Consider the following 144,179-nt stretch of genomic DNA (forward strand, 5'->3'; position numbering starts at 1 on the left):
AAATATGTCATTCAATTCCTTGTTAATTTGTATCGTTTTTAGTAAAAGCTGTATTGAGCATTTTAATGCCAGATTCATTATCGATTTTAATAAAGTCTAATACATAAAGAATAAGATTTTTTTCCATTAATATATGAAGTAAAATACAAATTTGATACACAATATTTAAATGAAAAGTACACAAATCTCATCAACCTCACATGCCAATCTTAACGTTGGTTTTGGTGACCAACCAATCTATTCAAACTTAGAAAACATGTCTAAATCAAAGATTTAAGTTTTTATGTAATGCAGTGCGCAGATGTTTGACACAATAAATACAGTGTAATATTTGATAATATGCCGGTTACTATTTAACTAGATTATCAATTACTAGTATTTATCATAACTTCTTTTTTTTTTTTTTTGATCATTATCTAATAAGTTATAATTGTATAATTTTCTTTCAAAATAACCGTGCATAAAAGTTAAGACTTTTAAATCAAATGTTAGGGCCAACTACCACCAAAGTCTCTTTTATTTGGAATCGACACACAAAACAAATATTTCATTCTACATCATCATGAACGACCAAGTCTATTTTCAAAATAAAGTGCCGTGAAAGAACAGTTGAACCATTTTACTTTTCTTAGTTGTGACATTTCAACCAAGTCATCTTAAATTTTGAACTACACATTTGTCCCCTAGACCCTTTTGTTCATTTGTTCCACTACCAAATACATAAAACATTTTCATCTTTCTTTACGCATGTCGAGGAAACACTACAAAAAACCTACAAAATTCGTTGGGTCATATTGTTGAATGGTGGGGATTAAATCACATAACCCATATAATGGGTATAAAGAAAACCAAATAGCCCATATTTCAATCTTAGTTCCATATTTCAATCTTAGGTTGGGTGGTTCAGCTTTTTTAGTGTGATTGATTCACTCAAACAATTGTATATGATCATTTTAAGATGCTTTACCACGTATAACGTCAGTTGGGATGCACTCAAATTTGACATTTAAACTTTAATTTTTACGTTGAATAAGTTCTTAAGAGGCTTAATGCATATGCGCCGCTTAAACTTGCCCATTTTTTTATTTTGACATCTCAACTAAGTGTTACTTTTAATTGAACTCCTGAATTCGTCCTCAAGTCCTCACATGTCTTCAATATTACTCCCACCTTTATTTCCAATTTAATTTTTGCTTCTAACAAAAATCAAATTTAAGGAGTTTGATATACACAATTGAATACGAGTTCAGAATTCAATAGAAACAACACTTAATTGAGGTATCACAAAAAACAAAAAACAAAAAAAAAAAAACCGGTTCAAGGACCGCATATGCGTTAAGCCTATATTATAATTATAAACTTATACACACAAGTATGTTGTGATATGGTACATCTTATAAACCAAACAATAACAATTAGGCTCAATGGTAATAATGGTGAGGACTAACGAAATATTAATGTGATTTTTTACCCTCAAAACTTTCAAAATTTTCACACGGGTGTGTCCAAAAAGGCATATTAGATAAGAGGAAATAGAAAATCCTAACCTCTCAATAATTTGAATAGAAAAAAATCTATTGTCTTTTTCAGATCTCTTGTATTTTTTTCATCTAGCGATAAAAGGCACAATAGGCAGTAACTAAACATTCGATCCATTACAATTGAGACGAATCGGTAAGCACTCCATCTTTGATCAAAAACCTCGAGCCCAAACCGCGTGCATAAAATCTCACCTTGTTAGGAAACGCTTATCTGAATTTAGACAGCATCTATGCGGGTACTGGACCAGTGGGAAACAAAAGAAAATCCATAACAATAAGATAATTACTAGGAGAACATACTTAAATATAAATATAACTTGTTTCTCATATTTCACTTTTTTATTATGCAGCAATTTCTGCTGGATTACACAATATATAGTATTAGTCTCCACATAAAAACTGTTTTTCCAGATCATATGTTCTGCATATATATGTTGCATATATACAGTAGATACTTTTTTTCTGGTCTGCAAACTCCAGTATATAGTACTAGAAGCAAACTCCTCTATATTATCCTTCTCTCTCACTCCTTCTCTAATCAACGTTTTTCTCCTTCATAATCCATTCTCTGCTATAATACAAGAACTATAAACATCCATTTAGTTCTTGTTCTCTTCAAAAATGTCCAGAAGAGAAAGGGCCTGCAAAATCACAAATCACATTGCTCATGTTAAACAAAAGTTTCTTTTATTTATGTATACTAATCAACTGATCTTTAGAATTTGATTTTGTTAAGGAGACAGTAATCACCTCTGGAACATTTAACTCAAGGCGGAACTTAGGGCCATCGTAGTGGTGAAGAATTGGCCTGAATGAATCCTCCTCAAGTGGTTCACAAACTTTCCTCGTAACAACACGAACCTGTAAAACAAAAGGATAGAAGTCAAGATTACCAGAAACAAATCCAGTAAGCATTCTGTTAAAAAGTGTAACCATCTCGTCGAACAGTTTAACTAGAAAGAGCACACTTTTATTTACCATATCAGAAATGTGTTCTAACTTAGATAGACTATAATTCATCATCAAGTGGAACCAAGTACACACATTATAACTTCGGTTTACACATAATAATGAAATGAATATCCACTACAGCAATAACAACTATGTCTCAATCCTAAGCAAGTTGGACCGGTTATATGAACACTAATCATGTCACTCCACTTAAACTCACTCTTAAACCATTTAATATACAAAATTAAATTTAGTAGTACTAGAAATTGACTATATTTTTATCTCTGACCGCACTGAAAAATTCTAAAAAAACATAACCTATAGTGAACATACTAACATGACTAGAACATGTACACAACTAATTGGTATCAAGTAAATAGATTTTTCAGTTCAAATCCAAAAAGAAATTATTACTCCCAACTATTTGTTATCACCTATACAAATCTCTGAGTTCAAATCCAAAAGAAATTATATGTGGAAACTAACAACATCCACTAACTACTACTTACCTGAGCAGGAAAGCGAGATTCACCAGGGTTCTTCTTGTCCTCCCAGGCCGACGGATCAATGTTTGACCCACCAAAGCTTGCAGCCTGTTGAGGTTTATGTATTAGTTCATCGAAACAAAAAGGAGAACAATGAGATAGTACTACAAAATAGATTTATTTCCCATCAACCATGTAATGCAAATAATGTAGAGATACAAACCTCAAAAACTCCGTGAAGCTGATGGGTCGAGTAGTTGTACAGAAAAAGAGGCAACCCAGGTGTTATCTGTCGAACTGAGTCCCTATAACGTGGCGGCAAGCCTGAAATATAATAGCAAGAGTAGATATCAGAAAAAAGCACCAATCATGATGGAGCTAACAGTGTAAATTTCACTGATCAGAGAATAACTCTAAACTGGTTGGAGTCCATTATAGAATCATATGTATTAAACCGAAGCAAAATCTAAATAGATCTAATAGGGTAAATTTCACAGGTCAAGGAATAAACTAGCCTCAATTCTAAACTGGCAGGAGTCAATTACAGAACCATCTGGTATTATACAGAAGCACATATCTTAATGAAGCTAAAAGTGTGAATTTCTCTGATTGATTAATGACACCTTAAACCCAAATTTCGGATTGTTTATATAGATCTTTTGCATTACTTCTGCTCTATTCAGATCCAATTCATCCATTTTACAGTGTCTAATAATAATCAATATTTAAATAACCATTCCTCGCTGTAAAGATTCAAACTTGGACACCATCAACCAATTTCTAGAACATAAAGGAGAATAAATCTAGACTAAGATTGCTTAGGGTCTCAATTATTCACAAAATCTTTTAGCAATTGCCTATTATCATTCCTATTAACTCACACAACACCCCATTCCAAAAACTTAAATCCACCCATTGGTCAATTTTTAACTACAAACAACATCAAACACAGAAAAATACCAATCAAGAACACCCAAGCAAAAAAATAAGAATAATCAATACTAGAAAAACCATTACTAGCTGTAAAGATCCAAACTTGAACGGTATCAACCAATTTCTAGAACATAATAGAGAATAAATCTAGAATCAAATTGCCAAATCTCTCAACTTTCAACAAAATTTCTTAACAATTTGTTAAAAAAAAATTTAAAAAAATAAGGCAATAGATCCATCCAAAATAACTTAATTCCAGCAATTGGTAGAAAAAAATTACTACAAACAACAACATCAAACACAGAAAAGTACCAACCAAGCAAAAAATTTAAAAAATAAAAACTTACCAAAGATCTCCCTTTTGAGATTTTCAGCCATAGTATCATTGTTACAAACAAAAATATATCCACCAACTGTTTCATTTCTTGGCAAAGATTCAGCTGGTGGCAAAGTCTTAAACCTTTTATCAACACTATTTTGTTTCTCATTATTAACATCCTTGTTGTTACTCTCTTTAACACTCTTATTATTCTTCTTTACACTTTTACCCCCATACACAACAAACTCATTATCTCCAACTTTCTTGTTTGTACCAACTGCAATATTGTTAGTACCCTTATTATAACCAAAGTCCAACACTTGATTTGAATACACCCCTTTGTTAAACCCACCATTTAAGCCAACCCCAACTACTCCTTTTCCAGCAACTCCACCGCACGCGCCTCCACGCGCCGCCGTGTCAGGGATTTTCCAACCATCATTGCTAAAAAGATTGTAATTTGACTTGTTGGAACTGTTAGTGGAGTTGTTGTTGAGGTCACCACCTACTCTTATATCAAAATTTCTTCTTTCTTCAGGCCTTTTGGAACCATAATTGTTGCTCCAAATTGAATCGTTGTTGAAAGAGAGATTTGCTAAGTTGTTGTTTTGTAAACGAAGTTGATCACTGAACTGATAGAAAGATGATTGATTGTGGTTTTCCATAGTGTTTTTTGAGCTCTTTCTTGAATAAAGATTGAAGCTTTGTGTTTTTTTTGAGATTTTCTTGAATACCCAAATGAGGAATTGGTATAAAGATTGAAACTCTGGGGGTGAAAGAGTGGACTTTTTTTACAAGTAGAATGGTGTTTTGAGAAGAGAAAAAAGAGAAGGTGGGTGACCTTATATGGAATTTAGGTGTAGTGGAGTTGAGGAAATTTCCTAGAAAGAGAGTGGTGGGGTGGTTGGGGTGGGGTGGTGTGGTGTGGGGGTGGGTTGATGGCGTGTCAGATTGTCAAAGGAGAGTGTGGAAAAGTAAACATGTACCAAAAATAAAAGGAAAAGTAGACAGTGGGGAAAAAGAAAAAAAGAAAAGGCAAAGAAGTATCCAAAGAGGAGTGAAGTCGGTAAATTGTTAGTCATGGATTGTAATATATTTTAATCCTTCATATTGTTACTTTTATCTATATTTATTTATATTGATATTTATATTTATATAAATGTAGGCAAAGAAGTATCCAAAGAGGAGTGAGGTCGGTAAATTGTTAGTCAAGGATTGTAATATATTTTAATCCTTCATATTGTTACTTTTATCTATATTTATTTATATTTATATTTATATAAATGCAGGCAAAGAAGTATCCAAAGAGGAGTGAAGTCGGTAAATTGTTAGTCAAGGATTGTAATATATTTTAATCCTTCATATTGTTACTTTTATCTATATTTATCTATATTTATATTTATATAAATGATAACTTATACTCCTAGTTTATTCTGTCAAGCTTTCGAAAATCTGATTATTTAAAAGATTATTTTTTTGTCAGAAATTCTATTATAAAAAAGTTATTTTAGATAATGACATTTTATTTTTGATTAATTAATTTGAAAAACACAATAACATATCAGTATAATTTCACAAATGAGTCTGGAGAGAATAAAATATACGCAGAACTTATCTCCACTTTTATGAGGTAGAAAGGCTGCGGGACATTAATTAAACACATCTCATAATATTAGAGCATCAACTTGTACTTGATTGAACCTTTAAAAAACGTACTACTTGAAAGAATTTATTGTTTCTAGCTTCTAAAAAATAATTTCTACTACTATTATAAATGCATAATTTTTTTTCTTAAAAAACATAATCGAATACTTTAACCATCTAAAATAAATTAAAAGAAGTACTTTTGTTTCAAAACTTGATTTCAAATAGGCTATTCAATTTATTGTAATTAGTACTAGTAGTGCTTAAAGATAATTAAGTATATTTGAAGATCGTTTGGGTGGGCGAATGAGAGAGTGGTGACGTCAAAACAAAAAGACAAAAAAAAATACCACGCGGTTTATGAAACGACAAGAAGTTGGTGTTTCATTTTTGAGTTTCCTTTTTTTATAGAAGAAAAAGATAAAGACTAATGTGAGACATAATAAAGAGATAAAGATAAAATAATAATTAGAATTATAACGGACTCTAAACTTTTGTTCTTTGTACAAAAATATCAAAGAAAGCATTGTGAAAAAGTAACCTAAAGAAACCATTCTGAAATCTGCTAATTTTTCTCCTTTATTAACAACCAACTCACTTCCATTACTTTACGTGACATTATTCTTTCTTCTTTTTTTTTTTTTAACAAAAAGAAAAGTAGAAAAGTACTTCTGGTCCCTCAAATCTTGGTAAACATATATTGGGTTTTGTAATATATGTCTCAATATATTTAACTTTTTATTAGTTATTTTTTTTATATTTTGATGTAAAAAAATGTGTTATAGTTGAACTATTTTTAGGAGTATCTTATCACCAAATATAGAGTAATTTTAAGAGTTTAACGTAATATATAATTAATTAAAAAATGTTACTATTAATAATTCTGAAATTTAGCAAATTTTCATAAGCAAAGAGATAAGAAATGTTAATTAAGTAATTGAAAATTGTGGTTAATCATATATCATAACATTGAAATTTGAATTTGACGTTAATTGGGTGACTAAAAATGGTATTACCCAAAAAAAAGAAAAAAAAAGAAAAAAACATTATCCTTTGTGGTCTATTTTAGTCCTATTTTGTTATATCTTCCAAAGATATCCTCAATCATCTCCAATTATGATTTTTTTTTTCCCCTTCCTTGAAACTTTACCGCAAAAGTTATCCTCTTTCTTTTACTTTTTTTTTTTTTAAAAAAAATTGTACTCTCTTGATCAAGCGGATTAAAAATATTCACTTTATTTTAATTATGGCATGAAAATATTCATTTCATACACAGATTTATAAAGCAAAAGTGACAAGAAATATTGTTATCTTAAGTTTAAGGGATAAGGACATTTAAAGTACTAACTTCGGTTACACTGTTTTTTTTTTTTTTTTCTTCCTCTGATATAACTGTAGTAATAATTATCTTAGTTTAAGGGATAAGGATAATTTCTAGAAGGTCATACAAATCTTGTAATCAAGTTAGCTTCCAATTCAATGAAACCAAAAGGGGAAAAAATGGTGCTCACACGAGGAATTCAAGGGATTCCTTTTTATTATTTTTCTTTTTGGTGCTTGGTTGCTAAGTTAAGACTTTGATATACTCTTGTGAGTTGTGACATGGAATTTACACGTGTTTTAATATGCTGTCACATGGAACAGTAAGGATGATGTGCTGGATCCAATCATGGTGGGCCTTTTGTAGGTGCCTTTGTTTCAAAAACAAGTGACAAGTTTTTCTGATTTTTTTTTTTCATGTTAGTTTTTTCCCAAAAATCTTTTCAACCATCCAAATGTCACTGTAAAAAGGAGGATCTTTTGCAAAAATGAGAAAGACAAGTCTCGAAAAATAGTTTTGGAAAAAATATCAAATTTTTGCACGGATTGCGGTGCAGACGGACTAGTCTTCAATTTTTGCCCGATATATGTGGTCTTTTATTTTTGTTCCTATTGCTCGTTTAATAAAAATATTCGTGGTATAAATTTTGAAAAATTTTATCTTCGGGAACTGAAATTTTGCATCAATCGGCATAGGTCTATTAGAAATTAAATTATGCGCATAAGTTGTGTAGTATTTTTCAAATTTTGTTGTGAGTGTTGAAAGGTTTAACTTTCCCGACATAATTTGTATGCATGTGATGAAACATATACCGAAGCTAAACGTATATGTTGAGCGAAATCTCAACTTATGCCTTTTTTTTACGCTAATTATGTCACCGAAATTTAATCTATGTCTCGCTAAAAGTGCTGAAGGACAAAAATATTAAAGTCCATAAATTTGACGAGCAAATTAAAGACCACCCCCAAAATAGGACATTTGTGCGAATAACTAAGAAGAAAGATGCCAGGTCTTTTGGGCTATGGAACACTGCCCACCTATTTGGACTGGACCTCGTTTGATCTCTGGACTAGTTCGTCGCTTACCAAGGATCATGTGCATGGTTTTTTTTTATTATTATTAATTAATGTGAGAATAATAATGCAAAGATTAAATAAATAATAATGTGTTTAATGAAATGATTTCAAAATGGGTATATAGAATATAGTACAATTTATGTGTTTTCTTGTATAATAGGTATATTTGATATAATTTTATTTCAATTTTAACCTTAGCCTTCTTAAATATTTCCTTTTATATTTGAGATGTGCTTTTGTGAAGGGAAGCCATAATTTCTTATGTAGATTATTAATCACTTCTTATTTAAGTGATCACCCTAAATTGAGCTATATTGGAGACCACCTTAATATCTACAGGCTTACCATTCAACGTACACGTATGTATATATGTCATGTAATTTTTATTTTTGTATCCGTTTACTTTGTACTTTCTAATACGATCTTGAAGTAGTTATTATTGCCTTTAATTTCAATAAAGTCCTGATAAATTGGGACCATTTGGTGCATTAATTAGTTGTTCAAAATTAATTGATAGGACTGGGGAGTGAAGATAACACAGCTACCCTATTGAAGCTACACAGAAAGTTATTTCGTTGATATAATTTGAACCTTCTAATATTACCTCGAAGTGGTTATTGTTGCCTTTAATTTCAATAATGTCATGATAAATTGTAACAATTTGGTGCAAGAATTAGTTGTTCATAATTAATTGATAGCACTGGGGAGTAAAGATAACACAGCTACCCTACTGAAGCTAAACAGAAAATTATTTCAAAGTGTGCTTCATTTTGATATAATATGAGGTATTTCATTGATTAAGTCGTCGTAGCTCATGTTTGGTTCAAAATACTTTGCTGAAAAGATTGCCAAAGTTGACCAAAAAAGTTGGAAACACCTTCTCTTTTTATTTTATTTTTATTTTTTTGAAGTTTTGAAGAAGTCATAAATGTTTTTTTTTTCTTCTTTTACTAATTTGGTAATGTAATTACAGCTAAACTGTCAGTGTACAGAAGTTAAATTTGGTTAACAAATGTCATGTCTTAACTAAGTTTTTGTTATTGAAGGATATCTTCATAATGTTTCTTGTGTCATCACTTGTTCTTTTTAAATTTCTTTTTAGTATCTATCTTTTGATTATATATGTTTAAATTAATGGTCCACTTATGTCAATTTTTTCGAACAAAAGTTCTGCCAAATCAATAATTATCAAACTTGGTGGTAGTAAAGTAAGTTGATGTGACGGCTCCGTCGAAGGATGGGTCAAGCAAGATTGACAGACTTTTAGGCCAGCAAACTTCTAAAGATAAGGTGCAAATAATATCTTAGACGAACCTCATAATAAAAGAGAAGAATGCAGAACTTTATAAAGAATAATACAAGTTCACATTGTACACATATTTTTTAGACTCACTATAACGTATTTCGGAAGACAAATTCGTGTGGGCCGAACAATGCGTGCCATGAGTGAGAATCGTGAAAGTGAGCTTGTGTTTAGAAATCAAATCCAAGTAAGGGGATCACAAATATGGAGAAAATGAAGACCAGTTATTTTATTTTATTTTTGAGAGAAAAAAGGGAAAGAAGTAGTCTCAAATTAATCTCATTAAATAACTCATAAATAAAACATAAAGCACCAAAACCTTAGGGGGACTGTCTATTGTCTTTATTATATTACCAAGTCAAATCTATCATATATTCAATCTAATTGAAGAGAAACTTAACACGTTATGCCTTCTTTGGTTTTTATCCATCTTCCCTTTCCGTTAATTTTCTATTCTTTAGTTCCACAAATGCAAAACCTAATGGTAGAGACTTTGAGTTTAGTCAATATATAGTCGCCGCTCACCCAGAGGCGGATCTAGGATTTGAAGGTGGCGGGTGCCACAATTTTCTTCAATGTACATCTTGTTAGGAACTGTATTTGGGTCGGGTCCATCTCTTTTTAGTTTATTCGGGTCAACTTAATAGGCTTTTTTTTATTTGCAAATATGAAAATTACATCTCAAAAATCAAGAAACGAACATAATTAGCATCTTAAACAAGGAATCACACTCATTAACACCCATTAACAACAGAAGTAAAATCAACATTTTCACCAAGGGACTTGTATCTCTTATGTATATTAAAAAATGAATTTGCACAAGTAAAATGACATCTTCAATAAGGGAATTACATCAATCAAAATAAGAAAAATAATAGAAAAACTCTTCAATAGGTAAATACACCCCATAAGTAAATGTAGAATTAGATAAACTACAAGTTCTCAAAAATAAATCATAAATTTCATGTTTTTTCTAAGCAGTGCTTATGAAATTTCCATCACAATTTAAGTCGTAAAGTGATTTAAATTGAAATTATAAGTACTCCAATTCATTTCTCATTTTATCTATTGCTTATTAAGAGTGTCCCAAGTCAAATATAGACAAGTAAACATGGACGGAGGGAGTAATAAACAAAAGAAATTAAAAAAAATTGAATTTTGATCTCAATCCAAAATTTTCATTGAGACCCAAGTTTTTCGATTTAAATACTCACAAATTTGAGATTAAGAGAAATGTTTAATTTAAGGAATTTTGTGTGTGTTCTCGCTAAAGATCACAGATAAAATAACAGAAAAGAGGAAAGACAATATAAATAATAAAGAGATAAATAGAAAATTGGGAGGGCCGAAAAGGGAATTACTGGTACAAAAGAAGTAAAAAGCCCAAAGAAAAACGGGAGTCGGAAAATGTTCAAGTTAGATTCAAACTTGTATCTACCAGCCGTGGTACCTTTGTCTAATTTACGATTGGGGGTGGCAGGATCAAATAATTAACCTAATTTAAGCAAATCACAACATAAGTATATAAAAAATTTATTAATGGAGGGGGTGCCATGCCACCCCCACCCTAAAGGGTGGATCCGCCCCTGCCCTCACCTTCATCTAATTTTTATTAATGGTATTTAAGTACTCAACTTGTGGAAGGGATCTTGGAGCAACAATAAAGTTGTCTCCGTGTGGCTTATAGGCCAGAGGTTCGAGCCGTGAAAGCAGTCACTAATACTTGCATTAGAGTAGACTGTCAACATCACACCTTTTGGAGTGCGGCCCTTCCTAGGACCCTGCTAACACGAAATGTTTTATGCACCGGGTTGCTCTTAAATCAACTTGTATGCACACCTCAATTATTTTATTTAATATTTACCACATTTCACCAACACAAGTACAAAACATATAGTAACTCTGTATACAGATAATATATTCACTTTGTAACTTTCTTCTGCTAACTTACGAACCATCATCACGTAAAGGAAATGATCAAAATGGTCCTTAATATATTGAGATTGCTTTGTTTTAGTCCTTGATATGCCTTGATAAATATTATCCTTAATAAATGTGTGTAAAAAAGTGATAGGGTTTGAGACTCTAAATCTAACAGAATTTCAAAAAGAAAATTATTAGGAGCACACGTTGACTTACGCGGAAAAAAAAAATCAGCTCAAATAACGTGATTTGTTGACCTAATATAATACATGAAAGTATTTACTCTCAAACAACAAGTTAATAGTAATCCGTGGGCCCGGAGCCTAAAGGGTATAAAAATACACGGTTTTTACCAAAAGGGAACGTTAAAAATTTATTATACCAAAACGGGTATATCGTGGGCTGATCCACGATATACCCCAAAATTTTTTATTTTTATTTTTTAAATTATCAGAAAACGGAAAAGAAAAAAAAAATATTTACAAGTATAACGTGGACGGATCCACGTTATACAATATAAATTGTATAACGTGGATCAGTCCACGTTATACAATTAAAACTTGTATAACGTGGATCAGTCCACGTTATACAATTAAAACTTGTATAACGTGGACTGATCCACGTTATACAATTTATATTGTATAACGTGGATCCGTCCACGTTATACTTGTAAATATTTTTTTTTTCGTTTACCAAATAACGTTGTCTAGATTTAAATCATATTCGGTTATGTTATCAATAAAAAAAATTTATTGATTTTTTAAATTTTTAAAGCATGATTAACTCAAATAAATATTTTAACACATGCAAATAATTAAATGTGTTATATATGCGAACAGAAATAAAAAATTAAATATAAGTTAAATAAACGTCACACATTAACTAAATGGTAAATGTTAAATTACATACTAACTATTAAACTGCACAAGACATGTTATATATTCTTGAAAGAGTACATAAAGAAACAACAATTGTGCAAGTTAAGAAAAAACATAAAAACCAACAAGCAACAACAACTACTGATTTCTATCGGGACAGCGATTCTTGTTATGACCTGTTTGCTTGCACGTACTACATTTTCTAGCCATGCGAGCAGGAGCTATATCCATTTCATTCCTCCTTCTAGTTGTACTCCGCGCTCCTGAAGTTCGCTCGTATTCAGTGTTTGCAATTAAACTGAAGGGAGAAGGTGGCCAATATGCCTCATCACCCAACGGTGAAAAATTTTCACTGTACGTTTGCTTATAAAACATGCAACTGTAGTACTTGCTAACATAGGTCTTTGGTTGAATTCCGCGAATATCACAAAATTTAATTGCATGTGAACATGGCATATGGTAGTTTCTCCACTTTCCACACGAACATTTTTTCCCTTCGGCAGAGACTTTATGTATATTTCCGCCCTTACCTTCGTGTGCAAATGTTAGAATCTCAAAGACCCCTTCAGTTGCATTGTATTGCTGCATGTCAGTATGCTTTAGGGACCTCTCCCAGTATTCATCAAACTTCTTTTCAACAGCGCGCGGCCAAAATTTTTTATCCGCAATCAACAAATCAGCAAGGGTGCTTCTCTCAACAAACCGATCAACAAGATTTTTAAACGTATAACGGACCATGGCAGTAACTGGCAATCCACGAGCTTTCTTCAATAAACCGTTATAAGATTCGGAGACATTCGTTGTCATAGCCCCCCACCTATGACCGTTGTCCTTATGCAATGTCCATTTTTCCTCCGGAAGAGCTTTTAACCACAAATACGCTAGAGATGACATTGTTTTGATTTGTTTCATCCTCATTTTATACTTCTTCTTCTGGTGCTCTGTAGCCGCCAACCACATTAGCTTCTCAAGGTCAGTATTGAGGAACTTTTTATTGAAGTTGCTTTTCAAATGCCGAACGCAAAACCTATGGTGTGTGGATGGTGGTTGTAACCAATCATGTGTTTGGACACATTGCAAGATTCCTTGATGACGGTCAGAAATAAGTCCAATTCCTTGTCTCTCACGAACAATATGTCTCCACAACAACACAAGGAACCACGTCCAGGACTCAGAGCTCTCACGTGCAACAATAGCATATGCAAGTGGAAAAATGTTATTGTTTGCATCAATTCCAACAGCAATTAGCAGTTTCATCTCATACTTACCGTACAGATGAGTACCGTCTATTGAGATGACAGGCCTGCAACTTTTGAATCCATCGATGCTTGGTTTATAAGCCCAGAACAGAAACTTGAAGATGTGTTCACCTTGCATTGTAGTTGATTGGTGCTCCCACTCAACAACGGTCCCCGGATTGAAATATTTTAAGGCAGCCATGTATCGGGGCAATGTGTTGAAAGAGGTTTCAAAATCACCAAATACCATTTCAATAGCTTTCTTACGCCCCTTTTGTGCTTTTCTATAACTAGGAGTAAAAAAAATGCAATCCTTTTATTTTTTGCTGAACAGACTTAATACTGATGTATGGATCGACCATAATATATGGTATCAACGTAGTAGCAATTAGGTGACTGTTCAAATTGGAATGATCCTTTCTGTAATCATCCGTCAAACAACTGTGGTGGAGATCCGCTTTGCCTGCCTTCCACATACCACTTGAAATTTCTCTAAAACGGATCATCCACTCACACCCCAACATATGACGCTTGCAAATAACCCTCCAAAATTTACCTTTGGATTGATCACAAATGAACTCTTTCTTTTCTTTGAGACAATATAGTCTCACTGCGCCTTTCATTTCCTGCTTGTTCTGAAATAACATACCTAATTGCATAGTACAAGAAAAATTATCAACCCCTTAAAAATGGTCCAATAAATAAAAAGAATATTCATTGTCACCATACTAACCTGATCTGATAAATTCAGGTTTATTACAATCCCAAAGTGCAGATCGAATTGGACCGTCATCTCTCATGAAGGCAAAATCATCCGGGCCTTCTTCTGGGTTGTCCAAATATGGAATCGCATTAGAATGGTAGCTAACGTTACCATCACTCGGAGTAGTAATGTCTTCATCAGAATGACCATCACCATCAGATGAGTGATCATCGTCTGTTTCTGTTTGATCTAATGGAATATCACTATCTGACTTATCGGAGTGATCATTAGCTACGTCGTTATTGCTCACAATTTGTGTGAGCTGAGTCAACACGGGGTTTTCTTCAAAATCGTTACACCTACATAAATAAATAAAATTAAAATTTAAAAAGATTATATTAACCCCAAGGACAAATTAAAAAATAAAAAATAATCAAAATAACATGCCGATTACAAAATGAAAAATAAAAATAAAGTTATATTATAAAAATAGTGCATGAGAACAAAATAACATGTTGTATTCTTTTTATTTTCCATGAATGAACAATGAAAAACGTTAGTTAGAATTTGCAGTATAATAATTTACATAGTTATCCTGAAAGTTATATTATAAAATAGTACATGAGAACTAAATAATATGTTGTATTCTTGTGATGGTTAAACGCACAAAGACATTTAATAGAACGTAAATGAGAAAGTTTTCATAAAACATCATTATATTTACCTTTCTGTAAATGACTCTACTTGAGTAGGGTGATATCGAACTATACTCCCGCCATCTAATTCAGTTGTATCTGGAGCACTACTCGGTCCAGGAATATCACAGCTCTGCATAGTCCAACCAAAGTTATGTGACTGGCTACCAACTCCTACCATTGTTTCTTGTTGAAGTGTACCTCTTTGAAGCCCAATATTCATAGCGGGAAGATACGTAGTACCCCGAATATCAAACTCATCGTCAGTGGGTGCTCCAACATTAGTAGAGCGTTCAACAGTTGCATACATGTCAAGTGTGGCTATACTGATATGATTGCTAAATATGTCAGGACTTCGAAGAAATAACGATAAGGAGTCATCGTCCGAAATAAGAGTTTCCTCGTAAATGGGAAATCCCCTAGCTGTAATTGATGTTGGATATCGTCCAGTGATAACCACCGAAAGATTTGGATCAGATATGGCCATTTTGCTTATGAAAACATGTTGTAGACGATCGTATTTGAGGGAAATTGGAAAGCGCTGTACGGCTTCCGGACGACGGTTATATCTAACTGAACCTTCTTCATACACAACTTCCCCACCCCAATATAAATTAACTCTTACATAATTTTCCGCCATATGTTTTTCAAGAGAATACAGAAGTAGAAATTAATGGAGAGTGCAAAAGAGAAGTTGAGAGTTCTTAAAAAATGAAGTCTACAATAGAGAAGTGTAGAATTTAGTGAGGAAAAACTAATGATTCACGGATTTTATATAAAACTAATGATTCACGGATTTTACTATTCGATTTTACGCAAAACACGCTTGATTTGACGATTACATGGCAGATTAGATGATTTTATATTTTGTAAAACGTTAATGATTCACGGATTTTACTATTTAATTTTACGTGATTTGACGTAAAAATAATTTGTCGAATCAATTACCAATCAATAATATGTTCATATTTTGTAAAACGTTAATGATTCACGGATTTTACTATTTAATTTTACGCAAAACACGCTTCATTTGACGATTGCATGGACGACTGCATGTATTGTGCGATTTTATAGGAAAAAATATCGTTGCAAATCGTTGGCTGGCCAACGTTTTGCAATTCATAAATTGTAAAACGTTGGCCAGCCAACGTTTTACAATACATATTCTTGCAAAACGTTGGTTAGCCAACGATTTGCAATTGGCCAACAAAATTACAGCCAACGTTTTCAATTCATATTTGGCCAACAAAATTACTCCAACGTTTTCCAGCCAACGTTTTGCAATAATATGAATTGCAAAACGTTGCCAACGATTTGCAATTCATATTTGGCCAACAAAATTACACTCCAACTTTTTTCAATTCCATTTTGTTGCAAACTTTACACACATTAAATATGCAGAAACGAGGTGAACCAGAATTGAATAAAAATAGACAGAAATTGGCAAATAAAAATAGTAATTTTTCCCAACTTGAAGTTACCCACTATATAATAAAAATTTAATTTTTACAGTGTCCCTTTTTCCCCCCCGTGCCACACCGAGTTTGACGACGTTCTCGTTTTGATCTACGTTGGTGATCGTCCTCTTGTATCACACCTGTATCCTGTAAATGCCATAAAAAACATTGATTGTCTACGTAAAATCGGACAGCATCTCCCCTGTAACAAGGAGTTCCTCCAATACCATATACCAACACAAACAACCAAAGCAACCAAGACAAAACACCACATAACAACCACAAGTCTCAAAAAAATTTGAATTAAAAGCTAACCTGTGGCTCTAAAGTCTGTACATCCGGCACAGGAATGTGTGAGGATCCAACATCAAATTCCATGGGAGACTATGCAAAATAAATAATATTTTTTACGATTAAAGTAGCCATTACTTTAAACAAGATACAAGCTATTTGAGTGGTTAGAATACTCACATCGGTAAAACTCAGTCTCCTCCCAATTGAAGAGCTCTGTCCAGTGAATGCAGGTAAAGGCCCCTCAGTCATCCCATAAGAGCTGCTTGTCTGACCACTAAACTGTTGGGCCATAACTGCCAGGCTAATAGGCCCAGACGATGCGAATGCCTGAAAAGGCCCCTCACTTCTGATTACTGCTGGTGATTGAACCTCGGGAGCTAACGTCGATGAGCTGGACATAAAATCTATTATTGGGTGATATGCATCATCATCTGTATGCATCGTTGAGCTGGGCATATCTTGATCAAAACGAACCTCTTCCTCATCAACCAACTGGTGATCCACGGGAGTTCGACCCCGTCTGTTACCTGATTGGCGTCCTCTACCACGCGCCGCAGGTCTTGGTACATTAGGACGTTGATGACGAGGCACTTGCATAGTAGGCGGCTCAACATACTCTGCCGGTGGTGTATAATATGGAGCGAAACTCAACATCGTCCCCAGAGAGGCAGCAGCCATGGACTCTGTATTAATGTGGCTAAACATCTCTGCTATTTCCTTCACTTCATTAGACTTGGTTGGATCTTGGATAGTCTGCTGAGCCAACCTGTATGATTCTTGATGTCCTAAAGCCTAAAAAAAAATCGATATTTGATAGTGGTCTAAGACACATATAAAGACATCAAACATCTAATGGAATGTAATGTACGTACCAGTGCCTCATGCCTGCCTGCCATGTGTTGGTATCCTCTATCCACTTTATGCGCAGGATTTCCTATGAAAGTGCGCGAGTGACGTCGATACCAACAAAAATACTCTGATAGTGACTGTGGATCTTGAGTTTCATACTCGGCCTGAATTAAACTATCTCGACGATTTCCCCACAAAAAGTCTGTTTCTGTAAAATATTCTTGATCCTCCACTTTTATAGCATACCGCTTGTCACGTTTGTAATGAAAAGGATCAATCTCTGCACATGGACCCGGAATATGTTGCTTCCTACCAAACTGTCTGAGAACGCGGTCTACCATGTGCCACTCTCGATAGATCCCACAAATAAGGGGAACTTTCGCCATCCAAATATCTCGGCCACGCAGACACCACTCAGGGAGTCTGTTGATGATGGCCTCTGAATAAGGCTGCCACACAAACTACGATAGAAAGAACATAAATTACACATAAGCATAACTATTCTATCAAAACGCCATTAACAACCATAATTATGATAAAATACCTGGCCATCTATTAGGTTGTCCAATACATCCCTACATATGGGTAAAACATCGCGTGCCTCATTTTCGTGGGATTTACGATGAGTCCACCTTCGTGCAAGAGCCGTGTGTGGCGGAAGAGCCCTGCATGGTGGCTGCATCGGTATAATGCGCTCCCAAGCCCAAACCTATATTAAAAAATAAAAATAAATACATAAAAACCTTATAACTATCAAATAGGACAACCAAATAAAATTATATAATTTTAAAGGTCACGTACCTGCAATAAGGAAATGAATCCACACACATCCTTCGCTTTCCTCAACGAAGCACGGCATAAACAAGTATACAAATATGACAATGCAGCCGCTCCCCAAGCTTGTTCATTCATTGCTCTAAGGTCACGCATGTCAAGCAAATAATCTAAATTCAGTAAGTCACCGGACTTATCCGGAAATATCGTGCCGCCACAAAGCCATAGCAAGTACAACCTAACCCGCTGTTGCACATCAATTTCTGGGGTCTGATCTGTAATATCATCTAAGCCTCTAATATATTCAATTAATTTATGTACTTCTAACCTACTAACACCATTAAAACAATCCAGACCGGGTGCCCAACCAGTAAGCTCATGGATCAATTGTTGCCACCCACCAATATCGATATATCTAGCATTAAGATTATTCAAGGGATAACCATCAACAACCAAGCCAAACATGACCTCGATATCTTGTAATGTGATGGTCGCCTCACCTGTACGCAGATGAAAGGTGTGCGTCTCAGGACGCCATCTCTCTATAAGTGCAGTGATGACTGCCCAATCATATGATACACATCCTACCTCTATTACTCCCCTAAATCCACACAGGCCAAAGTAGTCAAGGATGCGAGGATGAAAAGGATGACGCCTCACATGCTTCCAAAATTCAGTATCCGCGCGGCGAGGAAACAGGCATCCAGTCGGTCCTCTCAAGGAACCATCCCACACAGCCTCTGAACGATGCTTCTCCTGGAGTGTTAACACATCGTACACTTCTGGCCCCGGATGTACGCATACCCGTGGAAACTCCATACCTTATACAAAAAAAAAATAGGAAATCCAGATCAAGTTATTTGGAGTAACTCACTATTAAAAAAATATATTGTATAACAATCCATAACAAAATATATTGTATAAAAATCCATAACAAAATATATTGAAGAAATTACAGGTTCTGGGGTCATAAATTACTATGGTAATGCATAAATACATCAAACAAAGCAACATTCACAAAAAGAGAGGAAAAAATTCGATTCTTTGACACATTTCACAATTCTTTTTTCCTGTACCGAAAATGTCATCATCGGTCTATTATTGGCAATATCCAGTTCCACAATGTTTCAACTTGTAAAATGTGGATTGATCCACGTTATACACTATATTTTGTATAACGTGGATCAGTCCACGTTTTACAAACATCCACAACACTAACAAAAATAACAGCAACATAACAATTCCTAACAAAATATATTATTTAGTTATTCAGATCTTTTATATAAGAATTCACAAAAATAACAGTAACATAACAACAAATTTCTTCAAAAGTGCTACTAAACAAATAGGACCTTTTATATAATAATGCTTCTAACAATCATATTTTAAGTTCAAATTAAAATAACACAAAATAACAGAAACGTATTAAATAACACAAATAAAAAATAACAATTAAGATATATAAGAAAAACAGATCTATATCTATTATAAATATACAATATTATATGAGTTAGAAAAAATACCTCAATTTAAATAGCAATAATAGATGAATACGCTGGAGATGCTACTTCAAAAATTAGATTGTTTTGCAGGGTTTAAAAAAAATAGAGGAGAAGGAAAAGTAGAAGAAAATAGAGCTTCTGTAATTAATGGAGGAGAATTGAAGATTTTAGCAAGGGAATGAAGAAGACAACGAAGGGAATGAAGAAGCGGCGGAAGATTTTAGGGGGATGGGAACGAAGGTAAATAAATTAGGGCAAAAGGATCAGTCCAAATATACAAAATAAATTGTATAACGTGGACTGATCCACGTTATACAAAATAAATTGTATAACGTGGATCAGTCCACGTTATACAATTAAAACTTGTATAACGTGGACTGATCCACGTTATACAATTTATTTTGTATAACGTGGATCAGTCCACGTTATACTTGTAATTTTTTTTTTTTTTTCGTTTTCGTTTTCTGATAATTTAAAAAAAAAAAAAATTTGGGGTATATCGTGGATCAGCCCACGATATACCCGTTTTGGTATAATAAATTTTTAACGTTCCCTTTTGGTAAAAACCGTGTATTTTTATACCCTTTAGGCTCCGGACTCAGTAATCCGTGCTCATTGTATAATTCAAACTAAAAAACCTTTGCCCTTTTGACAGTTAAATATTAAAGTGAAAATACATATCATTTAATTATGATTAAGTTATAAATGTGTCTATAAATGACACATATCATCCATTCACTAATTTTGTCTAATTACTGAATGCCAATATTCTTTACCTTGTTCAATATTTGTATTGTGTACATGAGATAATCGCATGAAATGAGTCAATATACATACTGAACTCATGAAATATAGGTGCCGAAAGAAGTAGTTTACTATTTACGAGGGCCTCCAAAGAAGATACAATAATTAAGGGTTCTTTACAAGATCCAATCAATTTAATTTGTGGTACAAGTAAGAAAAGTTTACATGCTTAAAATACATTAAAAAAAGAGAGTATAAATTACAGATTTTATAGTTTATATTTGAGAATTTTGTAATGAAGAATAGGAACTCCTCAAATAGTTAGGGGTCATTTGGTTTGAAGTATAAGAAAATCTCATGTCAGTATAAACTTCTATACTACTTAGTACTTATTACTTACACAACATGTGGTTTCTTGCTTAAAATTCTGCCTAAGTAGTAATATAATAATGGTATAACTAATAGAGCATTTGATTTTCGATATTAAACTCTGCATGAGTTAGGTAGCTGGAGTACTCTCGGAAACACCCAAGGCTGTATTACTAATGGCAGAAATTATGATAATTTATACGCGAATTTATGTGTTGTGTTACTTGATTCAGTGTGAGATAAAAAGATGTGTATTTCATATGATATATTAGCAAACATGTGTACTCTAGTATTTGAAGACAAAATTGTTCTTAAATTAGACAATTTCAACATAATAATATACTCATGTATTATCACAGGCTATAGCATATTTTAGGAGAGATAGAGGTAGGCCGAAGAAGAACCGGAGAGGTGATTAGTCAGGACATGACACATCTCCAGCTTAATAAGGACATGACCCTAGATAAGAAGATATGGAGGTCGAGAATTAGGGTAGTAGTCAGCCGACTGTTGTAGTAGTTTTATGTGGGAGACTCGGGGGGCTAGTCTCCTCTCTTCTCATCTTCTCCTTATTTATTTGTATTAGTTAGTATGTCTGTAGTGTCTTATTTTTCACTTTTTAATTTTTATTACTATCTGTTGTTTCATTTGCTTCGTTTATCAAACTATTGTTGTCGTTATTTTCCTTTCAACCCTGAATTCTTTTAAGCCGAAGGTCTATCAGAAACAACCTCTCTACACCACAAATGTAGAACTAAGGTCTGCGTGCATCCTACCTCCTTAAACCGAACTTGTGAAATTACATAAGGTATGTTGGTTTTGTTGATTATGCACTTCATAGTAATTAAAAAGATCACCTCGACGCTCGCAGCATCACGTGTTTACTTAGAGTTCGGATAAAGGGCGCACCCTACAGGAGTATGATGCAGGCAAACTATCCTGACACAAGCATTGGTGGCGATTCCATAGCTCGAACGAGAAATTTACAGTTATTCCAAGACTCGCCTGCGCACTGCATAATAATTTCTGTATTATTAGTCACTCCATAAATAATAGTGCTTGTTTTAGTTTTTATGTGAAAAAAAACAGTGCACCACATGACCAAACACCTTTTAATGTTTCACTTCTTGTTTGGTCTTATGAATTGAAATCTGCAACTGCCACAAGATCATTTATTCAAGATCATTTATTATTTTTTCTCTTTTATGCTTTGCATTCATCGCCACCTTTTATTTTCTTGCATAGCAAGATATATTTGGGCAGACACTCCAATTCCCCATTTGTAAGAGAACTCTGAGACCTAACTTTGTTAAAGAGAGAAAGTGAATAACTTTTTTCAAAAGGGGGAAAAAGATTGAAGATGAGTAGCATTACTTGTAGCTGTCATTCTAATTTGATATTGAAGAATAGAGAATCAAGAATCAATGGAGGATCCCATTTACAATACAATGGGCTTAAAGCAATTGAAACTGTGCAAATGCCAGCTAGCTCTGCTGCTTATAAGACAAAAGGTATCATATATGATCTTCTTGATATTTTTGTTGTACTTTGATGAAGAATTTGTAGTAGTAAATTTTCCAAATTCGGTTGCTCGGACTCTTCGAAAATGCCGACGGGTGCATGTCGAGTCTTCCGAAAATAGTGCCTTTTTGGAGGATCCGGCACGGGCGCCGCAACATTTTTGGAAGTCCGAGCAACATCATAGACCATAGCTATTAATAGGCCATAAGAAACTGTGGGAATTTGATGTCTTTGGTGTTACATTCTTTAATAGTACTCTCCTTGAATTTTAGACTTTTTCTGAAAATCTGGACTTTTTGACATAAGATACACTAGTGAATAGTATGACAATTGGACTAACATTGTAAAGGAAATGTGGAGAGTTGATCTCATTGATGATCGTTCTTGTAATACTCTGCTGGTAATAGAGTATTTCTTAAAATCTGTTACTGATCTTTCATTTATCTTTCAGCTTTTTAGTTTTGCTGATGATATATTTCCCTTGTATTTGTATCTGCAGTCTAAACTTCCTTTTCGATAAGTGGTTGAAGGAACAATCTTTTGTAAATGCCTAGAATATAAGTACAGAGAAAATGAAAATGCAACTTGTTAATTTTATTCGAAGATATAATGAATGGTAGCATAGGCGGAGCCAGGATTCGAAGCTTGTGGGTTCGGGATTCTAATTCGTTTAAGTTACTGGGTTCTAAATTAACAATTATACATATTCAATGAATTTTTCAAAATAAATACAGGGTGTAGACCAAAGTTACTGGTTCGACCGAACCCCCGAGTAATATGCTCGCTCCGCCCTCAATGGTAGAATGCACAACTTGTGAATTATGATATCAATGTTTCATTAGTTCAATGACTCTTCAAATTTTGTGGATGTTAGATTTTTCTTATTATCATAGTTTTTGTGCTTCTTAGCCTTCCATTTATCATGAGAAAATTCGTAGCGAACTTTGGTTTGTTTTCGGGTTCTGTGATTTTACGTTGAGGATTCTAATCTACTGAAATTTTCAAAATAGCTGTAAAATGTGGAAGAATCAAGGCTATGGCCTCTCCAATTGTTTCAGCTCCCAAGAGAGAGATAGACCCGAAGAAAAGGGTTGTCATAACCGGAATGGGCCTTGTTTCAGTCTTTGGAAGTGATATCCACAATTTTTACAACAAACTTCTTGACGGACAGAGTGGAATCAGTTTAATAGATAGATTTGATGCCTCAACTTACATGGTTAGGTTCAGGGGACAGATTCGTGATTTCTCTTCCAAAGGCTATATAGACGGGAAGAATGATCGTCGTCTAGATGACTGCTGGAGATACGGTCTTGTTGCTGGAAAGAGAGCTCTCGAGGATGCAAACCTTGGTCAACGAGTTCTTGAAACTGTGAGCCTTTTAATTGCTAGTACTCCATATGTTTCAATTTGTTTGTCTTACTTTCCTTTTTAGTCTGTCTCAAAACGAATGCCTCTTTCATAATTTGACAAATTTCTAATTATGGACTTACCTATAGAACAAATAGATTTTATTTATATAGATTCTTGAATTTACATGTTGCAGATGGACAAAACAAGGATCGGTGTCTTGGTTGGGACTGGTGTGGGCGCTATAACAGTTTTCAGCGACGGGGTGGAAACCTTGTTGCAAAGAGGATACAAGAAAATGAGTCCATTTTTTGTTCCTTACATAATCACCAGCATGGGATCTGCACTGTTGGCTATAGACACAGGACTAATGGGACCTACTTACTCTATCTCAACAGCTTGTGCAACCGCCAATTACTGCTTCTATGCGGCTGCAAATCATATTAGAAGAGGCGAAGCAGATATTATGGTAGCTGGTGGAACGGAAGCTACTTTAACGGCTACTTTAGTTGGTGGTTTCATAGCTTGTCGGGCCTTGTCTCAAAGAAACGATGAACACGAAAAGGCTTCGAGGCCATGGGACACGGATCGTGATGGTTTTGTCATTGGCGAAGGCTCTGGTGTCTTGGTATACAGATTTTCTTTTAATTTTTTTTTTTTTTTGTTAACCGTGGTATCCGGGCCAGCTTGTGTGCACCTCGACTAATTCCACGGGATACCCGCTATCTCCTACCAGGTAGCTCTGTCAGCCAAGGCTAGGACAAATGGGAAGAAGATTCAACTAATTTTTCTTTTGCTCCGCCTCTTATCTTGTCACGTTTGTTAAAAATCATCTGTTAGTTTACTATAGTGACTTAATCGAGTTATTTCCACACGAACAGGTCATGGAAAGTTTGGAGCATGCATTGAAAAGAGGTGCTCCTATCATAGCAGAATACTTGGGAGGTGCAGTCACTTGTGATGCTCATCACATGACCGATCCTCGGGCAGATGGACTTGGAGTTTCGTCTTGCATTGCTAAGAGTTTGGTAGATGCGGGAGTTTCCCCAAAAGAGGTAATACTATTGGCCGATTTTCTGATAAAAAATGGTCGTATCTTTCAGTTAGTCAAATGTACTATTTAGATTCTGATATACCTAGTGTTGTATTGACTCTGGATAGGTGAACTATATAAATGCTCATGCAACATCAACCCGTGCTGGAGATTTGGCTGAGGTCAATGCCATCAAGAAGGTCTTCAAGGATACTTCAGAATTGAAAATGAACGGGACAAAGGTGAAAACAACCGTTATTTTGCTTACGATGAGTAACTAAATCACTATAAAACAAATGCTAGTCTTATCTACCAATAGACTCAAAATTCATTTTAAACTAGAACGAAAATGCTGCCGCTGCCCCTCTCAAGGAAAAGAAAAAATCCATTCTTTTTATGTAGGACAATCAGCTACCTGTTGAATGATCAATATTACAAGACCTATCTACTATCACTAGTTGGTTTATACGTCAATTTTGTTGTTATTTGAAGCCCGTTTGTTTAGAATATTTGAATGGAAATGGCTACGTAACAACTTAATCAAGTTACATTTGTTGTTGTTACTTGTTAGTCAATGATCGGTCATGCACTAGGGGCTGCTGGTGGAATTGAAGCCATTGCAACCATCAAGGCAATCACAACCGGCTGGCTTCATCCAACCATCAATCAATATGTATTACTCACTAACTCCCCCTTTTTAACGCGTTCTGGTTATCCGATATCCTGATAGCTCTTTAACCATTTATGTGTAGAACTTAGAGCCTCAGGTTACAATAGACACCGTTCCAAATGTGAAAAAACAACACGAAGTCAATGTCGGTATGTCCTTTTATCCTAAATCCTAATGCACAATTCTCACTTAACAATTGGCTAGTGATTACAGTAGCCTCATGTAATCCTTTTCATTTTTCCTTTCATCTTCTTTTGTAGGTATCTCCAACTCATTCGGATTCGGGGGGCATAATTCAACGGTTGTTTTTGCACCCTACAAGCCTTGAGTAAAAGTTCAAGACAAGCATTTTTCGGCTTATTTTGGGAGAACTCATAATTTTCTTGAAGATTACCGCATCTATAATATGCCACTTTCTGAAATTTTATTGAAAATGTAAGCTATGAAATATAGTTCAAATCTTAGAGAGATTGTGGTTTCCCCTAAAGCAAATGTCAGATTGATGAATAAGGAATTATTTCAGCTTCTAAAAGATTGTATCCTTATCAATAAACTTCTCAATTATTATCATCGATGATTTAGTTATGCAACAAGCTTTCCAAGATTTGTTAGAAACTCTACCAAGCAAAATGTGATATGTGGCACATGAACTCGCTTCGATCCTCTAGTGTCATTTTTTAAGCATCCAGCTTGATAATATAATACTAAGTTTGCCAAAGAAGCAGTAGCCTCCATGATCTAATGGTGATCACTCAAGTCAACTACTCATAAGCAATGTGAAATAATATATTATGTAGCATTTCCATGCTAATAAGTCCACACTTTCCTGAAATGAAGACTGAAGGAAAAAGGCTAGAAACCACAGACTTCGGACGTTGTCTCTGTTTAATGTTTATTTTTTAGCACATTTGGCGCATTTTCTTTAAAAAATAACTTCCCCAAATTGCTACTTCTTCTTGGCTATCATTAGTCATTAGTACTTCTTTAGCTAGTCACTGTAGAAGAATCCTTCTCTCATTACTCCTTCAAATTTGTTGGTATTTTTTAATTTTGTTGATTCTTATATCCTTTAAAATAGAGGAAGACTTGTTTAATCCTGGAGAAACATTTTACACTGCTGAAACAGTTTTTTAGGACAGTGCCTAGTACGATTCAAGCCAATTGTTGTATTTACTCAAAAATATTATCATAGTAATATTTTAATTACTCACCAGCTATTATTTTGCCAAGTGAGTAATATTTATTATTGTAATTTTATCGTTGTTTCCTAACACTTCTGGCTCTGATATGACTTTCTGTTTCATATATATTCACTAAATGATAAGTTAAATTAAAGAGAAGTGGCCTAAGCAAAGGCAACTTTTTTGATAAGTCAAAAAACAAGATTCTATTTTCTGAGAAGATGAGTAGCATTACTGGTAGCTTTTATTCTAATTTGATTGTGAGGAAGAGAGAATCAAGAATCAATGGAAGATCACATTTACAATACAATGGGCTTAGAGCTATTGAAACTGTGCAAATCCCAACTAGCTCTGCTGCTTATAAGCCACAAGGTATTATGATCTTTTTGATATTTTTTGCAGTACCTTGATGAAGAATTTGTAGGACAAAATTTCCCAAAATTGTGCCATAAGCTATGTCGCTCGGACTCTTCAAAATGTTGATGAGTGCGTGTTGAATCTTCGAAAAGTAGTGGATGCTTGGAGGATCCGGCACACGTGCACAACATTTTTGTAGAGTCCGAGCAACACAGGCCATAAGGTGTAAATAGTAGTATGATAGTTGATCTTACATTGTAAAGAAAATATGGAAATTTGATGTCTTTCATGTTACATTCTTTAATAGTACTCTGCTTGACTTTTAGACTCTTTCTGAAGATCTGGACTTTTTAACATAAGACTAAAATTGCAATTTTGCAGTACTTTTACGACAAATTACTATACAAAGATGGATTTAGTATTTAAAGTCAATGGGTTCGAAATGGTTGTGATGTTGCTGTATACAATACATTTTAATTTTATAGATTTTTATTCAGTTGAGCTCACAAAATCCACCTGTGTTTGTAGGACTAGATATCTTGATTTGTGGCATAAGGTATAAACAGTGAAGCATGATAATTGGCCTAACACTGTGCAGAAAATGTGGGAATTTGATAACTTTAATGTTTATTTGATCTTTTAGTGATTATTGTTTCTGAATACTCTGTGGTAGGAATTGTCTTCATATGACCTATAGGTTACGGGTTCGAGCCGTGGAATCCCATGCTTTGCATTAGGGTAGACTTTCTACATCAAACCCCTTGGATGCGGCCCTTCCCTTAACCCTGCGTGAATGCCAGATGTTTCGTGCACTTTCTTTAGTTTTATCATTTTTCTTTTAGCTTTTTGGATTTGATGATGATATCTTTTCTTTATAGTTGTATTTCCAGTCTAAATTTTCTTTCAGATAAGTGGTTGAACCAAGATTTCTTTAGGTGCTTAGCATTCAAGAAAAGAGAAAATGGAAATGCAACTTGTGAATTTTGTGATAACATATAATGAATGTAGAATGCACAATGAGTTGGAATCTGCAGCAATTGCAAGTTCATGATTAATGTATCTTCTTTTCTATTCTATATGTTTGTTTTACTAATCACAATCTTATGTTATCAATGTCTCATCAGTTCAATGACTCTTCATTTTTTGTATTGATGTTGAATTATTTTTACTATCATAGTTGTTGTTCTTCTTATTTTTCCATTTTGTCTGGAAGGATTCTAATCTACTGCAAATTTTGTAATCGCTGTAAAATGTGGAAGAATCAGAGCCATGGCATCTCCAGCTGTTTCAGCTCCCAAGAGAGAGACGGACCCGAAGAAAAGGGTTGTCATAACCGGAATGGGCCTTTTTCAGTCTTAGGAAGTGATATCGACAATTTTTACCATAAACTTCTTGAGGGACAGAGTGGAATCAGTTTACTAGACAGATTTGATGCCTCAAATTACACGGTTAGGTTCGGAGGACAGATACGTGATTTCTCTTCCAAAGGCTATATAGACGGAAGAATGATCGTCGTCTAGATGACTGCTGGAGATACTGTCTTGTTGCTGGCAAGAGTGCCCTCGACGATGCTAACCTCAGCCAACACGTTCTTGAATCTGTGAGACTATTAATCACCAGTACTCCCTTTGTCCTAATTTTTGTGATGCTCTCTCTTTTTTAGTCAATACAAAAAAAAAAATGACATCTTTCTATAGTTAGAATAGCAATTTAACTTTAAAATGCTCACACCCTTAATGAGATGATTCATAGCCACACAAATATTTATGGCTTATTTTGTACCACAAGTTTCAAAAGTCTCCTTTCTTTCTTAAATATTGTGCCCAGTCAAACACCTTCACATAAATTGGGACGGAGGGAGTATAATTATTGAGTTGTAAATGATTAAAAGTGTAACTATGTGAGGAAAGATTCTTGAATTTGTTTGTGTTGCAGATGGACTTAACGAGGATTGGTGTCTTGGTTGGGACGGCTATGGGCGGTTTAAAAGTTTTCAGCGACGGGGTGGAAGCCTTGGTGCAAAGAGGATACAAAAAAATTAGTCCATTTTTCGTTCCTTACACAATCAGCAACATGGGATCAGCACTGTTGGCTACCGACACTGGACTAATGGGACCTAATTACTCTATTTCAACAGCTTGTGCAACTGCGAATTACTGCTTCTACGTGGCTGCAAATCACATTAGAAGGGGCGAAGTAGATATTATGGTAGCTGGTGGAACGGAAGCTCCTATTACGGCTACTGGTGTTGGTGGCTTCATTGCTTGTAGGGCCTTGTCTCAAAGAAACGATGAACATGAAAAGGCTTCGAGGCCGTGGGACACGGATCGTGATGGATTTGTCATTGGCGAAGGCTCTGGAATCCTGGTATACAAATTCAACTACTTTTTCTTGTCACGTTTGTTCAAAATCATCGATTGCCATTTCCACACGAACAGGTGAAGGAGAGCTTGGAGCATGCGTTGAAAAGAGGCGCTCCTATCATAGCAGAATATTTGGGAGGTGCAGTCACTTGTGATGCGTATCACATGACCGATCCTCGCGCAGATGGACTTGGAGTTTCATCTTGCATTGTTAAGAGTTTGGTAGATGCGGGAGTTTCCCCCGAAGAGGTAACACTTCTCATTTCTATGGAATCGATCTTTTATGTTATGTTATATTATATGTTCTCTATAACAACATTTTGCTATAACGATAACAACAACATACCCAGTGTAATTCCAAAGGTGAAGTCTAGGAACAACATTTCGCTATAGCAACAAAAAAATATCAGGACAAACAATGTTGTTACAGAGAGGATTAACTGTATTTAGATTCTGACATACAGATTATTGTAATGACTCTGAATAGGTGAACTATATAAATGCTCATGGAACATCAACCCCTGCTGGAGATTTGGCTGAGGTCAATGCCATCAAGAAGGTCTTCAAGGATACGTCGGAAATCAAAACGAACGGGACAAAGGTGAAAACAACCATTATTTTGCTTATCAATGACTAACTAAATATAGAAATGTTAGTCTTATCTACCAAGACACTCGAAATTCATTTCAAACTAGAACAAAAACGTTGTCACTGCTGCTCACGCCTCTTAAGGGAAAGAAACAATCCTATCTTTTTAAGTAGGATAATTGAATTACTTAACAATTGAACCAAGTTACACTTGTTGTTGTTACTTGTTAGTCGATGATCGGTCATTTACTCGGGGCTGCTGGCGGAATTGAAGCCATTGCAACCATCAAGGCAATCACAACCGGATGGCTTCATCCAACCATCAATCAATATGTACTACTCACTAACTCTGTTTTAACACATTCTGGTTATTCGATATCCTGACTATTTTTTTAACCATTTCGAGACTTATTTCTCTTTTTCATGTTTAGGACTTAGAACCACAGGTTACAATTGACACCGTTCCAAATGTGAAGAAACAACATGAAGTGAACGTCGGTATGTTTGTTTATCCTCAATCCTAATGCACAATTCTCGCTTAACTACAGTTGGCTAATACTAAAGTACCCTGAAAATAGATAGAGAAAGAAGAAATGAAAGGCATACCACTTACAAATGCCACCAGGTGTGTGTCAGATCTTCCAAAAGTAGTGCATTTTTGGAAGATCCGACACAAGTGTAGCAACATTTATTGAGAGTTTGAGCAATATACAGTAGCCTCTTGTAATCCTTTTCATTTTTCCTTTCATCTTCTTTTGCAGGTATCTCCAACTCGTTCGGATTCGGGGGCATAATTCAACGGTTGTTTTTGCACCCTACAAGCCTTGAATAAAAGTTTAAGACAAGCAGTTTTCGGTTTATTTTGGGAGAACTCATAATTTTCTTGAAGATTACAGGGATCTATAATATGCCACTTTCTCAAATTTTATTCAAAATGTAAGCTATGAAATATAGTTCAAATCTTAGAGTGATTGTTTTTTTCCCACAACAAATGTCAGATTGATGAATAAGGCATTGTTTCAACTTCTGAAAAGTTATGTCCTTATCAATAAACTTCTCAATTATAATCATTGATGAATTAGTTATGCAACAAGCCTTCCGAGATTTGTTAGAAACTCAGCCAAGAAAATGTGTAATACGTGGCACATGAACTCGCCTCGATCCCCTTGTGTCACTTCTAAGCATTCTGCTCGAAATGAAAGTATCAGAATATTCAACTTAATATCTTTGGATGCTCTTATATGTCAACGTGGCATATTTATATATTATTACAATATCCATATTAATTTGTTTGTGGTGCTTAAACTCGCCTCGATCCTCTTGTGTCTTTTTCTAAGTATCCAACTCGAAATGAAAGAATATGAGCATTCAACTTAAAATCTTGGATGCTCTTATATGTCCATGTGGCATGTATATACATTATATATATTATGACAATCTCCATATTTGCTTTTGGTTTCCATGATTTCAAGCTTTGTGGACAAATTAGTGGACAAATTAAACATAAGAATGCAATAACATTTCCATTTTCTTTTTTATGTGAATAATATTCATATTTTGCGCGGATTGCCCTTCTTTTGGGGTGGTCTTTAAATTTTGCCCCTCATATTTGTGGTCTTTAAATTTTGCCCCCCATATTGCTGGTCTTTAATTTTTGCCCTTCGTGTTGCAACCCTGATCTTCGCACATAAATCATGAGGTTCTGGGTTCGAACTCCCGCTCAAGCATAAATTTTAAAAAAAAATCGCAAGGCAAGGTTTGGGTCGCGTGTATGTCGGACCCGGCACACACATGTTAAGGAATAACCAAAGTTATGTCGGACCCGGCAGGCTTGGCATAAGTATGCCGAGTCCAACATAACTTTGGTTATTTCTTAACAAGTGTATATCGGGTCCAGCATACTTATGGGCAGACTTTTAGTTAAGCCTTAACTAAAATTCTTTTCCTAGTTATGCCTTATAGGGCAGACTTTTAGTTAAGGCATAACTTTTCCTTAAGACATAGACTTTGCCTTATAAGACAAACTTTTAGTTATGTCTTAAGGAAAAGTTCCGCCTTATGGGGCATACTTTTAGTTATGTCTTATGGGGCAGACTTTTAGTTAAGGCACAACTAAAAGTATGCCCCTACGGCGGAACTTTTCCTTAAAGCATAAACTTTGCCTTATAAGGTGAAACTTACAGTTATGCCAGGTCCGGCATAACTTTAGTTATTCCTTAAGGAAAAGTTCCGCCTTATGGGGCGTACTTTTAGTTATGTCTTATGGGGCACACTTTTAGTTAAGGCATAACTAAAAGTTTACCTGAAAAAGTAAAATAAAAAATAAAATATATATATATATATATATATATATATATGCCTCAAGGTAAAGTCTGCCCCCATCGGCGGCAGACTTTTGGTTAAACATAACTAAATTCTGCTGGTGGGGGCATAGCGAAATTTAAACTTTACCTTGCGAATATTTTTTAAATTTTTGACTGAGTGGGGGTTCAAACCTGGAATTCATGGGTTTTAGCCGAAGGGCAAAATTTAAAGATTACAAATATGAGGGGCAAAATTTAAAGACCACCCCAAAAGAAGGGAAATTTTGCGAATTGCCTAATAATATTCCAACTAGAATGATCATTCATTATGGGCAGTGGGCTTATAGCTATCCGTAAATGTCAAGACTTTTGGGCTGTGGACCAGTGCCCTTAAATTTGGGCCGAGTCACATTTGATCTGTGGACTAGTAATTCAACACCAAGTGCCTATAAAAGTGCATGAATAGTCATTTTTAAGACTTCTATTTAAAGAGTAGTCGAGGTTTTCATCTTTTTAAAAAATATAGCATTATCAGTAGGTTGAAGTTTGAACTGTTAAAATGAGAATTGAGTTTGAAGTTTGAACTGTTAAAATGAGAATTGAGTTTGAAGTTTGAACTGTTAAAATGAGAATTGAGTTTGAAGTTTGAACTGTTAAAATGAGAATTGAGTTTTTCAGTTCAAACTTCAGAAGGTATAAAAAAGGAAAATAAGAAATGGCAGTAGGATCAGTTTAAAGTTTGTCAAACTGGCAAAATTCTAAATAATTTTTAAAAATTAATAATTTTAAGCCATTCTCCAATAAGTCATCACTCTTTTATACCGGGTGGAAGAAAATGGTAAGATAATACATTCTAGTAGATTAGTCAATAATTTATCAATACATTTTCTTGTATCAATATATCCACATAATATGAAATCCAAGACATTAAGCAGGACTTGATAACAACAACTAATACTCCCTCCGTCTCAAATTATTTGTCACTTTTTTGTTTTGCACGGCCCTTAAGAAATATTAATTAAACAGAGAATTTAACTAATTTTATCCTTATTTATGTCTAAGTTATAATCTCTCTCCATTTAATATATACTTCATTTATGTGTCATCTTCATTAATGACCAAATTACACTAAGGGTAAAATACAAATAAAAAATAAAAAATTGTGTCTTGAACTTCTAGGACGATAAATAATTGAGACAACTATTTTTAGTAACTACGATAAATATTCTGAGACGGAGGGAGTAATAATCATGGTTAAACATATTGAGAGAAAACACATAAGGAAGAAGTAGTCTCAAATTAAGCTCATTTAATAAGTCATGAATAGAACATGGCATATCTTATATTGTATTACCGAGTCTAATAGTCAATGCCTTGGAAACTAATATATCAATTCAATCTAATTGAAGAGAAACTTAAACGTTTGCCATCTTTAAAAAAATAAAAAAATAAAAAAATCCCCTCTCTTCCTTAATTTTCCCTTAATTTTTCTACAACTAAGTCAAGTGAGCTCTTTCTAATCCTAGGCCAGCTGTGATCTCTTTCCCTATTGATTAGCTTGCTTGAATATATGCATCTTCAGAGTCAATACCTTTTTGTAGAGAAAAAATTTGAGCTGGTAGGCAAAGATAAAGCAAGTCAATGTGGAAAAAAGTTATCAACGACCAATTTTCATAATTTTTTTTACTAGAGTTTAAGTTTTGTGCATAATCAGTGTATAAAATTCTTTACATCATCAGGTAAATTAAAGAATAATTACGGTAACTTCTATTATTAAAATTTAGGAATGACAGATTTGAAGACCAATAGAGTGCTAATTGTGCTCCAGTCAAATTTGTTATTTCCTTTTCTGACCTAATTCAAATTTATTTCCTTTTTAAACGTTAAATTAAGTTCGAAATTTTCATGATTTTATCTCAAATAAGATAGTCATTTTCAACCAATCCACATTCAAATAAGATAGTCATTTTCAACCAATCCACATCTTAAATAAAGTAATTCCTCAGCGACCCAACCATTGTTGACCCAGCAGAATTTCTTTTGCTTAATTAAGGATTAGCAATTGCATAAGTTAATTTGTTCTGAATTTTTGTCAACTTATTACTATCCCAAAACGCTACATACTGAAATTTATGTAGTACTCTACACATGATAAAATATGTCTCCTAGCAAAGAAAGGGGCAAGGAAACAAGATTTTGATAGTTCCTCCGGTATTTACAACGGTATTTACAAATGAAAGGGCGTGGGCGACATTTCTAGGAACTACTTATGAACGATCAGTGCCGTTTCATAAATTCATAATAGTAATGATCAGTTGACAATAGTTCAAAACAACCAAGGGGTGCCAATGACTCAGTTAGCTTGTAACTGTTACTCTAGTATATAAGTACTAGTATCCCAAAAAAAAAAATAGTACATCAAACACCACCTTTAATGTTTCATTTCTTGTTTGGTCTTACGAATTGAAGTTTGCAACTGTCACAAAAGTCATCATTACTTTTATCCCTATATGTTTTGCATTCATCGTCATATTTTGTTTTCTTATATACAAAGAGATATTTGGGCGGATACTCCAAATTTTATTTGCAAGAAAACTCTAAGAGAATAACTTGTTATTTACTCCTTTTCTTGGATCTCTATGTATGTCAGTTGTACTGGCTATGAGTTGGCTTTCTATTTTCCTATATATTCACCAAATGATGAGTTAAAGACAGAAATCAGCCTAAGCAAAGGCAAACTTTTTAATAAGGAAAAGAAAAACTAGATTTTCTTGTGTTTGAGAAGATGAGTAGCATTACTGCTAGCTGTTATTCTAATTTGATATTGAAGAAAAGAGAATCAAGAATCAATGGGGTGTCTAATTTACAATACAATGGGCTTAGAGCTATTGAAACTATTCAAATGCCAACAAGCTCTGCTGCTTATAAGCCAAAAGGTATTATGATCTTCTTGCAATTTGCATTACATCGATGACAAAGTAGTAGACAGAGACGAATTTAGGATTTAGAGCCAATGGGTCCAAAATGAGTGTGATGTTACTATATATGATACTTTCTGATTTTTTTTATTTTGCATGTGTATACATAGTCCAGCCGAAAAGCCACAAGGCAATAAGTTCACTTAAGCCCACAATGTCCACCCCTGTTTGTAGGACTAGATATTTGATTTGTGCCATAGGGTATAAATATTGGAGTATGATAATTGCCAAAAACTGTGGAGAAAATGTGGGAATTTGGTGTCTTTGATGTTTCTTTGAGTATTCTGCTGAATCTTTTAATTAGTGATTATTGTTTCTGAATACTCAAATGGAAGTTATCTTCGTGTCAGTCATGGGTTCGAGCAGTAGAATTAGGCCACTGATGCTTGCATCAGGGTAGGCTGCATGTATCACACCCCTTGGGTTGCGGCTCTTCCCCAGACCTTGTGTGGACGCCTGATGCTTCGTGCACTGGGTTGCCCCTTTTTGTTTTGTTTCTGAATATCTGTCTAGTTTTACCATTATTCTTTTTGCTTTCGGTTTTGCTGATGATATCATTCCCTTGCATTTGTATTTCCAATCTAAACCTTCTTTCAGATAAGTGGTTGAAGAAGTTTTTCTTTTAGATGCTCAGCATTCAAGAAAAGAGAACATGGAAACGCAAGTTGTAAATATTAATGTTAGGATATATAAAGAATGGTCAAATGCACATTGAGTTGGATTTGCAAATACTGCAAGTTCGTGATTAATGTACCTTCATTTCTTTTCTGGATATTTGCTTACTAATCACAATCTTATATTATCAATGTTTCATCAGTTCAATCTCTTCAAATTTCGTGTTGATGTTGGATTTTTTTTATTTTCATAGTTATTGTGCTTCTAAGTTTTCTACTTTATCTTGAGAAACGATACTGTGTCAAACTTGGTTTTTTCTTGATTTTCTGTGATTTTGTCGGGAAGGATTCTAATCTACTAATTTTTTTTTTAAATAGATGTAAAACGTCGAAGAATCAAAGCGATGGCCTCTCCAGCTGTTTCAGCTCCCAAGAGAGAAACGGACCCGAAGAAAAGGATTGTCATTACCGGAATGGGCCTGGTTTCAGTCTTTGGAAGTGATATCGACAATTTCTACAACAAACTTCTCGAGGGACAGAGTGGTATCAGTTTAATAGACAGATTTGATGCCTCAAATTACACGGTTAGGTTCGGAGGACAGATTCGCGATTTCTCTTCCAAAGGCTATATAGACGGGAAGAATGATCGTCGTTTAGATGACTGCTGGAGATACTGTCTTGTTGCTGGAAAGAGAGCTCTCAACGATGCCAACCTTGACCAACAAGTTCTTGAAACTGTGAGTTTATTACTCCCTTTGTTTTAATTTATGTGACACTCTTTCCTTTTTAGTCAGTCCCAAAAGGAACGACACTTTTCTATATTTAGTGACAGTTTAAATTTAAACTTGTTATTTTACCCTTAATGAGATGATTTATAGTCACATACTATTTTGGACCACAAGTTTCAAAAGTCTTCCTTTCATTCTTAAACCCGTGCCTAGTCAAATAACGTCACATAAATTGAGACGGAGGGAGTAATTGCTAGTACAATTTTTGAGTTGTAAATGATTAAAAGCATAAATATGTGAGGAAAGATTTTTGAATGAATTTGTTTGTGTTGCAGATGGACAAAACGAGGATCGGTGTCTTGGTGGGGTCGGGCATGGGCGGTTTAAAAGTTTTCAGCGACGGGGTGGAAGCCTTGGTGCAAAGAGGATACAAGAAAATTAGTCCATTTTTCATTCCTTACTCAATCACCAACATGGGATCAGCACTGTTGGCTATAGACACCGGACTAATGGGACCAAATTACTCTATTTCAACGGCTTGTGCAACTGCCAATTACTGTTTTTACGCGGCTGCAAATCACATTAGAAGGGGCGAAGCGGATATTATGGTAGCAGGTGGAACGGAAGCTGCTGTTACAGCTACTGGTGTTGGTGGATTCATTGCTTGTCGGGCCTTGTCTCAAAGAAATGACGAACCAGAACAGGCCTCAAGGCCATGGGACAAAAATCGTGATGGATTTGTTATTGGTGAAGGCTCTGGTATCCTGGTATACATTTTCTCTTATCTTGTCACATTTGTTCAAAAGCATCGGTTGGTATTGCTATAGTGAGTTGATCGAGTTATTTCCGTGTGAACAGGTCATGGAAAGTTTGGAGCACGCCTTAAAAAGAGGCGCTCCTATCATAGCAGAATACCTGGGAGGTGCAGTCACTTGTGATGCTCATCACATGACCGATCCTCGCGCAGATGGTCTTGGAGTTTCGTCTTGCATCGTTAAGAGTTTGGTAGATGCGGGAGTTTCACCTGAAGAGGTAACACGTTTTGTTGATTTTCTAATAAAAAATATTGTAAAGTCAGACCTATTTATGACAATTATCCTCTATAACAGTATTTTACTATAACAGGTTAACAACCATGTTTTCTGGGAACCGATCTTTCATGTTATGTTATGTTATTTTATATACTAGTTTCTCGATGTATGCCGAGCTATATATGTTAACAAATAGTGTTAGTATATGCATACATAAGAGAAAATGCATACATAAGAGACTATTGAAATATCAATTAAACCAAATTTTCAAAAAATATATATTCAAGGTTAAAGCAATTGAGTTTTATATTATTTTAGGAGAAAAAGGTGCAATATATTTTAACCTAGGTATATAAACTCCCAAGTGAAAGAAAATGCTACATTTCAACTTCCATGACAAAATCTGTAGACTTGTATATCTCTCATCCACAAAGTTAACTCGTAAGTGCAATCTGCAAATATGGGAAATATTTTTCCACTTTAAAAGTTACTTAGTTTCACGTGCACAAATTAAAGAAACAAAGAACAAGCTTGAACTAACACGATTAAGCTCTATATACGGTCACATAACTACTATTTTATTCAATTTCACTTGATAATTCATATAATTGTCTTCAACAGTTTTACAGATGAATATTACTCGATCCGTCAAAGTAGTTCGCTGATAGGTTACAACATCTATAGCATGTAAATTAAATTTCTACAATTAAAAAGCAGATAGTACAAAAAGATACACTTAAAGAAACTTCATAAAATTAAAAAATTAGAAGACAGATTACATCAAAATTAAAGGTGAAAGAAAAAGAAGATATATTTGTTCATAGATATTGTTTCAATGGCCAACAATAATGGCTAAAAGTTCATCATATCACTTGAATGGATCAAATTGCAAATGGACGAAGCCAGCATGTCATTATAAGACTTTTACCCTATGTATGGTCTTTTTCTCCACCTGTACTCAATTTACTCATTTTCTCCTTCTTCTTTCGCCATTTTTTCCCTTTAATTAGTAGCTGCCTTCCTTCTTTGTTGTCCCCTCATTTGTAGCTTTTGTTTTTCATTTCCGATGGTTAGTATCCATCTTTATAGGATGATAGTTAAATAGCAGTAGGAAGCAACTGTTCAGTTCATATTTTAATTCTTAATCTGATTCTTAAATAACAGTTGAGAATGACTATTCAAATTCATTGACAGGAGGTTCAATTTATTTATTGGTTGTAGAGGATAATATAAAGATTCATGAATTTACTTTAGCTGTAACTAATACAAAGAATACCAAATGCATCAGACATTATATGTGATATATTCAAGAGACTTTATGGCGGCTGAGTCATTGTACAATACTAAAAAAATAAATGTATATTCACACTTTTGTACAAAATTATTGTAGGAGTAATGATTGATTGAAGGGTAAAAAAGTCATTCAATATTTTATGGGCATTTCGGTAATCCAACTTTCAACTTGGGGGCTTTTCACTTTTAGAATAATATGATGATATGGTTCTCTATAACAACATTTTGCTATAGCAACAACAAAGTATCAGGATAAATAATGTTGTTATAAAGAGGTTTGACTGTATATTTTAGTTAGTCAAATGTACTATTTAGATTCTGATATACAGATTGTTAATATTGATTCTGAATAGGTGAACTATATAAATGCCCATGCAACATCAACTCTTGCCGGAGATTTAGCTGAGGTCAATGCCATCAAGAAGGTCTTCAAGGATACCTCAGAAATCAAAATAAACGGGACAAAGGTGAAAACAACCGTTATTTTGTTTACAAAGACTAACTAAATAACTACGTATCATACAAATGCTAGTCTTATCTACCAATAGACTCAAAATTCATTTTAAACTAGAACGAAGTTGCTGCCACTGGCGTCTCTTAAAGAAAAGAAACAATCCGATTCTAATATTTGAATGGCAACAGCTACTTAACAACTGAATCAAGTTACATTTGTTGTTGTTAATTTTTAGTCGATGATCGGTCATGGACTCGGAGCTGCTGGCGGAATTGAAGCCATTGCAACCATCAAGGCAATCACAACCGGATGGCTTCATCCAACCATCAATCAATATGTACTACTCACTAACTCCTCTTGTTTAAGACTTTCTGGTTACCCGATATCCTGATAGTCATTTTCAACCGTTCCAAGACTTACTTCTCTCTTTTTATGTGTAGAACTTAGAACCACAAGTTACAATAGACACTGTTCCAAATGTGAAGAAACAACATGAAGTGAACATCGGTATGTCTGTTTATCCTAAATCTAGTGCACAATTCTCACTTAATAGTTGGCTAATAGTAATGAAGTTACCTCAAAATAGAGAAATTATACATGTTGCTCAGACTCTTCAAAAATGCAACCAAGTGCGTGTCGGATCCTCCAAAAGTAGCGCATTTTTCGAGGATCCTACACGAATGCGGCAGCATTTATGGAGAGTCCGAGACATAGCGTTACAGTAGCCTTGTGTAATCCTTTTTATTTTCCTTTCATATTCTTTTGCAGGTATCTCCAACTCGTTTGGATTCGGAGGACATAATTCAGTGGTTGTTTTTGCACCCTACACGCCTTGAACAAAGTTTTAACACAAACAATTGGCTCATTTGAGAGAACTCATAAATTTCTTGAAGATACAACACTTATAATGTTGCCCCTTTTATCAAATTTTATTCAAAATGTAAGTTATCAATAAACTTCTCAACTATAATCATTGATGACTTTGTTATGCAACAAGCTTTCCAAGATTTGTTAGAAACTCAGCCAATTAAAATGTGAGACATTTGGCACATGATTCTTCAAGCTCGAAATGAAAGAATCTAAGTATCCAACTGTATACATTATATATTATAATAATATCCATATTAATTTGCTTGCACTTGAACTCGTCTCGATCCTCTAGTGTCGTTTTCTAAGCATCCAACTTGAAATGAAAGAATCTGAGCATTCAACTTAAAATCTTCGAGGCTCTTATATGTTGACGTGATATATATACATTATAAAAATCTCCATATTTGCTTTTGGTTTCCATGATTTCAAGCTTTGTGGACAAACATAAGCATGCAGTAACCTTTCCATTTGCTTTTTGATCTCAATATTCCAACTAGAATGATCATTCAATGTGGGTTATGGTCTTATCTCCTATTTTGACTGGACTGATCCAGAGAATGAGGAAGGGAATGAGAATTGTGGGCTTTAGAAAATGACAAGCACATATAGCAGATAGCTGTTCTTGTGCTTTACTTGCAAATATGGCCAAATCCGAAAGAGAACAATATCATGTCATTCTACAATGAGAACTAAGACAAATACTGATATCCAAGTTGCAAAGAAACTCTACTATCATTATACGATAATATTAACTGCCAGTTAATAGGGAGATCGATTTTGGTCCATTACAAATATTTTTTAAAATTTATATGACTTTTTCTTTTTTATAGGAGATAGGTAAAAAAAATAATACTGGAGTTGACACTTGTAATATATGAAATCTTATAGAATCATTTTCTTTCATTCAAATAGTAGAGGTCATAGGAGGTAATTTTCTCGATGGTTAATAGTCATGAAACATCTATTTAAGCAAAGATTAACTTCACGAATGATTAAAAAATTAAAGAGAAAAAAATACACGCTATAATTTGCATTAAACATTTCAATTGTTTGTTTTGATGGGAGATGATACAACCTTATTTTGTGCTAAAAGTTAAAAAGGATTTAGTTTATATACATTATTATTATTGTATTTTAACATGTTGTGTGTTTGTATTTTAACATGGAGAAAATACATCGAAATTCTCCTAAGCTTGACACTTTTTTTTAAAAAAATACACCTAAATTTTACGAGAGTCCTATTACCCCCTAAACAACTCCGAACTTATATTATATGCCATTTTTAACCCAATCCCAATTTGAAGCAAAAAAAATAGCTTTCACTCACCAATTACTGAATGCCACGTGTCAATTTTTTTTTTTTTTTTTAAAATGACTGTCAATACCCAACAAAAATCTACCAAACAAAGCTTAACTCCATTTTCGAAATTAGCAATCACCACTTTTCTTAAAAACTTCACAATCGAAATTATTGTTTTCTCCCACTTTTCACCGGTAAGAACCTTTTTGCAACGAAGGAAATTCATTGCTTTCACTGTAACTAATCAAAATGATTTAATTTTTCTTATCATCTGAAAATGAACCCCAAAACAAACCTTTACAAAAACACGATTAGCTATATCATGAATGTGAACTTTCATTTCTCACAGGAACTTAAGAAACACCCAAAATGTAAAACAAGAAAAAGGGTAGAGTAGGTAAGAGAAAATAGACGTTGGCAGCCATGAAACCACCACCAGCCCAATAATGAAGAAGAAGGAAAAAAGTATAATAAACGGAGAAAAAATAGAATAATACATATAACTAAAAAAAAAAAAAATGGGTTCCTCACTCTCGAGGAGAGTGATATACACACACCACACCAGGTGGTTAAAAAGGGCATATTAATGTAAGTTCAGAGTTGTTTAGGGGTAATAAGATCCCCGCAACATCGTCCAGTTTTTTTTTTTTTTTTTTTACAACTATTGTTTTAACACTAAAAAGTGTTAAGGAAAACAAAATATTAGGTTGCAAGCAAAATGCCCTTACAAGACTGACAAAACTATTAGTACTCCACCAGTCTTGTTTCCAATTCGGCCTGGTGAAGTAACCCATTATCATGTCATTTTATGCAAACAAGCTATTACTTATTCATATTCTAAAAAAAGATTTTTTATTTTTATTTATTACTTTTAGCATATTAAAATAAGAGAAAATAATTTTTATTTTTTTATTTTCTCATAATATTAATTACTCATGTCACATTATTTTTTAAATCTATTAAAAATATGCATCAATTAATATAAATATCACGAGCTAGTAGTTTTTATGAGAAGGACAAAGTAAAAGTCCAATTACCTTGACATAGGGCCAATATGGTCAATTCATCATCTAATTGACACCTGTTTACGTGCCACTTCATCACGTGAACAGTCTTTGAGAACTACAGTGTTACGTCGGACTTCACGCGCTCTTTGGCATCCCACTTTCTGGAGGACTTCACGCGCTAGGCGCACCCCGGCGTACTGGAAAAGCAAATTTCCCAAATAAACCATAATAAGCAAGAAAAAAAAATACTTTATTTCTTAGATTCCAATTAACCATCTAATATTAGTAAAATGTTAATTATTCATCTCTGTTCAATATTTTGAATTTCAGGTAGGAACAATGATGTGACTGGTCTTGTGGAATTCCATCAGGTCCTATGGTGAGTTCAATTGCAATTCCCAGTATATTATATATTTGTTAATTGTGATGACGAAATTTAGTTAAGTTATTATGATTTAGGTATTCATTGGATGTTGCTGTAATTGGAGAATTTTGTTGTTTTGATTCTTAGGACCCGTTTGGCCATAAAAGATATTCACTTTTTTCCGGAATAATTTTTCACTCAGTATTTGGCCATAAAAATTCCAAATTCAACCTCAAGTTGTATTTCAAACAGCCTATAACCTGTTTTTCAACTTACTTTTCAAGTTATATTTAAGTACATTCAAACATGTACATTATTTCAAATATTGTTACAAAAAGTATAACGATCTTCAACTCCAACTCCACAAAATTCCAAATAACAACAACATACACAGTGTAAATTCCAAATATTTGGAATCTATGGCCAAATGCCTAGTTATAATCTACTTTCTCAAATAGTTAAATTTGTGTGTTTCAGTTGCATATTATGCATTTGCAATGGAGGCAAGTGAAGCCAAAATTGAGGATAGTGTTGTTCCGGTAACAAACACCAAGGAGATTGCTGATCCTATTGTTTACCAGCTTGTCCGGGTATGACCACCTCTACTCCTAATTCATAAGTTAAATGAGTGTAAAGTTTGTAGGCATAATTACTAGGGCATATGCTCGTTTTTATTTTCTCTACTTTATGGAAAGATTTGAGTTGCTAGTGATTAGCGAATGCTTGCACCCAAGGGTGTGGCCTAGTGGATCCCAGTAGAGACAAAACACTAGGTGATTTCTTCCAGAGTTACCCGGTATCTGTTGCTGGTAGGAGGTGGCAAGTTTCCCGTGGAATTAGTCGAGGTGCGCGCAAGCTGGTCCGGACACCACGGTTATCCCAAAAAAAAAAAAAAATTAGCGAATGCTTGGAGGCTATTTTGCTTTCTCAATATGGAACAAATATATATGCTTACTTGCAGTTTTGAGGGTTCTTCTTGGTCAATACCTGATCGTTTTTCTTTATTCCAGCTTGAATCTCCTTTTCGACAAATAATCAAAGAAAGTTCATGATTTGTACTTGGTGCTGGTAAAGCTGCTAAAGGCTTAATCCGCACGTAAAGAGAGGTGAATGAGAGTTTTATCAGACTTCTCAAAATGGAAAAGGCGTGGTGGTGGTGAGATAGTTACTTAAGAAAATTTTAGGCGATTACCAAGAGCGTTGATGTTAGCTCTCTTGTTTTTTGATCATGTTCATCGAATATCTCTAGGTAAAGACTAATTGGAAAGAAGTATCCCTTGAGCTCAACTCTATATATTAATTAGCATCACGATTGCCCTTTTGACTGTCTCCCCCTATTTTGAGGTGACGAAGAACTATTTTCTTTATAAGGGTCATCATATTATTTATTCATTCTTGCTGGAAAGAGAATACAAGTTTTGGATTCTGCAGAAGGTAGTTATAGAAAGGTGTTTGCTTTCTACAATGCCTTATGTGCTACCTTTTGTTTTGCGGTTGACATTTCTTTTCCTCATAAATGATTTTTTTTGAATTGGTCCTATTTTACAATTCCCGTGACTTTTAAGTGTAATGCACACTTGGGTCAATAATAGTTGGAATTCTGTTTTTCGTCCAAATTTCCTTCAAGAACTTAATTCCCAAGTTGTAAAGGTAAATCACACATTCAACTTGTAACAGGAGAACCAAGCTTGTTAGGTTTTAGTGAGTAAATGATGGTCATTACCAACTGTGTAGGTGAATGGCGAGGGAGATTAGTCCCGGCAACTCAGGATGAAATTATGGCGGTGGACGACTTGCTTGTAGATGATAAGTGTGAACCCAAGCTTGTCCCAGATACTGGACAGACTTCAGAATCCTGCAGAACTGAAGGATATCTTCTGGAGAGAAATCCTTTTCAAGTTCCAGAAGGTTTAGAACTAGATTTTAAGTAATTCATTTGTCTTCAAATTATTTGAGATAAAGGTGGTTCTTTTCGACCTTTTCCTAATGAGAATTATTTTCAGGTAAATTAGAGTCTGCAAACCCCAAAGTTGGTGCAGAAAAGTCAAATGTGTTAGTTGACCCAGTGCCCGACTTGGGACAGATTGAAGCTCCTGAAAAGGTATGTAAGTAGCACTCTTCAGCTTTACTTCCTACATCTCCTTGATCTAGGGCCTTTTTCTTACTTTCTCTGTTTCATTATATGTGTGGTGGCATTTGACTTGGCACGGAGTAGAAAGAAATGATGGCTTTTTGATCTTTTTTTTTTTTTTTGATGACATGGGAACCCACAGCCGCTACCCTTCGGGTGCGCACAGGGTAAACCCAGCTCCTGTGTAATAGCTCGCAAACCACACAGGAGAGATAACCCGCACTAGGCAAGCCCCGTGTGACGAGCTCGACTCAGAAGGCAAATCCCCTGCTGTCGTAGGCAGGGGGTTTCGAACCTGAGACCTCCATTATGAAAGCCCCATACTCAACCAACTGAGCCACCCTTGCGGGTATGGCTTTTTGATCTTGTAGTCTTAAACATTCCATCACATTTATGTGGTTATAAAAGTATGTCATTAAGGGTAAAATGAGAAGTTAAAAGTTAAATTGTTTCCAAGTACAGAAATCTGACATTCTTTTGGGAACAAATTGAAATGGAAAGACTGCCATATAAAACGGAACAGAGTGAGTAATCTTTTAGGATGAGATTGTTGTATTATCTTACATAGCTAGATAAAGGAAGGTTGTAGTATGCTGACTATCATATTAAAGATAGTTAAAGCAGTTTAGAAAAAAGGAGGATCGCTGTAAAGGAACAATATGTTTCTACTCACCTAGGCGTGCTTTACATCTGCTAAAATGAGCCCGAATAGAGCGATATTGATTCAGAGGATTCATATCGTTGGCATAAACTAGTTTCGCGCAACTTATTTTTCTTGTTACTGTGTCGACAAAATTTTCCGTGTGGTGAACTGTATTTTTTGTTGGTGAATCATTCACCTGTTAGAGTTAATTGTTGTATCTTGTTTGGCGTTTCTCTTTCGCGCGCTATTATAGAGTCTGAAGAAGTATATTATGGTTTTTATATACTTCGGTTTGCTTCTAGTAATGTTAGTAGTGATTGTATTGCTACTCATTAGTCATCTTCGACTGATTTAGACTGGAATAATCTTCCAGGTGGCTGTTCATGGATTGGCTCGTTGCTCAGAACTCAGCAATATTGACCTATCTGTGAGGACCGAGGTATCCTCCAATTCCCAAGACGCACCAAATGAGGATACACCATCAACTTCTGCTGCCGGTTCTAGTTGGTAGCCAGACTTTTCAAAGTTGGAGGGGAAAATATGTTTAGACAACCTAACAGTTAAAGAACTTCAGGAAACTTTTAAAGCAACTTTTGGAAGGGAAACTTCTGTCAAGGACAAACAGTGGCTTAAGAGGAGGATTACCATGGGGCTGACTAATTCATGTGATTTTTCATGCACTACTTTCATAATAAGAGATAATGTAGTGGTGACGAAAGGTGAAGAACAAATATGTCATCATGTAAAGAGCAGAATTTCTGCACATTCTGAAGATGGAGTGGCAAATTCAGACTCTAGAGAGTCGTTAGGTGACCATGATAACAGAATAAATGATGATGCTGATTTTTCTGGGGCAGATGTTTCCAGTTCCGCCTTTGAAAGTTGTAATGTTACTAAAGATCTGTACACAGAGCAGAGAACAGCCAAAAGAGCTCGCAAACCAACAAAAAGATATATTGAAGAACTTTCAGAAATAGAATCTAGGGAATCCAGTGAAAAGTTAGCATCACCGGATAAAATCTCCAGATACCGATTTCCATGTCCAGAAACTCATATGAGGCCCACCAAAAATGTTAGGTCGAATGTGAGACCTCTGGTCACCAGGCAAGATTCTTTAGGAGGTTCTGGGGTTCAAATTCCATTTGTTTCTCGGATTCGAAGGAGCCGTCCGCGTGCGAACTTCATGCCTCTTTTGGTAAATATAAATATGTTAAATATTGACATGTAAATGCTTAGATGGCTTATTCCTAGCATGTATTTGTATATAAGGACTTATAGTTGTTTCTATGCGTATAAAACATACAAACCCCCGCAAATACCATGTAGACATCACTTTGTACTCTCTATCCATGTGAATGAAACTTTTGGGTTACCTGGATCGCATGCAATTTAGCTATACTCTTCTTCCTTGCGTAGATTATTTTAGTTTCAGTTTGAAGTGCATTTGTCATACTAACTCTATATCAGAGTGTGTGTGTGTGTTTCTCAATGAATTTGTAATGCCTATATCAAGCTGAATCATTTATCTTTCGAAGTAAATTACATGGTTTTTAGACTGAATTTCAGCTCCAATGTCATGTACTACTATGGCTGATGGAAAGATTAGTTTTTGTACCTCTGGTTATTGATGTACTTCAAGTTAAATATTGCAGGAATTTCAGCCCAGTGGTATGGACATGGCAACCAGACAAGTAAGGAGTGGTTTGGACGTATCTGGGCCACAAGAAGATGATAAGAGAAATAATGACCTGATCAAGACCAGTTCATCTCCTGGGTGGACTCAACAGCCTGTAAATAGAACTTCCCATTTCTGCTGTTTGCCTCTGAATTCTGTGTGTGCTTGATGTTTCCAAATCACTTGCAATATTACTTTAGTTAAATGTTGCTCTCTATAACCCAAAATGATTGTCCCTTTTTGCTTTCCGGGTGGCGGAAAAATTGATCTATGACTCAAGACTTTTAATGTTTTTGTGTCATTTTTAAATTGAAAGAATCACAACTTAGTATCTGTCTTTAAAATACTTTTTTAGATATCTAAATTTTATTCCCAAAGTACAAATTTAACCATTTTTGACTTTATTTTGAAAACTGGTCAACTTTATCTTCAAAAAAGAAAACAAGTCTATCTCTTTGGGAGATGGACTAATTTAAAGGTTCTCTGTAAGTCCGTATTCCCTTTATAATTTTGAACGATTGTGTTTTTATTTTCCTTCTCTATCATTAAATTCCAGTTTTGGCTGTTTCATGAGTTTACACTTTATATCATTAGTTGTACTTGTACTACCTTTCACAAGGTAGGGGTAAGGTCTGCGTACACACCACCCTCCCCAGACCCCACTTGCGGGGTTACATTGGATATTTGTTGTTGTTGTATTTCTTCCTTTTGTTTGTAACTAAAAAATATAACTAATCCTGTTGAGAATGCCTCATGATGTTGTTGCACAGGAATGTCTTCTTTATTGTATTAACTTTTGGATCACAACCACTACCCCAACCATGAGGTCTTAGGTTCAAGTCCGTCCCAGCGGAAGCTAAAAAACACTAGGTGATTACTTCCCTTGTGGCCAAAATTACCTGGTACTGTGCTATTAGGAGGTAGCTGGAATAATTGAGGTGCGTGTAAGCTGGTCCTGACACCGTCACAAAAAAAATAAAAATAAAAGAAACAACTCCTTATAATGAAGAAAGAGAGTCCAGCCAATTTGATTTTTTTCCATCTCACAGTATTATGTTTTTAACTCCCTTCTTTAATAGAATTTTAATAACAATGTAATTCTTTTCCTGGTTGAATTTGCAATAGACATCAATTTGTTGGATTTTCTGGCTTTGAAGTTACTTGGTGCAGCGATTTCTGCATTTCAAGGACATAAAAAATTCAAACCAGGCATGAACCAGGTTCAGTTTTTTTTTAGCCACTTTGAGATTGGAGTCTCTTTTGTTAAATAGAATTAGTGATTGGTCTAACGGAATTTTCTTTCCTTGCAATGGAAACTATTGGAACCGGAGAGGTCTGACCAAAACATATTTGTATTACTGGATAGATATAGAATCACTTGCTACCCACTTTAGTTTGGGTCATATTGGTTCTCTTTTTCTTATGCTTTTGAAAGATTTGTATTGATGCAAACATGGCTCAACCATTGGACAGTCAGAACCATTTCCTTCTTTATTCATTTTTCAATATCCATGGGACCCAACCTCCGGCTCAAATGTACTTCTTTTGTTGTCAATATAGTCTCATCCTCGCGTTGCGTCAAAATTTTATTTGATATATTTTTGTTGGTGGCTCTCAATTTTCTTTTTCTCCCTCTCCAATTCTCAAATTGTGGAACTCCTTTTGTCTTCTTAGCTTATTGCTGCTTGTGGAAAAGACGAGCATTACACTGGGATGAAAATTGTTGAGCTAGAGAATGACATAGAGCTGAATGACTGCTCTGAGGACAATTCAGATGATAATGTGGCAACTATACCCACCCAAAAAGCAGGAATGAGGAGAAAACATCATCGGCCTTGGACTATCAATGAGGTTGTTAAGCTAGTGGAAGGTGTAGCAAGGTATGGTGCTGGTAGATGGTCTGAGATAAAACAGCTTGCTTTTGCATCTTGCCCTTATCGAACTTCGGTGGACCTAAAGGTTGGTATTGGCTTGTACAGTTGAATCTAGTAATTGATTTCATTGGAAATAAATTAGTTCAGGCTGTTTCCGTACATGTGAGGTAATTCTGCAAATCACCGATGTACTTAAAGGACAAGTGGAGAAATCTGCTGAAAGCTAGTTTTGTGCAGTTTCCTGCAGAAAAAGGGGTGAGCATTATTAGAATTATTATTATGCAAGCTGTTTCATTGTTCTTGATGATTTTAGCAAGACTAATTTCAACTCTAAGATGGCTTCAGACATTCACTCTGTTTCAGTAGAAAGTGGTGATATACCTAGTTGATATAGTAGTACCCAACTTATCAAAAGGAATTAGTAATAGATTTTTACTCTATTAGGCGGCTGCAGTTTCAAACCACATGTTTTTGTCTCATACTTGCTTAATTTTCCTTTTACTAATTTTGAGAAGGCACAGAAAGGGAGGGAGAGGTGGGAGCTGGTGCGCTTTGTTTCTGTATTTGTTAACAGTCGGAGCATCACCCCTCCACACCCACTCAGTTTGTGGAAGCTCTGGGATTTATCATAGTATTTTTCTTAATGCCATATTAGTGATGGTGCAGATTCTGAATTCCCGGAAACAGGCTTCAGTTCCGATCCCTGCTCCAATTCTCTCGCGTGTGAGAGAGCTTGCTGATATGCAAGGTCAGATCCCACCAATTCTCAATACGGGCAAGTCAAGTGGACATAGTAGTAGTGGTAGAAGTGTACATGAAGCTAGGTCTGGATTCCTGTAATTTCAATATCATAAGAGGTTTGTTTTTTGGAATAAGCCTGATGCTGCTGGGCAAACAGTTCACTAACCTTTATATTTCATATGAGAATGCTACTTTTTGTGCGATTTAACCTTCTGTACACACCTCGGTAGCGCTTTTAATTTAAGGTCTTGAAGTTGAGAGCAATTTTATTTGCCTTCCCCCATATCGGTAAACAGCCAGTAATACTGCTGTTCTTGCTTAAATGATTTTAGTTGGTCATATCCCAGCCAGCATTTTTTTTTATTCGACTTGGTAAACTATTCATATCCCAGCTAGCATGCCCCTCCCCATATCCCATGCCCATAAGTTGTTGATGGTGCAACCCCTATTTTAAAGCAGCGATTTGATCTACCATGTGCATGAGTTGAGCATAAATGAAGCAGTGAAATTCATATATAGCTGACCGCGACTTGTTTGAGACTGACATGTGGTAGTTGTTGATTTGATCTATCATGTCAAAAGGATATGCTTTTCCTATTTGTTTTAAGGGAAAATGGTCAAAAATACCCCTCTACTTTGAAAAAAGGCTAAAAATATCCCCTGAACTTATTTTGGGCTAAAAATATCCCTCTCATCCTTAAAATTTTCAAATATACCCTGTGTTGACGGAAATTATCCCCCAAAATAACTCAAAATTATTTTTTAAACCCGCTTCATCATTTAAATCCCACCTAACTAAATAATAACTCATAAGATCCCCTTATTCCCCCAATTCCCTCAAACTTCAAACCAACGTATTGGGATAATAAGGGGATCTTATGAGTTATTATTTAGTTGGGTCGGGTTTAAATGATGAAACGAGTTTAAAAAATGATTTAGGGTTATTTTAGGGGATAATTTTCGTCAAGACGGGTATATTTGAAAACTTTAAGGATGAGAGGAGTATTTTTGATTCACAATAAGTTCAGAGAATATTTTTAGCCCTTTTTTTTTAAAGTAGAGGAGTATTTTTGACCCTTTTCCCGTGTTTTAATTAGCAAATGGTAGAGCGCTCGCTTTGCATGCGAGAGGCACGGGGTTCAATCCCCCGCATCTCCTCCTTTGATGAAATCGTTTTCCTTCTGCGTATTTTTTTAATCAGGAATTAGTACTTTTAGTAACCATTTATTTTCCTGCTAAAGTCAATGGATTTTAATGGGAGGAATGCATGTTGCGGTAATCTCTTCTAATTTTAGAGACTTAAATATCGTTAATATAGATTTACATTAATTTTTAAATGTCAGTTTGATTAGCAGAACATTAAGTGCCAATATTTCATTGGAGTTGAAATAAATGAAGGTTTGAAGTTAAATAATATTTGCAAATTAAAGAATGGTCATGTGCTTGCTTAGAAATTTTACTTTAAAAATAGTTAAAATTTTGTGAGTTTCATGCATTAAACTTATGATATTTCCATCCCGTCTTACTTTTTCTTACTATAAATTTTTTACTCTTTATAGTTCAACTTTTTTGTCGATACTCTCTCTAATTTCGACAATTAACATAATATCATAATCAAATAACAGAATCTCATATTGCATTGTGTTGATTAACTCGTTCATAATTAAAGGGTAAATAAATAAATAGGGACTCCCTCCTCCCTCCTCTTATTTAGGAATTAAGTCTAGTTATAATTGATTCTCTAGTAATTATTATGAAAAGAATAGTCATGCAAAAACTCAGTTACTACTACTACCAACCAAACAGCCCCTTCCCTCATTATGGCTCTATTTTTATTAATAAAGAAATAAGAAAAGAAAACCCAAATATGTGTAGAGCTAATTAGTAAACCAAAAAGAAAAAGTATCGATTGAATTCAATAATGGCTGAAATAGCATCTTCTTCCTCCCCCAAATCTATAATAGAATTACCCGTAACAGCATCAACAACTAATCCCGTAATCACCACCATGACTTCTCCTCCTCCTAATAACAACAACAACAATACAATTGACATTCCTCAAATTCCGTTAGCCCAATCTCAGTCTCACCAACAACAGCAACAGAATAATTCTAGTACTAGTAACAACAACTTAATGTCTATGCAGAGATCACCTTCAATGTCCAGGTTGACTCAGTTTCAAATGCAACAACAACAACAACAACAATTAGGTTTGATGAGACAACAATCAGGGGGAGGGCTTTATGGTCAAATGAATTTTGGAGGTACTTCGCTCCAGCAACAACAACAACAACAGCAGAATCAACAATTAACTGGACAGAATCAACAACAACAGCAAATAGGTGGTGGCCAGATGAGTAGTGGAAATTTAAATAGGGCAGCTTTATTGGGACAGACTGGCCATTTGCCCATGTTATCTGGACAAGCTGCTCAGTACAATTTGCATTCTCAATTTTTGAATTCGGTATTATTTTATTGTTCTTACTGCTATTATTTATACATATTTTAATTCCTTGATGCCCCAGGCTCCGCTTGTGGGAATATACTATACTGGTTATGTTGTTGTTTTTTATTGGGTGTGATGATGACATGAGTTGAGCTTAAATGGAGAAACATGGTCAATGAAGACGACCCCAATTTGTTTGGGGCGTACACGTGCTAGTTGGTATCACTTCAAGACTTATAGGATTAACACAAATAGAATCAAATTTTAGTATTGTGTTTTACTAATTCTATTCCCGAGCTATTAAATGCATGAACTTTGTTTGACAATGTACCGTTTGAGAATTTAGCGGTGTTTTAAAAAAAAAAAAAAACGCAACTGTCATTTGTCATTGTTATATTTCTTGATGAGGTTAAGTTTAAATGGTTGTGCTTTACGTGTTGATGAAAGGAGTTCTATTGTGGTTGCAGCCACGGCAGAAGGCAGGTCTAATGCAGGGGAATCAGTTCCATACAGGGAATTCCCATGGCCAGTCCTTACAAGCAATGGGAATGATAGGATCTCTCAACATGAGCCCTCAGTTAAGGGCAAACGGGGCCCTGGCATATGCACAACAACAAAGGATGAATCAAAATCAGTTGAGGCAGCAGTTGTCCCAGCAAAATCCTCTCACGTCTACTCAGGTGCCAATCTTGAAACATGCTACTAGTAATATATGCTTGTTGTTAAAAACTAACCGTCTCATTTATTCTGCTGAATTTTCCACTTGACACCGTGGTAAAAGGGAGATGACTGACTCTTTCAGGAAATCTAGACGCAATTTTTCTCACATCTGAGCTCAAGTTGTATAAACAAAAGAAAGCTGTTGATGCATCTGAGGGTGCCCAATAAAATCTTACCTCATTCAAGATTAAAAAATTAACCTCTGCAGAGAACCATAAATTACTCTTTTTTTACTGGATAAAATGATCTTAGCCGATGGATATTGTTAGGGGTGTCAAATGGCCGGGTTGGGCTGAAATTGGGCAAGTCAAAATGGGCTGAGGTAATTAATGAGCTGGGCTAAGATCGGCCCAAAAATTATTTGGGCTAAAAATGGGTTGGGTCATGACCTGCCCAACTTGACCTAGTTTTTTTGAAGGGTCTATTTTCTAGGAAAACATTTTCCGGGGAAAATATCTTCGCGGAAAATATTTTTTGTGATTTTTTTGTGGAAAATATTTCCGTGGGAAACATTTTTTGTGTAATATTTTTGAAAAAATCTTTTTCATGGAAAAAATTTCCACAAATATCAAATACACCCCAAACTTATTCGATACATGATACAAGAAAAGTGAATACATAGAAAAAAATAAAGCAAATCTCAAGCAATAAACTCAAATTAAAGTAAATCTTAAAAATGGGCTAGTATTGGGTTAAGTTGGAGATCACTTTAAAATGGGCTATGTTGGATTGGGCTAAAATCAGCCCAATATGAAATTATCTTGAGCCCAACCTATAAAATTTTGCGCGGATTGGGTGGGCCATCAACTTTTGGGGCATCTTTGACACCCCTAGATATTGTTATTGAAGTCACCGTAGGTGCACATGAACTCCTCCTACTCGTCTGGTTAATTTTTGCACTTCGCTACAAAGATAACGGAAATGTCCTCAGGAACAACAATATCCTTGTTTAATTACAAGTTAATTGAATCAATGAAGATGAAATCTGGTTATAAAGTGCTTCAGAATTGTGGATGTCGTCATTTCGCTAGATATTTGAAGCTGACGGTCATTTAAGACTGTCATATTTATACGAATATATCTACTTCTTTAATTTTGCTTTCCCTTTTCAATAAATCACATGTAATCCTCAATGTATAATCCAATAGTCTCTTGTCGGCTTCCTTGTGTTTCAGTATTCGTTTTTATTGCTCACGTTGACGTTACAATTTGCTGTAGAAAATGTCGGCTCAGAGCCTTTCAAGGACGTCATTTATTAACTCTCAGTTACCTGGGTTGACTCAGAATGGACAATCTGCAATAATGCAGAACAATTCATCACAGCAGCAGTGGTTGAAGCAAATGCCTGCAATTTCTACTCCTAATTCCCCCTCCTATCGTCTTCAACAGCAGAGACCGCAACAAATGCTTATGCAGCAGCAATTAGCTTCACCCCAACAGTTGCACCAAAATTCAATGGGTTTGAACCCACAACAACTATCCCAAATTGCACAACAGCAGCAACAGATTGGGCACCCTCAGATGCAGCAACAGCAACAGCAACAACAGCAGCAGCAGCAACAACAACAGCCACAACAGCTTTTGCATCAGCAGCAGTCTTCTCCAAGGATGGCTGCCCCAGCTGGCCAAAAATCTCTTAGTTTAACTGGATCACAACCAGATGTTACTGGATCCGGAACAACTACTCCAGGGGGAAGTTCAAGTCAGGGGACTGAAGCAAGCAATCAGCTTCTTGGAAAGAGAAAGATACAGGATTTGGTTTCACAGGTCCTTTATCCGCTTTACTTTCTTAATCTCTAAAATCCCGTTATCAGTGTTGGTTACTCCAAAAAGAAATATGGATATCTTCTTAAGTTTTGAAGTTCCCAAAATCAACTTCAAAATTTTTGTGATACTGATGATGGTAACATTCCTCCCATCCTTCCCAACTTCAAAAGTTCCAATCACAACACATAGAATTTCTTTGAACTAATTTTCTGAGGATAATGAACCCGACTGAATTAGAATATTTTTCTGACCATAGTGAGTTCAACTAAGCTAATAGTATGGTCAACACTGTTACTATTGCAAAGTTTTCCTCCAGCTGATTTTGCACACTGACGTCGAGCAATTACTGTTGTAATGTTTCAGGTGGATTCACAGGGAAAGCTTGATCCTGAAGTTGAAGATCTTCTTCTAGAGATTGCTGATGACTTCATTGATTCGGTTAGGCTTGAAAATGCTTTGTTCATTGTTTATGTCTTTCTCTTCTGTGGGGAGGGCGGTTGCAGATTTTTTGTTTAGGGGTTTGCTATGTGTGTCACATTTGGCTATCACTGATTTTGACTACCTTTCGGGTGAAATCATTAGTGTGCTAGCTTGTTTGGCCGTATAATTTTTGAACACTATGTACTTGAAGGAGATATCTATATTTTCTTTTTTTTTTGCTTGAGCTTGACAGGTTTGCCATCCTGATGATTCTGGTTTCCCTCCTCAATCCTCTCTCTGCATTTTTTCTTTTCTTCATCTTGTTTGTTGTGGAATCTCTTGTTCATTACTTTTTGCATATCCCATTCCAATTGAACTGCTAAACGCTGTCAAAGGCATGGCAAGGAATCTTTTTGACCCTCTGATATAAGATCATCATGTCAATCGCCCCTTGGATTTGTGAATCATGGACATTGAAGTTCTCCTGCCTTGGTGGTTGTCTAAGAATATATCTACCACTGGAAAGTGGTTGGCATTTTTATTTGAGTGGTAATTAATGATGTCAAAAGCTTATTTTCCTAATACCCTACTCGTCGTTTATATTCTTAATGAAATAGTGATATGCTACAACTTGTGAGTCATGTTTTCATTTGGTCAAAGGTTGGAAAATTTTCTCAACCATATCTAATCTATCGCCTTGGACACGGTAGCTTTCCAGCAGACCTTATAGCCACAAATATGATGTTTTTACTTTTTGCATATCCCATTCCAATTGAACTGCTAAACGCTGTCAAAGGCATGGCAAGGAATCTTTTTGACCCTCTGATATAAGATCATCATGTCAATCGCCCCTTGGATTTGTGAATCATGGACATTGAAGTTCTCCTGCCTTGGTGGTTGTCTAAGAATATATCTACCACTGGAAAGTGGTTGGCATTTTTATTTGAGTGGTAATTAATGATGTCAAAAGCTTATTTTCCTAATACCCTACTCGTCGTTTATATTCTTAATGAAATAGTGATATGCTACAACTTGTGAGTCATGTTTTCATTTGGTCAAAGGTTGGAAAATTTTCTCAACCATATCTAATCTATCGCCTTGGACACGGTAGCTTTCCAGCAGACCTTATAGCCACAAATATGATGTTTTTACTTTTTGCATATCCCATTCCAATTGAACTGCTAAACGCTGTCAAAGGCATGGCAAGGAATCTTTTTGACCCTCTGATATAAGATCATCATGTCAATCGCCCCTTGGATTTGTGAATCATGGACATTGAAGTTCTCCTGCCTTGGTGGTTGTCTAAGAATATATCTACCACTGGAAAGTGGTTGGCATTTTTATTTGAGTGGTAATTAATGATGTCAAAAGCTTATTTTCCTAATACCCTACTCGTCGTTTATATTCTTAATGAAATAGTGATATGCTACAACTTGTGAGTCATGTTTTCATTTGGTCAAAGGTTGGAAAATTTTCTCAACCATATCTAATCTATCGCCTTGGACACGGTAGCTTTCCAGCAGACCTTATAGCCACAAATATGATGTTTCGGTCGGCAATAAACTGCTGCCATCCTCATTCTCAAGAAAAATTCTGCTGCCATCTTCAATTTAACTAGAGTTACACACTTCTATGACTCTGGCTGTGGCCCTCTTTCTTTTTCCGGCTAATACTCATGTTTTTGTCTTTGTAACCTATATTTTTTGCAACTAGGTCAGGTAATTGTTGCAATATTTATATTGATCTTTTTCTGAACTAAAATTTATTAATACCGCCCTTAATAGGTCACTAGCTTCCTCGAAAATTCTTGTGCAAATAATTGTTCATGAAAAGTGACATACATGAATGTGTTTACATTGATTATTTATCATTTCTTGTGCAGATAATTGTTCATGAAAAGTGACATACATGTTTACATTGATTATTTGTCATTCTTTTTACGTACTTATGTTTGGATGTCTCATTGTAGGTTACTACATTTGCTTGCAATTTGGCGAAACATCGGAAATCTTCAACTTTGGAGTCCAAGGACGTACTGTTACATCTAGGTTTGTGCCTATAACTGCAAAGAAAGGACCTGTTCTTTAGTTTGTTTCCATTATTTAGAAAGAGTGCTATGATGACTTGGTACATATATTACTTGAAAAGATTATATTATTAGGTATAAAGGCTGTATTGTTCTGCTATATATGTTTGTTTTAGTATATCTTTTTATTTTCTTTCTGTTAATTAGTGTGTTCTTTACAGTCTTATGTAGCGAGATACTCCTCATTTAGGGAAAAACCCATCCTTTCTCTGTGGAATGTTTAGTTTTACAAAATTTAGACCACATTCTGATTGATGTAACGTGGGCCAAAGGTTATTATATCTGTAGACAAATAAAATACCTTTGGTTTAAGGCTCTCCCAGTAGCTGCTGTCCTCTCCGTGTTTCTTAGTTTCCGGTGATACTAGGAAAGCTCATAGATCATGTTCACAAATCGAGCTACATGCTGAACATTTTTCTCTAGCATTTTCACTTTGATACCAACTTTTATCGTATCATCTCCTTCATTTTTTTTATGCATTTTAGGCTTTTCATCTGCTAATGGACGCATGCTATACTTAAAATGCAACACTTTCTTATTTATGAGTGGCTAGCAAAATTTCAATGACAGCATACAGTTTTAATACCAAGCTCTCTCTGTCCCTTCGGAGACATAGGGTGAAATTGGAATGATACCAAACTCTCTCTTAACAGTAGCTGCAGTCTATGCTATACCTGAGTAAGCTCCTGAATGTGAGTTCCAGGAACTTAAACATCTAACTTGACCCTAATGGTAGAACAATATGACCATGCATCTGAAAGATAGAAGACATTCTAGTTGTTGTATATATAGAGAGATCAAGTGGTTTAAAACTTTCCACCCATTTCATGTTTTAACTACAGCAGGTAACATTTATTGTCAGGGTACTATCTCAAATATTTTGCATACGTAAACATCAATTTCAGTAAGGACCAACTGCTTTTCCTAATGCCCTATATCGCTCATAGAGGGCTACTTTATGATGTCTTTAATATGCTTGCAGTGGGCGCATGTTCATGTGCAAACGCCTGCAGACATTTAGGATATGTTGTACAATTGGTATTTTAGTGAGATGTTTATATCATCTAAAGATGTTTATATCATATATTAAGAATTAAACGAAACTGAGGTATTTTTCTAATCTAAATGTGATTTTCTACAGAGAAAAACTGGCATTTGACTATTCCAGGCTTTTCGAGTGAGGAGAGGAAACACTATCCAGAAAATGTATGTATCTCTGCCTCTCTTTCTTAGCCTTTTCATGGTGGTATAGTCCCTTCGTGTATCTGCACTAATGTAGAATAATGACAATGACATGAATTATGACTACTAAAAGTAATCTGTGACAAAATATCTTTACCTCATCCCTGCTCATTGGTTTAGTTGCTGATTGTAGTCCACCAATTGCTGGTAATCTGCTTATTCATCAATGGTTTTAGTTATTTTAAACTGGGTGAAAACTCAGGCTGTTTCTATGACATAGTGCTTCTTAACTCTGTGCAGTCAGCAAGTGATCTCCATAAAAAGCGTTTGGATGTGGTGAGTGCAATTCTATATATAATACAACCTGCCTCGATCGTGGTGGATATTTTTTAAATCATTGTTACTTTGACTCAGATACGTACCCTGGTTGAGGCCTCACAAACAGAAACAACAAGTACAAATAGTAGTGCTAAGGAGACCGTCAGACCAGGAGTGGGTGACTCAAATCACATGATCAGACCCCCAAGTTCAGACAAATTGGTTTCACAATCTAATGCTTCTCAAATGCTGCATGAGATGACAAGGTTTTGATGTCCGTGGAGTTCTTGGTGTATCTCCCGTGTTAACTGTACAGATCTTGATGGTAAGTATCAGTGCTTTTAAGATGAATTCTACTCTGACTTGCTTGTTTACTGAAGAACCCAGCCTTTAGTGGCTCTGAATTTTCATGTCCCATCACCAAGTTTGTATAAGTGATCCTTCTCTTGACCAATATCAGTTGCACATTGGATGAATGTGCTGTATGTAGTCTGGAGGCCTAAATATGACTTTGCTGCTACTAAATGATAATAATGTTATTGCTTTTTGGTTTTCATTGCAAATCAGTTGTTTAGTTCTTGGGTTTATCAGATCAAAAATTGGTTTTAGTTGTGACATGCCTCTGGTGATAAATGGGTACAATTGAAGTTCTCTGCTCATCTGTTGGTGTAAAGAAAATTTAGTATCATTGCACGCGTGTTAGAATCTAGGTCCTGAAACTCTACGCCACCAGGTTTCATCCGAAAACTCTTGATTGCTTGCTTTGTGCTTTTTTGTGGAAGTCCAGAGTGCTACCTTCAATCTCTGGCATAATACTGAACATAGCACATACTGCTACTGAGATGCTGTTATACCCCTCCATGACAATTACTAGCTGGCATATCCTTTTCTGGATAACTCAGCATCACCAACATATAAAGGCTTTATCTCAAGCCAATTAAGCATGCATTGCTGGTAGAAATAATGTTTATTTGGGCTTTTTGAAGTAAGTTTGCCACCACAGCTATGCTTTCCAATTTTAGAGGCATCTGGATACTTATTGCATACATCCAGCTGACCACTCTATTTAGCTCTTACGTCAGAAGTTATTTGTCATGGTCTTCTTTTAGTTGTGCAAGTTCAGTAATGGGAGTCAAGTAGAGGACGAGGACGTGCAGCTAGTACTCAGGTCATCCCGAAGAAAGAAAGTTTCAAGTACCTGGGGTCGATCATCCAAGGGACTGGCGAGATTGATGACGATGTCACATATCGTATTGGAGCGGGATGGATGAAATGGAAGCTCGCATCGGGGGTGTTGTGTGATAAGAAGGTGCCACCTATTCTAAAGGGAAAGTTCTACAAAGCGGTGATTAGACCGGCTATGTTGTATGGGACGGAATGCTGGCCAGTTAAGAAAGCGCATGCCCAGAAGATGAAGGTAGCTGAGATGCGGATGCTGAGATGAATGTGCGGGCATACCAGGAGAGATAGGATTCGGAATGAAGTGATTCGGGATAAGGTGGGTGTGGCCCCTATGGTGGATAAGATGCGGGAAGGGAGGTTGAGGTGGTTCGGCCACGTGTAGCGGAGATGCGCTGATGCGCCAGTGAGGAGGTGTGAGAGGATGGCAGTGGTTGGCCTGAAGAGAGGGAGGGGTAGGCCAAAGAAGGCCTGGGGAGAGGTGATTCGGCAGGACATGGCGTTACTCCAGCTTACCGAGGACATGACAAGTGATAGGAGGGGGTGGAGGTCGAGTATCAGGGTAGAGGGTTAGTGGGGGCCGCGAGGTTTCCTTTCTCGTATTAGGAGTATTTTTACCCTGCTTCTATGTGTTGGTCTTGTCTATCTTTGTTATTTTATCATGACTTCGTTGCTCTTACTATTTCTCATTTTCATATGGTTTTGATTTGCTTATCCGTATCTGACTCTTTTCCCTTGTTTTGTTTTGAGCCGAGGGTCTTTCGGAAGCAGCCTCCCTACCTTCCAAGGTGGGGGTAAGGTCTGCGTACACTTTACCCTCCCCAGACCTCACGTTGTGGGATCCAACTGGGTATGATGTTGTTGTTGTTGTTGGTCTTCTTTTAGTTGTCATGCACTTTGCTTACCATTTTACATCTACGGAGCTAATCATATTCTCCATTTTGCAGATCAAGAATGAGGGGAGGCATAGGTTATATAGGTGTAGCTTAATGGAAGTTTTTATGAGACTTTTAAGGCATGTGAAGAAAAATTGTAGAATGAACCACCAATAGTTGATTGGTCTTGAAGGCCTGTAATTATGCAGTTCAGTTAACAGTAGCTAATTCAAGTCTGTGAGGTTTCTCCACCATGCTCCTCTGGATGACATGTTTACTAATCCTGTATATTAGTGTGTTTACCACCTCTTCTCTGTAATATACCAAAGAATGAGGTTAAATCTTTGTTTTCCCTTTTTATCATAGTTTAAACACTGTATCAAACAGGTTTATGATGTTACAAATCACAAACGTTTTTTTTTCAATGGTACCTTTCAGATTTCACAGCGATAGCGAGACATGAAAAATATTGTAGTAAATCCTTTGGACATATTCATTACAAGAGCTTCATCTAAGTACCCATTTGGCCATGAGATTTTAGGATTTTCACCTAAAATTCTGTTTTCGCTTTTTTTCACTTTCAGTACATTTAAATAATTAAATATTTCTTTACAAAAATTATAGTTAAACACAACTCCATCTTCAAACTCCAACTTTATAATTCCAAATAAAGTGAAAAAATGTTGGTTTTCATGGCCAAACGCCTATTGAAATGCTCTTGGCAATTCAGGAAAGCACTTGTATATATGGAGACCTCGAAAAGGTATCAAGTTATATTTTGACTTTAAATTTACAATTTTATTTGGGTACAAGCGGAATTGGAATATTCAATTTTTTAGCTGGCTGAAAGCATGGCTAAGTAATCATGAAATAATTCATACAAGCTTCTGTAATACTGTTTAGTGTTGATCATCATCTCAAAAACTATGAGAATTTTAACGTTTCATAAGCTGCCTCTATCAACATATATAATTAGCAGAACATTGATCGGAAAAATTAGTCATCAGATTCATTTGTATATTGACAAGTTAGGAAAAAATTTCCTGTAATTCACTCTGGAAATGGTTTATTTATATATACCTGTATACACAACTAACTTTAGTTAGGTTATATTCCTCTACAAACCACCTAGATAATTAAGAAAAATGAGAAGCTCAAAAATCCATCGTGTACCCGCGTTAGTCAGGCATAGAACAAATCTCACTTAAGAGTTGCTTCACTCTCCAAGCAAAAAGCCAGATGTTAAAAGTGCAACAATATGAAAGGTATAAGTACATTTAGGAAAACCAACAAACTAGTGCTGATGAACATAAAACCAGTGACCTGTCTAGCATCTTTCTCACAGAGTCATGTGGATATTAGGTAAGCTGTGTCGATAGAAACGTAAATAAATTGCTTTGATAAGATCATCTTAAGAAAAAAATTATTGAAATACCTCCTAAGCCTCTGAAACAAGCTTCACTTAGGTACAGGGTTCGTGTCAAGAAGCATAGAGTTAGAGATTGTAAAAATAAAAAATAAAATAAAAACACTATGCCTTAGCGATGTACATTACTGCCCATGGACGAGGCCTCGCATATGTGCGATATGCGTCAAAAATATGCTATTAGTTGAATGGCTATCTGAGAAATTAACCCCATGAAATCGTGTCAAGAAATGTAGAATAAAAGAAAGCTATTTTTGTGCCGTTATGCTGACATTCGGCAAGTGTAGGAAAGTGAAACCCTGCTCTAAAATCTAAAGAGAATGGCACTAAGAAGCGATGGAGACTAGACAAGAATGATTTGACAGTAACCACTTCCCTCAGCAATCTAAAGTGATCCCCACGTACTAATGAATAACGACAACACTGAGATTAATCATCTGACATGCACAAAACCACTGGCCCCAGAGAAATTTACTGAAAAAGAAGAAATTTTGGTTAGCTTTCTTTGGTAACTGTTTTCATAAACTAAATTTTAGGCATGAGCAATTAATACCCTCTGTTTGGATGGTTGTTTCCCGTGGTTCATTAATGTACAGTATGGTATGGTACAGTATGGTGTTGTATTGTATTGTACTGTATCAATGAACACAATGTTTGGATAGACTGTATCGTTTGTTGTGGTTTAATAACATTTGTATTGTTTGGTTTGACTGTATGGTACTGTATAATAACTTGTAAGTTTACTAAAATACCCTTAATTCTTAATTAAAAATTAGTTTATATATATTAATAAAACTCAGGTAAATAATAAAATAGGAACTTTAAAAAATAAGTAGATAGTGAGTGGGGGTGGTGGAAGGGTAGGTGGGATGAGGGTGGGGATAGTGGTGGTGACGGGTAGTGGGGTGAGGATGGGGATAGTGGGTGGTAGGGCGGGGTGACATGAGTGGTTGTGGGATAAGGGTGGGGGTGCGTGGTAGAGTGGGGGTGGGGTGGGGTGGATGGTGGTGGGTGGAGTATAAAGGGAAAATGAAATATGTAACCACAGAAAAACCATCAAATTCGTGGTTACAAAAATTGAAACTTTTCATGGTTATAAAACCATGGGATGAACCATGGATTTACAACACCATATCACATAATTTTAAGAACAATGGAAACAAATATAGTTTCATACAAAACCATACATTAATGAACCATGAGAAACCACCATCCAAACAGGGGGTAAGAGAAAATCCTCACTGTCTTCGTCAAATTTTAAAAAATAAATTCTACAAAAGTACGTTCATATACTCCCTTGTTTCAATTTATGTGAACATCTTTTCTTATTAGTTAGTGTAAAAACATGATTCTTTCTATATTAAAAATTAATTAACCTTTATGCAATGATTTATAGTCACACAAAATATATGTCACTCATTTAACACCACAAGTTTAGTGTTCTCTTCTTTCTTAAATTCTGTATCCGGTCAAATGGGTTCACATAAATTAAAACGGAGGGAGTATATTTCATGAACCATACATGATATTAAAAGATTAACATGTAAATAAATAAATATTACTCCTACTAGAAATATATATAAACATCGTGTGCAAAACACTTGATAATGCATTTACTAACTTAGTATAAACGCCAAATTATAGGTCAGAGTTAGATGAATGAACCTTCCATCCAAGTTATTTCGTTATTCAGCGCCAGTTTGGTTAAACAAACAGGAGAATGACATATATATATATATAAGAATATGGTATATTTACAAAATATGACGATACTTCTCAGTTTACAAAATATAACAATAGATTTCTTATAAAACATATACGAAAATTTTCGCTCAAGGCTTGGAAAATTTGCTCAAATATTTGTGTATGAAATATGTATATCTCGGTCAAGGTTTAAAAATTTCGCTCAAAATTTTGTGTATGAAAAATCTATGAAAAATGTATATATCGCTTGGGCTTAGAATTTCGCTCACAATGAAAATTGCATAAAATTAGTGTGAAATGTGTATATCTCACTCAAGGCTTAGAATTTCATACAAACTCAACATACAATTATCATACAACTTTGATACAATTTTGAATCTCACTTCGAAATTTGAAAAGAAACCAAATTTCATCAGATCCACTAATTTTCCTACTTTTTTTTTCTTCGATTTGAACCCGCATGGTGCGATAATATCAACCATATAGTGCTACATAACTAACACTACTTGAAATCTTAACCAAACAGCGATGTTAGGGATCTCTCATGGTTGACTTTGACTTCAATTTCTCTCTTTCTGCACCACTTCTCCATCCACATAACCACCGTGAAACAGGTCCCAAAAACACCCATGGAACCTATATCCATTTCGCTTGAATCAGTAAGTCCACATAGGTACGCCTATCTCAGTAAATGAAATGGATATCAACACAATAGATTTGAAGCAGAGCTTGAATAGAACAGGGAGAAAGGGTGGGCAGCTGGGAAAATGGGAAGGGAATGGTGGGCGGCCGGGAAAATAGGAAGGGAAAGGTGGGCTTTTAATTTTTTCAAATCTGGTATGATTTGTAATTAAGTTGTTATGTTTTATAAATAAGAAAAAATATCCTTATATTTTGTAATATAATGTTTTAAGTGGTATTATTAGGTCATTTTCCCTAAAGAAAATGATTTTCTTTCGTCGAGGGAAGTATGTGATGGGCGGCCCATTTCCAGCTCTCGAGTTCTAAAGCCCAAATGTTTGAATGAGCAATGAGAGTGAAAATAGCTCCCATTAGGCATTTTTTGGAAAATGGTTTTAAGCAAGGTGTGTTATGAAAGTATCAAATTCCATGATGATATCTTGGAATTTCACCTATCAAATTTAAAGCTCCATGATAGTAGTTCTTTACCCATTACATGGGCTGAAAAGTGGCTATTTGCGAATTATACCAATTTCCAATGGAGATCATAGTGTCTGGTGTTAATTGTGGCTCAGACTGTCAATTTATAAGAATGCCAAGTTTACCAGTCCAAAGAAGAAAACAAATATCAAACCCGCATCAGCATGTAGCATTTAAATTATACTTGTTCAGTGATGAACAAACTTGCAGTTACTGAATTGGACTGCAGATAGAATGAAGCTAAGATATCCGCTTACTTATTCTCAGAACCTACACTTGTAGGAACTGAGACCAAAATTCACACTATTAGCAGCAGTGAATATTATCTGGAGGAAGAAAGCATGTGCCCAGATATTATACAAACTGCAGGGTGTGACGTGATAAAATACAAAGTACAACACTGAAATCTTCTACTCTCTTCTGATAAATAGGTTTCACTACATAAACCTCTAGCTATTCTCATTGTATAGCTCGTTCTTCAATAATAATCCACGGCACCCAACAATTGGCACATACAGCCTTCCAGATCGGCATATAGAACTAACAGCTCCACTACCTGGGTCATCATGTCTTCAGTGGAGCCTTCTTTACACGGTCAGATATACGATCAGGAGCATTAGTATGCGACTTGAACCGGCCTCTACCTCCACCATCTTCCTTCTCCTGCATAACATAAGATGTTTTTGAGTATCATAGGCATCAACTTTCCTACTTTATGACATTGGCACCAAGATACACCTATATAAGCAGCTCAACGCTAGCTGTCCTAATTTCCCTATCCTGGGAGCTTTGGTTGATAAGACCACTGATACTTTTATAACAACAACATGCCCAGTGTAGTCCCACAAGTGGCGTCTGGGAAAGCAAGATGTAGGCAGACCTTACCCCTACCTTTGTGGGGTAGAGAGGTTGTTTCCGATAGACCCTCGGCTCAAAAGAAGTAATCAAAGCAGTGTTGAAAGGAAAATAACGACAACAAAAAGCAAGATAAGCAAAGCCAATGAAACAAGACCACTGATTTTATTTTATTTTATTTTATTTTTTTGAGAAGGAAGACCAGTGATGCTTTTGTGACACAAAATCTTATGTAATTAGGTTAGGAAGAAGCTAAATGCATGTTATGCTAAGCTGACAGAATGCTTTGAGGCCAAAACTGAATTTACAAGGAACAAAATTACTGTATTAGATAACATGTTGCCTCAAGAAATGCCAAATCATCAAATGATCCTGAAGCTTAAAGATCTGTGAATATGATGGCCGGAAGAAAAAACTCGATATGCCAGAGCTGATAACACTGTTGATGGAGAGCAAATGTGAAAAGCACAAGTAGATATCATTTACCTTTTTCTTAACAATCTGAACCACGTCTTCATCCTCAAGCATTTGCGCAAGCCCGCAATGCTGGGGGTAGTGCCTTGCACTAGTGCCCCAGACCAACACATACTTCACATCCTTTACAAGACTCCGATGTATGTGATTACAGAAATCTTCTACTGTACAGCCACCTCTATCCTAAAAATCACAAACAACAAAAAAAATGCATCAAAATTTTGAGAAAAGAAATGAGCATGAGCAGGAGATTATTTTTTCAATCTTCATCAAAAATTTGAGAAAAGAAATGAGCAGGAGCAGGAGATTATTTTTTCAATCTTCATCAAAAATTTGAGAAAAGAAATGAGCATGAGCAGGAGATTATTTTTTCTTTCTTTTGGGTTCATCCACATAACATACAGCAGAAAGGACCACAGGATCTGTGAAGTCAGGTTGCTGTCCTTGAGGCTTTGTATAAACTCTGACAAGACCCATCTCTTCCCACATTTTTGCAAGTAGTCGGTCCAGATTCAGCTGTATCAGGAAAATAAGCGCAATATTAATTATAGATAAGGTAGAGATTCTGAAGAGCATGTCAGTAAGTAGAGATCACTTTCCCATATTCCAAAATCAGAAGTGGTGTTCCCTTATTCCAAAGTCATGTCCAAATTCGGCTAAGGAAAACAAAACAAAGTAAATCTTTTTTTCTGTTCCATCATCAAAATTAAGAACCAACTCGAAAGTATCTTGGGACCCAGGGAAAATAAGTGTGTTCTTATTATTTGCTAAGGATAAACTACAGGTAAGAGAGATGTCTCCTTGTCAAACCAAGACTTGGAAAGACTTCATATACAATATATCGTGAGCTGCAATTAACTTCCCAATAGGACACGCATATTTGATCTTGGTCCAACTAAATATGTTTGCAAATGTCAAAAACCAATGAATTATAATAATGGTAGTAGCACCTTGCCACAAAATTAGATAGAGCAATGAGTTTTCTGGGTCACTAAAATGTGTTATAGCTCATAGCATAGAGTAGTCAAATGAATCTCACAAATTTTGAAATACCTTCATGTTGCAGCTGATGACAACGGAGTTCGGCTGTCGGGCTAACCTGTCCACATCATCAATACCAACAACATCTATCTTGTTGTAGACATATACGCACTTCATGTATTTACGATTGCCCTCAATAACATCAATTAGGTCATCTACTGTAGCATCTTCACGAAATAACAGCTAAAAAGGTGAACAAAGACTATAAGGTAGGGAAATTCTAACTGAAGTTTTGTCAATGATAATATCACCACGTTATTCTACAATACCTCAGCATTGTGAATCTTGTATTCATGCAGAATTTGATAGCATAGCTTCTCATCCACATGTGTCAGTTTCGTAGTGCTGTTGAAAGAAATTCCGCCGGTCTTTTTCTTCTTGAAGTATATCTGCAACCATTGGACAATTTAAGCTAAGCCCTGAGATTCAATCTTGTCGATTGGAAGATACATAACCAATGAGGCAATGACCGCATGGGTTTTCAAGTAACACTTTAAAGACCACGAAATGGTCTTTTCTAGACAGAAATATTGTGAGAAAAGGACATTTTCTAGCCAACTACTGAAGGACAGGAAGGAGTGTAGATCTATAAAAGCATACTCTGCCATAAGTCGTCCAATAAAAATGGGGCAGGCTAGTTGTGTGAATAATCAATTAATTATTGAGAAAATCTTCCAGAAACATCTGAAACTCTTTCAAAACAAAAAACAGATAGAGAAAAGGAGACAAAGGAATATATATGTTATCAGAAACTAAGACACAGGGTTGCTCAGATGGTAAGCACCCTCCACCTCCAACCCGAAGTTCGAGTCACCAAGGGAGCAAAAAGGAGGGAGCTCCTGGGGGAGGGGGAAAAAAAAAAGACACAGAGCCACAATATGAATAACACAGCATAATGGATCACCTGAGGAGGTCGCTTGTTTAATCGCAGGCCCACAGCTTCCAGCTCCTTTGTCAATATTTGTCGATGGCCTTCACTCTGATGTTGTATATTTAATTAAGAGTCGAGAGAATCAAGGAAAAAAAAAATCACCTAATAGAAGGTCTGAACAGAGAGATAAACTTAATTCTAAACTTGGTTTAACTGTCACATATTATGAGACGTTGATATTTCGAGATTGACACCGGAAATGAGAATAGAACCTAAATGTACTCTTCTTTTATCATGTTCCATGCCTTGTGGTTTTGGTACGATGCGTGCCTTCTTTTTCTGTTTCTTCTCTGTACAAGTGAGATCAGAGACAGAAACGTGCTAAGTTTTTTTTTTTTTTTTTTGGGTCATGTACTATTATTTTTGTTTGTGATTTTTGTTATGTATTAGGATGTGTGTTTATTTTTTTAATAGATGAGAACAAATATAAAGAGGGGTCATCCCCCGATGTTCACCAGCTGAGAGACGGACTTGCTTCATTTCTTTTAATTATTTGGTTCTTTTCAATGACACTTTCACCTATCAACAGACAATTCTTGCCGTGCCAACTCAACCCAAGCTCGACTCTGCTACAAGGATTGAGGTGGGCTCAGCGCAGCTAAATTTAGTACAGTCGGAGCTTGGGCAGAGCTGAGGTGCAATTGTAGCCATGGGAATATGACCACAAAGAGGATAACACAAACCCCAATAGACCCAATTATCAGACGAATTATCATCACTTACTTTCGAAGCATCGAGAACCATTAATACAATGTCGGCTGACTTGGAAACAGCAATGACCTGTTAAAAATGACTATTGTTCAGAGGTTGTCATCACAATCAAGAGCTCCAGCAACTATGCAACATACATTATTTGTCAAATTGCCAAAGCAGTCATCAATATACCTGTCTACCACGCCCCTTGCCTTCTGATGCACCTTCAATGATTCCCGGAAGATCAAGCAATTGAATTTTAGTATCATTGTAATGGATAATACCAGGGATGCAAGTAAGTGTTGTGAACTCATATGATGCAGCTTCAGAATGAGTTCCTGTCAACATTGTAAGGAGTGTAGACTTTCCCACACTATCAAAAAGAAAACCAAAGAAGGTTAATAGCCTATTTGGCCAAGCTTTTGAAATGTCAAAAGTGCTTATTTTTCAAAAAAAAAAAAATGAAAGAACACTTATTTTAGATGATGATAATGAAGATGTTTGACCAAGCTTTTAGTGAAGAGATAAGTGCTCTTTTTTATTAGCTTTTAAGCAGGAGTTGAAAAAAGAAGCTTCTCCCAAAAATAAGTGCTTGCTTTTTTTAGGACAAAAATTCATATTTATCAAACTTTTCAGTAGTAACATTCTAGTTTTTAGAAGTATCCATCAAATTTTCATGTTGCTAAATTATCTAAGTTATACTAACATTAAGCGAGAGAAATGGTTAAAGTGAGAATATTTGAAAACATAATACCTGTGTTGTTGAAAGTAGGATTCGATTCTAAGAAAATAGATGGCTGTTTTGTTTTATCTTTTCCAGCCAATTATAGTATTCAATGCACATTTTGCTCTATTTTGTTTGAAATCATTATTATAAGAGTACTAGTAATATTGTTTAGTCAGCCACTAATGTTTGCATTAGGGTAGGCTGTCTACATCACAGCCCTTGGGGTGCGTTCCTTCCGCGGACCCTGCTAACGCGGGATGCTTTGCGCATGGGGCTGCCCTTTTTTAGTAATATTTTTTACTATGAACCTTTTTGTAACTTTTAAGTACTTTTTGGTTTAAATTTGCTTCTCTACTTATTCAGTAGGCATATTCCATTAAGAAGTTAAACTCAAGCGTTCTTAAACTAAATTAAAAATTAGAAATCATAATAGGCAAGCTTATTTATCTATTTAGATCATAGTATTTATCTTTTAAATGATGCCCATATCTTATTAAACGTAAGACTAATTTATTACCAATAAGTGTTTAATCGATCTTTCTGAGCTAATTTGCTAATTGATAAATAGGGTACAACTTATATGCATATTCTTTTTCGTAATTTAACACTTAATATTGGCCAAACACAAACTACTAGCAAAAACACGTCTCAAATGATTTAACCAAATACAAACTTCTACTCTCTTAAAGCACTTATTAAGAAAGCACTTTTGATAAGAAGTACTTCTCCAAATAAGTTGATTTTGGCAGCTTGGCCAAACAGGCTCTAAGACATCATGGAGCAGGTAGCTAAGGCAAGTGCAAACTAAAATTGCGTGCCTCATTACCAAATAGAATCAGTTAATATGTCCTAGCCTCCTAGGTTAAAACTACGCCTAGTTATCCTCGCCTAAAAATATCCACAAAGGGAGCATTTGCATCATAGTTAAATGATGAGGATCGACCTTCTGCTCTCATTACCAAACTGGCCGCACTTAAAATGTCGCTAAAAGACACCAAGATGCCAATTAAGTTACTATTTATATGTTCTCCCATGCCAAATCTCATGTCAAAGAGCATCAGCATCTTAAGTTACTAAAGTTAGATATATCAACACAAAGGATGGAGATCGAAAACTATAAAAGTGATCAAAAGCAATTAATCATTTAAGTACATAATCTATCCAGAACTATAAGCATATCAAATGCTTTGGAAATTGTCCTGCCTGATGAGAATAAAACTTTTATGACTGGTCAAAAAACACGAAAAGGGGAAATGACAAACCTTGGAAATCCTATTAGTGCAACACGTCCATGGCCAAACTTCGTAACTTCAAAACCTTCTCCAGCACCGCTAGAACCCTGTTTCACCCGCATAATCAGTAAGTTATTACTCAGTCTATTAGAAGAAAAAAAAACACCACGAGAAAAGGTGGTCACCAGTGAAATTTTTTTAATTACAGCACAACTAATTTTTGTGGATATGGCAATATAGCAGTAGCACACAATTATATCATGGAAGCTCCATGAAACTAAGATAACAGGAAATTGACCCCTCCAAATTAACAGTTGAAATATCAAAATGACATACTTTGGGGGGCTCCAACAATTGTGTCCTTAACTTTGCTATCTTAGCCTTCAGCTGACCCAAATGATATTCTGCATCGCACAGTTGAAATTGATTATTAAGCTTCTGAAGAAACTTTTTGGGGAAAGGTTCAATAAACAGAGAGGTGTTCACAAAAGATCCTCAATCACAGAGGAAATAAGAGCATAAGAATGAATCTCCAAGGGACTCCAAGGAATGTACCAAATAATTTTCTTTTGAGTATAATGTAATGTCGGTGTAAAAAACATTTACACCATCAGGTCACTTAGAAGGCAACTGCAGGAGATTGTCAATAATCAATTTATAACCTTAAAAAACTAGAAAGCAGTGTGGATAATTTTTTGGATTTTTGTTAGCTCCCTAACTCTAGCACGGTAGGGTCTTAGGGGATATCATTTTGGATCTTTTGACTGGTTTACAGGTTTTTGCTCAGCTTAGCTTCATGTTAATTCTTGTCTGAAGCAGCTTTATGTTTAGTTGTAACCTCTGCATCTTCTTGATGCCATTCTAATACATTTTAATTACTTCACCAAAAAAAAAAAAAAAAAAAAGAAGCAGTCCTCTTTTTTGAGAACGGTAACAGTTTCATATGTCTATAGGAAACAGCCTCCCTATCACCACAAGGTAGGGGTAAGGTCTGCGTACACTCTACCCTCCCCTGACCCCACTTGGTGGGATTATACTGGGTATGTTGTTGTTGTTTTTGGTAACAGTTTCCCTATATCAAAGCACAAAGGATGTGCAGAAAACCATATATCCAAGAGAGAGAGAAGAAGAAAAAAAAAAAAAAACTTCTCCTATAAGGATTCTAAAAGTTCCTCTTTACACCAAAAATAAAATAACAAAAGGGCATTCATCTTGATCTTCTGGATTGGACTACCTATACCCTCAAAACATCTCAGTTTTCTTTCACTCCGGATAGTCCACCAAATGCATGTTGGTATCATCTCCCATCTGCTTTACTGCCTGGGTAAACTACCACCGCTTCAACAACTCCAAAGAACTTTTTGGCATTGCCCATGAGAGACCCCTCATACACAAAAAAATGTCCCAGATTTGTGAGGTAACCACACAATGTCAAAATAGGTGACAGTTTGTCTCAGCCTTCCTGCCACATAGATGCCATCTAGAAGAAAGCAATCTCCAATTATAGATAAATATATACTAATAGTGTAAGAGGATCTTTTTTTTCCCTAGTATATAAGCTATGCTCTTCTTTTTAATGTATAAGACAAAAAAGGGAAAAAATAGTTGAACCACAAACAAATATAATCCTGTGCTAAATGACAAAGGGTACTCTTATTTTGACAACATTCCTGCTTTGACATCTCGTTTCTGAATTTCGAATATCCTCACTGACGGTGATGCCTAATGGGGGCTTAGGAACAGTAATACCAGTTATTGTCTGATTTATAGCTTAAATTCAAAGTGTAACTAGCATTCAGAGTCAGTAGTATAAGGCACAAATCATCAGTAGGCATAAAGGCTTTAGTGATGTGACTATGGAAGTTACCAGTTGCTTTATTTTTCTGGGTACGAGCCATCTCAGCTTCAATTTCTTTGATTCTCTCTACGATCCCCATGGTTCTTTAGTTTATCTGCACAAAACATATAGAAGAGAAAATATCAGGTTCAGTCCAACAAACAGTCCCATGACAACAGAGATGCTCAAGAAAGTACACGCAACCAAACAACTATTCTTTCAAAAAAAAGAAAAAAAAATTCTGTTAACAGACCGATAAGCAAACGAGGAAGGCGTAGCCACAGAGACCAAGTTAGACATCAAATGTTTGATAATGACCTGGATGTCGTCCGTTTCACATGTATAAGGTAATTAGAAAATGGAACTAATGCAGAGGAAAATGTTATCAGAAATGGTTCCCTGTGCTATAATGAGCTAAATCTAGAGCTAAAATCATAATCCGGAAAAGTTTAAAAAATCCCAAGGACACGGGTTGGGATTTAAATGAGACTCGTGATGTTTTAAATTCCATCTCCTATTTCAAACCACCAAATAAAAAATGATAGAAACAAAGAAGTGAGCATAAAAGTGGATAAACATATCATACAAATGGATAAACGAAATCATACAATAGGCAACAGTAATATCAAATTGTGACGCTACTCTAGACTCAGGAGCGGAGCCATGTAGTAGTTACAAGTTTGGCAGAACTTAATAACTTTGGCTCAAACTCTGTATTTGTGTTAAAAAAATACATTCAATATGTACAAATAATTTATTCAAAGAGAATTGTGGTCCATAACCCATAGACTAAAAATCTTGGCTCCGCCTTTGACTCTAGTAGATATACGTTGGAAAAATAGGGTAGTAAAAGCAGAAATTAACCAATATGCAACAACCCAATGAGGTGTGCAATTAATATTCCTGATACTCAAATCATTAAAGTTACTAGAGATGTTGACTATCAAATAATCTAGAGTTAGTGGTCAAAAACACACCTAAACTATCACTTTTTCGTGAGTTTCATACCTCAATATCGATTCTTCCTTCTACCTACCTAAACTATCACTCCCTTTGTATTAAATTACACCTTGATGCAGAGTTGGCCAACTATCCATTGTTCCCTATACCTACCTCATCTACCTAAATTCCATCTTCTCATTCGCACCACCAAATAGAAAATGTTCGAAACCTAGGGGTGAACATAAAGTGGGTAAACATATCATACAAATGCATAAAAGAAATCAAAAAATAGGCAACAGTTGACTAAGGGCGGATAGTGTGGTAGGTACGGGTTCAGCAAAACCTAGTAATGTTGGTTCAAACTCTGTATTTGTGTTCAAAAAATACATTTAATATATATAAATAATTTATTCAAACCCCAGTAAACAAAGAGAATTGTACTCCAGAATCCATAGACTAAAAATCCTGGCTCCTCCTCTGACTCTAGTAGATATACATTGGAAAAACGGGGGCAACTAAAAACAAAAATTAGCCAATATGCAACAAACAAAATGAGGTGTGCCATTAAGTGCCCCTTTGGCCATGGATAGTTTTCACTTTTTCCCGGAATATTATTCCAAAAAAGCTGTTTTTACAAAATCACTCACAGAAATTCAAAAACAACTCCAATTTGTATTCTATGTCCAAACACAAGTCTCAATTTCCAAATACTTGAAAACAATTAGTACTACATTTTTCACAATTTTTATGTCCAAACACACACTAATACTCAGTAAATCTATGAAGTTACTGACTATCAAATAATCTAACATGGTAACATTAGCGATATATACCGATTGGATTTGATATATTTTGTTTTCAATAGATTTACTTAGCTATAACAGCTCAATTCGACTTTATACGTTACTCAATGCGAAATATTTGAAAAAGAAAAACAAACGAAATGGAATTGAAAGAGATTTATGAACTTAAACAGCACTTGAAAGTTATTTCTAACCTCGGAACGACAACAGTGGAGGAGGAGGGTTCAGAATGAATAATACCCCAAACTTAGAGCCCTCATTTTCAATTTTAACTTTATACGCATGAGTTTTGACAAAATGGTCCTTAATGTATTAGTGTTGGTTCCACTTGGCCCTTAGTGTATTTTAAAAGTTACTAGAGGGTGTATGTCCGTGCGCAACACTTTGAATTATAATGTATTTATATATATGTAATTGCGTACAATTGTAAAAATTTATGTATTGAATAGTGTTATTATAAATGTTGCGTCTGTACGCAGCGCCAGCGATATTATAAGTAACAATAAATCCTGAAAAAGAGAATATCTAGGGGTTTACTAATGCATCAGTGATGCATAATTCGATACACGATATCCTAAAAGATGAAAGTGAATAAATATGAAGGTAAGCATCTAATGAGAAATGATAGTTAGATAAACATAATATTACAAGCCAAACTCACCAACCAAGGTTCTTCAGATAAACTTTTTTAGCGGATTTAAGATATCTTTCAAAGAAATGAGAAGTTCAAGCAAATCTTTGATCAATTTATGTTCTTCCCAAAACCAATGTAAAAACCGTTCACTTTGACAATATTTAGGGATGATTTAAAATATCCAACAGTAAGAAGATTATTGTAAGTAATGAAGTAAGATAGTATAAGACAACTAAAATAAGTTTGCACTGTTTATGCATATATACATTTGTCTATTACATTGATGATTGCACTGTCATATATACATCATTTATACTACATATTTACAGAAAAAGTATTTTCTTAGTAGTAATCCTGCATGTTGTAGTTGTGCAACGCCATGGTTGACAAAATACCTGTAGAAATTTGTTGTTAAAATTAATGCACGTTTTCAAGTGATGGATATAGAGAGTGTAGTAGTAGTGCAATTCAGCTAGTTGTGTCATGTACCTTTTTAAAGCAGGGGGGTCACATATGGTTGTAATGTAGCTTTTCAAAAAGGCAGTCTTGCGGCAAAAAGATAGTGGCTTGACAGTGCATTGGCAAAAAGATGTGCTCCAAAAACTTGTTGGCAAAACCTGATAACAAAATGATGCTAGCTTTGGTTAGGAATGTAGATGTTGAAAGTATACAAATTACCCATGTACCCAGAGTAACCTAAAACTTCAAAAACTGAAACATCATTTCTCTCAAAAAAACTACCAATTACAGTTAACTCGCTAAAGATCCTATGAGAAATTTAATACGCCAGCTACACCTTCAAATATAGAAAAGGGTAAAGAAAAAACATAGAAAAGAGAAGTGCTAGAATCCATAGAGATTTAGCTAGAAACCGTCAAAGTTAACAATGGCAGCAAACATTTCTATGAATATGAAGATTCAACTTTTAGAAAATGTTATAAGTGAAAAAAACTCACTGGTGTGATTCTTAAAGTATATAAATTCACATGCAGCCAATTTACTGGAAGAATTTAACTCTTCTATTTTTTTGAATATGAAAGACTATTTTTGTTTTGTAGATAATATACTTTTTACCTGTGCAAGTGTAAAGGTGTATAAATTCACCCATACAGCCAACCACTAAACTTTTTAGTTATATTTCTTTTCAAACCAAAAGTAGACTTAATTGTTTAAGTAGAGAAGAGGTGTAAGCTGAGGACATCCGGAGATACACATCTAACAAACATTTTAAAACAATAAAAGCACCTTTATCTCCATTTGTGTCAGATAGTAATAAAGGACGTGCATTCCAGCAGCTAAAACTAAATAGAAGTAACAATAGCCACTCTACTCTACCCACAGAAACCAGTGTAAATAATACACGAGTAACATTTGATTCCTGCACTCTAGACAAATAAGGCCAATTTGTTTCACATTATTCTTGACCGTATCTGAATCAATTGGGATAATCATATGTAAATGATGACAATCTTTTTGTTTTTTTATAAACTTATTGCCTCATCTTATATCCCCTTTATGGTTTATTCCTTCTACTTTTGCAATTACTGCCAGAAACTTCTTCCCTAGACCATTTAAAGTGCTGTTGGATAGTAATAAATTCAATTTGTACTTCACTAATCTCAAACAGTTAAGACTAAGCTTTACTAATCTCACTGGCCAAATACCTGAATTTCTTAGCCAACTCAAGAATTTAACTTTACTTGAGTTAAATTATAACCAGTTTACTGGAACAATCCCATCATCATTTTCTCAACTACCTAATTTATTAGCAATTCACTTAGACCGTAACAAACTCACTGGACAAATCCCAGAATCATTTGGGAAGTTCAAAGGTGGACAAATCCCTGACCCTAAGCTCACTATTCCTATACCTCACAGCTAGATCAGTACATCTGTAACTTGTCTTTCTGAGACATTTACTCGTGATACCATAAACATCCCTTAAACTTTAAAGTGACCATCTTGTCCATGCACCTTTGGAGAAAAAACAATCAAGAGAACCAGAATGCAAAACATGGTAGTTTGAACCTTAATTGAGTAAAAAATAATTAGAAGAAGAAAACAAATATATACCCATCAAACTTTCCAATGTTAACAAACTGATACAACATAACTCAAATTAACACAGAGATTTAGAAAGAACAAAAAAAATGAAGATGAAGAGAAGTGGAAGAAATTTGGGCAAATATTAAGAGAAAGGATGTTGAAATTGTAAAAGCTAGTTGCAGAGGAACAATTGATAGATCAACATTAGACAAAAGTGGTTACTATAGCAGCAGTAATTTCCGGAAATAGCATGACAATTGCCATATAGACCAATAGCTTAATCTAACAATAGTGTAAGAACATCTCTTTACGTCTATTCAGAACTTATATCAGTGTGTTTTTCATAAAAATGTATGGAATCCAAAAATGGCAAATGTATGGTACACTGCCCTTATACTAAAACCTTCTGAGCCAACACTAATTACTCAGATAAACCATATGCCAACTACAACAACACAAAGTATCGCTCCTTATCCACAGGTTTTCTATCTTGCACATATGTTCCAGATGTACCATAGAGATCCATCAACACATCAAATTGTAGTTTTAAAATTAGAGTGTTGTTTTTAGCGAATGAAAAGCATCTGTTATGTATTTCTGTTGGCCATTGCCAACTTTTTTTTATCAAGTTTCTATTAGTATAGCAGAAAATAAACAACCAAATAATGGTAACTTTAATAATGGTAATAAGTAAGGAGAAGATTCAGTTGTGTGTGAAATTGTAAGACTTACATTTCCAGTAGCTTTCACTCCCTTTTGAGAGGAGTCTTGGTTTCTGTTTTCTGTTTAGTGCTGGAAGGTTTGTCTTTGGGCAGGTTCTGCTGATTCGTTTGGTCGAAGCTAATCTCCATAGCCTTGCGCTTGCTTGTTTCAGCAGTGCTGGTCATTGGTGCAGTTGGTGATGGTTGGTTTGTAGGTTTTTTTTCCTCATAATTCATGATAGCTAGCCTATCTTGATTTTTGGAAAATAATCTTTTCATTTGGATTCTGAAAGTCTTTCGTCCCAATTGTTTATGTGCATTGTCAAGAAGTAGCGCTTTTCTCTACAACGAGAAAAAGTTAGTTTGTCATAAGTTTATAAATTCGATGATATAAAATACCTGTGCATGGCAGATGTCATAAATCTCTTGTACAGTGAGGTTCAACATCTTCGTTGCTGATTGATCCGAGATGGAGGCTACTGTGCTACCAGTGTGATCCATGACCATAACTTCAAATTGGATTCTATCATAAAGTAAAAAAATATAATTTCAAGTTTAATAAGTGGCACCACGGGCCCAAAATATGTTAATCATTTTATTTTTATGCACTAATAAGACTTCTCGAACATGTGTAAACATCATTTGAACAATCATATTCCAAGCCTAAACGTGGTAATCTTTACAACTTTAGATACATAAACTTAAAAATATTTCGAGGAAATAATAAATGAAGTTCGGGAAATGTTCATAGAGTAGTATAGTCTTTAAAATTTCATATATATAAATGGTAATTATATGTCTTTATTGTATGATATAATCTATGGTATAAGATCCTCCTCCTATTTTTATTTTTACGCGAACAAATTAGTTTCATAGTAGTTTCAGCAGTTGAGTTGAGTAATGTAAGTGTAAACGTCTTTTAGTATTTCTTTAAAGGTTGAATATTTGTCGATGCTATGTTTATCAGTAATACCTGAGAATAAGTTGGGTGGATCTTTCGCACTGAATGCAGTAGATTGGCCTTGGTGTAGTAGTTCTTAAAAATGGCAATTTACAATCTGAGCACGCTGATACGCTCAAATTACACCTATTAATGGCGTAAAGCGGACGTTGTCAAATATAGTAACCCAACAAGGTTGGGGTCGAATCCCACAGGGAATATGGAGAGAAAAGAGTATAATCGTATGCGATACCGGTCTTTAAATGCTTTAATCCTATTCCGGATAGTTTGAATTGATTGTTGAATAATGTAATTTAATACTTTGACTTAAAATGTAATTAATGTGAGAGAGAGAGACTAAGGTTGTGTTCCCCAATTTGATTAGATATTATGCTTCAGGTTTCAAAGTGATATACTTCTAATGGTTGTTCTATGAATATGCACTTGGTCTCTTAAAGACTTCTTAATGTTTCCCAACAGTTAAGCAGTATTTCCTCTTTATGATTCTTCCGAAAATAAAAGAGTTACAATCGAAGAGCGACCAATGATGCCAATTTAGACTTATTCTTATTCCTAAGTTAGTCTATTAAATGAGGGTTAACGCCTCGAGTCATTGTTATTCAATCTTACCAATATTGACTCTCTTTCCCAAGAAAAGTCAATATAATGGCTTCGGCTAATGCTTGCAATCATTACCCAACGTTACAACTCAAAGATAGAATAAATAACAACAACCATTATGCATATATCAATAATAGAAACTCATTCACATAATACCCATCATGGGATTCACAACCTTAGAATTGAAATTAGTTACTCATAATGTTTCTTGACAGAAAAAGCTTAAAGATTAACATAATACACTTACAATACTAATACAAGATGGAATGAGAGTGAAGTTGTTGCCTTAAATGCTCCAACCACTTCAAGATTAAAAACCTAGGGTTTATGCCTCTAAAATAAAATCTGAATTCTGAATTAAAACCCTACATTATGTATTTATAGAGCCAAAAATCGCGCCAAGTTTCTGGACAAAAATGCCCTTACGCCGCATTGTTACGGACCGTAACTCAGGTTACGGTCCGTCTTTCATTTCGTCATTTGACCACTTTGACGTTACGGCCACCATGCGACGGACCGTACCCTGTGTTACGGTCCGTCCTTCTGAAGCGTAAGTGGTGACAATTACTTGGCAACTCTCTGGAATTTTGGATGATGTTACGGTGAAGGGTTACGGATCGTAACATGAGTTACGGACCGTAACACTAAACCGTAACACTGAAGGTTTTATTGAAACTCTCTGGAAATTTAGCTCATGTTACGGTGACATGTTACGGACCGTAACATGAGTTACGGACCGTAACACTCCACCGTAACACTGATGGTTTCAATGAAAACTTTCTGGAAATTCAGGCCCTGTTACGGTTCAAAGGTACGGACCGTAACATGAGTTATAGACCCTGTTACGGTCCGTAACATGAGTTACGGAGCGTCGCTTAGCTCCAATTTGTCCGTTTTTTCAGCATTACTTCTCATTTCCGATCCTTAGTTAATCAACCCTATAAAACACAAAAATAACATAAGAAACAATGTAAAAACACTTAAAATCAAGCAACATGTCTAGTTACAAAGGCATAAAATGTGCTAAAATTCACGGCACATCACACGCCATGGAGCAGAAATGTTGGTCTTCATTTATCAGTGAAAGTTGACCGTCAATATAGAATATTTGTCCCTGTAAATTAACAAATTGATTTAGCTTTTGTTGAGTGAAAAAATAGTGGCAAAGAACTTCACTATTGTTTTATACAAATTGATTTAGCTATGTAAGAAACTTTTAAATTCTCATGCAAACGATCAAGAATTGTCATCCTAGTATGCTGACACATAAAAATATAAGTTTTGACCCAGTTTATTATAACCAAAATGAAGACAGATCATTTTCAAAAGCTCAATTGTGCCCCTTTTTTTTCTGTTTAATGAAGGCAATTTAAAAGCTTACAACATAGTTATTCCAGTGAGCCAACAGATGAAGATTAATAGGGTTTTCTTTTCAATTCTAAAATATATTATTTCCTTTCTCTAAAAAACAAATATGCAATAAATAATCTCTGAATAAGAACTCATCAGAACAAATGTTTCAAATGGAAATAATAAACAACTTAGTAATTTTTATACTGATACTATTAATCTTAAAAGTTTTGCGCCCCGTGTTAAAGTTTTAAACAGAATGTACCTGTGGCTGCATTTGGATATCGGATATGAATATTGATTCTTCTTCAAAGGGAACAAAAAGAAGAGTGCCTTCTGGGGACATGCTTCTAGCTGTGTACTCAATGAGTTGTCGTTGAATTGTTTTGGCCCTGCAAAAAAGGTAGTTTCAAAAATGTTGTTACGTCTGAGTTGAATCCTGTAAAATTAAGACACTCATGCATATTTTTGAAGAGTCTAAATAAGTTATCGGAAACAACTGTTATAAAAATTGTATTGTCATTACCATGCAGCTAATGTGGTAGCTTGTGGATATGTGGGATGTAAGAGTATTGTTGTGTTGTATCTGCTCCATATCCCTGCATGGATATGGATATTTATTTTTGGTTAATTGTTAAGTGTTTAGGGGGGAAAAAACCATAATTCTTCATGTATTTTACCTGATGATGATTTTACCACTCTTCTAGCCAGGAAGACGGGATAGTGTTTCACTTTCTCTGAAAGTTCATTTCCATAATGTTCGACAGAGTCCTCCCAAAGTGTTAGCTTTTTAGGCCTTTTTCTGTGGATGATACAAAGCAGATGTTTAACCATTTGAATTGATGTAAACTTCATCAAAAGAAATTGACTATGGTAAAGAGAAAGTTCTATTCATGATCAACTAATCCTTTTTTTATTTATATAGTAAAATATACACATTTGAAGTAGATCGAAAATACATTTTAAAATCTACAGCGACTCATTAATGACTTGCTCGAAACAATTATGTGAACCGTAATTCGGTCAGTCTCAATTATCTATTTCAAAGTTCTGAAATCTGATTTCAATTTTATTGTGTGGAACAGATGTTTTTGCAAATAATTGCTACCATCAGAATATAAAATGATGTAAAAACAAGTGAATATTGAAATTAGTTAGTTGGGCAATAGTCAAGATAGTATAGACTTACTGAGTATCCATAATGATGAATTCCTGAAATTTCTTCCCATTTGATGCGTTACTTGCAAGTCCAGCATTAATAAGTAGTCCAAGGACATATTTAGATTAAAAAACAATAAATGAATAAGTAAAAAATAGAGTGTGAATTTGCAAATGAGATATTGAAGGTTTTTTAGTTACCAAATTCAAAATCTTTCATTTGATGCTCAATAGCCTCAAAAGGGGTGATAGCCAATCGTGTTGGCGGTGGTAGTGGATTATCTGGAGGAATGACTTTTTCAATTGGTTCAACAATAGTATTTCTGTCAATTGTCCAAATGTATTTGTTGAATGGATTAGCATATGCAGGATTCGGTTCTTTTACTTGTGCAACTGACAGCAGGTATGTTTGGAATGGTTTGAAATACTTGTCAAACTGCATTATATCAACATTCCAAATGATGGCTTGAATTTGATTTTCCTGTAATCAAATAGCACATAAGATTGTGATTAAATTGTGGAAACATGTATAGTTTGTAGAGTGTAAAAGCGGTAAAGGCACCTCTTCGTCTTGCAAAAGCATCAGTTGGTATTTTCCACTTTTGTCTTTCTTGTCTCTGGGAGGATATTTATCTACTACTTGAATTTTGCATATCCATTCCTCAGTTTTTGGAGTGATTGACTTGATAGTAGATTTAACTGCCATCTCAATCTATTTTGCAATTACGTAACAAACAGATGTCAATACAATATATGTTATATTAAAAAATGATAGCAATGACAATGTTCTATACACTACCAAAAGGTAAATAACAACTATTGTGTTGTATCAAATGATAGGCTCAATCCACAGAAAAAGCCTTTTCAATCACTTCATCATAGACTACATTATAAGTAGAGTGATCGTCGTTGTCCTCAGCTGTAGACGGTCTAATTAATACTTTGACACAGTTAGAATTTTTGGCTCGTGATAAAGCGACATATAATTGACCATGGGAAAATGGTGGCTCACGTAGGTAAATACCAACAAAATCTAACGTTTGACCTTGTGCTTTATTTATAGTCATGGCGTAACATAATCGTATTGGAAATTGTGTTCTTTTAAACTGAAGAGGTAATTTTTCATCTTGCGATGTTAGGAGAGGGATTCATGGAATGAATACATGTTTGTTTTTAAAATCACCACTTGATATTGTTGCACTGATGATATGACTTTTGAAATCGTTACATATTAATCTAGTTCCATTACATAGACCATCACAAGGATTTAGATTACGTAATAACATAATTGGACAATTTTTTTGTAATGTCAACTTGTACGGAGGTAAACTTACAGGATTTAAACTGTGCATGAAATCTTCATATTCGCTTTGATCTTTTGGATCAATTGTTTCATCAATAGCCAAATAAATTTTTGGAGGGGTTGGGTATTGTGTTATTAACATATTGTTAATTTCATCAACAAAGTCATTTTTTGTTGTTAAAATAGCGCGAGAAGTAATAAATGAAGCATCTGAATGATGTACATGTAAGTTGGGATAAGTAACTCTAAATAAAAGTTGCAATGATTCTTGTTCGGAAGTAAATGGAATAATTAAAGAATGAGGAATTGTAATTTTTCCTTGAGTATTTTTCTTTTCGCTTCCATTACCAATTCGCATTAGGTATTCGCAGAAAGCAGGATCTGTTTTTGCACGCATATTTTCTGTTAATTGCAATTTTTCAAGTTGATTCCAAATATCATAGCACAATAAACTCTCACGAATAAAATCTTCTTTTTTCCCACTACGTACAACGGGAAGGGTCTGTCTAAAATCACCGCTAAAAACAACTACTTTTCCACCAAATAGTATATTTGTCTCCATTAAATCTTTTAAAAGTAAATCTAAAGCCTCAACCATTTTCTTTTTTGCCATTGAGATTTCATCCCATACAATTAACTTAGCGTCTCGAATCAAAGAAGCTAATGAACTTTGTTTGCTTATATTACAATTAAAATTTTCTTCAATGTCAATAGGTATTTTAAAGCGTGAGTGAGCAGTTCGACCACCAGGAAGGAGTGAAGCTGCAACACCTGAGCTTGCTGTAGCTAAAGCTATGAACCCGTTATGTCTAACAATAGCTAATAAAGCACAATATAAGAAGCTTTTGCCTGTTCCACCGGGGCCATCAATAAAGAAAGCACCCGATTTGTTTGAAAATATTCTTTCAAGTATGACATGGTAAGCTCCTTTTTGCTCATTATTTAATTTTTTTTCTAATAATAAATCTTGTTCACTAACTTTAATACTTCTTTCGAAATGAACATCTTTAGCTTCTTTTTCTATCTCAGGGGGTTTTATCATTTCTGGTATAAGTTGGAATTCGTTGATATCATGACCCATTGAATGTAAAATATCATTAATATGATTTAATACTCTAAAACGTATATCTCGTGTGCCTAAGTTGGTATATTTATAAAAATCCTCAGACAATGGTTTCTCAAATTTTTCCCACAATTCTCTTGGATTAGTAGGATTGCAATAAATTAATAATGTAGCAAATAAATGCCTCAGACTGTATGGCATTCGATAGCTTATAGCTTCAGACATACATCCTTTCAAATTGTTATCGCAAAGTAAGAATCCTCTTTTTTCAGCTGATTCTCGAAATGTATTGTATAATATTCTATTTACAGTTCACAAATCTTCATAAGATTTTGGTCCTCTAACATTCATTAGTAGAAGTCTAAGATAATATCTTTCTCCTTCTGTTGGATGACATGTTACAACACGACCAATAACTTTTCTTTGCTTGCGACGGGACCATGTTTTATCTGTTGACCACACAAAGTATTCTGGAAATTCTAGATATAGTAAATTAAGGTTTTAAGCATCTTCATCTTCAGCATTCATCAAGAAGAATTCTGTCAACATTGTTTTTCCGATCGTAGGATTATTTAGAATTTTAGTAATGTTATCAGTACTTTTGAAGGAAACAAATTGTTGTCCTTCTAAATGTACTCGAAGGTGATATACACTTGGAATCATTTCACTGATATGAAAAGCAAATATATGTCACACCCCATTTTAACCGGGTTGATTTAGGGAGTATGACGTATTGGTGATTCCTGTTTATTTGTTTCAAGGAGTCGCCACCTAATTAATTTAATGGTGAATTAGGACACCTAAATATTAACTAAGGTAAAGTTAAAACTAAACCTCCGTTAATGGTCTGCTAACCAGTGTGATTCTAGGTAAGGGCTCTATATTATCCTAAAGGGAAGGTGTTAGGCATCCTTTAGAATCCGTTAACTACGGTTATCCGGCCAAACTTAGGTTAATTAATTATATTGAAATATAATGTTTAAATTTTAAAATGATTCACAAATGTTTCTAAAATTTTAAAAGGAAAATAATATTAGTGAAAATAAGATTTACAAAAAATTTAATATGAAAGAAAACTTGAAATTCCATTTTTTAAATAGGACTTATAAATACCGCTAAGACTTTAAATGAAAATACTAATGATATTATTTGAAATAATACTTGTAGAAAATATAATAATGTGCGTAAGAGAAGATTCTAAAAATTAAATGAAACTTGAAATTATCGACGAAGCCTTAAATAAAAAAATAATATTTAATAAAATTTATAGGAAATGTGATAATTTGCATGAAATAAAACTTATAAGCATTGTTAAGATAAAATGTCATTTAAAGAAGATTTACAAATGTGGCTAAACTTTAAAATAAAACGCTATTTAATATAAGATTTTATAAAATATGATAATTTGCCCATAAATAATAGCTGTTAAGAAGAGATTTGGCAGTTTTGCACTTTGAATAAATCGTATTATTTGATTATAACAATGTAGAAAAATCTAAGCTTATAAATAAGATTCAAAAGGAAGTGAGTTTTCTTTATCATTTTTTCTATAAAATATGGGTGATTGATTCAAACTTGAAAGGGTTATTTATAAAATATGCTTGAATTTATATTTGTGTATTAGTGGTGTTTTGAAATTAAGATAACAAGAGATAAAATATGATTTCTTTAACTAAAAAAAAAATATTAATTTATACTATCAATTATTTTAGAAGTAAATATTATAGATTCTATAAATAACTTTAATGTGAAAAGAAGAAAATGAAGCTTATGAGATTAATTATTAGTCTTCTTTAAACTAACTACCCATTACTAAACTAAATCTATTAACTCATTAAGGTTTATATAAACTAAATAAAAAACAAACAATTAGTATACAAATTAAATGCACAAAATAAATAAAGGAGAGATAATTAAAAATGGGCTCAACCCATATTTTAAGAAAGGCTGCTGTTAAATGGATCTGACCCATTTGGGCCACTGCTGCAAACACTATATGGGCCTTGGCCCAGCAATTTTTATTTTTCTGCTGCGGAATAAGGACTGATCGGGGACGGCTCGAGATGATTATGTTGGACTTTTAGCCCAACACCGAATGCGGGGAGAAACGAGTCCCTCGGATTCGTATGTGAGGTTCATGCAAAAGATAAAAGGAAAAAAGGATTAGTGTATAATCAATAAATAAAGTTATTTATAATGTAAATTTCAAAACAAGCAAATCAGCGACTTGTGTATATATTATGTATATTCGACTATGCACCACGTACACATAATCGCACAGGTTTCAGCTCACTTTTTTGGAATATTTTAAATGACTACACTAAATGTCTGCAATCTTCTACTGGACTTCCATTCCATTACCTGGCTTTCAAATGTTAAACAAACTATAATCTTAAGGAAAGTGGACGGCAATGACACAGGCTGAACATGATCAAATGCATGTATAATGACCATGGTTGGGGAAGGGCAATATCTTATCGTTCTCTGTTTCTTTCTAAATTAATATAGGCCTATCCATTGTTTGGTTATGCTTTAATGCCTTAAAGAAACTTCCCCAAACCTCAACAGACAAAAAAAAAATAAAAAAAAATACACTTCCGACAGACAAGAGAAAAATACAAGACTCAAAACTTAGTTAAAAGAAAATCACCAACTTCCCAAGTTGAGCAAACAAGTTAGACAACCTTGAGTGTAATTTTACACAAATTATGATACTGAGCAGACAGACCCAATGACTAAACATAGCTTCTTGCCAACTACTACATTAGGCAAATAAATTAACTAGCCAAACATAACTCATTCACACCAGCTACAATATTAAGCAGAACAAACTACCCAACTAAATATATATCAAAACAACCATGACTGCATAGAAACCCAAAAAAAAAAAAAAAAAACCAAATAAATAAGGAGATGTATCAGATCTGCTCCACTTTATTAAACTTAAGGAAGGATATATATACTCAGGTATATATTGGACAACAAAGACTTGTTCGAAACATGGAAGATAATTTAGGTTAAGAACACATTAAGCCATAATAAGCATTCAACTCCTAAATTTAATCAAACCAATCATAGCATTACATCTACCATAATAATAGACCAATAGAACCAATATTCAGACAGATGATAATCAAAACTAGACTAACACATATTGGCAGTCAGATTCAAGACTTAACATATCGGGACTCTACGTTAGATTATTCAACTAACACAAGATACATGCTTAACATGGACAGATTACATGATGCTCTCGGATGCGTTTAAACTAATAGGATTACTATAAGTATAATGCAAACTAAATATCAATCAAGAAACTTCAAACATGGCTCCAAACTGGACCAGAACACAATGAAGGCAGACAAAACCTCCTAGATGAGATTAAGGACCTAAACTTTCTTCCCTTTAAAGTAGGAGGTGAAATAAGAATGCCAAGCATAAACATATGACCAGACAGAATGAGAATCAATCTTTAAAGTAGGAAATCTGGATACTTGTTTCTTATCAAAGAAGACCTGTTAAAATATGCACAACATCACATTAGATTTATTTAACTAGTCAGCTTCAATTCTAAATGATTCTCTGAATCTGCCATAGTTCAGAATCCAAAAGAGAGTAGCACAGTTATTGGAAGCAACATACTTAAGTTGGAAACGATACTAAAATAAATTCTTTAAAAAAAAAGAAAGGAAGAGAGCAGGTTATTTATTGAGACAGAACCAGATGGGGGATCAAACTAATAACATGCACTCAATCCTATAATTTGAGTTAAAACAAGCCAAACCAGGTCTTGAATTTATACATTAACACAGCCTTGTTCATGATTTTTTTTTTTTGGTAAATGAAACAAAGTGCATAAATGCCTTACTCTCACAAACCAAGCAGAAAATTAAATGTCTCTACCCAAATTCTAATATATGCTATTGAAACTAAACGAAACTAACCTGATTACCACATTTTCCATGGAACAGAACTGAAACTCCAGATAAAAAGAAAGGAAATCTAAACTGGGCACTAGGGAACAAAAGACAACACAATCATATAAACATTGCCTCTCCTCTATATAACTAAATCAGGCAAACTAATCACACCACCGGCTACAAACCAAGATTTACTGATTCAAATTAAGCGAATAACCATTATGAATTGAACTAATAGCAGGCACACCATATGAGGGATACTTGGACTTCATATACACATACCGACGCATGCTGAACTTATGAAACTACACACCTAATCTACACAGAAACTGACATAACATTTATTAACATTAACAAACTATTAGACTAACCTATCAATTAACTAACAAACGCATAAAGCATATAAACGCATAGAACAAACAGGAGAGTACTTAAATTACCGATAAATGAATAGAAGGAGAGAGGTTTACTGACCTTCTTCAAATGCAGCGAAATGGGGCTCGAGCTTCCGATGTACCTCGAAACACTTTGAAATTCGAACTTGCGTATGCTCGGATTCAAACGAACACCCACAGCAAAAACAGAACAGGATTTAATTTTGTGACGATATCGAAAAATTAAAAGTCGATATTTTGAAGGGGAACTGGAACAATTGAAAACTTGTATTCCGAATTGACTATCAAGAAGTATTAAGGTATCTTTTCGATCCAAAAAAATCCCCCCTCTTTTCGATTCAACCCTACCACCATTTATAGGTCTTTTGACTTTTGTCTTGAAGAAAGAAAGAGGAAACGGGTATAACGGGAAGTGGAGGACAGGCGAAGGTGGAGATGACAGTGAGCACGGTGGGAGTCGCAGTGGTGTGGGGACAGGGTATAGTGGAGGCGTGATGGAGGTAGTGGAGAGGAACGTGTGCGTGGGGGTGTCAGTGGTGGGGGACAAGGCGTGAGGAGTGAGAAGCAGTGGGGTGGCAGTGGGGGGTAACGTGGAGGCGGCGATGAGGTGGAAGAGGGAGAAAGGGAAAGGGAGAGAAAGGGAGGGGGTGCGGCGGTGATAAGGGAAGTGAAGGGGAACCCTTTTAGGGTTTCCCTTATTTCACGTAAAAAATGGGTCGAACCCGGTCCATTTATGGACTGGGTCGATTTTTAGACCGAGTATTAAAAGAATGGCTAATAAATTATAACATGGACTGGTCCAAAAAATTTGGATCGAAAATATGGGCTGGTCAAAATATTTATGAGTTGATTGGACTTTGATTTGGAATCCGATAAATCAAAATACAGACTGAGAGCAAGAAATAGTTTGGCTTCTAAATTTAAATAAAAGACTTGTTTAAATAACTTCTGTTAAAATATTGCTCAATATGGAATATGTCGTCATTAATGCTTAGATAAAAAATGGCGTTGTAATAGCAGTGCAATAATATTGCGAAAAATCCACAGTAAAATAAATACTATTATTTAATTATGCAAAGATAAATGCGATGCGTGTGCGTAAGCTGGTAAAATGCCGAAATGATAAAAAATTATGAATTATAATAATAGTAATATATAATAATGATAATAATAATAATAATAATAATAATAATAATAAAATGCGGTAATAGTAATAAGAATAATTACTAGAATAATGCAATAGCGGTATTGATAAGAGGCTAATAATTATAGTAAACACATAATATATATATATATATTTTTATTTTTTCCAAAAAATATTAGAAGCGCAAAATAGGTATTTCGGCAGAGAGACGGGACAAAATTGGGTGTCAACAACTTGTCCCTCTTTGCCCGGTAATGATGAAAAGAGTTGTCGGGCAAAGACGTTGACTTAGTAGCCTATTTTGTCCCGGCTAAAGGAAACTTGAGAGGATTATGACTGGACTCCGGTCTCTGAGTTGCCTACATATCTCGGGCTATACGAGAATCAGGTCGAGTGTAGTTCTGGGACAATTACGACACTTGAACCCCAATTGGCGCAAAACTTGCAAAATATTGTCCCAGTGCTGAATTATGATAACACTGGGTATTGTGATAGAAACTTTAGAATTCTGAAAATTGAATTGCTGGAACGCAAGAGAATACTTGCAATTAGAGACAAGTGTTCGAGGTAGATCTTTGACCCGTGTCGGGAAGTTTGACTATCCTTCCCGACAAATTGCCCCAGTTCGCTGCCGAAGAAATAGTTCCACGATTTGATGTGTGATGCCAACTTTGATATTGCCAAAAGCCATCAGCTAAAAACAAATGTTAGCAATAAAGAAATATATGTAAATAAGGCAGGGTTGGAGAAGTTACACTTGCAACCCCTGCTTCGAAAGTTGAATCCACATTCGGAGGTGGATGCCGGAACTGAAATATAAGATTCCCGCATTCGGAGGTGGGTGCCTGAACTTGAAATATAAGATACCCGCATTCGGAGGTGGGTGCCTGAACTTGAAATATAAGATACCCGCATTCGGAGGTGGGCGCCTGAACTGAAATATAAAATTCCCGCATTCGGAGGTGGGTGCCTGAACTTGAAATATAAGATACCCGCATTCGGAGGTGGGTGCCTGAACTTGAAATATAAGATACCCGCATTCGGAGGTGGCGCCTGAACTGAAATATAAGATACCCGCATTCGGAGGTGGGTGCCTGAACTTGAAATATAAGATACCCGCATTCGGAGGTGGGTGCCTGAACTGAACATTGAAATACCCGCATTCTAAGGTGGGCGCCTAAATTGGAAATTGACATACCCGCATTCTAAGGTGGGTGCCTAATTTGAACATTGAAATACCCGCATTCTAAGGTGGGTGCCTGAATTGAATATTGACATACCCGCATTCTAAGGTGGGTGCCTGGATTGAAATTGACATACCCGCATTCTAAGGTGGGTGCCTGAATTGAACATTGAAATACCCGCATTCTAAGGTGGGTGCCTAATTTGAACATTGAAATACCCGCATTCTAAGGCGGGTGCCTAAATTGAAAATTGACATACCCGCATTCTAAGGTGGGTGCCTAATTTGAATTTTGAAATACCCGCATTTTAAGGTGGGTGCCTGAATTGAATATTGAAATACCCGCATTCTAAGGTGGGTGCCTGGATTGAAATTGACATACCCGCATTCTAAGGTGGGTGCCTAATTTGAACATTGAAATACCCGCATTCTAAGGTGGGTGCCTAAATTGAAAATTGACATACCCGCATTCTAAGGTGGGTGCCTAATTTGAATTTTGAAATACCCGCATTTTAAGGTGGGTGCCTGAATTGAATATTGAAATACCCGCATTCTAAGGTGGGTGCCTGGATTGAAATTGACATACCCGCATTCTAAGGTGGGTGCCTGAATTGAACATTGAAATACCCGCATTCTAAGGTGGGTGCCTAATTTGAACATTGAAATACCCGCGTTCTAAGGTGGGTGCCTAAATTGAAAATTGACATACCCGCATTCTAAGGTGGGTGCCTAATTTGAATTTTGAAATACCCGCATTTTAAGGTGGGTGCCTAAATTGAAAATTGACATACCCGCATTCTAAGGTGGGTGCCTAAATTGAATATTGAAATACCCGCATTTTAAGGTGGGTGCCTAAATTGAAAATTGACATACCCGCATTCTAAGGTGGGTGCCTAAATTGAATATTGAAATACCCGCATTCTAAGGTGGGTGTCTGTATCATGTCCACTTCCCATGGTGCAAAAAATGTAAATCCACATCCACTTTCAGGGTGCAGAAAAATAAATCCAAGTCCACTTTCACAGTTCAAAATATAAATCTATGTCCGCATTTCACGGTACAAAATATAAATCCACGTCGACTTTGACGTCCGTATTATACGGTACAACAGTAAATTTACATCTACTTTCACGTCTGCATTATACGGCGCAAAAATAAATTCACTTTTACTTTCGAAACATAAATCTGTATCCACTTTCTACAATTATATGTATATTTTTGTAATATAATTCTACTCCCACTCCCATACTCGTATCCACAATATAAATGTAAATCCACGTCCACTTTAGAGATAATATTGTAAAAAGATATCCACATCTTACTCGATGTCCCATTGTGACGGGGGTTAAATCTACAATTAACCCCCACAATTTGATATACGATGCAATATTTCGATCTTGTTATCTTATTAACATACTTCATTCTAAAAGAATTTGATAATGATTTGAACATGTATGAAGTGATGACGAAATTGAGGAATTCTAACCAATAACAGGTGATCAAGGTCAGTGTCCATGATTATATGTATTCGATCCATCGATGAATGTCACGAGCTAAAACAACTGTTAGTGATAAGAATCAATAGCTGGGTCTAAAAGAATTATACTTACAGCCCTTGGTTGAGAAGATGAACTTGTGTCCACTGTTGCAATTGAAATTTCGTGATGAGTGGAACGACGCCCACCGTTCGGCATAAGCTACCTTTGCATCCACGCTGAAGAGTATTTGCATTTTGAAGAAAGTTAACTTTTTGATCACGCCCATAATTTAATACATACACCGTGTTCATGTTAATTGGACCTGTCTCAACAAAGAAAAATTGTGAGTTTAAAAGAAAATTGGTTGACTTGTGCATATCGGGGAACTTGGCCCTTGAATTGACTTTTGTCTCGGTCGCGTCCACGTTCTTCGATGTCTCATCACATCTCTTGCTTTGCCGGGGAGTTTCAATTATAAAAAAATGTATTTTGAAAATAAAAGTAATGAGATTTGGATGACTCTGAAAGGAAATACTTAGTGGCTCTAATATGTAACATGATTAAGAAGACTCGATTTTTGAATTTACTCACATTTTAGCAATATGGATGGACTTTTGTTTAAAACCACTTTTATGCTACTTCTAAAAATTTGTCCCAGTTTCAGTCTTAGAGATGCTTGATTCTGGACAATTGAAAAATAAGAACTTATAATGAAAGTTTTGAAAGTGATTTGACCGACTTCAAAATTTGTCCCAGTTTCAAGTCCTGGAAACACTTAGTTCTAAACAATCGAAAAGTGAGAAAGTTGTAATGAAAATTTTTTGAAAGTGATTTGACCGATTTCAAAACTTTGTCCCAGTTTCAAGATACTAAGACACATGAATTTAAATGGTGGGAAGACCAAAATCTTGTTAAAAATCCTTATGTATTTTATACGAACCAAAATGTTTGGCCAAACCGAAGATAAAAATTTCAAAATAGAAGGGCCGAACCCGCCTCGGGTTGCCTACGTATCCCAAAGGAATCAGGCCAGACGTAGTTCGTGGTAAAAATAAAGACTTTTGAATTTTTTTTTTTTTTTTTTAATAAAGGGGGGGCCGAACCCGATATGGGTTGCCTACGTATCCAAAAGGAAATCAGGCCACACGTAGTTCCACTCATACAACAAAACACTGAAATATTTTGAAAAAGTGGCCGAACCCGATGTGGGCTGCCTACGTATCCAACAGGAAGTCAGGCCAAACGTAGTTCCAACCACAAACAAAGATACTGAAATGATTTGAAAAGAGTGGCCGAACCCGATGTGGGCTGCCTACGTATCCAACAGGAAGTCAGGCCAAACGTAGTTCGTTACAAACAAAATGACAGAAATCTTAATTTAAAAAGGCCGTAACAAAACATAGAGGCAACATGACAAAAGGAACTAAATGTTCTAGTTGATGCCTCCGGCCTACTACAAAAGGAAATTTAAACTTAAAAACTGAAACTCCCGACGAACCGGGGCTAAGATAGAAGTTCAATTTTGCAACTCAGGTCCTGGCTCAGCAGCCTATAAAGTCAATATTTCAGCAAAGTCTCTGATTATCGCAGCATGATCATCTTCATCTTCCACGAACAGGTTCTTGACTCCCTCCACGATATCATCATAGGCAACTTCAACAATCAGATCTGAAGGTTTTGAGAAAGTTTGATCAATGGTAGGAATAGGTTTTGGCAATGCAATCTCCTTCCTTTTATTCTTTCGTGCTTTCTTCACTTCTTCCTCAGTTGGCTCATATCCCAAACCGAATGTAAACTGTTGCGTAGGGAGAACGACTGGCTCAACTCGCCCATTTAGTGTTTTCCCTAGCCCAAATCCAGGTTGGTACCCATTTCTCACCATTTCTTTTGCAACCATAATTGCGGCGCATGATCTTTTGAACTCTTGAGTTTGACATACTTCACTCTCCTTAGTGACATTCACAACCTCCCAAGCGTGGTAAGCTGCTCCGTCGAAACCTCCTTCTGCCTCGATGAATGGGGTGGATTGCTCTATATAGAAAGACGTGTCTCCTTCTCCATGTATACATATTTGTTGTTGATCCCACTCGAATTTGACAGTTTGGTGCAAAGTAGATGGTACAGCCCCAGCCAGATGAATCCACGGCCTACCTAACAGCATATTGTATGACGTGGAAATATCAAGTACTTGAAAGTCCATAATGAATTCAACAGGGCCAATCAACACTTTCAACTCTATTTCCCCAATAGGACGCCTTGGAGCCCCATCAAATGCTCGAATATTCATATCACTGGTCTTGAGCTCGCTAACATTATATCCGATCTTCTTCAGACTTGTTAATGGACAGATGTTGAGTCCAGAACCCCCATCAACTAATACCTTAGCCACAAACATGTTACGACACTTGACAGTTATATGGAGTGCTTTGTTATGCATGCATCCTTCCGGCGGCAATTCTTCATTATCGAAGCTGATTCGATGACTGTCAAGCACGCGCTCAATCATCCCAGCTAACGCCTCACTAGTTGTTTCGCTTGGAACATATGCTTCATTCAAAATCTTCAACAATGCATTCCTGTGCATATCTGAACTCAAAAGCAAAGAGAGAATAGGAATTTGAGCATTGGTCTTTTTCAACTGATCCACAACTGAGTACTCACTATCCTTGATCTTCCTCAAAAATTCTTCTGCTTCGGTTTCAGTCACGACCCTTTTGGGAGGTACATTGGCTTCCTTAACTTGCCCCAATCTAACTAGCTCTTCTGGAGAATAGCATCTTCCAGACCTTGTCATTCCTGATGTCTTAACCTTGTCAGTGATCGTGTCCTTTCCTCGACATTCCATCACAGTTTGTTGATAATTCCATGGTACGGCTTTTGTATCGAGCACTGGTAACTGATTTGGTGCTTGAACTACTTCCACAGGCGTTGATGAAGCTCCTAATATCTCGACAGGCACACGACCCCTTATCACTACAGCCGGAGAAGCAACGGCTACAAAATCATGATCCTCCACACGATCCACAGGCACTATAAATTCGGCTGGGTCGTCAACATTTTCATCTATTCCAATCATATTTATCGTGGCCCCATCATGGGTCGGGAGTGGATTGTTAACCACATTTGGTGTTGGTGGTTTGACCGTGATCTGTTTTGCTTCAATAAGATCCTCAACCTTATGCTTCAATGCGTAACAACGATCAGTGGAATGGCCTTTTACCCCCGAATGATATGCACATGTTTTAGTGGGATCAAAGCTTCTGGGTAATGGATCTGGAATTCTACCTTCCACGGGATATACTAAGCCTGAAGCTTGCAGTCTTTCGAAAACAACGCTCAGTGGTTCTCCCAATGGTGTGAAATTGCGGAACGGTTTATTTGGGCGAGGTGCGGATGCATTGTTTGGATGATGAGTTTGTGATGGTGGAGCTGGATATGTTGGTGGTCGTGGAGCTCGATATGCTGGTTGTGTGTTGTAAACAAGGTAGGATATTTGTGGTGATTGAGGTTGGTAAGATGACAAAGCTTGGTCGTAGGGATGTGGAGAATATTGGAAATATTGTGAGTGGTGAGCGTTAGGCTGGTATCGCGGTGGTCGTTGATGGCGGTATGATGTGTTTCCCAAGGCCATCACCGATGCTGCTTCTTTCTCTTTTTTCTTTCCATTTCCGAGAGTACCAGTTTGTATAGCCCTACTGGTAGACTGCAAAGCTGCTAGACTTGTTATTCTCCCTGTCTTAATGCCATCTTCGATCATGTCCCCAGCTTTGATCACTTCTGCAAAAGTTTTTCCACTCATTGTCACCAAACGTTCATAGTATTCCGGTTCTAGTGCTTGAATGAAGAAAGTAACCATTTCTGTCTCCTCCATGGGTGGGTGTACCCTAGATGCTTCTTCCCTCCACCGTATAGCATATTCTCGAAATGATTCGGTGAACTTCTTCTTCAACTTTGTAATTGAGATTCTGTCAGGAGCGATCTCAACATGAAACTTGTAGTGATCCACAAAAGCATTTGCCAAATCATCCCAAGTACGCCATTTGGTTGTATCTTGCTTAGAATACCACTCCAAGGCTTTTCCACTCAAACTCTGATTGAATAGTTTGACTCTTATCCCTTCATTCTTCCCCACACCAATCAACTTTTCACAATAGACCTTCAAATGGAAGAAAGGGTTCCCCGACCCATCAAACTTCTCAAATTTTGGAATCTTGTAACCTGGTGGCAATTCTACCTCAGGAAATGCACATAATTCTTCATATCTCACGCTTTGGTTACTACCAAGTCCACGCAAACTTCTCATGGCATCTTCCAAACTTTTGAGCTTTCTATTTATCATTTCATCATTAACTGACCGTGCCTCATTTTCAACTTCGACATAATGATCAACATCTGTGCGACATTGTCCTTGAATCTGTGTCATGGGTGGAGCTGTGGTATAAGTATACAACGGCGGAACTTGATGTGTGTCATGTGCTGGCGGTATGAATTGAGCTTTTGAAGAGGTGGTTGTAAATAAAAAGGGAGCATTTTGAGTGAGGTGTTCGGAACGAACTGGCTGAGAAGTGGTGAAATAATTTGCTTGGTTAAATTCGTCCAAATTTGGGAATGGATGTGGCACAGGCAAAGTTTGACGAACTCCCTGGGACGGAGTCATATGTGGCGGTGTTTGAGAAAATGATCGGTTATGAAGTACCATATGACTTAGTTCGGCAACTCGTCGCTCCAGACGAGCAATGGTCTCCAAATGTGTTTCTGGTTCATTAGAGGATGTGGGATCACTCGTGATTGGTAAACTAAGAGATGGCTCAGATGAAGTGGTTGCATTGATCAAACTTTGCTCCATTTTAGAACGAGTCCTTTTAGTTAACCAGGTGATTAGTGATGAGTCAGAATCTGATTTCTTGGCTTTAGACCGTGTGAAATATGGATGCTCCGCCAGTTCCCTTTTAGCACAAGTCAACCTTCTTCTTTTTGAAAATAGGTTTAAAAAGAAAAAAGATAAAAACAAGAAAAAGAAAAGGAAAGTGAGTCAGTATACGGTAAGGATAATATTATTGCATATAAACACATTATTGCACATAATACATCGCGTTTTATAATGCAAGGGACCTCTTTATGCCAGAGGTAGGCCTAACGAACATTGAAGGACAAACATGTCTTTTATGTATCATTCCATAACTCTTCTTACAACTAATTTACAATAAAATAAAATTTATTACATGCCAATAAATAATACATCTCAAAGTTAAACTAAGATATCTAATACTTCAACTCCACTAATTTCTTTTGGTTGTCTTCAACCTCCAGCATTAATTTAGATGCTCCACGTCAACCTGCAACAAAAGGTCAGTTTTTCTTGAAATACTTATCTATAGAGTACTAGGTCTACATATTCCACATATTTGTCCTTCAAATAATGCACATAGATAGTGAGTAGTGTCACTTAGAGTCATAGACTCTTTTGGACATTTGGTAAGGTTGACTAATGAACTTAATACACCAAGGGTATTAAGCCTCCTAGGTTTAGAATGATGCATGTCCTTACAAGGTTTTGGCTTCGCTCTACCCTAAGTAGACTAAGAATGGGTTTACTAGACGCAAAGTTCCCAAGCGGACTGCTCGAGTGAGAAGGCTACGCGGTCCCCGTTATTCGGGCACCCCCGCGCATGCGCCAACTCCCTTAAAATTTGGATTCTATGAAGAAATTTGCGGGTGCGCTAAGCACACCTCGCGTGTACGTGTGATAGTGTGAATTTTCCAAAAGTGGAGGAAATATGAACGGAATGCCAGTTTAAGGAAAGCAGTAATAACATATTACACAGAAAATACATATAAGGAATAAAAATACTTAAAAGCATATAAGCAACAATATAGACAAAATAAAGCAAAATAAACAAAGCATCCAACAAATGATTTATTAACCTAAGTTGTTATGGTTAAGAGCCTAAATTCCCCAGCGGAGTCGCCAAGCTGTCACACCCCATTTTAACCGGGTTGATTTAGGGAGTATGACGTATTGGTGATTCCTGTTTATTTGTTTCAAGGAGTCGCCACCTAATTAATTTAATGGTGAATTAGGACACCTAAATATTAACTAAGGTAAAGTTAAAACTAAACCTCCGTTAATGGTCTGCTAACCAGTGTGATTCTAGGTAAGGGCTCTATATTATCCTAAAGGGAAGGTGTTAGGCATCCTTTAGAATCCGTTAACTACGGTTATCCGGCCAAACTTAGGTTAATTAATTATATTGAAATATAATGTTTAAATTTTAAAATGATTCACAAATGTTTCTAAAATTTTAAAAGGAAAATAATATTAGTGAAAATAAGATTTACAAAAAATTTAATATGAAAGAAAACTTGAAATTCCATTTTTTAAATAGGACTTATAAATACCGCTAAGACTTTAAATGAAAATACTAATGATATTATTTGAAATAATACTTGTAGAAAATATAATAATGTGCGTAAGAGAAGATTCTAAAAATTAAATGAAACTTGAAATTATCGACGAAGCCTTAAATAAAAAAAATAATATTTAATAAAATTTATAGGAAATGTGATAATTTGCATGAAATAAAACTTATAAGCATTGTTAAGATAAAATGTCATTTAAAGAAGATTTACAAATGTGGCTAAACTTTAAAATAAAACGCTATTTAATATAAGATTTTATAAAATATGATAATTTGCCCATAAATAATAGCTGTTAAGAAGAGATTTGGCAGTTTTGCACTTTGAATAAATCGTATTATTTGATTATAACAATGTAGAAAAATCTAAGCTTATAAATAAGATTCAAAAGGAAGTGAGTTTTCTTTATCATTTTTTCTATAAAATATGGGTGATTGATTCAAACTTGAAAGGGTTATTTATAAAATATGCTTGAATTTATATTTGTGTATTAGTGGTGTTTTGAAATTAAGATAACAAGAGATAAAATATGATTTCTTTAACTAAAAAAAAAATATTAATTTATACTATCAATTATTTTAGAAGTAAATATTATAGATTCTATAAATAACTTTAATGTGAAAAGAAGAAAATGAAGCTTATGAGATTAATTATTAGTCTTCTTTAAACTAACTACCCATTACTAAACTAAATCTATTAACTCATTAAGGTTTATATAAACTAAATAAAAAACAAACAATTAGTATACAAATTAAATGCACAAAATAAATAAAGGAGAGATAATTAAAAATGGGCTCAACCCATATTTTAAGAAAGGCTGCTGTTAAATGGATCTGACCCATTTGGGCCACTGCTGCAAACACTATATGGGCCTTGGCCCAGCAATTTTTATTTTTCTGCTGCGGAATAAGGACTGATCGGGGACGGCTCGAGATGATTATGTTGGACTTTTAGCCCAACACCGAATGCGGGGAGAAACGAGTCCCTCGGATTCGTATGTGAGGTTCATGCAAAAGATAAAAGGAAAAAAGGATTAGTGTATAATCAATAAATAAAGTTATTTATAATGTAAATTTCAAAACAAGCAAATCAGCGACTTGTGTATATATTATGTATATTCGACTATGCACCACGTACACATAATCGCACAGGTTTCAGCTCACTTTTTTGGAATATTTTAAATGACTACACTAAATGTCTGCAATCTTCTACTGGACTTCCATTCCATTACCTGGCTTTCAAATGTTAAACAAACTATAATCTTAAGGAAAGTGGACGGCAATGACACAGGCTGAACATGATCAAATGCATGTATAATGACCATGGTTGGGGAAGGGCAATATCTTATCGTTCTCTGTTTCTTTCTAAATTAATATAGGCCTATCCATTGTTTGGTTATGCTTTAATGCCTTAAAGAAACTTCCCCAAACCTCAACAGACAAAAAAAAAAAAAAAAAAAAATACACTTCCGACAGACAAGAGAAAAATACAAGACTCAAAACTTAGTTAAAAGAAAATCACCAACTTCCCAAATTGAGCAAACAAGTTAGACAACCTTGAGTGTAATTTTACACAAATTATGATACTGAGCAGACAGACCCAATGACTAAACATAGCTTCTTGCCAACTACTACATTAGGCAAATAAATTAACTAGCCAAACATAACTCATTCACACCAGCTACAATATTAAGCAGAACAAACTACCCAACTAAATATATATCAAAACAACCATGACTGCATAGAAACCCAAAAAAAAAAAAAAAGAAAACCAAATAAATAAGGAGATGTATCAGATCTGCTCCACTTTATTAAACTTAAGGAAGGATATATATACTCAGGTATATATTGGACAACAAAGACTTGTTCGAAACATGGAAGATAATTTAGGTTAAGAACACATTAAGCCATAATAAGCATTCAACTCCTAAATTTAATCAAACCAATCATAGCATTACATCTACCATAATAATAGACCAATAGAACCAATATTCAGACAGATGATAATCAAAACTAGACTAACACATATTGGCAGTCAGATTCAAGACTTAACATATCGGGACTCTACGTTAGATTATTCAACTAACACAAGATACATGCTTAACATGGACAGATTACATGATGCTCTCGGATGCGTTTAAACTAATAGGATTACTATAAGTATAATGCAAACTAAATATCAATCAAGAAACTTCAAACATGGCTCCAAACTGGACCAGAACACAATGAAGGCAGACAAAACCTCCTAGATGAGATTAAGGACCTAAACTTTCTTCCCTTTAAAGTAGGAGGTGAAATAAGAATGCCAAGCATAAACATATGACCAGACAGAATGAGAATCAATCTTTAAAGTAGGAAATTTGGATACTTGTTTCTTATCAAAGAAGACCTGTTAAAATATGCACAACATCACATTAGATTTATTTAACTAGTCAGCTTCAATTCTAAATGATTCTCTGAATCTGCCATAGTTCAGAATCCAAAAGAGAGTAGCACAGTTATTGGAAGCAACATACTTAAGTTGGAAACGATACTAAAATAAATTCTTTAAAAAAAAAGAAAGGAAGAGAGCAGGTTATTTATTGAGACAGAACCAGATGGGGGATCAAACTAATAACATGCACTCAATCCTATAATTTGAGTTAAAACAAGCCAAACCAGGTCTTGAATTTATACATTAACACAGCCTTGTTCATGATTTTTTTTTTTTTGGTAAATGAAACAAAGTGCATAAATGCCTTACTCTCACAAACCAAGCAGAAAATTAAATGTCTCTACCCAAATTCTAATATATGCTATTGAAACTAAACGAAACTAACCTGATTACCACATTTTCCATGGAACAGAACTGAAACTCCAGATAAAAAGAAAGGAAATCTAAACTGGGCACTAGGGAACAAAAGACAACACAATCATATAAACATTGCCTCTCCTCTATATAACTAAATCAGGCAAACTAATCACACCACCGGCTACAAACCAAGATTTACTGATTCAAATTAAGCGAATAACCATTATGAATTGAACTAATAGCAGGCACACCATATGAGGGATACTTGGACTTCATATACACATACCGACGCATGCTGAACTTATGAAACTACACACCTAATCTACACAGAAACTGACATAACATTTATTAACATTAACAAACTATTAGACTAACCTATCAATTAACTAACAAACGCATAAAGCATATAAACGCATAGAACAAACAGGAGAGTACTTAAATTACCGATAAATGAATAGAAGGAGAGAGGTTTACTGACCTTCTTCAAATGCAGCGAAATGGGGCTCGAGCTTCCGATGTACCTCGAAACACTTTGAAATTCGAACTTGCGTATGCTCGGATTCAAACGAACACCCACAGCAAAAACAGAACAGGATTTAATTTTGTGACGATATCGAAAAATTAAAAGTCGATATTTTGAAGGGGAACTGGAACAATTGAAAACTTGTATTCCGAATTGACTATCAAGAAGTATTAAGGTATCTTTTCGATCCAAAAAAATCCCCCCCTCTTTTCGATTCAACCCTACCACCATTTATAGGTCTTTTGACCTTTGTCTTGAAGAAAGAAAGAGGAAACGGGTATAACGGGAAGTGGAGGACAGGCGAAGGTGGAGATGACAGTGAGCACGGTGGGAGTCGCAGTGGTGTGGGGACAGGGTATAGTGGAGGCGTGATGGAGGTAGTGGAGAGGAACGTGTGCGTGGGGGTGTCAGTGGTGGGGGACAAGGCGTGAGGAGTGAGAAGCAGTGGGGTGGCAGTGGGGGGTAACGTGGAGGCGGCGATGAGGTGGAAGAGGGAGAAAGGGAAAGGGAGAGAAAGGGAGGGGGTGCGGCGGTGATAAGGGAAGTGAAGGGGAACCCTTTTAGGGTTTCCCTTATTTCACGTAAAAAATGGGTCGAACCCGGTCCATTTATGGACTGGGTCGATTTTTAGACCGAGTATTAAAAGAATGGCTAATAAATTATAACATGGACTGGTCCAAAAAATTTGGATCGAAAATATGGGCTGGTCAAAATATTTATGAGTTGATTGGACTTTGATTTGGAATCCGATAAATCAAAATACAGACTGAGAGCAAGAAATAGTTTGGCTTCTAAATTTAAATAAAAGACTTGTTTAAATAACTTCTGTTAAAATATTGCTCAATATGGAATATGTCGTCATTAATGCTTAGATAAAAAATGGCGTTGTAATAGCAGTGCAATAATATTGCGAAAAATCCACAGTAAAATAAATACTATTATTTAATTATGCAAAGATAAATGCGATGCGTGTGCGTAAGCTGGTAAAATGCCGAAATGATAAAAAATTATGAATTATAATAATAGTAATATATAATAATGATAATAATAATAATAATAATAATAATAATAATAATAATAATAATAAAATGCGGTAATAGTAATAAGAATAATTAATAGAATAATGCAATAGCGGTATTGATAAGAGGCTAATAATTATAGTAAACACATAATATATATATATATTTTTATTTTTTCCAAAAAATATTAGAAGCGCAAAATAGGTATTTCGGCAGAGAGACGGGACAAAATTGGGTGTCAACAATATACGCCATGTAACTTCTGGTGGCGATACCCATCTAGCAGATTGATATTCTTTTATTTCTATATTTGTATCATTTGAATGTACATTAAACGCAATTTTATCATGTCCTTTGCAGATGTACTTATAAATGTATTTAATAACTTTTATATCTGAAAAAATCTCTACATTTATATGGCAGCTAAATTTACAAAGTAAAGATGGATTATAAGGAACAACCCATGAATTATCAATTAGTTGTTCTCTAATTTGTACACTCTTTCCGGTATTTCGTCTTTTATAAATTGAATATGAATTTTTTCCCTTGCTTGTTTGTTCAGCAAACTCTTTTGGATACTTAAATTTGCAGTACCCTTTCTTTCTAGTACACATACTTGCTAGATTTAAGGCACCACAAGGACCGTGAATCATATGTTTTGTAACAAGTGCATATAATTCAGGGTTGGTATCAGAATCTGGTAATTCAGCACAAACATATTTGTCGTATGCTTCAGGAGTCAATAACTTGTATTTTTCATCTAATATAATGAGAAAATGAGCATGTGGAAGTCCCCTTTTTTGGAATTCTACAGTATACATAAATGCCGCAACTTTACCAAATATATTTCTTCTTAAGATGTCCTTTTTTAACTCTTCTAGTTTTGCATGAAATATTCGACTAACTAAATCTGGTCTATTTTGTACTTCATCTGTTTGTAAGATATTAGCTTTTATTTCAGGCCATGTAGGATTACATGTCATAGTAAAAAATATATCAGGTTTTCCAAAACGTTGCACCAATGCAATAGCATCCATATATCGACGACGCATGTCTCGTGGTCCTCCTGTAAAGCTGTGGGGAAGATATCTATTTCTACCTATTTGCGAAGCTTCTCTTTCGCCATGACGTAACATATCTAAGAGTCCTTCTAACATATCTATTCTAAATAAATCTTGATTAAGTGAAGCGAAATCTAATCGCTGGCTTTCAATTTTAATCCATTCATCTACTGCATATTGTTGAAATAATCTTCCAGAATGCAAAATTATATTTTCATCATTTCTTATTTGTAGTTTGTAACAATAATACTCACGGCAAGAAACAGTATTTCTTTTGCGTTTTCCTTTTTGCATGTTTTCATCTTCCATATGAAGAAAACCATCTATTGAACACATATTTTTTACATTGGGAAATTCTTCGTGTTCACAATACATTAGGTTGTTGGGTCTCACATTTGAAGGTTTTATTTTTTTAATGCCACAGTGCCATCCATTTTGACCATAAGGCAATAGTAATGGATATTGTAATGAATCATAACAACCATAATAGTAATTTACTATTTGACTTCTATTACTTTCTGTATATATGCGAATATGTGGTGCGGATACACAATTATTATTATCATTTTCTACCCATATCCCACCAACTTCTGAAACTGTTGGTAAGTTGTAGATTCGTTGATCTAGACCAGCATCACGTCTAAGGGCAATGTAGAAATCAGACAATTGCGAGATGTTTATTAAAGATTTCAAAAATTTAGAGTAAGGATTGTAAGACTTTAAGATGTCCATCAAAGATTTCACAATTTTTTCATTAAGCTTGTTTGAGCATGCCATTCGATTTTGCAGTTCGTTTTCACTGTCAAAGAAATACAATTGTAAGTTCTTAGCCCTTTGATTAGCTGGAACCAAATCATTTATAAAATGGTACATTTGTCCTTGGACTTTGAAGGTATAAACTCCATTAGTTCGTTTTGCTAAATTTTTATCATAAGTTACTCCGAGTGAAGTGAAAGCGAATGTGTTATTGTATGTTCTAATGTAAGTTCGAAATTCCTTTGATTCCTCAGTGTTTCCTAAATACAAATTTCTTAACTCTTGTGGCATTTGATATGAAATTAAGTGAATCGAACCATTACTACAACAAAATGCAGACGGTTCATATTCAAACTTTTTGGCTCCACAAAATTCACAATTCGGAACATCTTTCAAGCTACTATAGCTGGTTTTTGCTTCTGCACTACTTAAGGTACCAACTTGATTTGTAGTCATGACTGACTTTTTACCATGATGTATAGGCTTTGTGCCTGACGACGATCCTGTTTATTCAATAAACAAAATTTTTTAGGTTAAGTTATTTTTTTAAAACTTTTTGCATATTAAACTTTAACGTAAGCACAAAATAATAGGCAATTTAAGCAATGTGTGACGATTATTATTTTTAGTGAAACGGTTGGAACCAACCTTGATTTGTACTGAATACACCCCAATCTTTGCCCGGATTTGTTGTAACACATCTAACCTTTACGGTGGTCCTACTATCCCTGAATATATTTTTAAAGCATCTCTTCGGCATTTATCTAGAAAAATCAAACCAAAATCCAACGTGACACGAGCCAAGACTCGATTATGAAAGAATATAGTGATTCAAATCAAATTCCAAGAGAATCAATTGCTTTCTCCATGAAAAGAATTAAGAGTGTAGGAGAGAATTCTAAATTTTTGTATTGTTCGAAGAGTCAAATGACTGGACTCCTTTGTTTTTTGGCATTTTGTTCAGCACGTGTTTGAATTGTTATCCAGCTCACTCGATAAATCCAAAGAAATTTCTTAAAAATATATCTAGGTGGTAATAGGACCCCCATAAAGATTAGGCATGTTACAGCAAATTCAAACAAAGGTTCTTGTGTATTTTAGGCATTTTCCCTATTTTATTATATATTTTCTTTTTAACTTCACTAACACTATAATAGAATAATCCCCTTTTATGAATTTTTTACAAAATTTAAAGTTAGCTTCTTATGTTTGTTATTTCAATATCACATGCATTAAGTATGTATATATGTATGTGCCTACTCATCTATCTAATATTGGCAATGAATTTAAGTTTATTTCCTTGCTAGCAGTAGGAGTACGCCACTTTCTTGTACTAAAAATATGTATCTTACGTAATTCCCATTAGTTATCACGAGACCTTTCATTTTATAAAAACTTACCCGCATTCGGTGGTTAAGGGCGTCTGAATAAAATTATGACCTAAATGTCAAATTTTAATTCGTTGTCTTAAGTATATACACATACACAACTATTTAATGTTGCTTTTTTTTTTGTTTTTCATACTAGTTGTTTTTAATGTAGTATTTTTTTAAAAATATAACGTCTTTTACTTCACATAGTAATATTATTATGAATTAATAAGAATTAATAGGATGCTAGTCATGTATTTTCAATACATTAGCTTAAATGTTGTTGTAAAAACTTTATTTATTAATACGAAGATTTGAGTAGTTTAGTTCAAAATTTTAAATTATTTCTCCTAAAAAGTGGATAGTTTTTCTTTCTTTTCTTTTTATGTAAGTTTAGTATCCTTTTTTTTTTTTTTTACAATATTCAATACTGTCTAAGAGAAAATGAATTCGAAAAATTCACAGGATTTTCATTCAGGGGGTTCGGAAAAAACAATAAATGCTGAATATAAAAAATAATGTTGTCAATGGGAATTGAACCTAGGACGCTAGAGACAATCTTGAACACTCTAGACGGCTTGAACTAACCTTTTGTATTTGTTCAGGGTGTTCAAAAGTTAATATATGTACATAAACACATAAAATCTACCCTATATATACATTGTAATTTTTTGCCGAGGGTGTTGGGGTGAACACCCTCGGGCCCCTTTAAATCCGCCCCTGCTCACCCTTAACCCGCCCTTACCGATGGTTATACTGATCAGTCGTGAAATTACGCGATATTCGACGCTAATTCCTTAAGCTTTTGTGACTCCTTAAGCACTTTTGTTGTTACTTTTTGTGTTTTTATGTTGTTTTGTAGGAAAAGATGCCCGGAGAGCATAAAAGAGCAAAATGGATCAAAATGGACCAAAATAGAACAAAATAGAGCAAAACAAGCCAAGTAGCTGAAATGAGTGATCGGAAGAAACCAAGTGAAAAGAAAGTCAAAAAGAGGTCAAACTGGACATTTTTGCAAAACTGTCAAAACTGGACAGTTTTGCAAAAACGGGACAGATTTGCAAAACTGTCAAAAGTGGACAGTTTTGCAAAAACGGGCAGAATTGCAAAAACAGAAATATGGGGGCAGATTTTGACATTTTTTGGACTTGGAAAAATAGAGGGCAGCTACAAAAGAGAGATTTGGGGTATATCATTTTCATCTTTTGCCATTTTGCAAGCTTGGAGGCTAGGGTTCATCTACACCACACTTTGGGGTTGAAGATTTGAAGATTTGGTTGAGCATTTCTTAAACCTTTAATTCATTTCTTCAATCTCTTGTTTTGTATTGTATATCTAAGTGTGTAGTATTTCATTTCAATACTTGAATCTTGTTTATGAAAATATTCTTGATTAAAGTTTGGATTGAATCTCTTGTTATGCTTATGTATTGAATGATTTTTATTTCTAATGAAGTGGGTTTATTGTTTTTCTATTAACTCTTCATGCTTAAATATCTCCTAATGGTTGCAAACATTATTTGTGCCTAAGCACTTTTACTTTGCTTGAGAAAGAAAGTGAAAGTTAGGAAAAGAGTTTGATAGCAAGGATTTGGGTCATTAAACCCATCTAATAACTTGAGCTAGAGATAGGATAGTTAACTTGAGGTTGAATTGATTGTGTTTAACATCACACTCTAAGGCTTGAGAAAGCTTAGAGTGAAATTCATTGATTTGGTTGAGAAACTTTCAATGAGATTTTAGAAATCATTATCTATTAACATAGACCCGCTCTTAGTTGTAATATCATAAAATATATTGGATCGTTACTTGAGTGTAATTTCCTTTGTATCCATGCTTGTGGCCATTGATCAATTTACTTGCTTTCTAGGTTAGTTTATATATTTTCGCATTAGTCATAAATTTCTCAAAAACCCAAAATATCATTTATCGTTTGGCAGAGCTTAGTTAGTAAAAATTCCTTACTTTCTTAATCGCCTAGCACATTGTTCCCTGTGGGATCGACCCCGACTCATAGTTGGGTAAATATATTGCATACGACCGTGTACACTTTCTCTTTGAGGAGTGTATTTGGACGTTATCAAAAATGGCGCCGCTGCCGGGGAACAATTTGGCGTATTTAGGTTAGTTTGGGATTTAAGCTTGCTTGCTTTGGTCCAAATTCGTAAATATTAGTGTAGTTGTTTTCTTTGCTTGAATTTTATTTTTATAAAAAAAAAAAAAATATGGCATCATTCCATGAAAATGGGTCGGATGGAAGTTGTTCATACTTTGATGACCCTTGTCCCTATTGTGGAGGACCCCACTCTTGGCAAAATTGTTTAAAGTCTCCCGGGGGAGGATTGTGCGCACAATCTCGAACCCATGAATGGAGCATATGTGGTAGATGTGATGGTCAAAATGGCCATGGGGCTAATTGTGCTTATGTGTCCTTCCCTTCCCCGAACCCCCACTATGACGAGTCTACTTTTTGTTGTGACAATTATAGGGAAATGGAAGTGGAAGAAGTTGAGAATGGACAAAATGGAGAGTTCAAGCTCATGATGGAATGCCTACTTGAAGGAGGAAATGAAAAGCAAAAAGTCTTGGAGGAGTACTTGGAAACTAGTCTCCAAAATGACTTGATGAATGAATACAAAAATCTTCCGTGGGCATTTGAACAAAATCAAGAAGAATTCTCAAATGCTCAATATGAGGAGAGAATGCCCATGTTGGAGGCCAATCATGAAAAGGAGGAATCAAGAATTGAAAGTCCTCCAAACGAATCCATTTTCAGTATAGATGCCAAAGAAGAAAAGAAATTAGAGTCAACAGTTGTCTTGAGAAAAATGGTGGAAGTTGACTCTAGTTTGGGGGAAAATGAGAATGTCAAAATCCGAAAATTTTTGCAAATTGGGAGGTTGAAGTCTCATTCCAAGCATTTTTCAACATTGGATTTGTATGGTGATATGGGAATTGAGCCACATACATCCATGTTGGATGGTGAAGAAGAAAGACAAGTGCCTTACATCTTGCAATTCGAAAGAGTAAGAAGGCAAAATGACATTCCTCATTTGAAAGCCAAGAAGTGCAAAATGAAGAAACTAACGTTTGACTTGTTCATCTACTTACCACCCCCCGCCGCTCGTGGTCACAAACTTGAGTCCAAGTTGGGTGCCCAATTCATATCTTCCAAATGGAAGGAAAAGTGGTAAAGGTAACCGTCGTGCCGCGACGTTAAATCAAGCGCTTGGTGGGAGGTAACCCATCGTTTTAAAAGTTTTTAATCGTTTTTGAAATTTTATTTTTTAGAATAGTTTAGTTTATGGTTTTTGACTAATCTGCAAAGTTTCAGAATTTTTGGAGTTATTTTGAGCATATCGGATACCCGGACAGCCCCCAAAACCAGTAAAAACTGCAGAATAATGTTTTCTGGTGTCATAACATGCGATTCGCATGTCATACATGCGAATCGCATGTCATACATGCGAATCGCATGTGTCGTCGCATGTCATGACAGAGAACAAAAAAAAAAAAAAAAAAAAAAAAAAAAAAAAAAAAAAAAAAATCCTGGTGACATCACATGCGACTCGCATGTCATACATGCGAATCGCATGTGTGGTCGCATGTCATGCCAGTAAAAAAAAAAAAAAAAAAAATTTCCTTTTCTATTTTTATGTTTTGTTTCGATTATGTGCAGCGAGGACACTGCAATGTTTATAGTTAGGGGTGGCACGCGGTAGCACATTATATTTTGAAACTTGCTCAAAATTTTTGAAAATTTTGTTCTTTTGACATATTGTGGATTAGTCACTCTTATTATTTTATTTTCTTTGAGGAAAAATGTGGAAACACTTGGCTTATTTGGTACTAATAGAGTTAGTCTCTTGCATGTGAAATTGAAATCCGAATAACCCTCTAAATTGTTTTGTGAAAACAAGGTGCATAGGAAAGAATGATCTTTGTGACAACTTTTTGGCTCATTTGGTGACTCTTTACCTACTAGTTGTGTTTACTTTGGATTATGCGATATTACACTAGTTGATCCATCTAGACTGGTTCATATGCCATGTGTGGTGAGTGTTTGTTGAATAAATCTTGTGTTTACTTTTATCATCTAGAACTTGCCCGGTTAGTCGTTCAATGCTAATTTTGATTATGTTGGTTGGAGAGATGACCTTGGGCTATCTTTGTGAAAAAAAAAAAAAAAACCTCTTTAGCCTTTCTAGCCTACCATTGCATAAATAATATCACTAGTAATCCCATTTGAGCTTATGACCTTTTCTTTGATTGCCACATTACAAGCCTTTACCATGTTTGATGAAAAGTCTCTCTTTTGAACGTTTCCCTCCTTGAACATGAAATCGTGAATTTGAGGCCAAAAACCTAAGTTGGGGGTGTTAGTGTTGCTTGAGAGTGGTGAAGGTTGGTGTTGTGAAAAAGTCAAAAGAAAGGAAGAAAAATTGAAAAATACAAAAAGGTTGCAAACTTTTTTGTGCAAAAAAAATGCATCTTTGTAAAAAAAAAAAAAATAAAAAAAAAAAATAAAAAAAAAAAAATTTGGCAGGTGACATCACCTGCGACTCGCAGGTCAGACCTGCGATTCGCATGTGGGGTCGCAGGTCGTGCCAGTGAGTAAAAAAAAAAAAAAAAAAAAAAAAAATTTTTTTTTTTTTTCTTTCCTTTTCTATTTTTATGTTTTGTTTTGATTATGTGCAGCGAGGACACTGCAACATTTATAGTTGGGGGTGGCATGTGCTAGCACATTATATTTTGGAACTTTATAAAGGAAGTTGGAATAATTGGGGAAACTAGTATGCAAAGGAAGAAGTGTTGTTTTGAAATGAAGAGGAAAGTGGACGAAAGGTTTTGTGTAGTGTTCAAGGAGGGCGTAGTCACTTGTATCCCAAATACTTATCCTACCCTTCCCTAAGCCTACATTACAAGCTTAAAAAGTCCCTATGTGATCTCCAACTAAATGTTCTTGAGTTAGTGATGATTGAAAATAAGGGCAAGCTTATGGTGTGATATTTGTTAGCACTAGAATTTCTTTGTGAGTGTGAGTGACTTTGTGTATTTGTCCCTTGTGTTGTTGTTGTGAATACAGTGATTTTGGGACTTTCTTTCTTGTGAGGGCATATGGATTACGATAGATTGGTGATGTTGAAAAATCCAAAGTTGAGTCAACTGAGCATATCTAGTAAGCTAGTAGTTTTGAGTCACTTATTGAAACTTGAGTGTTGTTGCTTGATAGTTTTATATCTTTATTGCATTCTTGAAATTGTATTTTGAAATGAGGGAGTTATTTGGTTGAAGCTTCACATGCTTGTAGTCTAATTGTTGGTACCAACCAAAGTCATGTTTTTGTGCTTAAAGTAGTTCCTCATTGAGATTTTTGTTTTAGTTTGCTTGAGGACAAGCAAAGACTTTAAGTTGGGGGTGTTGATCAGTCGTGAAATTACGCGATATTCGACGCTAATTCCTTAAGCTTTTGTGACTCCTTAAGCACTTTTGTTGTTACTTTTTGTGTTTTTATGTTGTTTTGTAGGAAAAGATGCCCGGAGAGCATAAAAGAGCAAAATGGATCAAAATGGACCAAAATAGAACAAAATAGAGCAAAACAAGCCAAGTAGCTGAAATGAGTGATCGGAAGAAACCAAGTGAAAAGAAAGTCAAAAAGAGGTCAAACTGGACATTTTTGCAAAACTGTCAAAACTGGACAGTTTTGCAAAAACGGGACAGATTTGCAAAACTGTCAAAAGTGGACAGTTTTGCAAAAACGGGCAGAATTGCAAAAACAGAAATATGGGGGCAGATTTTGACATTTTTTGGACTTGGAAAAATAGAGGGCAGCTACAAAAGAGAGATTTGGGGTATATCATTTTCATCTTTTGCCATTTTGCAAGCTTGGAGGCTAGGGTTCATCTACACCACACTTTGGGGTTGAAGATTTGAAGATTTGGTTGAGCATTTCTTAAACCTTTAATTCATTTCTTCAATCTCTTGTTTTGTATTGTATATCTAAGTGTGTAGTATTTCATTTCAATACTTGAATCTTGTTTATGAAAATATTCTTGATTAAAGTTTGGATTGAATCTCTTGTTATGCTTATGTATTGAATGATTTTTATTTCTAATGAAGTGGGTTTATTGTTTTTCTATTAACTCTTCATGCTTAAATATCTCCTAATGGTTGCAAACATTATTTGTGCCTAAGCACTTTTACTTTGCTTGAGAAAGAAAGTGAAAGTTAGGAAAAGAGTTTGATAGCAAGGATTTGGGTCATTAAACCCATCTAATAACTTGAGCTAGAGATAGGATAGTTAACTTGAGGTTGAATTGATTGTGTTTAACATCACACTCTAAGGCTTGAGAAAGCTTAGAGTGAAATTCATTGATTTGGTTGAGAAACTTTCAATGAGATTTTAGAAATCATTATCTATTAACATAGACCCGCTCTTAGTTGTAATATCATAAAATATATTGGATCGTTACTTGAGTGTAATTTCCTTTGTATCCATGCTTGTGGCCATTGATCAATTTACTTGCTTTCTAGGTTAGTTTATATATTTTCGCATTAGTCATAAATTTCTCAAAAACCCAAAATATCATTTATCGTTTGGCAGAGCTTAGTTAGTAAAAATTCCTTACTTTCTTAATCGCCTAGCACATTGTTCCCTGTGGGATCGACCCCGACTGATAGTTGGGTAAATATATTGCATACGACCGTGTACACTTTCTCTTTGAGGAGTGTATTTGGACGTTATCATATACCAAATCAAGAAACTTTATCATGACGTGTGCCAATTGTGTACTCTTTTATCAATTAATTATGGTTAATTCATATTTATTTTCCCCTTATTTAATATTAAACCATGAAAAATACATGAATTTGATGTAAATACCGAGTGTGAGTAAGTTTTACCCTAATACATTGAGCGAAAGAACATATGAAGAGTTTGTCTATGAAATTAAAACAATAAAATATTAAAATATAAGGGCATGGCTGCTTAGAACCTTTGTTAGTATTTGATAGTTGTCGTAGTAGTAGGTGAATTAGTAGATGGTCTAAATATTTTGTTAAATATACTTCAGCTGTAAAATTCAATCATTTCTTCAATGGTAATTGAGTACTAAATTTATAAGGCCGTAAGAAGGATTCTCATTAACTCTTCTCGATCCTTTCATTTTATTTTAGGACACAAGATAAGAAGATTAAGGTATCACATTACTTGGAATATACATGATATTCGTTCAAAATTTAGTTTTCATGTTTAACCATCTTCCATTTATATGAAAACTCAACATAATTATAACAAGGATATTCGTAATAAATTATAGAGTCTCGTCATAATAACATTACCCTACATCAACAACATTAGAGAATCAAAGAGTGACAAAAAAAAAGTTTTCATGGGCACCCGAAACAAATGGATTAAATTATTTGTTTATCTCTTCATAATTTGAAAGATTAATTAATGATTTGAAGAACTGGACTTTCTAATTCATTAGCTTATTTTGGAAAAATCAATATGTATAAAAGAGGAATATCTATCTAATCAATATTTGGTGATGAATTTAAAGTTTATTTCATTACTAGCATTAGGAGTATGATTCCACTTTATTGTACTAAAAATCTCTATCTTATGTAATTTTCATTAGTCATCACGAGACATTTCATTCTATGAAAATTCACTCGTACTTGGTGGTCTAGGGTGTCTCAATAAAATTATGGCCTAAAATTAAAATTTAATCTCTGGTCTTAATTATATACACCTACAAAAAAAAAATAGTGTTGCCTTTTTAGTTTTTTGTCCATTACTATTTACTTCACATAGTAATATTATTATTTATAATAATAAGGATTAATTCAAATTAACAACATGTTAGCCATGTGTTTTCAATATATTACCTTGAATTTCACTGTAAAAACTTTATTTATTAATACGAAGATTTGAGTAGTTTAGTTCAAAGTTTTAAAATATTTCTGGTAAAAAGTGGATAGTTTTTCTTTCTTTCTTTTTCATAGTATAAGTTTTGCATCTTTTTTTTTTTACAATCCTCAATATTGTCTAAAGAAAAATAAAATCATAAAATTCACCATTAAAAATTTTGGGACCCTCAAAATTTTGGAGGCCTAAAGCAAAGGCTTTAATGACCTCACCCTTAAGATGTCCCTACCGGTGGTTTTACCAAATCAAAAAACTTTATCATGATGTGTGTCTATTGCATACTCTTTTGTCAATTAATTATGGTTAATTACTATTTATTTTCACCTTATTTAATATTAGTCATAATAAAATATTAATTTGATATAAATATAGGATGCGACTAAATTGATGCGACTAAATTTACCCTCATACACTGAGTGAAATAACATATGGAGAGTCTATCTATGAAATGAAAACACTAAAATATTAAAATAAAAGGCCATGGGTACTGCTTGGAATTTTTGTTATTTGATAGTGATTAGTTGTCGTAGTAGTAAGGTGAATTAGTAGATGGTCTAAATATTTTGTTAAATATACTTCAACTATAAAATCCAACTCCTCCCACACCCCCCCCCCCCCCGCCCCCAACCCCAAAAAAATAATTATAAATCCAAATCTTTACTATCATTTCTTCTACGGTAATTGAGTACTACTAAAAGGATCCTCATTAACTCTTCTCCTGTCAATGTATTTTAGGACACAAGATAATTTATTTTAGGACACAAGATAAAATTAAAGGTTAAGGTATCACATTAATTGGGAATATATATGATATTCGTTTTAAAATTTAGTTTCCATATCTGACCATTTTCCATTTATATGAAAACTTAACATAATTATAACGACGACATTGTTATAAATTGTAAGAGTCTCTTTGTAACAACATCACCCTACATCAACAACTTTAGAGAATTACATATTGAAAAAGAAGTTTTCATGGATTCTTCAACGGAGATCAACCAAAAATCAGTTCGCGCTTTGATGTTTCCGTGGTTGGGACACGGGCACATCTCTCCGTTTCTCGAGTTAGCCAAAAAACTTGTCACGAGAAACTTCACCATTTTCTTGTGCTCCACCCCCGCAAATTTCATTTCCATCAAACAAAAGCTCATTAACGAAAACTTAACCGAAAAAATTCAACTCGTTGAGCTTCGACTTCCCTCTCTGCCTGATCTTCCTCCTCATTACCACACCACCAACGGCCTCCCACCTCATCTCATGTCCACACTCAAGAAGGCGTTCGCGAAGTCTCGTCCAATTTTCACCCAAATCCTCAATACCATCAAGCCCGATTTACTTCTTTACGATTTGCTTCAACCATGGGCGCCAAAGGTAGCAGCGGAAAAAAATATCCCATCAGTTCTTTTTGTCACGAGCAGCGCCACCATGTTTTCCTACATGTTTCACACTTTTAGGTACCCTCACTCTGAGTTTCCCTTCTCCTCTATTTATTATCGCGATTATGAGTTCACACGTATGCTCAAAAACCAAGATTTGGAGCCTATTGACCAACAACAAAAGGATAACACTAGTGTTAAGTTGTGCTTCAAGAGGTCTTCTAACATTGTGTTGATCAAGGGTTTTAAGGAAATTGATGGTAAATATTGTGACTATATATCTAGTTTAACCAATAAGAAAATCATTCCGGTTGGTCCACTAGTTCAAGAACCTACAAGTGAAGATGGAAACTCACAAATCCTAACATGGTTGAATCAAAAACAAAAAGGGTCAACTATTTTTGTTTCTTTTGGGAGTGAATATTTCTTGTCTCAAGAGGATAGGGATGAGATTGCTCATGGGCTAGAGCAAAGTAGGGTTAATTTCATTTGGGTTGTGAGGTTTCCGAAAGGTGAAAAACTCAAACTTGAACGAGCATTGCCATTAGGGTTTTTCAAGAAAGTTGGAGAAAGGGGGATGGTGGTTGAAGATTGGGCCCCACAAGCAAAAATATTAGGAAACCCTAATATCGGTGGATTTATGAGTCATTGTGGATGGAATTCTGTTATGGAAGGTATGAAAATTGGTGTGCCAATAATTGCTATGCCAATGCATCTTGATCAACCATTGAATGCTAGGCTTGTGGAAGAAGTAGGGGTTGGATTGGAAGTTGTTAGGGACAAAGATGGAAAACTTGATAGAGAACAAATAAGTCAAGTTATTAATAAGGTTGTTTTGGACAAAAGGGGAGAATCCATAAGGGCAAATGCAAAGCAGATGAGTGAAACAATTAGAATCAAAGGGGACGAAGAGATTGGTGATGTTGTTCAAGAATTGGTCAACCTTTGCAAGAGATCAAATGTGGTCTAGTTAGCTTTTGATGATTTGCAAGTGTTATTTTCTGAACACATTTTTTTTTTAGGTTTTAAGTAACATGCTTACAAAATTATAGCATGTGTTGGCGGAGTACTAAATTTTTGCGTACTCCTTAATTTAGGTCTTTTTTTTAATGAAGTTTATCTTAGCTAGCTAGAGAAATTAATCATTAGCTGTGAATGATTGATTTGAGACTAGTAAAGACGACAACGTCAAAATTTGCATGAGTTCAATAAAAAGTTGAAATTAATTAACTTTTAATGTTGGTTCCATTTTAGCAGAGGACAAATATTGAAGCTAATGCAATTTTCTTCTTTGTCTATAAAGTTTATCATTTACATTAATGAAAAGAGTTTTTGTTTGACATAAGACAAGAACAAGACCACTTTCTTTGACTCGTTTTTCCCCTTCAATTTCTTCGGACAATACTAGAGTATTTAATTACCTTTTATTCATCCTAGAATATTTAATTACTTTTTTTTTAATACAAGAATATTTTGTTACCTTTTTCTTGTCCTAGAATATTTATAGCCTGTTTGGCCAAGCTTATTTCTCCCCAAAAGTACTTATTTTTTTCAATAAGTACTTATTTAAAAAAAGGTGAGGTGTTTGGCCAAGCTTTTGGAGAAAAATAAGTACTTTTAGGGAGTAGCAGAAACAGTTTTTCAGAAGCTAAAAAAAATAGTTTTTTCCCAAAAGCAGAAGCAGCTTTTAATTTTCTTCTTGACAATAATACCCTTAGTAAAATAAGTTATATACCATAATAACCCTATTTACTTTAACCTAGTAATAAATACGTGTTCCGCAGCCTATTCCTTAAACACTTCTTCTACAGCAATAATCCCTTCAAGCACGCAACGTGATCGACCTTATTTTTCACAAGGTATGATTTCTTGGCAACAATGTACTGAGTAATTTGTTTACATGATAATGACATACTAGTAATCTTTAGCAATTTGTTCTGCTCGCATTATTATTGCTATTCAGATTTATTTGTATTATCGACCATACATTCAGAATTGGATTGTAGATTGCTGCAGACTTGGTAATTTGAGCATCAGTGTTCAGGAAAGCGTGAAGCGGAAAAAAGCGACAAGATCCCGCTTCACGCTTTACGCGAAGCTTGAAGTGAAGCGCCCGCTTCATTGAGGTGACGAAAGAAAAAGGCAGAACTAAAAACAGAGCATATATAGCAGCAAACCAGAGCAAAAAAAATCAGCAAAACAGAGCAGAATAACAAAGAAGAAGAAAAGCAGAGCAGAACCCTAGAATTCGAGAAAGAAAAAACAGAACAAATGTGAAGAAAAAAACAGAGCAAAAAAGAGAGCTTGAAAGAAGAAGAAGAAAGAAAGAAAGAAAGAAAGAAGAAAAGCAGAGCAGAACCCTAGAATTCGAGAAAAAAACAGAGCAAATGTGGAGAAAAAAACAGAGCAAAGAAGAAGAAGAAGAAAAAGAAGAAGAAGAAGAAGAAGAAAGAAAGAAATTACCTGAAAGTGGAGAAGAAGAGCTGCTGCAAAACCCTAGCTGATTGTGCGAAATAAAATTTCTCAAAGTCGCGCTGAGGATTTCAAATAACTGGACTAATTATTTTATTAAAATTGACCCAGACTTATTATTTTATTAAGATTTTGACCTGGACGTATTATTTTATTAAAATTTTGACCTGGACTTATTATTTTATTAAAGTTGACCTTTCAAAAAACAGCCCACAACATAAAGCGTACGCTTCATCTGCTTCACCCCTTCAGCCGCTTCACCGCTTCATTCTCAGAAGCGTCCGCTTAATTGGGTAGCCTCCGCTCCACTTACCTGAAGCGACAAAGCTTCGCTTCACCGCTTTAAGCGAAGCTTTCCTGAACACTGTTGAGCATGACGCTGGTTGTAGGTAAAGGAGGTGGAATAGAAACACAACCGAAGATTTTGATTTCGAATAATTTATTACCACAAGTAATAATCTAAACAACAACCCAAAAAAAAAAAAAAAGTGGATAGACTACTAGCTACATCATATGATAAGCCTTGTTTGAATTAAATGTTACAGATTGAAATTTAGCATTGAGAAAAGCCTGAGCCATCATATTACCAAGTTGGACTTGGGAAAACCACTGGTAGACCATTAGCATCCACTTTTATTACATTTGGGAGTTCAATATCCATCTGTGCTTGTCTCACTACATGTACAAATTTTCCTACAAACAGTGGTTTTGGATAATGTAGAACTACCTGCAAAAAAGAAAAAAGAAAAAAAAAGAACTTGAAAGAAAACACTAGTACAATGTTTTCAAATTAGTAGGAGTAGTACAAGTGAGTTATCCTGCTATAAAATTTGGGATGAAGAAGCTAAAACCCAACTTGTAATATTTTGTGAAGTTGTGGTCACCTTATTTAAAGGGCGTCAATGCTTTTGTTAACTTCTAGTTAAATAACTCTTTTTCTCCATCTGAATTTCTTTATGGTGTATAGAAATAATCTTTTTACATATCTTATTATACCTTACATGTTTCTCAATGAATATTGACAAGATAATGGGTAAGAAAGCGACACAAGATATCAATATTGAGAAGGCTAGATGGGATGCGGAGACAACAGAGTTGTTTTTAAATTTATGTGTGGAAGAAATTAGGGCTGGAAATCGTCCTAACACTCACTTCAGCAGAGTAGGATGGTCTAATTTGGTGCAGAAATTCAATGATAAGACTGGAAAAAACTATGATAAGGTCAAATTGAAGAACAAATGGGATAATTTGAAACTTATGTGGAAAGACTGGGATACTCTTGTTGGAAAGGAGACTGGCTTAGGATGGGATTGCGAGAAAAGACAATTCAAGCGAGTTCTAAATGGTGGATTAGGAAGATCAAGGTATTAAGTATTCTTAAATTTATTTTCACTTAAATATAACGAATTATATTAATTTGTTAATACTAAATTTTTATTGTTCTTCCATAATTATAGGAATATCCAAATGTAGAAAAATTCAGAGAAAAAGGTTTACAATGTCAAGAGTTGATGGAAATGTGTTTTAAAGATGTTGTTGCTACCGGTGAGCATGCATGGGCGCCATCATCTGGGATTTTACCGGATAGCATACTTGGACGTTGGTTTCAAGAGGAGAAAGAATTCGAGTTTGACACTCCAATGAGTAATGAAGAGGTTATTGTGGATGATTACTTAAGAAATGACACAAGAGAAGGCTTGGATCAAATTAACCTAGAAGAACTAGAATTATTTGAAAAAAGAAACATCAATGAAAGTGGTGACAAAACGAAAAAAAGAAAAGCATAATCAATTACAACTGAAAAGGAAAAAACAAAGTCAGTACAGGTATAATGATCGCGAAATCAATGGAGAAAATTGCAGAAGCTGTGGAATTTCGTGCTGGAATGAGTGGGGCCAAAAAACCACTCCATTCGATATTCAAAGTGTTATGGATGTTGTCCGTAACTTGCCTGGTATGGTTGTTCGTAGTGAACTATGGTGGAAAGCGAGTATGTTATTGGTCAAGCAACCAATGAGAGAAATGTTTTTAGCACAGAAAGACCCACAGTCACAATTGGAGTGGTTGGAAAAGATACCTTAACCTCACAAGGACTAGAAATTAAAGGTGTCATTTTTACTACATTTGGATTTTATGTTTCTTGCAACTTATAATTCGAACTTTTATTCATTATTTAGAATATTGTTTTAGTTGTTGGAATTTATATTTGTGCTTCACTCTGGAATATTATTTGGTTGAGAAAGTAATGTTTGTTTGCAGTTAAATGAATTACGAATTTATACATCTTATCTTATCAGTTAAGTAATTTTGTTTTGATATTTTGTTACAGATATGTCATTGATTAAAAATAATTGTGACGTTGAAGAAGTTCTTATAGGTGATGATGATTATGATGACGATGATGTGTTTGATGAGGTGGTTGATTTGGCAAGTAACGGTATAACTCCTGCAATAAAGTACTTATTGATATTTTGTTTGAAGACTCTATGCAAAACTTCTCTTCATACAGGTTTTCATTTCATTAAAGAGGTGCTTGAAGGGCATGATAAGCGTTGTTATGAGATGTTTAGAATGGAAAAACATATTTTCCTTCTCTTATGCAAAACGTTGAATGAAGAATATGGTTTAAGACCAACAAGAAACATGACCGTAGAGGAGATGGTTGCTATGTTCTTGATGATGGTAGGATGTTGACACCCAATTTTGTCCCACTTTTTCTCTACATAATTTCTTTACGCTTCCTAGTCATTAATAATTAATTTTTACTTATTAACGTAATTATTTCCATTTTCTAATACAACTACTATATTGGTAATACTATTATTATTACTCTTATTATTAACATTAGTACTATTATAATCATATGTTGCTATCATCCTTACGTATTATTAGTAATAATAATAATAGTCACTACGCTAATTACTAAAATTATAATTCGTATCCTTAGTATTATTATTTAGGTAATATGTTTATATGTATATTTTCTAGTTATAATGTTCATATTATATTTAGCTATGTATATATATATATATATATATATATATATATAGTAAATAGTCTGTGTTATAATTATAACATATTTAAAATTATTAAGATAAGGAAGTTAAAGAAAATGTTGTTGTAGGAAAAGGCCACTAGTTCAGCCAATTCAATCCAACACCATTTTCAACCAACAATTAGCCTCTAGCCCAATTCCCTTAACTAAGCCCAAATTTGTCTAAGCCCTTTTATCAAAATTAACCTCAGCAGCCCATTATTTATTCCCTCCCCACTGACCCAAATGAATCCCAAACCAGCCCAAATGAAAGCTCTCTTCAGCCAAACAAAACCTAGAAACAAAATTAAGGTGCAAAACTTTTCATCTTTTCCAGCAAGAGCCGCCCACCTCTTTTCCCTTTTATGAACAAAAGCCAATCTCTCTCACTTCTAAACCAGAATTTGTAGGCCTATTTTGGTGAAAGTCTTTAAAAATCATCATCTCTTTCACACGATTTGGTCAAACGAAAGAAAAACTTTTGGAAGAAATCCGCATTTTTAGAGATTTGATTCTCTATTCAAACGATCATTTTCGTTCTTCAAGGCCCGCCCCGTCTAACTCGAAAAAATTATTAATTAAAAATGACGTACGAATTACGGCTCATTTTGATCGCATTTTTTTTTTAAAATATTGCTAGGAAGTATATCAATATTAGACTCATTTTGAAGCTCGTATCTTAAAACGACGTGTTATAATTTTTATTTCGTCAAAACATTATTTTACAAGGGGCAAACTCTTGATAATTCTATCTACCCCTTTTCCCTATTCAATTAAAAAAAAAAAAAAAAAGAGCATGCGTCTCTTCCTTTCAATCTCTGCTCCATTTTTTCTTTGGACAAAAGTCCAACTTTCCCTCATCTGATTTCCTTTTTTTTTTTTTTGGGCCCCACAAACCCTATAAATGAATTGCTAGTTATTCTCTGAAAGAGGAGGAGTTTTCCAGTGGTCAAAAAAAAAATCCCTTGAAAAATTAAAGTTTGGCGAACAGATCGAAAAACCCCCGTTTATTCTCTGAAAAAATAGGTTTTCCAGTGGCTAAAATCTTTTTTTTTTTTAAAAAAGAAGGGAGTTTTGAGAAACAAACAAAAAAAAAAAAAATCTCAATTCTTGTCTATCTACTTTAGTTATTTATAAGTTTTAATTCTCATTTTATTGGGGGAGTAGTAGTGGATCTAAGACCTCAAAGCCTCGTTCACTGCTCCCGTGGAAGGTAATAATCCGACACCGTGCTTTTACTTTTCATGTTAGAATCGTTGTGTTTGTTCAGAAAAATCATGAAATAGATCTGTCCATTTTTTTGACAATCCGAGTACAACATATGCTGCATTTGTTTGGGTATTTTCATGCGTTACGAAGCTATGTTTTACTTATGTTTCGCTTTCATCTTCCGTGCTAAAATCATCCCTCGAAATCTTAGGATATAATATCGTGTTTTTAATATGGTAGAGAATAATATGTTCGATTCCATTTCCTTTCACATGAAATAGGGATGCAAACTTTATTTTATTTTTCTATTTTGTTTGGAGATACCTTTTAGCATCATCTCCACAAATACGTATTAGTAGCATGTTTAATTTCCAAATACTGTTAGCTTGAATATGTACTTGTGAGTTATATTCTGAATTGTTGTTTCTCTCAACTTTTAGATGTCACGGTATTAGGAGTTTATTTTAATGTATTTATCTAAATGAGGTCATGGTTTATTACTTATTTTATTTTATTTTATTGTATTTTATTTTATTGTATTTTATTATTATTATTATTATTATTATTATTTTACCTGAGGCGTCATTGTTGGGAAGTACATATGGCTTTAGTAGTTTAATTAATTAATTAGTAAACATATGAACAGCCATCCAAATATGTCATACACTAGTAACCAACTTGAGATTTTAGATACGGATATAGAATAGTTCCATTTTTTTTTTTAGAGTAATTTGCTGAGTTCAGAAATCTTGATTTCCAACCATTCGTTATTTTCTTGTTGTCTTTGTTGAGATTTAGTCTAGTTTTGCTTTCATTAGGTTGTATCTATGGATTCTCCATATTAATCTTTATTGTCTTGTTTTATTTGCATGAACACTTTGGAGCAAACATGGAGTCTTAATACAAGACTCTTCCCGAGCGTGGACCCGGAGTCACTTTCTTTGGACTATTATCTTCTCTTGTCTTAACTATGTAAAAGCCAAAAATAGTAGAAGTAGTTCCCTACCCCCTACTCTTTCTTGATGCTTGGGAGAATTAGTATGGGTTATATACTTTAATGTCATGTCACTCTTTGCCACTTGACACCTAGGATTCATGTCTAATTAATGAAGTAGTTTGAATCGGTAATGGAATTCTATAAACCTGCTTAATCGATAAACCAATCTTTAGTCCACAAAAAAGAGTTTTACTTATTTCATAAGTCAAAATTTAAGTTCAAATGACTTCTCAGAAAAACATCAAATCACATTTTTTTTTACAAATTTGCCCAGAAGTCAATTTACTACTTTTATCAATTTCGTTAAATCAAGTCACCATTTTTCCCATATGTTGCTCAATATTTTATTTTTAACAGTATGAAGATTTCTACAAATTAGCTACATTTTATTTTCTTCGGAGGGCACAAATTATGTTCTTATACTTATATAATTTAAACTAATAGATGTTTTACTTTTTACTTTAGTGCTTTACGCATGCATGCATATTTTGTAAGATTTCAATAAATATACTTTAGTACAATATTTTCAAAATATTCATTTTTTAGCCATATATTTATTAACCTAAGTTTGGTCGGATAACCGTAGTTAACGGATTCTAAAGGATGCCTAACCCCTTCCCCTTAGGATAATATAGAACCCTTACCTAAAATCACACTGATTAAGCAGACTATTAACGGAGGTTTAGTTAGCTTTACCTTAGTTAATAAATTAGGTGTACTAATTCACCGTTAAATTAATTAGGTGGCGACTCCTTAAAATAAGCAAGATAGGAATCTCCAATATGTTGTACTCCTACTTTAATCCGTTAAAAATGGGGTATACATAGGACATGGGGTTGGAAATCGAATGATTCAAGAACGATTCCAACATTCTGGAGAGATTGTTAACAGACATTTTCATAAGGTTTTACTAGCATGTTTGAAATTGGCTATGGACATCATTAAGCCAAAAGATCCAGCTCTTTCAGATGTTCACACTAAATTAAGAGAAGATAATAGGTATTGGACATATTTTAGAAATTGCATTGGAGCTATAGAAGGCACACATGTAGCTTGTATTGTTCCTTCGAAGGATCAAATAAAATACATTTGTAGGAAAGGCTTCACTTCCCAAAACGTAATAGCTGTATGTGATTGGGACATGTGCTTTACATTTGTATGGCCTGGGTGGGAAGTTACTGCACATGATGCTAGAATATTTGATCAATCACTCAGAAGACAAGATCTTAACTTTCCACATCCTCCAACAGGTAAGTGAACCTAATATTATATCTTGTAAATTCCTATTGTGTAGAAATTATTTTCATGTTAATTACTAATATTTCTTTCACTTGAATTAGGTAACTATTATTTAGTGGATTCAGGATATCCAACAATGTTGGGCTACTTAGGACCATATAAGGGTGAACGTTATCATCTTCCTGACTTTGGACGTAATTCAAGTTTCAGAAATCCAAATGAGATTTTCAAATTTTTCCACTCTAGTTTGAGATGTACAATTGAAAGAACTTTTGGGGTCTGGAAAAATAGGTTTTCTATTTTACGTTCAATGCCATCGTTCAAATTTCACACTCAGGTTCATCTTGTTACAACTACAATGGCTATACATAATTTCATACGAAGAAATTCTTCCACTGATGTTGAGTTCGACCATTATGCAAGTGAAGATATTATGCCAGAGCTTGAGGAAGAAGGAGGGCATTCAGGCATTCATTCAGAAATGCAAGGCATGTCTACTAATGCTATGGAGCTTTTGCGTGATCAAATTAGGGATGATATCATTAGCAACTCCTCTCATGTATAAGTATTTCTTCTTATTTTAGGGTAGACTATAATATGTGATTTTTGGGGTGATTTTTTCCCCATATATTTGTGGACTCACCTTTGATATATTTAATTACGTTGAATGAATCATAACTTTCATAGTTTACTTAAATAATAATGAAAGTTTAATCATACTCTTTCATAATAAATATTTAATGTATTTATCAACTTAATAGTACTATTATTATTAAGTAATTTTATTCATGTCCTTATTCGTAATTTGACGTTTAAAAGTACTTTTTTTTAAAATCTTGGCCAAACACAAATTATTGTACAAAAGTGTTTTTTAGATTGATTCGGCCAAACACAAACTGCTTCTCACCAAAAGTACTTTTCAAAATAAGCAGATTTTATAAGCTTGGCCAAACAGGCTATTAATTACTTTTTTTTTCATCCAAGAATATTTAATTACCTGTTTTTATTTTTCATCAAAGGAGAGCATCGAATTACCTAACTCTTCAAAAGTTGCCTATTTAACCAAATGTAAGAATGTCTACTGCGCTTCTATTGCCTATATTAACTCAAATGACTATCAAAATAATTTTGGATAAAGTTTGTGAAAAAGGAAAAAGTATTTGCATTTATTTAAGTCAAATCGTTTCCTTGCTTATTTTAAAGCATAACTGTAAAATAGAATAGCTTAATTAAGCAATAAGTAACGTTTCATTAATTAACAAGCATATGATCTCTATTAAAGTGTGTCTTATATTATCATGCCATTATTACACAAAGTCACAAAAACAGCACTAATTCTAAATAGTTTTTTTTTTTTACAGACCCCTCACACAAGAATGTATTTAATTATATATTTATATCTATTCATAATTTTAAATATTATATTATTATTTGAAGAATTGAATTTTACATCATTTCTAAAAATCTAGCTGAATATATAAAAAGAATCGTCCGAATGGTAATCAGTCTAAGTTATTTCCTTACTAGCATTAGTAATATATGATTCCCCGCTTTATTATAGTAAATCTAGCTTACCTGATCTACATTAATTGACTTTGTGGCACATTACAATCATTTTAGGTTTTACGCCAAATCTTTCAAAATATTTTTATTGTGTACATGTAAAGAGATCTCATTTTAAAAAATAAGAGATCTTTTGCCTTCTATTTTTGAAAGTGGATTCTGGAGAGATTGATATCTTACATTAATTGTTGCTAGACAAAAAAGAAAATGAAACGAAAACAATTAGAAAAAGAGAACTTTAAAGGAAAGGACCTAAAGAGGTTACAAAATACATGGTCTACCTAATTTAACGCATGCAAGTTTAAATTGTGGATTTGAATTGCATAATTATTTATTTCAATCTAACATGAATGAATTATAAGTATTTACCGTTTCTTTCCACCTATCTACGCTCCAACTCCAATGCTCCAACATCTACTATAGCAATATTCAATATACCAAATTGACTTTCTTCTACACCTACATGACACACTACAATAAATCGACATTCAAACATATGTATAAAATCAGATTTTGGTCAATGGATTTTCAATAATATAAGCGCTTGAACATGTCAAATCTCCAATAGTTAAGGAGTTCTCTCCACGAGAATTCGAGCTAATCCATGCAGTAAATATTAGATACAAAATAATTCAAAAAAAAAAAAAAAAAAGAATCACTTCAACTGTCGATTTTTTTAATATACGTTAATTATGCGGACAAGATTATATAAGATTTAAAATGTTCATTTTCACTAGACTATGCAAGTAGCAAGTATTAAGGATAAAATGAGAGAATATCGAATGTGATGGTTTAATCAAGTCTTGCGTTGACCTACAAATGTACCGGTCATAGAATTGACACTATATGGTGAGTGAAGGTTTTCAAAGGGGAATGGGTAGACCTATAATCACATAAAAGGAAGTTGTCTCGAAAGACCTATAAAAATTTGAAAAATAATGCAGAGTGGACTAAAAATAAGACACATTAAAAGAAAAAGACTCGTATAGATGATAACTAATAGTTGGGAATAAGTTTTAGACTTGTTAGATAACTTCTAATAAAACTTATTTTTACATTTATTTTGCTATTTGATATGACGATGATATGAGTTGAGCTTAAATAAAGTCGGTAGAATTCATATAGCCAACTCAAATTTGGTTATGATTGAGGCCTAACTGACGTAGTTATTATTATTGTTATTAGATTATAACTAGACGCTTTAGGTATGTGTTGACCACACACTTCCTCTCTAACATCATCAAGAAAAAGAGTAAGCAGTGATATTAATTCCAAGTTAAAGAGATGGAGACAATCTATGTGACCCATTTAACCTGGACTCCAAGAAACAAATGTAAATTCACGTATTTAACTAACTAACTTTTCAAAAATAATCCGTATTTTCCCTATTGGGAAAGATTTAAACAAAATCACTAGTACCTAATTTTTTATTAAAAGGATTTGCCTCCCTCCTAAAACATAGAACACCAAAAGCAAGGCAAAAACATCGATCATTTTCATTTTTCAAGGCACTTATTGTTAGTAAATTTCATACCCTTTTAGTAACTAATTCTTTTTGGTAATGTAGCAAGCTAGTAATATCATCCACATGAATTGCGTGGTGGTGTTTCTTCGTTTTATTTTATGATAAATCGTCATCTAAATAAAATAGCTAAGTTCAGAAAAATAATACATCGACTATTGAATTTCTTTTTATAATCTTGGATAATATTGTCTCAATTGAGTTTCACTTTTATAAACCTATAGTAATCTTTTACATTATCAAGTCGCTTAAAATGTAACTATAAGTAACAATTCAACATCTGTGGAAGAGTTTGAGAAAATTGGTCTGGTCCAAGTTGAAATCGACTCTTGAGTTTCATATTCTTCATGTTCCTCGTACTATTGTCTTAATTTTCTATTAATAATTTGATTCACGTCATATTTTGTGTTTTTCTTCAATCTTTTATGGGCTTGTTATCATGATTCATCGAACAATCCAAAACTCTTCCTTCCTCATTTTCTTGTTAGTTATAGAACTTTGTTGCTTAGTATTTAGGTGTATGCAAGTGGCGAACTAGAGGGGCCGTCCATTGGTTCCCGTTCATATAATGATAGCGTTGGCTTGTCCTCTCAATATCATATTGGATTGTGTGGCCGTCCATCTAAAAATTTAAGCAGTTAGAGACTGCACAGTTTTAATTACTTATTATACTATGTCTTGAAAAACTTATCTTCTTAAGTTTGCTAAAATGTTGATTTTGACTCTGTTGATGGCAATGTTTCAGGTAGAAATGGGGAAGACTAGAGTAGGTTGATATACAAAGATAAAGTCGTTTCACTGTTTATCATTTTTCCTATATCAATGTAACTGAAACTTCCCTTTTAACAGAGACCAATCTTCATTCTCAAGTACCCTATAGACAATTCCACCATACATCTATGGTGGATCTGATTGGCAATATAATTATCTCACAGACCTGATCCTTCCTTTGCTTTCCAAGGAGACAACTGCTTGCTATTACAATAGGTGTGGATGGAGATGTGCCCAGTATCTTCTCAGTTACATAAGTAAAACAAAAAGGAAAATCACATCCTTTTGATATGGTAGATCAAATCAACAACTACATGTCAGACCCAAACAAGTCGCAGTCAGCTACATGAATCTTCACTGTTTCATTTCAGCTCAATTCAGCTCAATTCATGTCACGCTCTACACCAAATTGCTGCTTAAAAATGGAGGTTAAGCCATCAAGAAATTATGGGCATGGGGTATGAGCAACAGTATTGCATATGCTTAGGTGAATTATTTCATGATATTACTTTGCTTTGCTTTCAGCTAAAAACTGAATTTTCCATTTCCGCTGGCATCGAGATAAAAGAAAAAATAAAAGCCAACATGTGGAGTGTATATTAGGCCTCTTGACATCTTTTCGAGGTCTCAATATATACAAGTGTTTTCCTAAATTCTGTTGTCTGTGATTTTCCTGTCTATCCTACTTTGGTTACACTTCTTTTGAGCCAGAGGTCTATCGGAAACAGCTAAGGTCTGCGTACATCTTATCCTCCCCAACTCCAATGGTGGATTACACTGGGTATGTTGTTGTCATTGCTGCATTCCTGAATTGCGCAACATGACATACGACCAGAGTAATTGATAATATGTCAAAGGATTTTGTATAATAATTTAAATATTTCTATCATAGTGAAATCTAAAAGGTACCCTTGAGGAAGAAAACAAATGTCTGTGACTATAACAGCATAAAACCTGTTTGATACAGTGTTTCAACTATGATAAAAGGGGAAAACAAAGATTTAACCCCATTCTTTGGTATATCACAAAGAGGAGGTGGTAAACAGACACTAATATACAGGATTAGTAAACATGTTATCCAGAGGAGTATGGTGGCGAAACCTCACAGGCGGAATTAGCTACTGTTAACTAAACTGCATAATTACAGGCCTTCAAGACCATTCAACTATTGGTGGTTCATTCTGCAAGTTTTCTTCACATGCCTCAAAGTCTCATAAAAACTTCCATTAAGCTACACCTATATAACCTATGCCTCCCCTCATTCTTGATCTGCAAAATGGAGAATATGATTAGCTCCGTAGATGTAAACATGGTAAGCAAAGTGCATGACAAGTAAAAGAAGACCATGACAAAATGACTGGTGACATAAGCTAAATATGATTAGCTTCGTATGTTTACTTCTGTATATTTTGAATCCCCTTAGTGAAAGTCCTGGCTCCGCCACTGATTTCAGGGCCTAGATTCTAACAAGCATGCAATGATATTAAACTTGCTTTATACCAACAAATGCGCACAGAACTTTAATTGTACCCATTTATCACCAGAGGCATGTTACAACTTACAACTAAGACCAATTTTTTATCTGATGTACCCAAGAAGTAAACTGTTGATTTGGAATGAAACCCAAAAAGTAATAACATTATTATCATTTTGCAGCAGCTAAGACATGATTTAGAACTCTGGACTACATACAACACATTTATCCAATGTGCAACTGATATTGGTCTATAGAAGGATCGCTTATCCAAAAACATAGTGAGGGGGCATGAAAACTCAGAGCCACTCAGTAAGCAAGCAAATCACAATAGAATTCATTTTAAAAAGACGTGATACTTACCATCAAGACCTGTACAGTTAACACGGGAGACACACCAAGAACTCCAGGGACATCAAAACCTTGTCACTCATGCAGCATTTGAGACGAGGGAGAGAAAGGCACGTGATGTGGTTCAAGTGAAGTGCATCAAGGACGAGCATGGCAAAGTATTGGTAGAGGAGACTCTCTTTAGACGGAGATGGCAGTCATACTTTTTCAAACTCTTAAATGAAGAAGGGGACAGAGACATTGTGTTGGGAGATTTAGAACATACAGGAAGGCGTCACGATTTTGGGTATTGCAGGAGTATTAAGGTTGAGGAGGTTAAGGGTGTTGTTCGTAGGATGCGCAGGGGAAGAGCGACCGAACCTGACGAGATTCTTGGGGAATTTTGGAAGAGTGCGGGCCCGGCAGGTTTGGAGTGGCTGACTAGGTTGTTTAATGTCATCTTTAAGACGGCAATGATGCCTGAAGAATGGAGGTCGAGTGTAATGGTCCCTCTACACAAGAACAAGGAAGATATCCAGAGTTGCAACAACTATAGAGGTATCAAGCTGCTAAGCCATACTATGAAAGTGTGGGAAAGGGTGGTGGAGATGAGGGTGAGGAAAGGCATGTTTATTTCAGAGAATCAGTTCAGATTTATGCCGGGACGCTCAACTACAGAAGTCATCCATCTTGTGAGGAGACTGGTGGAGCAGTATAGGGAGAGGAAGATGGACTTATACATGGTATTCATCGACCTAGAAAAGGCTTACGACAAAGTTCCAAGAGAGATCCTATGGAGATGCTTGGAGGCTAAAGGTGTACCTGTGGCGTACATTAGGGTGATCAGGGATATGTATGAGGGAGCCAAAACCAGGGTAAGGACAGTAGGAGGAGACTCAGAGCACTTTCCAGTTGTGATGGGGTTGCATCAAGGATCAGCTCTTAGTCCGTTTTTATTTGCCTTGGTGATGGATGGATTGACGCGGCAAATTCAAGGTGTGGTGCCATGGTGTATGCTTTTCGCGGATGACATAGTCCTGATCGACGAGACTCGTAGCGGAGTTAACGCTAAGCTGGAGGATTGGAGACAAACTCTGGAGTCTAAAGGGTTTAAGCTGAGTAGGACCAAGACAGAGTACTTAGAGTGTAAGTTTAGTGAAGCACCTCAGGAGGCTGGCTTGGAAGTGAGGCTTGGTACCCAAGCCATCCAGAAGAAAAGTAGTTTCAAGTATCTTGGGTCTATTATGCAAGGCAGCGGGGAGATTGACGATGATGTCACACATCGTATTGGGGCAGGGTGGATGAAATGGAGGCTTGCTTCTGGAGTGCTATGTGACAAGAAGGTGCCACCACAACTTAAGGGCAAGTTCTACAAAGTGGTGGTTAGACCGACTATGTTGTATGGGGCGGAGTGTTGGCCAGTTAAGATTTCTCACGTTCAAAAGATGAAAGTTGTTGAGATAAGAATGTTGAGATGGATGTGTGGCCACACCAGGAGTGACAGGATTAGGAATGAGGATATTCGGGACAAGGTGGGAGTGGCCTCGGTGGAAGACAAGATGCGAGAAGCGAGATTGAGATGGTTTGGGCATGTGAAGAGGAGCGACACAGATGCCCCAGTGCGGAGGTGTGAGAGGTTGGCCATGGATGGTTTCAGACGAGGTAGGGGTAGGCCAAAGAAGTATTGGGGAGAGGTAATTAGACACGACATGGCGCAGTTACAGCTTACCGAGGACATGACCTTAGATAGGAGGGTTTGGAGGACCCACATTAGGGTAGAAGGCTAGTAGATAGTCTCATTATCCTGTCTTATTAGTAGTCGCATTATCGTAGTATAATTTTTTGTGCTCTGATTTATGCTATTATCTGTTATTTCCTGTGCTTTGATTATTCTATGTTATCTGTGTCGTTTGCGTTACTTCATTTCCATATCGCGTTGAATCTCTTAGCCTTATCTGACCTCTTTTTATGTTTTTTATTGAGCCGAGGGTCTTTCGGAAACAGCCGTCCTACCTTGGTAGGAGTAAGGTCTGCGTACACTCTACCCTCCCCAAACCCCACGTTGTGGGATTTCACTGGGTTGTTGTTGTTGTTGTTGTTGTTGTTGTAGACTGTGAAACCACTTTTTCAAAGTTTAAGGGCAAATATGGACCATTAAGCATAATTCAAGGACAAATTGAATGTCTTTTTTTATTATTATTAAATGACCTATGTATTGAAAAACTTTCAATGTTAGCAAATACAATCATAGTTGGACCAATCTTATTACAATATGGTTATGTCTGACCTCAACTACGAATGGTGGGGAAATATAGACAATTTCTCAAAGTTCATAGCATATTTGAGCCACTTCATTATAGCTCGGTAAGGTGGGGATTCATTCATTCTATAAAAGAGCATCACTACAGTTGTAAGCAGCCGCATCTACATTTGTAAGCAGCTTTGGCAGAGCCTGTAATGGCAGGCATTAGGAGTAAAGAACACAACTCATCAATTTGAGTGTTGAGAATATGAATGAAATTGATGGCTCTGATTTCGCCTACTGCATGGTCGATTCTAACATGGTCTTTGACTATGATTAGAAATTCAATCAATTTTCTCTCAAGACAACTAACTAAATTTTTGCAGACACATAGGTATTTATTTCTTACAAGCTCACTTCTTCATTTGGAAGGAAATGACAGCAGATAGTTTGGGAGATTTGCCCTTGAATAGGAGATGAGAAGGAAGAACTACGAAGATGAGAATCGTTTAGATTAGTTGGACCACTGAATTTTAAATATCAGATGATTAAACTACCAAAAAAAAAAAAAGTTAAAAAGGTTTTTTAGTAAGTTATTCACCATCTTGACAATATGGAATCTATGGACAACTCCCAAGCCTGGTGATAAGAGAATTCCAGAAAGAACATTAATACTATATTTTGGAAATGATTGATTATCACATAGCTTTTTCTCAAGTCAAGAATCCCATTATCGATGGAATAGGGGCAATTCCAAATCATTGACAAATGAGAAATCGATTCAACCGATATGAGTTATAACCACAAAGTTGGGACCCCAAACACTGAATAATAACTTATTGGTTCGCATAGATTAGTAAGGTTGCGCGTCTATAGGAATGAAAGTTCACTATTATAGGATACCAAGTAAAACCAATTTAATGTATGTTGTATATTGTAATGGAGTGACATAGTTGGAGGACCCATAAGAGACATGTCAGAAATCAATTTCTTAGCCAGTTTTATAGGAATAAGTCCCTTTCAATTTTATAGTATAAGATGGAGAAAAAATGAAAGTGGATATTTGAAGAAAAAATCTGAACATCCAACTTAAAATCTTCTCATACTCTTATATGTTTGACGTGGCATATATACGTTTTATTAAATATATTATAACAATCTCCATATTTGTTTTTGGTTTCCCTGATTTCAAGCTCAGTGGACAAACATAAGAATGCAATAAGTTCTCCATTTTCCTTTTTATCTGAATAATATTCCTACTAAAATGATCATTCATTATGGACTGTGGGCTTAGCTCCTATTTTTACCGGACTGATCCACATAATGAGAAAATAACAACTTTTTGTGCGGATTATCCTTCAAAGGCACTGGTCTTTAATTTTTGTCCCTCAAATTGCTGGTCTTTACTTTTGGTCCTTTGTCTAATACCATGAGGTTGGGGTTCGAAACCCGGCTCAGTCAAAAAAAAAATCTCAAGGCAGAGTTTCGTAGTAAAATTAGGCCTATTCGTGCAAAAGTTAAGCCTTAAGGCAGAGTTTTGCAAAATTTCAACTGAGTAAAAAAAAAAATTGTGTTAATGCAAAACTCTATCTTGCAATTTTCTTTTTTTTAATTTTTAAATGAGCGGGGTTCGAACCCAGAACCAAGGAATTTTAGCGAAAGGCAAAAATTAAAGACCACCAATTTGAGGGACAAAATTAAAGACCACCCCTGAATAAGGACAATTGTGCAAATTGCCCGAAAATAACAAACATTTATAGCTGGTAGCTCTTTTAGTGGTTTCACTCTAAAGAAGAAAATTGTGCTTTACTTGTCACATTTAGCCAAAACCAAAAGAGAACAAGATTATTATGCAATTCTATTTGAAATTAAGGAAAATATTGATACCCAAGTTTCAATAAACTCTAGCTAGTAGCATTATAGGATAAGATGTATATTGATTTTTAGTACAATACAAATGTTCTTTTAATTATATGACTTTTTTTTTACAAGAAATGGATTAAAAAATAACATAGTAGATCGGCAAATATAATACATGAAATCCTATGTCATTTTCTTCCATTCAAATAGCAGAGGTCACATGAGATTAGTTCCTCAATAGTTAATCGCCATTAAATATCTATTTAAGTTAATATTAACTTCAAGAATGATAAATAAAAAATAAGAGAGAGAGTTCTTGCTATAATTTGCATGAAACGTTTCAATTATTTGTTTTCATAGGAGATGACACAAGCTTAATTTGTGCTAACAAAAAATTAAAACTCAGCATATATATATTGGCAGTGTATTTAACATGTTATAATATGTTTGTGTGAAATTTTCTTTGGTGTCAAATTAGAATTACTATATACAATAATTATAATTGTAGATTACTTTATTATAATGGTGGAAAATAAAACTATACACCTTAATAACTGTAGAAAAGTTAAGCTCAAAGTTAATTTAGCAACAAAGGACCAGTTTTTTCTTTTTTCTTTGTCTGGCCAGTGAATTAAACATTAGTACATGGTTTATACGTCATGCCTTTCATCATCATCTCCTATAAAATTTTGACAACTTGCTAGTAGCCAGCTAAGGCTAAGCTAGTACTACTAATTTGTTTAAGCCGAAGCTTCAATTATCATGCTTTTGCACATACTATAAAATATAAAAATCTGAAATAAATAAATTAATAAATTGATTGTTTAGTTTGGCTTTTGCCAACTATAGCAAGTTGCTTAAAGATCTCTATTTGCTGCTGCTTAAAGCTATGGTCCACCACTTACTATTTCGAGCATTTTCTTTGTTAATTTAATGGCTAGTGCCAATTGTTATTAGCTCCTTAATTATATTTATTAATTAATAATAAAATACGAAGGTTGGTTTTGCTGTTGTTGGTGATTAACAGTAGCAGGACAAGGCTGACTAGATGTTGACAATAATTTAACTGTCATGATTCAAATTACGGATCGTGCGAACACCTACCTTATTGCTACCAGATAAGCAACCCTTACCAACCAGATCCCTTCATAAAGTTGTTTTGAAAACAAATATAACCAACAATAGCAAGTAAAATAAACATTTCGAAGACATTCTTTAATTCTTTAAAAACAATTCAACTTTTCCAAGGACCTAGTCTAGATCGGTACATGAGCTTCTAAATCACAGAGAGACAACAAAATAAACAAACACAGCTTCCGCCTTCGGAATGAGATGTACAGAAGCTGTAGGAGGACATCCGCCACTGCAACTAATGAAACCTTCAAGCAAAAACTTGAAACACATCTACACCCCAAAAGATGTAGCAAGAGTAGTATCGATACACCACACGTACTAGTAAGCATCATAGGTCGACCAAGATTAGTTCACGCAACATGATATAAAATCAAACAGAATAAACAGATGAGTATAGTCGCAATACCCCTTTTTAAATCCTACCCATACTTAAACAGTTCTGACATAAACATGCTCGTGTCCCATTACCATGTCAATGCAACACTAGAAGGTAAGGACCAACAGACAACAACAATTACATTTAAGACAGACTCCTGGACCAATTAGACCCCTGCAATTATAAAGGACAGACCTCAACCTCTCTAACAACCGACACTCAGTGAGACCACTAATCCTTAACTTTTTCCCCCTTGCTTTAACATTCTCGGAATTTAGCGATTAGACTCAATCAAACACACAACGTACAATGGACACTAGACTCAAACCGCTTATCAAGTATCAAGTAAGAACAAGCAAACAATGCAACCAATGATAGCAAATCAACATACTCCCCAACACTTATCCACGCTAATGGGGTCAACTTAACCTACCTTCCTTTGTTTATCAATAGATTGTGAGGTTAACTGTAAATGTCTCACCTCTACAATCATGAGGAATCAATTGTAACTTACCAGAATGAACCATAACTATATGTCATCCAACCGGAATCAGCTCTGTCACCGTTACAAATATGAACACACAAGTATAATGCAATCAATGGTAGTATCATATCCGTACACACATGTTAAATGGTAATGTTTGCCCAAATAGCCATGACCTGCAGGGGACCCATGGTGTCCATGTACCACTCGCTCTGGAATGTGCCTTTTCATATTTATATTGTCTTTCCCATCACAATGTATTTCCGTTCCACAATCAATTAGGAATATGAACAATCAATGCATCAGTATCAAGAACATAAGCCACCATGCCACAAGTTATATCAGGACTCAAGAAATCAACCTCCTAACAATGTGAATTCTCCACGAGGATACATAAAATAAGAAATACACGTCATCACACGACAGCCATGCCAAGACTCAGACTCGACTCGTCAATAACACAATTAAGGAAACACTCTGAATCAACAAGAAAGCAAATAGTAACGATTCCTACATGCTCAATACATAGAACAACGACAACATGAATACTCAATGAGGACACCTATAATTTAGCAACAGGTTTCCCACACCCATGGTACAACAAGACTCTATTATAGCCAACTCGGGAATTGCATATGCCCCACCCTCCAACTAGATCAATAACAACCTATATTCACTACTCTGCTTCCCCTTTTGGGCCTATCAACTACGCATCTTGGTTTACTTATTCACATAATGACTAGATGCCCACAAAAATCAATATTTATCTTAACCTAAACAGTATTCAATCGAACTTCGCGTCCGAAGACCTAATTAATCATGTTTTCTCCCGTCAATTCTATAGCATATATACAATTTACTAATTAAAGTCTAACTCAATTAAATCATAACCTACCTCGTTGTTGAGCACCTTTCACGAACGTTCATGAAATATCCACCATTCTGTCTTTGAGCCGGAAACCGTGATAGAGAAATCTTTAAGGTAGATAGCGCGAAGGATGTTTGAAGGGCTATTTTTCCCTAGTCCTTAAGTGTTTTACTCAGGGAATACCCTAGTGACGGCTTAGAAGAGGGGTTCTGTGGACCAGAGGGGTTAAATCCCGAAATAAGTCTTTAAACGCGGCTTCTGGTCCGCGCATACCGCTGCAGCGGACTGACCCTCCGCTACCGCAGGCTCACTAAGGCTGTCATTTACCTGCTGCAGCGAGAACATACTCCCCAGGCCCACAACTCTTTAACTCCAGTCTAATACTCTAATTCAACTACGAGTAAATATTACACTTAAAAGTTCCCCCGGGCAGCGAGAACATACACTTGGTATTCGTACACGAGAAATATTACATTAACTAAGTTTTTTTACCCAGACCTAGTGAAACAGAATGTAGTATATATTGTATAATTTGGTTAAAACATTTTCAATCGTTTTTATTCAATTTTCTATGGGTTTGAACTTTCTATATATGTTTTAATTTAAATTGCAAAAAGAGCTACTATAAACTAGTAAGAACACTTAACATAATCTAGAAAGAACGAAATAAACTTGTAAGCAATCTAGAAACTAGAAAGAACGAAATAAACTTGTAAGCAATCTAGAAACTAGAAAGAACGAAATAAACTTGTAAGCAATCTAGAAACTAGAAAGAACGAAATAAACTTGTAAGCAATCTAGAAACTAGAAAGAACGAAATAAACGTGTAAGAAATCTAGAAAGTGTTATCAACAAGTTTTTAGAAAATGTAACATTTGGGGAGGCAAAAAAAGAAAAAAAAAAGAATAAAAGGGTTCTAACTTACAAAGAATGTAAGAAAGTTTATAAAATATCCAGAAAACATTACATAAAATGGTAAGGACTTGTTTATAAAATATCCAGAAAACATTACATAAAATGGTAAGGACTTTTTTTTTTGTTGTTTTTCATCCGGTATTGGGTACTTATTTTGGGTCTCATAACTAATCTGAATTTGCACCACGTAAAGCTCGTTAAAGAAGGAAGCACTTCCTCTCGTGGTTTTTCCATTTCTATGGCTCAACACGAGACCTCTAATTAAACGGTAGAGGGATCTATTAATCCTATTCGTGATTGAGGGGGCACATTCATTTTTTTTTACTAATTTGTTTTGATATCTCAGACAAATTATTACTCTGAAATTTCTATGATTAAGTTACATGAAAAACTTACGTTTTATGTACTAGTAAAATATCAATCCACTTATCAATAATCTCCTATTAGCCAGAAAGAAAAATATATCAATCCACTTATCAAACAAAAAATACATGTGTCATGATTAGGCAAATGACGAACCAAATCTACTTTTGCACAAGATTCCAAATATATATAAGGGCCTTCCAAGCTCAGCTACCACACCTCTATTGAACAAGAACACAAAACTTTGGTTTAATGCTGGAATATGCCTTGAGATTATCCTTAATTCTAGTCCTTTAGCATTAATTAATGTCAATCATATGACAGATTACTTCGATTTTTCAACTTTTTGCAGATAAGCTATTTTTGCCACTTTCAAATGTCCGGGAAAGTTTTTCCAATTTAGTGAACGAAAATTATAGCATCGTCCTTGTGCTCCAGAGTTTGTATGTTGTTAAACATGGTTTCTAAGTTAGCTAATATTAATTTAGCCTAGGATGTGTTTGGGATGAAGAAAACTATATACACCAAAATGTTTTCCATAAAAATAAGCGGTCTTTTTACTTATTTTTTGGTGTTTGGTAAATACGCAAAAAATAATATCTCAAGAGCATAAATACATAATCTAGGCAAACACTATGAGGGTAGGAGTGGCGTGGGGTGCTGGTGTAGGGTGGGGGTGTTGAGGTGAGGGTAGAGGGTACTGGATAGGGCTAAAGTTGGGTGTCGAGGAGACAATCAGCATGGATAGCCAATTATAGAACTTGTTTTCCCTACTTTTGTCGGGAAATCAGTTTCTTGATTTTTAAGGAACTTATTTTCCTAAAGAAAATATTTTTCAAAGCATTTTACCAACCAAAATGGCAAAACTTGAAGAAAATAAATATGTATATTTTATACCAAAGACACCACTAGCATAAATTGGTATGATCCAATTAAGGACTATAGAGTATTAAAAGTATGTAAGGTTAAACGACTAGTTTGAAACAATAGGAGTTAAAAAGATAAAGATGGGTTTCAAATTCATCTGAAATTAACTTGGAATTATTATTTTTAATCTCCTATTAAGGAAGCTTCATTGAAGATTACAAGAAAGAAAAAGCATAAGATCCAACTTCCAAGTGATATTGTGGAATGCTTTGTGCGACCTAATTTGTGCACTAAACTTGATTGTAGCTGGGGAGTTTTGGTCCACCAATCATAGGATTCTAACATGATCTTTTGACTATGATTAGAAATTTAATCAATTTTCTCTCAAGACAATTTACTGAAATATTGTTGCATAGGCCAGTATTTATTTCTTACAAGTTCAATTCTTCGTTAGGAAGGAAATGACCGCATATATTTTGGGAGATATGCCCTTGAATAGAAGATGGGAAAGAAGAACTACGAAGATGAGAATCATTTAGATTAGTCGGAGCAGTGAATTCTAAATATCGGATAATTAATTCAAAAAAATATAAGAGGCATTTTTGGTATGTTATTCACCATCTGGACAATTTAGAATTTATGGACAACTCCAGTTCTTTTATGATATCTTTGAGATAGGTAGGCCTAAGCCTTTCCCCTCCATCTCTCTACAAGTTAAGGTTAGACAATTAGCCTAGGGATAAGAAGACGTTTCAATATTATATTTTGGAAATGATCGATTATAACATAAGCTTTTTTTCAAGTCAAGAATCTCATTATCGATAAAATCGGGGAGAATCCAATTCATTGACAAATGAGAAATCAATTGAACCGATATGAGTTATAACCCCAAAGCTGGGACCCCAATAACTAAATAACAACTTATTGGTGCCTAAAGATTTCCAATTTTTCACATAAATTAATAAGGTTCTCGATTGCGTCTACTGGGAATGAAAGTTCACTTTTATAGAATACCAAGTAAAACCAATTTAATGTATATTGTCTATTGTAAACGAGTGGCATAGTTGGAGGACCCATAAGAGACATGTCAGTGTGTCACAAATCAAATTCTTAGCCAGTTTTATAGGAATAAGTCCCTTTCAGTCTTATATAGTATAAGATGGAGAAAAATTGAAGTGAATATTTGAAGAAAGAAATTCTTAATTGGGGTCCATTGGATCACGTATTTTGATGGGCTAAAAGGCCAAATCCATAAGCAAAATAGAAGATTTTGATACTTAATCTTAGGAAAATATTTTGGTCAAAACAAAGGTCAATGGTTCATGGACCCTAGAGACCAACATCCCATTAAATATATTTTTCCTTTTTGCCTCCTAAATTCTTATATATCATTAGCTTATGTCGAAGCAACCTTTTTAAGAGGGTTAATTTATCGACTTGGCTTTAAAAATTCATTTTTGCCCATGATTATCTTCACATGGATTCCAACCTAAATTATTATTCTTAACCTTTTACATATAACAATCCGACATCTGCAATTTACTGGTCTGATTAATATCTAGATTTATGTCATGTAAGGTACAATAAAAGGATAAACATTTCCTATAGAGAGAATTTCATTTTCAAAGCTCGAACACGAAAGTTCTGGTTAAGAGTTGAGATATTCCATCTATTTCACCACACTCCTTGTTGGTGCTTCTAAACTTTTTTTCTTATAACGATTTGATATCTGCAACTCACTAACCCGACTAATTTGAATTTATGTTGCATAGGGCACATCGAAGGGAAAGCACTCCCTACAAAGAGTTTTTCCTCATAACTCGAACCCGAGACCTCTGATTAAAGATGGAAGAATCTCGTTTGTTTCATCACATCGATGATGCTACTAAACTAATGTATATACTTAGTAATTTTATGTTCTATTGAACCACCCTAAATTTCCTTTCACTTCTATCAAAAACTATAGTTTGTGTGCCTTTCCTTGTAACCGACAATTTATAATACAATCTATTTTAAAAAAAAAAAAAAAAAAAAACTTCTATATAAATAGAGTTATTACTTTATTAGAGCTATATCGTAATTTCAAAAGACCCTTGATCTGATCTTTGACTTTAATAATTTTAACCTACCTTGCACTCATTATTCTTTACCACAATAGACTGTTTTGTTTAAATATATGTAAGTACAATTAAAGCTGTAAAATTATATACAGTACTGGAGTTGAAAGCTACATCCAACCACTGTAGGAAATGCAATAGAGGGGTGAAAGGTGTTAGACCTGTAATCACACTATAGACAGTAAATCAGAAATTAAACAAAAGTATGAGTTTCGAGCCCACAGAAAACTGTGTTTGCTTAAGAAATTTAATCCCCTCACAGCTGTTCAAGGTTTAGATTAATTCCTCCCAGGATAGAACGAAACTCTATTCGGCAATACTGGCAACTTAAATTGCAGAACTTTAGCGAACTCAACAAACGGTAGTAATCACACGACACTTACTTTTCAACTTTGAAAAACCATGCAAAGAAGAGGGGATGAAAAAGAATGATTTTTTTAGGGAGTATAAATGTCGTGATTTCAGGGAGTAAAAAATGACGCGAAGCCTCTGAAAATTTATAGCCATCGTTGGAGGTCTCAACAAATGCGAAGATGTCTGTTGGGAAGGGAAGTGTCTGTTCGAAAAGAACAAACCGTTAGGATTTAATTAATTAAATTCTGCGCGAATTAATAATAGGAAAAGGAAAATTAAATAATGAAAGTGAAAAATAAATTTGGTCCAAAAAAATTATCAATCAATCATGCCGAGCGACGACGACGGCTAGAGGAGAGGTCCTCTTATCAACTCTTTATGAGCTACAAGATGTGTTCCTACATATAAGCACGCACATATCACTTTCCACCACCAAAGTGGGAGAATGCTCACTTGGAAAAGTTATTTTTTCAAAATTTCATTTTCCTCCATTTCCAATTCACACTTCATCCTTAAAGTCCATCACTTTGTGACTTTAAAACCCGACGAAAGATAATTCCTTGTTCAATTTTTAGTTGTTATTAAAATATTTTCCTATTAAGTTATATACACCAACGGTAATGTAAATGATTCTTTACAATCTTAACCTTTATAAAGGGTAGTTATTAAGAGATCTACATGTAATTACTTAATAGGGCTAATAAAACTATTAGTGCCACAGTTATTGATAAATTTAGATTCTAGTCCTTGCGATATCTAATTAAGCATATTTGATCTTCTATTAGTTGAAATATGGATTTTTAATCTCATTGCTTGTAAATATTCACAAGTTTATCGTGAATAAAATTGTTCCACCACATAATTACCCATGAATTATTCTAAGCGTATGTAATATTCCTTATTTGACAGTAATATAAATAAAACATATTTTCTGCATACACGAATTAAAAATACATATTAATTAATTGAACGCTAAACGTGCTTAGCCGAATATCACAAGGACAAAATTTTAAATCTACTCATAAAAGGGACCAAAATGCTATTATCCCTACTTAATAAGTATCTGATTGCATAATATATTTTTTATACACTATAAGTACGTAGTAATTAAAATTTATGGGAGTATTTTATTTGTTTGAACTTGAAAAAATAAGAAAAAGAAAGGACAGCGGCCTAACTTTCAATTGAAGGATGTGGGGACAGAAAAAGAATTAAAATTATATTTTTAGGCTAAGGTAGCTATGAAACACCAACCAAATTGGTCTCCACATGGGGGGTCTTTATTAAATAATAATTTTTAGTTAAACCAATGATTAATCTTCTCTTTTCAACAGCTAATCCTAGTTACCTTAGAAAGAAGCAGACATCTTTGATTCTGTCCCTTAGCTAATACAGTAAATTAAAGCATCATCGATATCTTAATCATTTCTAATCACATCATTAGTCCCATTAACTAATCCTCTATAGTTTTCTTAATTAAACCGCAAGGTTTTCTGCGCTTGAAAGTGTATGGAAGAGTCATTTTCTCGTAGTAATAGCGCGGTCAAGTCACTTTTTAGTCATATAAATGAAAAATAATTATTGTGACAGAGTTTTAAATTCTACGGGTGAAAATTCATGAAAATAATCTGGAGTGTCACCTATAAAATACTAAAATTTGGAATTCTTTGTGGTTATTTTTCAATAGGAGGAGTTGAAAGTGGCTATTTGTAAAAATTTGTGGCAATCATAGATTTAAGATTTAAACACTATGGATTCCACATCAAAATAGTGTTAGAGTCATATATCACAAGCAAAGAGATCAAAAACACACTCTTTAATTAATTGAAGGTTAAATGTGCAAAGTCATATATCACAAGGACCAAGACCAAAATGTTGTTATCCCTTAACTTTATTTATATTTATCAGAGTTCTGAGGTAAATAATG

The 144,179-nt window shown here is 34.9% G+C and overlaps 10 protein-coding genes and 2 pseudogenes across 15 annotated transcripts; 7 read left to right on the forward strand and 5 right to left on the reverse strand.

The window, feature by feature from the left end:
* Positions 1 to 1,841: 1,841 nt before the first annotated feature.
* Positions 1,842 to 5,048, reverse strand: LOC132634755 (B2 protein). Its single transcript, XM_060350800.1, has 5 exons — positions 4,258 to 5,048; positions 3,201 to 3,301; positions 3,002 to 3,085; positions 2,292 to 2,402; positions 1,842 to 2,182 (listed from the first exon to the last, which is right to left on the reverse strand). Exons 1-5 carry the CDS (start codon positions 4,892 to 4,894, stop codon positions 2,141 to 2,143), a joined length of 975 nt encoding a protein of 324 aa, XP_060206783.1. The 5' UTR covers positions 4,895 to 5,048; the 3' UTR covers positions 1,842 to 2,140.
* An 11,233-nt stretch (positions 5,049 to 16,281) lies between these two features.
* LOC132634756 (serine/threonine-protein phosphatase 7 long form homolog) lies at positions 16,282 to 20,157 on the reverse strand. 2 transcript variants are annotated; one of them, XM_060350801.1, is made up of 7 exons: positions 19,908 to 20,157; positions 18,412 to 19,205; positions 18,155 to 18,319; positions 17,634 to 18,071; positions 16,939 to 17,553; positions 16,783 to 16,851; positions 16,282 to 16,614 (listed from the first exon to the last, which is right to left on the reverse strand). In XM_060350801.1, the coding sequence occupies exons 2-7, from the start codon at positions 19,201 to 19,203 to the stop codon at positions 16,510 to 16,512; spliced, it is 2,184 nt and encodes a 727-aa protein (XP_060206784.1). In that variant the 5' UTR covers positions 19,204 to 19,205; positions 19,908 to 20,157; the 3' UTR covers positions 16,282 to 16,509. The 2 variants fall into 2 exon arrangements, with proteins under 2 accessions (XP_060206784.1, XP_060206785.1); XM_060350802.1 differs by lacking the exon at positions 19,908 to 20,157 and having other exon boundaries at positions 16,285 to 16,614; positions 18,412 to 18,799; positions 18,885 to 19,021.
* A 2,046-nt stretch (positions 20,158 to 22,203) lies between these two features.
* LOC132638040 (3-oxoacyl-[acyl-carrier-protein] synthase I, chloroplastic-like) lies at positions 22,204 to 26,162 on the forward strand. Of its 2 annotated transcripts, XM_060355032.1 has the most exons (8): positions 22,204 to 22,510; positions 23,531 to 23,889; positions 24,064 to 24,495; positions 24,749 to 24,922; positions 25,029 to 25,142; positions 25,472 to 25,573; positions 25,653 to 25,719; positions 25,831 to 26,162. In XM_060355032.1, the coding sequence occupies exons 1-8, from the start codon at positions 22,360 to 22,362 to the stop codon at positions 25,896 to 25,898; spliced, it is 1,467 nt and encodes a 488-aa protein (XP_060211015.1). In that variant the 5' UTR covers positions 22,204 to 22,359; the 3' UTR covers positions 25,899 to 26,162. The 2 variants fall into 2 exon arrangements, with proteins under 2 accessions (XP_060211015.1, XP_060211016.1); XM_060355033.1 differs by lacking the exon at positions 25,653 to 25,719.
* Positions 26,163 to 26,972: 810 nt separating this feature from the next.
* Positions 26,973 to 30,887, forward strand: LOC132638041 (3-oxoacyl-[acyl-carrier-protein] synthase I, chloroplastic-like; annotated as a pseudogene).
* Positions 30,888 to 34,716: 3,829 nt separating this feature from the next.
* Positions 34,717 to 40,547, forward strand: LOC132638042 (3-oxoacyl-[acyl-carrier-protein] synthase I, chloroplastic-like). The gene is made up of 8 exons (XM_060355035.1): positions 34,717 to 35,298; positions 36,333 to 36,691; positions 37,018 to 37,449; positions 37,541 to 37,714; positions 39,360 to 39,473; positions 39,696 to 39,797; positions 39,901 to 39,967; positions 40,229 to 40,547. Exons 1-8 carry the CDS (start codon positions 35,148 to 35,150, stop codon positions 40,294 to 40,296), a joined length of 1,467 nt encoding a protein of 488 aa, XP_060211018.1. The 5' UTR covers positions 34,717 to 35,147; the 3' UTR covers positions 40,297 to 40,547.
* Positions 40,548 to 43,498: 2,951 nt separating this feature from the next.
* LOC132637053 (uncharacterized) lies at positions 43,499 to 50,273 on the forward strand (annotated as a pseudogene).
* Positions 50,274 to 51,915: 1,642 nt separating this feature from the next.
* Positions 51,916 to 61,483, forward strand: LOC132634757 (transcription initiation factor TFIID subunit 12b-like). Of its 2 annotated transcripts, none has more exons than XM_060350805.1 (9): positions 51,916 to 52,529; positions 52,979 to 53,191; positions 54,516 to 54,998; positions 55,362 to 55,436; positions 57,388 to 57,466; positions 58,646 to 58,710; positions 58,987 to 59,022; positions 59,101 to 59,329; positions 61,131 to 61,483. In XM_060350805.1, the coding sequence occupies exons 1-8, from the start codon at positions 51,987 to 51,989 to the stop codon at positions 59,275 to 59,277; spliced, it is 1,671 nt and encodes a 556-aa protein (XP_060206788.1). In that variant the 5' UTR covers positions 51,916 to 51,986; the 3' UTR covers positions 59,278 to 59,329; positions 61,131 to 61,483. The 2 variants fall into 2 exon arrangements, with proteins under 2 accessions (XP_060206788.1, XP_060206787.1); XM_060350804.1 differs by having other exon boundaries at positions 51,919 to 52,529; positions 54,450 to 54,998.
* Positions 61,484 to 65,495: 4,012 nt separating this feature from the next.
* LOC132634758 (developmentally-regulated G-protein 2) lies at positions 65,496 to 75,183 on the reverse strand. 3 transcript variants are annotated; one of them, XM_060350806.1, is made up of 12 exons: positions 75,079 to 75,183; positions 73,170 to 73,254; positions 71,639 to 71,706; positions 71,333 to 71,409; positions 69,536 to 69,716; positions 69,374 to 69,430; positions 68,624 to 68,698; positions 67,989 to 68,108; positions 67,732 to 67,902; positions 67,081 to 67,194; positions 66,691 to 66,861; positions 65,496 to 66,012 (listed from the first exon to the last, which is right to left on the reverse strand). In XM_060350806.1, exons 2-12 carry the CDS (start codon positions 73,237 to 73,239, stop codon positions 65,914 to 65,916), a joined length of 1,203 nt encoding a protein of 400 aa, XP_060206789.1. In that variant the 5' UTR covers positions 73,240 to 73,254; positions 75,079 to 75,183; the 3' UTR covers positions 65,496 to 65,913. The 3 variants fall into 3 exon arrangements, with proteins under 3 accessions (XP_060206789.1, XP_060206790.1, XP_060206791.1); XM_060350807.1 differs by lacking the exon at positions 75,079 to 75,183 and adding an exon at positions 74,915 to 75,057; XM_060350808.1 differs by lacking the exon at positions 75,079 to 75,183 and adding an exon at positions 73,393 to 73,416.
* Positions 75,184 to 75,668: 485 nt separating this feature from the next.
* On the reverse strand, positions 75,669 to 83,361 carry LOC132637054 (uncharacterized). The gene is made up of 10 exons (XM_060354202.1): positions 82,897 to 83,361; positions 82,366 to 82,815; positions 81,857 to 81,978; positions 81,703 to 81,775; positions 81,442 to 81,568; positions 80,861 to 80,940; positions 79,239 to 79,352; positions 78,665 to 78,788; positions 76,008 to 76,135; positions 75,669 to 75,913 (listed from the first exon to the last, which is right to left on the reverse strand). The coding sequence occupies exons 2-10, from the start codon at positions 82,374 to 82,376 to the stop codon at positions 75,829 to 75,831; spliced, it is 864 nt and encodes a 287-aa protein (XP_060210185.1). The 5' UTR covers positions 82,377 to 82,815; positions 82,897 to 83,361; the 3' UTR covers positions 75,669 to 75,828.
* Positions 83,362 to 101,664: 18,303 nt separating this feature from the next.
* On the reverse strand, positions 101,665 to 105,842 carry LOC132637055 (uncharacterized). Its single transcript, XM_060354203.1, has 3 exons — positions 104,186 to 105,842; positions 102,056 to 102,125; positions 101,665 to 101,698 (listed from the first exon to the last, which is right to left on the reverse strand). Exons 1-3 carry the CDS (start codon positions 105,840 to 105,842, stop codon positions 101,665 to 101,667), a joined length of 1,761 nt encoding a protein of 586 aa, XP_060210186.1.
* Positions 105,843 to 115,660: 9,818 nt separating this feature from the next.
* Positions 115,661 to 117,031, forward strand: LOC132638043 (UDP-glucosyltransferase 29-like). Its single transcript, XM_060355036.1, has one exon. It carries the CDS (start codon positions 115,661 to 115,663, stop codon positions 117,029 to 117,031), a length of 1,371 nt encoding a protein of 456 aa, XP_060211019.1.
* A 2,531-nt stretch (positions 117,032 to 119,562) lies between these two features.
* On the forward strand, positions 119,563 to 120,320 carry LOC132637056 (L10-interacting MYB domain-containing protein-like). Its single transcript, XM_060354204.1, has 2 exons — positions 119,563 to 119,868; positions 119,991 to 120,320. Exons 1-2 carry the CDS (start codon positions 119,563 to 119,565, stop codon positions 120,318 to 120,320), a joined length of 636 nt encoding a protein of 211 aa, XP_060210187.1.
* The last annotated feature ends 23,859 nt before the right edge of the window (positions 120,321 to 144,179 follow it).

This window comes from Lycium barbarum, chromosome 4 (assembly GCF_019175385.1).
Source record: "Lycium barbarum isolate Lr01 chromosome 4, ASM1917538v2, whole genome shotgun sequence".
Lineage (NCBI taxonomy): Eukaryota > Viridiplantae > Streptophyta > Magnoliopsida > Solanales > Solanaceae > Lycium > Lycium barbarum.

Excerpts from the sequence above, each read along its gene's own strand:
- LOC132638042 (XM_060355035.1), top strand. The coding sequence starts at position 35,148 with ATGAGTAGCATTACTGCTAGCTGTTATTCTAATTTGATATTGAAGAAA. Across the intron at positions 37,450-37,540 it reads GTGAAGGCTCTGGTATCCTG|GTCATGGAAAGTTTGGAGCA; the intron begins GTATACATTTTC and ends CCGTGTGAACAG. Across the intron at positions 39,968-40,228 it reads ACAACATGAAGTGAACATCG|GTATCTCCAACTCGTTTGGA; the intron begins GTATGTCTGTTT and ends ATTCTTTTGCAG.
- LOC132638043 (XM_060355036.1), top strand. The coding sequence starts at position 115,661 with ATGGATTCTTCAACGGAGATCAACCAAAAATCAGTTCGCGCTTTGATG.
- LOC132637055 (XM_060354203.1), bottom strand. The coding sequence starts at position 105,842 with ATGACTACAAATCAAGTTGGTACCTTAAGTAGTGCAGAAGCAAAAACC. Across the intron at positions 102,126-104,185 it reads TGGTGCCTTAAATCTAGCAA|TGCCCAGTTTAGATTTCCTT; the intron begins GTATGTGTACTA and ends TTTGTTCCCTAG. Across the intron at positions 101,699-102,055 it reads ATGGAAAATGTGGTAATCAG|ATTCAGAGAATCATTTAGAA; the intron begins GTTAGTTTCGTT and ends GAACTATGGCAG.
- LOC132634756 (XM_060350801.1), bottom strand. The coding sequence starts at position 19,203 with ATGGAGTTTCCACGGGTATGCGTACATCCGGGGCCAGAAGTGTACGAT. Across the intron at positions 18,072-18,154 it reads ACAACCTAATAGATGGCCAG|TTTGTGTGGCAGCCTTATTC; the intron begins GTATTTTATCAT and ends TTTCTATCGTAG. Across the intron at positions 16,852-16,938 it reads GGAGACTGAGTTTTACCGAT|TCTCCCATGGAATTTGATGT; the intron begins GTGAGTATTCTA and ends TATTTTGCATAG.
- LOC132637056 (XM_060354204.1), top strand. The coding sequence starts at position 119,563 with ATGGGTAAGAAAGCGACACAAGATATCAATATTGAGAAGGCTAGATGG. Across the intron at positions 119,869-119,990 it reads AGAAAAGACAATTCAAGCGA|GAATATCCAAATGTAGAAAA; the intron begins GTTCTAAATGGT and ends CCATAATTATAG.
- LOC132634755 (XM_060350800.1), bottom strand. The coding sequence starts at position 4,894 with ATGGAAAACCACAATCAATCATCTTTCTATCAGTTCAGTGATCAACTT. Across the intron at positions 2,403-3,001 it reads AATCTCGCTTTCCTGCTCAG|GTTCGTGTTGTTACGAGGAA; the intron begins GTAAGTAGTAGT and ends TTTGTTTTACAG. Across the intron at positions 2,183-2,291 it reads TTGAGTTAAATGTTCCAGAG|GCCCTTTCTCTTCTGGACAT; the intron begins GTGATTACTGTC and ends GTGATTTTGCAG.
- LOC132638040 (XM_060355032.1), top strand. The coding sequence starts at position 22,360 with ATGAGTAGCATTACTTGTAGCTGTCATTCTAATTTGATATTGAAGAAT. Across the intron at positions 25,143-25,471 it reads TGAAAATGAACGGGACAAAG|TCAATGATCGGTCATGCACT; the intron begins GTGAAAACAACC and ends GTTACTTGTTAG. Across the intron at positions 25,720-25,830 it reads ACAACACGAAGTCAATGTCG|GTATCTCCAACTCATTCGGA; the intron begins GTATGTCCTTTT and ends CTTCTTTTGTAG.
- LOC132634757 (XM_060350804.1), top strand. The coding sequence starts at position 51,987 with ATGGCTGAAATAGCATCTTCTTCCTCCCCCAAATCTATAATAGAATTA. Across the intron at positions 54,999-55,361 it reads TACAGGATTTGGTTTCACAG|GTGGATTCACAGGGAAAGCT; the intron begins GTCCTTTATCCG and ends GTAATGTTTCAG. Across the intron at positions 58,711-58,986 it reads GGAAACACTATCCAGAAAAT|TCAGCAAGTGATCTCCATAA; the intron begins GTATGTATCTCT and ends AACTCTGTGCAG.
- LOC132634758 (XM_060350806.1), bottom strand. The coding sequence starts at position 73,239 with ATGGGGATCGTAGAGAGAATCAAAGAAATTGAAGCTGAGATGGCTCGT. Across the intron at positions 68,109-68,623 it reads TAAACAAGCGACCTCCTCAG|ATATACTTCAAGAAGAAAAA; the intron begins GTGATCCATTAT and ends CAATGGTTGCAG. Across the intron at positions 67,195-67,731 it reads TCATCAGCTGCAACATGAAG|CTGAATCTGGACCGACTACT; the intron begins GTATTTCAAAAT and ends TTCCTGATACAG.
- LOC132637054 (XM_060354202.1), bottom strand. Across the intron at positions 81,569-81,702 it reads GCTACCACATTAGCTGCATG|GGCCAAAACAATTCAACGAC; the intron begins GTAATGACAATA and ends CCTTTTTTGCAG. Across the intron at positions 78,789-79,238 it reads TCCACCCAACTTATTCTCAG|AATCCAATTTGAAGTTATGG; the intron begins GTATTACTGATA and ends ACTTTATGATAG.